The sequence below is a fragment of the Schistocerca cancellata genome, chromosome 9, assembly GCF_023864275.1.
Source record: "Schistocerca cancellata isolate TAMUIC-IGC-003103 chromosome 9, iqSchCanc2.1, whole genome shotgun sequence".
Taxonomy (NCBI): Eukaryota; Metazoa; Arthropoda; class Insecta; order Orthoptera; family Acrididae; genus Schistocerca; species Schistocerca cancellata.
Genome location: NC_064634.1, coordinates 434,982,667 through 435,126,845, shown reverse-complemented (window position 1 = coordinate 435,126,845; position 144,179 = coordinate 434,982,667). Strand labels below are relative to the sequence as shown.

General features: G+C 41.2%; 1 protein-coding gene across 1 annotated transcript; it reads left to right on the top strand.

Moving 5' to 3' along the window:
- The first annotated feature begins 40,544 nt into the window (after positions 1-40,544).
- On the top strand, positions 40,545-131,975 carry LOC126100825 (protein takeout-like). Its single transcript, XM_049911474.1, has 6 exons — positions 40,545-40,702; positions 52,287-52,379; positions 98,687-98,837; positions 105,804-105,940; positions 119,508-119,657; positions 131,393-131,975. The coding sequence occupies exons 1-6, from the start codon at positions 40,639-40,641 to the stop codon at positions 131,545-131,547; spliced, it is 750 nt and encodes a 249-aa protein (XP_049767431.1). The 5' UTR covers positions 40,545-40,638; the 3' UTR covers positions 131,548-131,975.
- The last annotated feature ends 12,204 nt before the right edge of the window (positions 131,976-144,179 follow it).

Here is a 144,179-nt window from a genome sequence, read left to right as displayed (position 1 = left end):
TTCCATTCGTGATATTTGCTTCTCTAGGGTCTCTGTAGCTGTACCAGGAAAGCCGATTCCGTGTAATGGGAATGTCTCGTTCGTCCTGTTGTTGCAGCTTCCTGCGCAAGTGTTGACGCCGTATCTTGCACCGTGGTTACGTTTGACTGGTGTCTTTCAGTTGGTGGTGTTTTTCGAACAGAATGTTGCCCAGCCTGATGCTGACATTCTTCACAGTATTTTTGAGGTTGTGTCGATTGTTATGTTTAGGAACTTACCAAGTTAAAATTTACGTCACATGCTAAGGGCTACGGTATTTTGGCTGTGTCAAAAGTTTAAGCTTCTAAGTCAGTGCAGTCGAAATACACTCCTGGAAATGGAAAAAAGAACACATTGACACCGGTGTGTCAGACCCACCATACTTGCTCCGGACACTGCGAGAGGGCTGTACAAGCAATGATCACACGCACGGCACAGCGGACACACCAGGAACCGCGGTGTTGGCCGTCGAATGGCGCTAGCTGCGCAGCATTTGTGCACCGCCGCCGTCAGTGTCAGCCAGATTGCCGTGGCATACGGAGCTCCATCGCAGTCTTTAACACTGGTAGCATGCCGCGACAGCGTGGACGTGAACCGTATGTGCAGTTGACGGACTTTGAGCGAGGGCGTATAGTGGCCATGCGGGAGGCCGGGTGGACGTACCGCCGAATTGCTCAACACGTGGGGCGTGAGGTCTCCACAGTACATCGATGTTGTCGCCAGTGGTCGGCGGAAGGTGCACGTGCCCGTCGACCTGGGACCGGACCGCAGCGACGCACGGATGCACGCCAAGACCGTAGGATCCTACGCAGTGCCGTAGGGGACCGCACCGCCACTTCCCAGCAAATTAGGGACACTGTTGCTCCTGGGGTATCGGCGAGGACCATTCGCAACCGTCTTCATGAAGCTGGGCTACGGTCCCGCACACCGTTAGGCCGTCTTCCGCTCACGCCCCAACATCGTGCAGCCCGCCTCCAGTGGTGTCGCGACAGGCGTGAATGGAGGGACGAATGGAGACGTGTCGTCTTCAGCGATGAGAGTCGCTTCTGCCTTGGTGCCAATGATGGTCGTATGCGTGTTTGGCGCCGTGCAAGTGAGCGCCAGAATCAGGACTGCATACGACCGAGGCACACAGGGCCAACACCCGGCATCATGGTGTGGGGAGCGATCTCCTACACTGGCCGTACACCACTGGTGATCGTCGAGGGGACACTGAATAGGGCACGGTACATCCAAACCGTCATCGAACCCATCGTTCTACCATTCCTTGACCGGCAAGGGAACTTGCTGTTCCAACAGGACAATGCACGTCCGCATGTATCCCGTGCCACCCAACGTGCTCTAGAAGGTGTAAGTCAACTACCCTGGCCAGCAAGATCTCCGGATCTGTCCCCCATTGAGCATGTTTAGGACTGGATGAAGTGTCGTCTCACGCGGTCTGCACGTCCAGCACGAACGCTGGTCCAACTGAGGCACCAGGTGGAAATAGCATGGCAAGCCGTTCCACAGGACTACATCCAGCATCTCTACGATCGTCTCCATGGGAGAATAGCAGCCTGCATTGCTGCGAAAGGTGGATATACACTGTACTAGTGCCGACATTGTGCATGCTCTATTGCCTGTGTCTATGTGGCTGTGGTTCTGTCAGTGTGATCATGTGATGTATCTGACCCCAGGAATGTGTCAGTAAAGTTTCCCCTTCCTGGGACAATGAATTCAGGGTGTTCTTATTTCAATTTCCAGGAGTGTACAATCATTTATATGAAATATTTTGATACTAGCAAACTCACTCATCAAAATATACAGCCAAGAAGCAGGCTTTCACAGTACGAGTAAAGGAAATAGTCCGAACATTTTTAATTTCTACCTACCTGCATATCAGATAAGAAAATTGTTTTTATTATTTGTTACTCGTCTCTCTTTCTGTCGGTCTGTTAAGAACCCTATTTCTCAAAGATTCCAGTAGTAAAACCGGAAGTACATTAAAAAATTAAACTTAAATTTAAAACATTCTCCAGGGTCTCGAAATACCCAAGACTAATAATTTTCAGTGCCGCTATCGATAATACTGGAAACTAATAGAGACTCTCAATTCTCGAGAACCATCTATATACCTAATGAAGTTTGTAAACAACCCTCAGAGGTCGATTTCTACTCGCACTTCGCCAATTTCTCCTCTTGGTCAGGGAGCTAAGTTATAATTTTTCCATGTGACGCATGTGGAAGATGACGTGCAGTGTGTGGGCAAACTCTCACGCGAAGGGAACGCCTTAAACCAGGTTTGAGAGGTCATTACAGTGTCTGAAATTAATTGTGTTAACACCCATAAACACTGTTAGCAAGCATTTTCAAATATTTGTCCAAAAATACTTTCGATGTCTAATCACATAATCATGGATTGTTTCTGTAACACTAAATAAATTAAGCCATCGTTTTCTTGTTGATTTTCAAAAGTTTAAAAGCCTAAATCGTTTGAAATTAAAATATATCAGTTGTAATATACAGACGCCAAAATAGAGAAATGTGAACATGATGACGAAAATCCGAAAATAGGGTACACACAGGATAGCATGGCCTGTAAATGCGTAGACTGTAGGGAACTTGTGGTGTGAAGGGTAGTGGCGGGGGTTGTGGGCAGGCGCTGTAGGGGGAATGCTGAGCGCTGAATGGGAGGTGCCATACTAAAGCCTGCGCACGTATTTTTTTTAATATTATGTTTAGCCCCTCCACTTCCACACTTGAGTGGTAACCACTCAAAATGTTCTAGGACTTGGTTAGTAGCTAAAAGGAATTCCACTGAAAATGCAACAAAATCAGCCATTTATTTGCGGCTGGCTTGTTAACCATTTGTAATTTTCAGAGAAGAGTCATGAGTGGCAAATTTTGAAGAAAACATAAAGTTCTCTTGTTGACATGTTAAAATTTGCTTATTTCACCAAAACACATTGGTGTTTACACACTGTCACGTCACTGTGCAGACTCTGACGCTAGATAATTTTGTAACAGTGATTTATGAAGTTAGGAACTGATATAAAGTAAGGTTAATCGTCTACGAAAAAGCACATCCTTGATACGATAGTAAACGTGAAAACCCCACTGTAACCAGTACACCGCTTCTATTATAGTTCTGCCTGCTTCCTAGAGAGGTTTAAAACTTGAGTCATGTACCACGATTTTGACAGTAAAATTATATTGATTATCTTCAATTAGGTTTCTCGTAGTATTTGCTTAATGCCGTAGTAGATAATAAAACAAAATATCGTTAGGCACTTTCAGATTCCTATTTGTTGAATATTGCCTTGGACTTTTACTTCGTGAAATCTGCGTTTGTTTATTACGTATCATGGTCGCAGGAAATGCCTAATGTTTTTTTCCTACGGGTGTTGTCCTCAGGTTGGTTAGGTTTAAGTAGTTCTAAGTTCTAGGGGACTGATGACCATAGATGTTAAGTCCCATAGTGCTCAGAGCCAGAGCCATTTGAACCATTTTTTCTACGGGTGTACCTATAGTTTTCATGAGGATGTATTGTTGCGAGGGTTTAAATATTGCTTTAGCTTGTCCAGGTATTGTAAAACTGGATAAATATCCTTAGATGGCCAGCGTAAGTTTCCCACCGTCAAACCTGTACAGGATCTCGAAATTTAACGTAGTAATCAGTTGAGCGATATAACAAATAATATCTATTAAGTAGCAGACATAACGGGATATGATGCCATGGATATGTAAGAGGGGACCATTCTAAAATGCTCACATATGCTTAGGCAGTAAGGTCTCAGACAAGATGGTACATACTAAGGTGGGAATTGGCAACGTTTTGTGCCGCAAGATAAAATTAACAGTTTAGTTAAGATCACTATAATGATTTTTTTCACTTTGAAGGAAATTGGAAGAGTGTAGCTGAAAGCGTAGTAACAACCGTTTCTCACCTATACGAATGAGCATCAAATTGAAATATTAAAACTGGTATTCATTGTGTTATTTCACTGACGTTTCATGAAGTGTCCACTTTGTGTTAGCATAAGTTATCATTACCAGCAGAAAATGACAAACGTTTTGTACTGCAAAATAAAGAAATTGCCCTATCATGGGTCACTATAATGTTTGTATGACACTGAGAGGCAACTTAATGTGGGTAACTGGAAGCACAGCAACACATGTTTCTTGCATACATGAATTTTTATTAAATTCAGTTGTTAAAATTAGTCTTCAGTACGTTATTTAATCGAAGTGTAAGGTAGTTTCCCGTTTTGTGAGCTGACAAGTCACTCTTCCTCTCAGGTTATAGCACACACACAGACACATAACACACACACACACACACACATGCAGACACACCATCAGCTTTTGGTGTTACAATACTACTAGATTTATGAATGCCTATTTGTTTATTCGGAAATGTCAGCCATCACTGATTTGTCTGCTTAGCATTTGATGTCGTTCAAATTCTTCAGACTTTAGAAGCTGCAAGACATGGGATATCCACTGCAGGTGCTAATAAATTGTGCTAATAAATTGTACAAAGTTCCCAGAACAACTCAGATGTAAAAAAAAGAATAAATATAGGCCCTCCTTGTATAATGTGCGCGGAATGTGCAGCTGAGTTATTTACGTTGGAAAGTCAAAAATGGACTCCCGATTAGTAGAAGTCAACTAACGGAATGTGTCAACAAATTTGTGGCAGATTTGAGGCTGGATGCTCCATGCAAACCTAACACGAAGGAGATAGAATTGTTCTTGGAAAGACGCAAAGCATTACACAAAGTATACCAGAGTCAATGACTCCATTAGAATGTGAAGTTCCCGCTAAAAGACCAAGAAGTAAACACATACAATGTATCGTCACATCAAGAGCTTGCAAAGAGTATCATGTAAAGAATTATATTATAAAAGCATGCTTGGTAACACTACGCAGAATATATCGAAACTAATTGGAACTATAAATATTGTCGCTTTATAAATGTAGAGGCGTAAATCTATGAACCATTTTTACGAAAATACTGGTTTCCTACTCTGTCATCGAACAATAAAGCTGCGGCTTCCATTGTGGTTCCCAGTGGGTCACATATAGAATGTGTGTCACCATGTCATATGATGATATATAGTTGTGGTATCCATCAACCATCACTGCAGATACCGAGTTACCGTACAATATTCCTACATCTCAACGGGCTGCGCTGTTTTGGTCAGAAATGTGGTGTCACCGCCACACACCACACTTGTTAGGTGGTAACCTTTAAATCGGCCGCGGTCCGTTAGTATACGTCTGACCCGCGTGTCGCCACTATCAGTGATTGCATACCGAGCGCCGCCACACGGCAGGTCTAGTGCAGAGAGAGACTCCCTAGCACTCGCCCCAGTTGTACAGCCGACTTTGCTAGCGATGGTTCACTGTCTACATACGCTCTTATTTGCAGAGACGACAGTTTAGCATAGCCTTCAGCTACGTCATTTGCTACGACCTAGCAAGGCGCCTATTCAGTTACTATAAAAACTATCTTCAAGAATGTATTATGAACAGATAATATTGTGAATCATGTGCCATCAACGTTCATCATTACTGGATTAAAGTATAAAACTAATTATGTCCGCTCTCTGAATTCTCATTCCTTGTTATGTTCCAGACCTCACGTCAGTGTAGTTCTTCCCACTTCACGCCAGCCTGCGTGAACTAAAACGCGTGCATTTCGACCTCCAATCGTAGCACGGTGTTGGCTCTTCTGCTAACACAAAAAGAAATAAGGAAACACAGAAAGAAATTCATACCTGAACGTAAATGCAGATTCTAGTCAAGCCTACTGGTTGTGCACTGTATCTGAACGCGAATAGAATTTTTGCAGTGTCCAAAACAAGTTGCAAGTATCACCTGTCGTCAGAACAGTGTTCTGCGTAGTTGTGAGTGCATTATGTTGGAGCTAAGTGAATTCAGATTGGTCGCAAACGTATAAGTACTTGGTATCACGCAACATTCCTCCATTGCGGAAGGTATTTGCTACGTGATATTGTACCCGTGTTAGAATGGACCGTTTACCAATTGCGGAAAAGGTCGATATCGTGTTGATGTATAGCTAATTTGATCAAAATGCCCAACGGGCGTGTGCTGCGTATGCTGCTCGGTGTCCTGGACGACCTCATCCAAGTGTCCGGACCGTTCGCCGGATAGTTACGTTATTTAAGGAAACAGTAAGTGTTCAGCCACGTGTGAAACATCAGCCACTACCTGGAACAAATGATGATGCCCAAGTAGGTGTTTTAGCTCCTTTCCAGCTAATCCGCAAATAAGTAGCACACAAATTGTGCGAGAATCACGAATCTCAAAAGCGTCGGTGTTGAGGATCCATCAACGTCGATTGCACCCGTACCATACTTCTATGCACCAGGAATTGCATGGCGACGACTTTGAACGTCGTGTACAGTTCTGCCACTGGGCACAAGAGAAATTACGGGACGATGACAGAATTTTTGCCCGCGTTCTATTTAGCGACAAAGCGTCATTCACCAACAGCGGTAACGTAAACCGGCATAATATGCACTATTGGGGACCCTCCTCTATTTCCCTGAATTTCCTCCCCAACCCCTCCCTCCCTTCCCCTTCCCCAAGTCCCGTGGGCAATCGCAGGATGTGTGAACGTCGACGACATCAAGCTCTCAGCCAGTTGAGTGGGGCCCCAGACTGTTGATGTTTCATCCAATGGCGTCTACGTTTAGCCCTTCCCCTACACCTCGAGCAATTTTAATTTCTTTAAGTAGATTCTGTGATTACCGTCATTATCACCCATACGTCGTAGTGAGATCAAATGTATGAAATGCTGCTAGCAGCATAAATCAGCCAGATAGAAGAAGCCTGACAATATGTATTTGTCGACTGGTTTTGTTGTAACAGTACGGTTAAGACAAGTAAAGAAATCCAAATTACTGCTATGCTTATGGTATTTATTGCTTTATGAATGAACCATAGACAAAACTATAAAATATTCTACGAGGAATCGTTTAAACAGTCAGTCAATACAAATTTTGCTCTGCTGTTTGCTTTGCTATAGGCCTGCTTCGGCTACAGTGTGATTCTCCTGTAGCCTTCGAAGAATACATGATTTCGTTAACCTTTTTTTCCATTCTTGACAATACTGCATGATTATTCAATAGTACATTCGTCTAGGTATTTGTCACGTCCATAAAACACCTACTGGTGCTCTCACTGTCTAATGGTTTGATTGTTATGTCTCGTAAATGATGTGATTAAAAGATTGTTGTAGCTACACGACCATAACTCAGTCATTAGTGTTGTTGTAGACGAGACCTTTCTGTTCTGTTTACAACTGTTTATACTGGGATGGGATTTTCACTCTGCAGCGGAGTGTGGGCTGATATGAAACTTCCTGGCAGATTAAAACTGGTTAATCTGCCAGGAAGTTTCAGTGTTTCTACTGTTGTCTACTTTATTTGACAGGAAAATACCGACCTTATTTTGTTTTAATTTTCTAATATCTGAGCTTCTATGCAGTAGTAATTTGAACATTCTTGTTAACTTTATCTTTGTTTGTAAATGGTTTGGCTATGTACGTTTGTCTGTTATATACATTTATGATGTATATAAAATTTTCACTATTTAATTTTGTCTTTAAGATGCGTTCCTTCATTTAATATTCTCTGTGGATAGTTACATACGTGCATATAAATTTCTATTTCTTCTGAGATATCCATGGTTACTCCCTTCAGTTTTGTGTGTAGTATTTGCTTTGGTCGTTCTATTTGAGACCAGATTTCATGGTTTTCGCTCTTCATATTATTGAAAAAAGTCAATCTATTTGTATCGCTATTCCTGGTGTGTCTCGATATCTAATTCCGAAATATCTTCCTGTTTATCCTATAAAAATATCACAATATTGATAGTGTATATACATTACTTTGTGTGAACTGGTAATTCTGTTTCCCTGAATGAATTTGTATTTCCAGATTATAATTGGTTTGGTAGGCTAACCTTATTTTTGCATTTTTACTGATAAAATGAAATGTATTTCATTTGTCACATATGTTTCCAATGTATGTTGTTAGTAAGTAAGGGATTTTCTGTTTCACTGGAGATTCTTTTAGTATTTTTACGTCGTTTTGCATATCCCTGTGTGCTGGTTTGAAGTGTTTTTTGTTGATTTGACTAATTATGTAGGGTACATAGTCATTGTGTTGTACTATATATTGTAGAATTACTAGTTCCTTTTGCATCGTAGCTTGTTCCAGTTGTAGGCTGATCATTGAATGGAAATGTGCTTGATTATATGCTTTAGGGTGACATGACTTGACATTTATTATGTTACCTGTTATTGAGAATTTCTGAAAATTTCGATGTTTTTTGTGTTGTTAATCTTTTTTAATGTCTGATCTAGAAAATTTATTGTTTTATTAGTCACTGATTCCACTGAAAACTTAATTTTTGCGTTTAGTTTATTCAGTGCGTTATGTATTTATGCATGTGGTGTCAGTCCCTTCGGGCATGTCCAAAAGAACAGACACCATTCTGAGTCTGTAGCCACAATGAATCAAGACACAAAGGAAGTAATGACATTACCTGTCAATGGGAAATGATTTATAAGGGTCCGGAAAGTTGAAAATTTGTGCCAGACCATGATTCCAAACCGAGTCTCCTGCTTACTAGGGAGATGCGCTGTCCATTACGCCAGCTTGATAAAGTGGTCACTATAACTGCATGGACTACTCTTGCACACGTCATGTCAAACCTAAATTCTCAACTTACACTACTGAAGTAGTGCCCCTGCTCATTATCTTCGTTACTCGTTACATCTCGCCGATTCCTGTAAGAGTTCGAGCCTGCTGTGCATCTACACTGATGGGATCACTGGTCGTCATCGACTCAGTTATACATGTGGGACCTTTCCTTAAGGAAATGTCCGATTTCCGCAGCTTTAAATTGCGTAAGCGTAGTTTTGTTCATGTAAACAGATAAGCCTGCAGCTGAGGCTCAAATTCCAGCAAAGCATTACGATATGTCGTAAGTTTTAGGAGAAGGTGGACGTTCTGTCGTCGGTAATTTCGAAACTGAAGTTAGCTTAAGTAGATCTACCAGGAACAGTCAACAAATAACTGATAGGTTGTTGCAACAAACGAAGCGCAGTCTGCACTATCTATATTACTAAATGGCTTACATAGGGAATTGTTCCAGTTGCAGTTTGCGTATCTAATGGCTTTCAGGTGCAACAAAAATTTTTCTTTCAATATTTTATGTAGCTACTGACTGAATTTAAAAACTTAAAATGCTATGAGGATCTAATCCTTGACACATGTAATCTAATGTAAAGAAATCAACATAGTAAATAAAGTACGAGAATTAGAAACTGTGTATACGTACGTCCTGATACAGCGTATCTCACGGTGCAACAATTACCCATACTATATCTCTTCAGCATTTGAGAATCAGAGTACTTAGCGATCTCCCATAAATCTTCGACATAATTTGAAATCTTCACGAAATGTATTCTCCCTGACACCACACATACAACGATGAAAACAAAAAAAAATACTTCTTACTGCATTTTTGCTATTCATACAGTTAATCTGGTGCATCATATACGTCGTTTTAACTTAACTCCGTTCGTAACTCAGTTTGCAGACAGTGCGCAAATACGTCACTGAATGCATTTGCATTTTTTTTTATTGTACTACACGCAGGTCGGGATATACGATTTTTTACGGAAGCCAGCTGACGTGTCCCTGAACATCTATCCATTGTCAAAGACGCGAACAACTAATGCCAGAAAACCCGCACCCTCTGGCGGAAAGTACATCATGTCAGAACATTAGACTTGAAGAGTTTGCAGTTATTAGACCTGTCTTATGGAAAGCAACCAGTAGCACAATAATAGTAACTACGAACTAATAATTGCAGACCAGTAAAGAATCGAGGGCTCCAGCTAACGGTTTTTCTCCATTGGGAACTGTGCGAGGAGTGGAGTGTCTGTGACTGATGGACGAGCAGTATGGAAAATAACCAGTGGCCATTCATTGTATATTAGGCGCTACTAGTCATTCGTCTTATATTTGTGCAGACTCATAAATAGTCCTAGCCGGCCGTTGCGGCCGAGCGGTTCTAGGTGCTTCAGTCCGGAACAGCGCTGCTGCTACGGTTGCAGGTTCGAATCCTGCCTCGGGCATGGATGTGTGTGATGTCCTTAGATTAGTTAGGTTTAAGAAGTTCTAAGTCTTAGGGGACTGATGACCTCAGATGTTAAGTCCCATAGTGCTCAGAGCCATTTGAACCATTTGAATTCCTATATTTACGTAAAGTGTACTTATTATTAAGTATCCACAAGGTTAGATGGCCTCGGGCAAGTACAGAAAGGGCAAAGCCTCAAAGGGTGCGGGGCAAAGTCAGGACATGCGGGGACCAAGCCACCATCGGTATTGTAATTGTAAACTGTCGAAGCTGCGTTGGTAAAGTACCGGAACTTCAAGCGTTGATAGAAAGCACCAAAGCTGAAATCGTTATAGGTACGGAAAGCTGCTGAAGCCAGAGATAAATTCTGCCGAAATTTTTACAAAGGCACAGACGGTGTTTAGATAGGATAGATTGCATGCAACCGGTGGTGGCGTGTTTGTCGCTGTTAGTAGCAGTTTATCCTGTAGTGAGGTAGAAGTGAATAGTTCCTGGGTGGAGGTTACACTCAACAACCGAGCTAGGTTAATAATTGGCTCCTTTTACCGACCTCCCGACTCAGCAGCATTAGTGGCAGAACAACTGAGAGAAAATCTGGAATACATTTCACATAAATTTTCTCAGCATGTTATAGTCTTAGGTGGAGATTTCAATTTACCAGATATAGACTGGGACACTCAGATGTTTAGGACGGGTGGTAGGGACAGAGCATCATTATACTGAGTGCACTATCCGAAAATTACCTCGAGCAATTAAACAGAGAACCGACTCGTGGAGATAACATCTTGGAACTACTGATAACAAACAGACCCAAAATTTTCGACTCTGTAAGCGCAGAACAGGGAATCAGTGATCATAAGGCCATTGTAGCATCCCTGAATATGAAAGTAAATAGTAATATAAAAAAAGGGAGGAAGGTTTATCTGTTTAGCAAGAGTAATAGAAGGCAGATTTCAGACTACCAAACAGATCAAAGCGAAAATTTCGATTCCGACACTGACAAAGCTGAGTGTTCATGGAAAAAGTTCAAAGCAATCGTAAAATGCGTTTTAGACAGGTACGTGCCGAGTTATGGTCATCTCATTCTTCGATATTCATGGAATGGTTTAGCAGCATGTTGTACCTGTACACACATCAGTAGCTGAACAATACTGCAGGGATGTCCGGAAAACATTGCAAGTCCGTATCAGGTGCAAAAGACCTCCTTTCCGTGAAGCAGGCTGGATGCTGTACCATGATGATGCGCGGCCGCATACTGCCACTGTTGGTGCTGAATATCTTGCCAAAATCAACGCAAAGTGCATCCCTCACCCTCCCTGTAGTCCTGATTTATTCCCATGTGACTTTCTTCTATTCCCTAACATGAAGCAACCCCTTCGTGGGAGGCATTGTCAATCATGTGGGAGGCATTGTCAATCATCAGAAGCAGTTGTGAAAGCTGCGGAGCGATTTTGAAGGACCTCTCAAAACATTGTTTCCAGCATGAATTTGAAGACTGGCAGAAACACTGGGACAAGTGCACCGGATTCATGTGAGACTACTTTGAGAAGGCCCATCAAAATTATAAGGATCAGTAAAGGTATGTTGTCAAAAAAAATTATGATCATTCTTTATTGAACAACCCTGGTAGTATATTATGTGCCAATAGTAATGTCGTTTTTGTGCAGAATATTAAACAATCTTATCCATACGTGAAGCGTACTGCTTGTGAAATATATACAAAGTTTTACACGGCGAATTTGATTCTTTATTGAATCAGGGAGTGGATGGTGTTGGTCTGAGACTGTGTGCAAGCTTTCTTAGAAAGTAAATAACGTAGCTGTTGAGCAAGAGAAAATGTTTCGTGATTGATACAAAATTCAAAAACAAAGTATTGTAGATCGATTTGTTGCCTGAACATCTGAAGCGAACATATAAATAAACAAAGCTGCTGATGCGAAATTCCAAACAACATTTTGTCAGACTACAAATTAAAACCCACTTGAACAGGACTTTAAAATGTCAAATTCGGATTGAATTACGTGGCATTAGGCATAAATTAGGACTTGACTATTCACAACGGTTTTACACCGCAATGAAACAAATTTAATCAGTAGGCAAATAATTAGACACGGGGCTCAGGAGACGTACACAAAATCAAGCAAATGTCCAATAAAAGTATGCAGCAGAAACCACAGTACGAGTCGATGGCTCAGTTATTGAAAGAATCATCACAAAGTATTTGGACTGCATCGACTTTTCTTCACCAGTGCTGAAATACAATTTAATAAGACATAGACAATTTACAGTACTTTCAGGTGACAGAAAGAACACATATCCTGCAGTTTTCTGAGATCATTCTGCTGAGTATTGCTACCCTCATGGTATTTCTTAAGTGGCTCTATTCAAGGGAATACAGCCCACTGAGCTACAGAGGCAGCCAAGTACGTATATTTAATTTGAGAATTTCATAACAATATTATTCTATGAAGATCCAAGAACGACTCTGCTAGGAAATCTCTAACCTCAAACAATTTCATACCCTACATAGAAGCCTAAGACACTGATCAAAAGGTATATTAAGAGGTTGAAGTATCGGGACAACCCCATATGTTAGCAAGCTATCGTCAAGATATTCAAGATAAAACTGCTAATGCATATCAGACAAAAATTTATCACAGTATCCAAGACAAATTTAGAATAGTTTATGACGGTTTTTGATTCACAAGGATGCAAAAACCAGAACGAACAATACTGCAAACTGTGGCCAACAGTGAGTATCAGAATAATTACGATAGGTAAATCAAATGTTAGGGCACTATGTATTCCGCATATCACACCGAGCAGCAAGAAAATCTGAAAAGCCAACAGCACAACCACAATGTTTCTGCTCTCAGGCACAGACAGACCATCTTTAGTTCACACGGCACGAGAGTCCTTCTTGAATCCTCGTAGAATAATATTCTGGGTCTTGGTCTAGCGTGTTGTGTCCAAGTTGTACCCAGATGTGATCGGCGTCCTTTGGTTTGGAGCCTGGTGGAGTATCTCAGCCAAAGCTTTCGTCGACTCAGTGATGGTCTTGGCTGGAAAATTCTGGTTCTCAGCTATCGGGTGGGGAATTGCTGGTTCCCCCCTCGATAGGTTAAAGAGTGCAAAACACAAAACAGCCGGTGTACTGTGTAACCGTCATCCGTCGATCTGCTGCCGTTGACTTCTCTGACCGAAGATATGATGTTGTTATCTACTGTATACGCCTGAGAAATTTACTTATATCTATACCTCAGGTGGAGCAGCAACAAACATCTTCACTGTAACGGTGACTAAATTTCGGGTTTCCATAATAATTAATGTTATTTTGGTCGTTAGATCAAGCTTCATTTGTTGCTGCGTTACCGAAGACAAGATAGTTAATAACGTCTTTGGATGTCAGTTATTATTTATTAATACACCCATAATTATGGAAATCACTTTAGTTTTTTATTGACGATATTCAATAATAATTAAATGATCATGGTTGGTTGGTTTGGGGAAGGAGACCAGACAGCGTGGTCATCGGTCTCATCGGATTAGGGAAGGATTGGGAAGGAAGTCGGCCGTGCCCTTTCAGAGGAACCATCCCGGCATTTGCCTTAAGTGATTTAGGGAAATCACGGAAAACCTAAATCACGATGGCCGGACGCGGGATTGAACCGTCGTCCACCCGAATGCGAGTCCAGTGTCTAACCACGGCGCCATCCCGCTCGGTAAATGATCATGAATGATTATGTTTTGTATAGAGGGTAAAGGAGGGTTGATCCTACAATTATTTTCAGCAATTACGGCACTAAAATGTCCGTGACTTCTATAGTTCGTCACTCAGATATTACAGCTAGGACTATGGTCCATTACCATACTTCGATAAAGTCATTCAAACCTCGAACACTTTTATTTTCACAAAGCTAATCGTCCATTCCTGTTCTTATATTCAATTTAACATCCCTTCGTATAGTCCACAATTCCTATTATCAGTTATTCGGCATGCAATAGAATTTAATACTAAGCGCTACTTTTTCTGGCGCACATAGTTCCTCAGTTATCCTAAGTCGGTGACCTTACGGCAAAAGTCTGTCCTATATAAATTAACTATAGTTAATTTTCTTGGAGTTTAAGAAAAGTGCCCTGATCCTTTCCGTATAATATCACACGGAAATGCCCTCTATATTGCACGCCACAGTTCGGAGACTTATTCAGAGCGCAGAAAACATGACAAGAGATCCAACAATATCAGCTCATGGTTTATATAATAAAATTTAGAAATAAAAGTAGCCGCGTTAAACCCTCTTTGATTTCCCTGAAGCGCTGCTTTGCTACGGGCGTTATTCTGATGAGAGATTATGTATCGATAATTTTAATGCTATTAATTACTACCGATATTGCCGATCACCTCTCCTTTACATGAAAATACGCCTGATAATATTGTTCTTAATTAAGAGAGCGGCTATATCTGATAGCAGAGTACTTGTGGAGTGCACATGGGGGATTTGCAGGTCACGCAGTAGTTCGAGGTACTCTGATGAGCTCTTCCATACGATACGCAGACTGAGAAATCAGACTGCCTGCAGAGTAGACATTTGCGTGCCAAACGTTTGTCAGTAAATTGTCGAAATATTTAGCAGCTAAGCTTCTGAGTCTACTGCCCCCCAGGAATGTTCTCACGCTCTAATGTTTCTCGGGAGTGAGAGTTGGCTGAAAGCCGAAGTAGAAAGCTCCGTAATATTTAGCGAGCCATGGAACATTTATCGGAACAAGAGATTAGACGTCATAGGAGGGAAGTGTTCATTGTAGTTGACAAATATACTGTCTATATTGAGGTCGAATTTGAGTGTGAATGTGGAGTTACCTGGTCACCTATAACAGATGTAGGTGAAATCAAGTTAATTTTTGGATGCTCTTACCAGCCGCCCGACTCAGCTGTGATGCTTTTAGAGTCATTAAAAGGAAGCCTATTGTCAGTAGCAGTAGCATGTAAATACGCAGGTCATGCAGTACCAGCCTGAGGTGACTTTAACCTACTATTTGGACGTGGAGACGTTCATGATTATTTGCAGGGGGTGCAGACAGACAGTTCTGAGAAGTACTTTTGAAAACGTTTTCCGAAATTTGTCTTGCGCGGATGGTTCGACAACCCACACATAGTGGAAGTATTCAAAAGTATTCAAAAAATTATGACGAAGCAAAGGCTGTTGCTCTCTCGGTTCAAAAGAGAATGCGCAAACGATGACAAGCTAAACTTCGTGGAGATTCGTGCATCTGTTAAATGATCTACGCGCAAAAGACACAAGACCTATGAATAAGGGCAACATGCAGTTTTCACATTTCTAGCTTTCCGAAAAGCACTTGGCGCGGTGCCTCACTACAGAGTGTCAACGAATGTACCAGCATATGGAATAGGCTCCCAGATACGTGATTGTGTGGTATACTTCTTTAGTAATAAAATCCAGTACGATGTCCTCGACAGAGAGTGATTATGAAAGAAAAAATTATCGTCAAGGAGTGTCATAGGATTCGTATTATATACTGTGTACATAAATGACCTGCTGAGCACGATGGGCAGCAATCTGTGGATGTTTGCTGATGATGCTGTGGTGTATGGGAGGGTCGCGCCGTTGAGTGAATGTAGGAGGAGGATAGAAGATGACTTAGACAAATTTTCTAGTTGATGTGATGAATGGCAGGTAGAAGTTCGTGCAGATGAGTAGGGAAAACAAAGCTGTAACGTTCGAATTAGTAGTGTGCTGCCTGCCACAGTCATGTCGTTTAAATATCTGCGCATAAAGCTGTCGTCACACGGACCGTGCATCCGAACGTTGAGGGTGCCGAGTTTCTGACGTCATAGAGAGGAAAACGTACTTTTGGGAGGCTTTCCAAACGTTTGGGGCAGTTTCTATCGGCGGCTGAACGTATACCAATGAGATGGAAGAACGGAAATTACGTCTCACGTATGCTATCTCTTACCAGCACAGGGGCGGCAGACGTCTTATTGCCTCTCAATTGGAGCCCATATGCCTATGTTGAGCATCCATCTAAGACGCATTGTTCTTGATTTTGTGTCTTCTAAGTAAATAGCAATTAATAACGTACCTCCGACTGAAGATTTCAGGAGATGGTAAGATGCTACGGTTCTTTCCCTTCTTAAATCCATTTACTATGTTCATACGTCACCAGGACGCAATTTACAGTCCCTTTTAACTTTGGTTGTAAATCATTAATGGTCGCTGCAGCGTAGTGAGCAGCTACATAGAACTGTCAGGTGAAGTGTTGCTGGTTCACAACTCAGTGGATCCAAAATCTTTTCACTATTCTTCATGCTTCCTGACAGGTTCTGATACTTTTATATTAGTTTAATAAAAGTATATATTGTAACATTCGATGTTACCAAATGTATCCATCCTCTTTCTCCGGAGTAATTTGCTTGATTGCCTTAAGTTACAAGACAACTTTCACTACGTGTGGGAAGATATTTTGCACTTTATTAAGTTTTGTGTTTCACATGTTGTAAAGGTTTAGATGTATTTTCACACCGCCACATCTTGTCACATAAAATACTGATTTGAGTAACGAAAGAGGCCAAGAGCCATTTATTTGTCAATGTATAATATTTCACTACGCATTTTAATGATGTATTTTGACGATTTATAAGGTTCAAAAATGGCTCTGAGCACTATGGGACTTAACATCTGAGGTCATCAGTCCCCTAGAATTTACAACTACTTAAACCTAACTAACCTAAGGACATCACACACATCCATGCCCGACGCAGGATTCGAACCTGCGACGGTAGCGGTCGCGCGGTTCCAATACCGTAGCGCATAGAACTGCTCGGCCACAGCCGCCTGCTGATTTACAAGGAGAAATGAATCCAGCGCCACTGACGTGCCTAAGAAACTATACATTCGGCCCGCATGTAAAAACATTAATATTAAAGACAGATTCTGGACACATTTGAATATTAAAAAAAAACAAGCGCTCAAATCATTGTCCACTGTCGGACCATATCACTCTCTTTTATCTCCTGTATAATACGCGCGCACCATTACATAGGCGTTATTATAAGGTTTGTAATTTGTTTAAATCTATTGATAAATACTGTTACTTTGTTGCGTGTGAGACTATGATGTGTGATAAACAGTGGTTAATGAATGGACATTTATACGTGATTTATAAACTTTTATGGACATAACAAATCACTCAGGCTCTGTCATTGTTATTGACGTAAGTGTTAACATGTTATATGTGTTTCAAATCCAAGCTCGTGATTATAGTGTCAATTACTCTAAGATTCTGTACGAAGCTCTTTCTTGTAAACTGGGCCATAGGTACATTTTCAGTGCGAGTGACGTGGAATTTCTTAGCAAACTTCACTTCTCACATCGTACATCGCTCGCACAGAGCCTCGCTGTTCCACAATGGTATGCGGCACTGTCTAAACGAGAAAGGGAGCCACGCTAGTATATGTTGCTTCCCCTTCTCAATCTGATGCTTAAATAATAATATTTCCTTACATCAGATGTGGCGCCCGAACAGGGACTTGAATCAAAATCATAGCTAATCCTCTCGTTTTTAATTTCATGTAGGTACGGAGTCGGAAATTTTCTGGAAATGGCTGATGTGGAAAACAATACGGTGAGAACCAACAGAACGGTAAAATGCAATTGGAGGCCGTAATTACAGTTCCGAGTCGCTGTTTCAACACAACGCAAAATGAGTAGAATCCTTTGTGTTTGGGAAAACCCCGCTTCCGTAGTGCATTTTCTAACATTCAAGTGCTGTGCTCATTTAAAATCCAGCTTTCCCGCCAAACCACGCTTCATTTCGTAAATTTATTCAGATTAGTTATCTCAAAACAGTTTCTTTGCAATTTTTAAAGTCAATTTGGTTAAAGAGCAAAGATTTTTTTTTCTGTATTTGTCTGTATATCTTCTCTTGTTGTCATTCAAATCCAATATGATGGAAATACAGCGTTGGTGACGGACAGCGGCGTTGTCTTCAATTGTTTACATTTAGTGGAATCCATATTGTCTCTTTCGTGTTCTGCTATTCAGTTTTCATTGCCGCCAGTGACAATAGACTGTTTTAGTAATTCAGAGATGGACACCCCGTGTGAGCAGTACAGTACTGTATCTAAAAATATTACCAGTGGTTCTATCGCGAAATCTTTGGTTGCAAACATGGCAGAAGACAAGCGAGCGGATAATTCCGCAGATGAACAAATCAGCGCCACTCGCTTGTAATTTCTAATTGCCCGGAGTCCCGGCAAGGCGAGTTAAATATCGAGGACGAGGAGCGTGAGAGAAGATTCGGTTCAAAATGGTTCAAATGGCTCTGAGCACTATGCGACTTAACATCTGTGGTCATCAGTCCCCTCGAACTTAGAACTACTTAAACCTAACTAACCTAAGGACAGCACACACATCCATGCCCGAGGCAGGATTCGAACTGGCGACCGTAGCGGTAATAAAAAGCGAATATTGGTAAACTCGGATCACAAATGGTTACAGTAACGGCAGCAATCGACTCAGTCATAGGTAATTTGAAAACAAAATTTGGTACAGTGGAAAGCAAGATAGATTCGGTAAAGGATGAACTAAAAGAAGGTCTCAAACATGAAAAGTGAATGCGGTTAAAACCGACTTACGTGTGTAAATAGATAGTAACATTTCCACGCTAGCAGACCACATTTTGAAGTAGGAAAATGGCATGAAATCAATCGCCGACCAACTTCAGCTATACAAGTAACCGCGTGCCAGTCTGAGGCGGCGAAGACGCTGAAAAAGTACGAAGAAGTGTCTGGGAAGGTCAACAAGCTTGAAGATAATATCAAGAGAATGGTGATAAAATGACAGAATTGTCAGATGACATACCTAAGTTGAATATTGAAAGTAAAATGAAGCATGGCTTAGACACGTACATCACAGAACTGAATAAGAGATACGAAGATTGGGTGGAGACCAAAGACAGAGAAATTTCCGACAAGTTAACGAACGAGCTGAAAGACGCCGTAAAATCAGGCACAATAGAAGTCTTAGCTGCTCCCGGAACTTCAGAGGACACAGTCTGTACAGAGTTAGGGCAGATTCGACGTGTCTTCATGAGAGATTTACCAGAGTGGAAACGCAAACTTGACCGTCAAACTGAGACAATGCAACACCGCTTAAACGATCTCCGAAACAATGAAGCGCAGGGCGAATCCCAAAGCGAATTACCAACCGTAAACAACTCGCCGGAATATTTCGACCGCCAACAACAAGCTTCCATACGATCAGTACCGAAGCAGGACTACCAACCTTTACAACCGGAACAAATCGCTCAACTATCGCTCGCGACTCCATTGAAAGAAGAGAGCGTTTTGAAACGTAGAGTCTTTCAAAGATTGATACTAGAGAAAAGAAACATTCACCCTGTCCTATTTTTAAAAGGATTTTCTGGCGTATTCCCAGAAAGTTGGCCAGGCCGCCAACGCATACAGTTTGTTATCGGATTCATTCAAGGAGAAAGTGCGTTATGGGGAACAGAGATGCTCGATAGATGTCATACCTATGCCGAATTCGAACACCAATTTTTGCGTAAGTTTTGGAGCACAGGAATACAGCAGAGACTTCGGAAAGAAGTGTACAAAGCCGAACTTTTTCATGCCAAATTTGGGAGTCTAAGGAGGTATTTCGTGAAGTACTTAAGGAAGATTCGCTATTCGGATTGCACCAATCACGACTTAAGATGTAATAATGATTATCAAGTCGAAATTGCCTATATCGATAAGGTAAAAATTGGTAAACGTTCCGGATGACGACCAGGAGATGTTCTTATGCGTGTTGGACAGTTTTGACCTCATCCATGAAGACGCGCCGTGTTCAGAACAACCACAATTACGAATATCAAACACCAAGCGCACCAGCCGCCGACATACATGGGAGCGCGAGCGGGAACTGTCAGGGTAGCCAACAATTAAACGCGAACTGGCAGCCAAGCAACGGAAAGAATATTAGCAACTATAGGAACCAGCGGAACAGACGTAACAATAATTACAGCCACAATCCCATTTATAACGACAATTCGAAAAACTATGGCAATGGCTACAAACGAAATAGATACGGCGATTACTACCAACGTAACAACTTCGGTGGGAACCAATACGGCGAACAAAACGATGGAAGCTACCAAAGTGCTTCGCGAAATGATAACCGTTTTCAGCAGCAAAACCAAGTCATGCAATACCAACAAAATGCGCCACCACAGCAAGCAACGAATGGAAATAATCAGCAGCAGTTTAAACAAAATCAGAAGCCGCGTGGAACATACAATCTGTCGATGTTCTACACCCAAGTCTGTCCGCCGCCGAACTTTAATTTTACCAGCCAACCGGAATTCGTACCAACGGGATCATGATGTCTGTCATGAGCTCTACCGTGGTCGTGCGGTAGCGTTCTCGCTTCCCGCGCTCGGGTTCCCGGGTTCGATTCCCGGCGGGGTCAGGGATTTTCCCTGCCTCGTGATGAGTGGATGTTGTGTGATGTCCTTATTTCAGTTAGGAATAAGTAGTTCAACGGTTCTAGGGGACTGATGACCTCAGATGTTAAGTCTCATAGTGCTCAGAGCCATTTGAACCACGAGCTGTCTGGAACCGCGTGACCGCTACGGTCGCAGGTTCGAATCCTGCCCCGGCCATGGATGTGTGTGATGTCCTTAGGTTAGTTAGGTTTAAGTAGTTCTAAGTTCTAGGGGACTGATGACCTCAGATGTTAAGTCCCATAGTGCTCAGAGCCATTTGAACCATTTGAACCACGAGCTCTACCGTGATGATAACTGAAGACAATAGCACGAGCACAACATCAGGCGGTACTAGCTCAGCCCAAATGAGAGCGGAGAACTGGAAGTAGGTAGTCCAAGCCTCCATAGGTTGGCTGCGGAATGCACAGGGGGCGACTTCATGTCGGAGTCAATAAATCTTAAGACACCGACAGAAAATGGCATAAGTTAAAGGACTACGGCAATGGCTACAACACCGGTTACCGAAATTTTACAAAATAACATGGAGTATTATTTCATCGGACGACAGCAACCGGTGTGCGTGTGCATATCCCATCCTTATGTGGAACATTGGGGACACTTCGGTCCTGGAAAAATGCAAGAATAAAATATAGATGTATTGCTACGTTCCTAATTTGCGTGGAAAGATACACAAACTCCTATGAAGTTGTCTAGTACGCCATAAAGCCAAGCCATTTAATCTGTCAAATGCTTTGGCATTAAACCCCATATTAACCATTAAACCAGGGCAGATAGTCAGTACAGACCTCGCTGGACCGATCACGATACGAAAAGGAGGTACGAAATACCTTGTGGCACTTCTAGATCTGTTTACAAAACATATATGTCTGCGCGCAACGAAGTCGTCAATCGCGCCGCCGATTATAAGAAGAATAGAGCAGGATGACTAACCCACGTTTAGGCAAACCGGACGCCATACTTTCTGAGAATTCCTCGCACCTTATCGGCAAACAATGGATAGGTTTTCTCGCAAGGAACAACATTAGGCACATTTTGATTTCGAAATTCAAACCACAGTCAAACTTGACAGCACGCGTATTTAAGGAATTAAACCGATTCATCCGTAAATATATTCCGACACGCCAAACAAAATGGGTGGATCCAGAATGAGATTTTCACTCGGAGGCGGAGTGTGCGCTGATACGAAACTTTCTGGCAGAATAAAACTGTGTGCCGGACCGAGACTCGAACTCTGGACCTTTGCCTTTCGCGGGCAAGTGCTCTGCCAACCGAAGTACCCAAGCACGACTCACGCCCCGTCTTCACAGCTTCACTTCTGCCAGTACCTCTCCTACCTTCCTTTAATCTGTCAGAAAGTTTCTTGAATCATCCCCCAGGCTGTGGCTACGCCATGTCTCCGCAATAACCTTTCGTTCAGGAGTGCTAGTTCTGCAAGGTTCGCAGGAGAGCTTCTGTAAAGTTTGGAAGGTAGGAGACGAGGTACTGGCAGAAATGAAGCTGTGAAGACGGGGCGTGAGTCGTGCTTGGGTAGTTAAGTTGGCAGAGCACTTACCCGTGAGAGGCAAAGGTCCAGAGTTCGAGTCTCGGTCCGGCACAGAGTTTTAATCTGCCAGAAAGTTTCATAATGGGTGGAATTTGTAACCCCGTTCGAGCAGATACTCAACCTACCCCACATGTCAACCGGTTACACGCCAGCAGAACTAATGTCGAATCTAAAGAAACGCAGCGAGTGGATCGATAGTATACCTAAAACTCAGAGTGATGAAGAACAACTCGATGAAGAACTCAGACAGGCCGTGATATCACTTACTGTTCACGTGAATTTCAGATAGGACACAATAAGAAGATCGGGAAAGTGGTAGACTACAAACTTAATGAGAAATTATTAGTGAGGACGCATTACAAACCTTCATTACTGTACCGTCTAAATAAAAAGTGGAGATACTTGTACGAGGATCCGTACATAATTATGCGCAAACCACACATTGGTTGCTATCTGATAGACGATCTATACCACCATCAGGGCATTAGGAAGTATGCTTCGAGCTCAGGAAATAATAATGACCATTGAGGAAGATTTTGCCGGTCACATCTACAAAAAGACCGTTGAAAGACAAGAAGAAGAATGAATCCACGAGTCAAGACACTGCCTGACAGAAAAGAGAAAATAAAAGAAAATTATTAAAGAAAGCCGCCGAACTTATTTATAGGAAAATTATCGGATTAGTTTTAAATTAGTTATTTAGAACATGAAGTCCTACGCGATTGATGGCCATGGATGGATGTTTTATTTGAATACAAAGGAAGGACGTAGCCGACATTCTACATGATGAAATTTGTTAGATGTAAGACGAAGACAATTTTATCCGAGGAACAGAATGCGTGACATGATGGAGAGAGAACAATTATTCGTAATTACCTCATGAAACGACAGATATAAACACGCGGATGATAAAAGAAACTCCAACGGCAAGTGAGATAATGAACCACGTGGACTGAGCGGTAAGAAGAAAAACAAGGCAAACGTATGACGTGACCCTGACGGCAAACACGCACGGAATTTATCAGTCATTTGTCCCTTGACACGCCCAGCTTAAATATTTACGGATCGCCGCGCGAATACTACACAGTGCAGGAAGACGGGATAATGCGACCACGCCTATTCAAAATGAAAGTTTGCATATTTAAAGATATGATAAAGCTACTAGATTCTAGAAGCGTTACAAGAACGAAGACCAGAATCTTATGGCTATTTATCAAAAAGTGTGCAACCAATACAAAGGAGTGATACATGAGTCTACGAATTTAAATCTGTAGTGTTATACTGTTGTGTAAATACCACCATCCATGATGGCTGGTTCAAATGGCTCTGAGCACTATGGGACTTAACATCTAAGGTCATCAGTCCCCTAGAACTTAGAACTACTTAAACCTAACTAACCTACGGACATCACCTACATCCATGCCCGAGGCAGGATTCGAACTTGCGACCATAGTGTTCGCGCGGTTCCAGACTGAAGCGCCTAGAGCCGCTCGCCACACTGGCCGGCATCCATGAGGAGACTATCCTGATATAGAGATTGTAAATAAAATGTAAACAGACCGTAAATAGTATTAGAGGTAAATCTAGAAGTAATTTGGTTTCATTGATGCTTTTGATGTGTGCAGAAGTGTCACCGAATTTTTTTTTTGTTTTCAAGATTTCAAGGAACTCCAACATTTTCTTCTCACTATGTATGTATGTATATACCATGAATTCCTATCCTATTCTTAACCTAAGTGAGCATCAGGAGTTCAATGGAGGACATGTAAACGGAATGCGAACACACGCTGGATGGAAAGGATTTCCACACTGCGCATCTTCCAAATTTCTTTTAACCCTTTCGATAAATTTCATTCTGTGATCGCATATTTTGTGATAGGATTTTACCGCGAATAGTCAGTTATCGGTCATTTGTCTTCTTTATTACTTTTATCGACTGGAACGCATGAAATTGAAAATCCGAATATCGCTACAGTTCCTGTTAGATAAAGTCACGTTCTCGCTGCTGCAAGTACGCAATTTATCTGTTGGCACACAATTCTCTCTAATGCACAACCAATGAAAGTAAATTGCATAAAAATCATAAACAAGGAATTTACAGAAATCTGTAAAAACCCTATTAATTTTAAAGAATTCAAAATTAAAATTACTCTGAAAGCGAAACCGAATGGCTATACCGACACCAAAGGAACTGCCTAGTTAATAAACTGTACATACTAGTGATTAAGCAAACATTGTGACTAGTATCAATTTTTCTTCGTAAACTGAAAAGAACAAAATACGGACATACGCACTGCTCATGTGAATCAACGAGTGACAAAATTATAAACTTGTGTTTTACTCACGTGAATCGGAAGTGACTAAGTTCAAGTGTATAATCAACGATTAACACAAAACATCACAAGACACGTTAGGTTAGGCAGTGAAAATTATAACCAGTGCTACGAATTTCCACTCCAGCGTGCATGCTGAAAATTTTAAATGTCCTTACTTGCAGGCGAGTGCTGCAGCCTGCAGACAACCAACCACAGCAACGATCCAAGGAGCACGAAGTGATGTTCGCCCTGTAGCGAGCTACGCTACACTCACGATGCAGTCAAGCAGTGAGTTATCAACGAACAGACAATACTTCGAAGGCAACTTTGCTAACCCGCGCGTACCGACGACAACCGCCAAGCCTGTACTGCGCTCGAATGGCTGGGGAAGTTACGCAACAGTGCCATGTATCGCCTCTGACACTGCTAGCTGATTGACTTTAACAACCGCGTTCCCAGCGGCAATTCAAAATATGCACATGGACATTTCCCCGAATATAGAGACCTGTATAACAATAAATGCATCCAAACTAAGGACTTATGTCAAGTACCGAGTGTACACTAAACACGAACAGTGGTATAGTCATTTCGGGGCGAAAATAAGATATTACTGAACAGTGTATAAATGAAGTGATCGAGCACTCACGCTACCTTCTTAAATCTAATGTTCACATCCTTATCCCTTACCCTATTAGTGATATAAACTTAGTGTTAAGCAGAACCTAACTCAGGTTTTCTTTATTGTTTCATGATAAAATGCACCAAGGAACACACGTCACGGACATTTATCTACATGGACCAATATTCAACATAATGAGACTCGAGCTCCGCAACGTCCTTGTTTTGTCCACCAAACCATGTCAAGATGCTGTGAGACAAGACCACAAACTACCATCGACAACCCAAAGCGAAGAACGTCAAAGTGTTTTGTGTTCGTGTGTAAGATGAAAGTTTATTAGTGTCAATTTAAGCGATAAGCAAATGCCGTGCAACTCGCACATAAAATAAAACTCTACAAAAGAGACAAAACCCCTCAACTAACTAAAACATCGTGCAGATGTACAGACAATGACGAGTGTATAAGCCATCTACCTTTGATTTTCATGTTAAATTATAAGTTTCTCTCGTTTCAGCAGGACTGAATTTATCAATTTTAAGAATGTGAAAGCTAGATCAATGTGTTGTACACTTATTTTTCAAGGAATGAAGGTCACCCCCTGTCCATTAACAGACGAACATAAAGGACCGTGGCACCGACCACAATGAATTGAAGCATAATAATGCGAAAACAATGGCAAGTTAAGGCATAAATACTTATATGCAGCTATTTGATAAATATTATGGATATTATGATGTATATGTTATGTTAATTAATTTAAGAGTGTGATTTTGACAAGTTACATGAATGCATGTACTGTGTGCAACTACATCATCACTGGAATTGCGTGTGGATCACGATAATCCAGTAGGAGTTCTCGTTCTCCACACTGGAGGCGATGAGATTTTGTATTTTTACACCGCCACATCTCGTCACATAAAATACTGATTTGAGTAACGAAAAAGGCCAAGAGCCATTTATTTGTCAATGTATAATATTATCTACGCATTGTAATGATGTATTTTGACGATTTACAAGGAGAAATGAATCCAGTGCCACTGATGCACCTAAGAAACTATAGACTCATTCAGCGCGCAAGCAAAAACGTTGATATTAAAGACAGACTCTGAAGATATTTGAATATAAAGAAACAAGCGTGCAACCCATCGTCCACTGCCGGACCATATCACTCTCTTTTTATCTCCTGTATAACACGGGCGCACCATTACAAAGGCGTCATTATAATATTTGTAATTTATTTAAATATATTTATAAATACTGTTATTTTGTTGCGTGTGAGACTAGTATGTGTGAAAAACACAGAGTGGTTAATGAATGGACATTTATACGTGATTTATAAACTTTTATGGACATTGGCACAACTTGACTAGAAGAAGGGATCGGTTGGTAGGGCATATTCTGAGGCATCAAGGGATTACCAATTTAGTATTGGAGGGCAGCATGTAGGGTAAAAATCGTAGAGGGAGACCAAGAGATGAATACACTGAACAGATTCAGAAGGATGTAGGCTGCAGTAGGTACTGGGAGATGAAGAAGCTTGCACAGGATAGAGTGGCATGTAGAGCTGCATCTAACCAGTATGAGGACTGAAGACCACAACAACAACAACAACAGACCACTCAGGCTCTGTCATTGTTGTTGACGCAAGTGTTAACATGTTATATGTATTTCATATCCAAGCTCGTAATTATAGTGTCAATTACTCTAAATTTATGTTTGCTTAATCATTTACTTTCTACGTGCCAAGTTTTTTACAGAACCAACTGTGTCAGATGTGTCATTGTGCGGACAGAACAGTCGAGGCCGACGTTAAGATAGTACTTATATATCCCCCCTCGTAATATTCTTCAAACTCTGTTGTAAACTGGCCCTTAGGTATATTTTCATTGCGAGTGATGTCCGGGAATTTCTTAGCAAACTTCATTTCTCAAATCGTACATCGCTCGCTCAAAGCGTCACTGTTCCACAATGGTACGCGGCACTTTCTAAACGGGAAAGGGAGCCACGCAAGTATATGTTGCTTCCCCTTCTCAGTCTGATACTTAAATAATAATAATATTTCCTTACATCAGAAGGCCCTGCTATTAAATCGGAACAGCGATCAGTTAAGAATGAAGTTAGGCTTTTTTCTAAAAAGTGAGAATGATGAAAGAATGTTTATCTTACGTGGAGATTATAAATTTGTATCGCACTCTTCGTAACGCAGTCCTTGTAAGCCCACGTCCTTGATGACTGGTCATTGTATCTTCCTTTTTGCCTTATAACATGTTCATGGATATCGAAGTTGTTATTTACTTATACGACAAAGACAACAACTTGAATAGCAAATGGACAAGGGAGGAAACGTTCGTTTTCATAGAGCTAACGTAGGGAATTAAAGCGAATACATTTCGTGAACCGTGCGATTTGCGAGCCAGATACAGCCGACAACAGCCACTGGAGCGCACTGCGATCTCATGATACACCACAATGAGGCAAACATACCCTACGCACAAGTTGTATCATGTCTGTGCATTGAGCAGCATGCTGAGCATACTACGCTGAACGTTGAGATTCGAAAGCACGGCCCTTGTGCCTACGGCTTAAGGTCACAAAGCGACTTGAAATGGAACGAGCATGTAAAAATTGTAAAAGCGAAGGCAAAGGGTCGAGTTAGGTTTGTTCGGAGACGTTTAGGAAATTGTGGTATTATATTGGACACTAGTGCGACCTGTTCCTGCGTTCTCCTCGAATTTTTGGAATCCACACCAGGTCAGATTCGAGGATGACGTCGAAGCAATTCAGAGGCGCGCTGCTAGATTTGTTACCGGTAGTTTCGAATAACAAGCAAATTTACGGAGAAGCTTCGGGAACTCAAATGCAAATCCATGAAGAAAGACATTCTTTTCGAGGAACACTATTGAGGAAATTGAGGGAACTGCCTTATGAAGCTGAGTGCAGAACGATTCTGCTGCTGCCAACGTATGTTTCGCGAAAGGACCACCACCATAAGATCAGACAAGTTAGAGTAGGCAGTCGTTTTGCCCCCTCTCTGTTTGCGAGTGGAGCAAAAGAGGAAGTGACTAGTAGCAGTAGGAAGTTCCTTCTGCCACACACCTTACGGTTTCTTCTGTAGATGTAGACGTAAATGTAGATGTGCACCCCCACCTGTCATCCGCATCCTCTCTCACACAACGCTCCACTTCCCCACTTTACGACGCTGCGGTATGCGCGGCAGAGGGGGGTGGGCTAGAGTGACATTCTACGCGTTGTACCGCTTAAGTGGGCATACATTATACGATGTGGACATTATGCCTCAAATTTAATAACTTTTTCAAAGAGTTTATATTCACTGACGAAAAGAATGGTGTTTCATCGCCTGTTTCACATCCTCAGGGGTTAAGTTCTTTCACTTTTTTTAGTTTCTTAAGCAGCCCATATTCCTCCTCAGGGTTGAGGCTATGTCGCTACAAAATGTCATCGAAATCGGTTATGCAGTATAGTCGTGGAAACGTCACAGGCAGTATGTTAATGAGTATTAATCACATTAAGGATTGTGTAAACATTGTAGTCATTACAACGAATCGCATTACATAGCAAATATCAAAATAGCAAATATCAAAACAATAAAGCATTTTCACAATGATGATAGCGTTCAAATAACAAAAAAGGTTTTCCTTAATGTTTCCCTATAATGAATTAGAATTTCGGAGTATGGAATGCTGTTCTCCCGTGATCCGATTTTGATTAATTCAGGGCTGTACATTACCTGTGACAACCGCACAAAAACTGGTCTACTGGTTTAGGAGATTAGGGTGTTCAAACAGAGAAACCGAAAGACGACAGTTTTACAGTTTCATTGGAAGTATAAACGACCGGAAATGAAAAAGTGTTCACTACCCGGCACTGCTGACGTCTCCACTGAATTTTTGTGTAGTAACTCGCATACTTCACCGAATACACCGATTCATCATTGCTCTACTTTCGAAGGGAATCTTCGGAAGTGATATTCTATCAACGTCTGCAAACTGTTCACATGTTTCTCGGAGTGACTCGACCGTGTGTAAACGATACATACGAAACCTGAGCAACTTCTAACTCCTCGCACAAAGCTGCGTGACCGAACGCCAAGAAGTTATTGTACGAACAGCGAGAAAATGCCTCTTTCCCGAAAGAACACGCTCGGCACCAAATCTTCCAGAGATCTAGAGATTATGAGTAAGAATCAGTCAATGAGGGAGGCTTTCCAAGGAGATTGTAACCTCCCCACAAAATTCATTCACATTTAGTGTAACCTTAAAACAGAATAATTCCTAAACTTCTCAACAGTAAAAAATTATAATTATGTCATTCATATTCAGTGTAATGTCCCAACAAAAAAATAAATTCAGTAACCTGGTAATAATACAATGTAACTAACCTCTCAATTAAATTGTCGCTCACTTATAACTTTTCAATAACTGACTGTGAACTTAACCTGGTAAATTTTGGACGTCAGCAGTGCTGCGTCATGACCCTGAAAGATCATACTGAATAAAAAAAGAAAAATTCTTACCTCAATGAAGTCACCGGATGACGCATATATTTCTGCTCTTAAAATAAATTTTTCTGGCACAGACCTGTGCAATGCTGGCCGATAGATTTGTCATTTATGAAAAGAAACAACTGATTTTTCTTTTGCAATAATCGGGATGATCATGGATTGGAGAAATTAGTAAATTCTTTGAATTGAAATCAATGGTTGTTACTTTTTATGAGAAAGATTATTATTAGGACATTTTTTTAAACATTTACATGGGACTTGAGATAACAATACTACATATGCGCGAGGCTGTTTTTACCTTATACAATAATGCTGAGGCTCCGGCATCGCTGCACCACGACCGGCCCAGCCAACACGATACACCAGACCAGACTGCTCGCTAGCAACAACTTACTCCTACAGCTACACAGTTCGTACTGCAGTCAACACTGCTCTCTGGTCTGAGATTCTCTTATACCTTACATATCGCAGGCAGCGCGTGAGCAATACATCGAAATTACATCTGCTCGGTCCTCTTACAAGGTTGCTGAGAAGGTAATGCACAGCGTTTTTTTTTCTCACTGGAAAACAATGCTACGAATACGAAAGGTTACATGTGTATGATTTGAAGTTTCCTGAGTGAGCGCGCCAAATTTCCGTCACTTCCGACGGATAGCGTAGCTGCAGGACAGTTTCAAAATGATGTCTTATATGTGATGTACTTACGTCATCGAATTTCTCACTGCAGATAAGGAAACGATGGGCAATATTCAGAAACACTTGTGCAAAGTCTATGAGGCATCTGCTGTCGACAGAAATACTGTTATTCGATGGGCACGGAGGGTGAAATCATCAGAAGGCGGTTCGTTGGCGTTTCACGATTTGCAACGGTCAGGGAAACCACCCACGGCTGTCACACCTGTCCTAGCCACCTCGGACTTTCAATTCTTTGGGCCATTAAAGGATGTCATTGGTGGAAGACATTTTGAGGATGATGGGGAGGTGATTCTGCAGGTACCAGAACAAGGACTGGTACCGATAGGACACACACGCTCTTGTTTCGCTCTAGAGTAGGGCTACAGAACGGGATGGAGATTACGTGGAAAACTCGGGTGTGTAGGCAAAACACTATTCTTTCGTGTGTGTAATTCTCATTATGTTCAATAAAGAATTTTTGAAGAAAAAATGCCGTGCATTACTTTTTTGGTGAACCTCCGTATATGAATCGATTAATCATATCCATTAATTGTATCCTAATAATCGATTATTCGATTGTTAGGTGACCACTTTCTTTTCAGGTCTATAAACCTTCCCCTTAAATTACCATTAATAAAATACCAACGGCCGTTATTTTGGTTTTATTTGTCAGGCAACCTGTTTCGACATTACGTCGTCTTCAAGCCTGCGTATATCGACTAACGCTCGCGTTAGAAAGCAATGCCGCACTGTCAACAGTCTTCCCACAGTCATGTGTGATCCTTGGATAGCTGTCAGCTGGGGGGAAAAAAATCTTTTCGATATCAGTAGAAAGTGCTGCATTGGTTTCTAACGCGAGGGTTACTCGATATATGCAGGCCTGAACGTAATATAATGTATTTCGAAACTGGTTGCCTAACAAACAAAACCAAAATAACGGCTGTTGGTATTTTATTATTGGAAATCGATCAGAGGAAGTCGCGCACACCAGACATAAGACGGAGTTACATTTATTCCCCTTAAATTTTTATTTATGATGAAAATGTTATTTCAACAAAATATAACGCCATCCTATCACACTTACATTTATATTTTTGCAAATAATAATAGTTGCTCAGTTTTTAATTACCATTCTTTAATTTTATCGGAAGTATGTACTTATGTAACACGTATTAATAAGATAACTAATGTTATTATTTTTAACAACGTTTGTATTTTAACACAGATACACTTGTGAATATGCTTACAAGTGCCAAATGTTTTTCCGGAAGTGAATTGAGGCGCACTAATTTATGTAGGCATTTTCCACTGATTCTTGAACGGTAAGCTTTGATGAGAGAGGATGCCGCCATTCCTAAACGTCTATTAGCCACACTGTGCGTACCAGGACATACTGCTTCAATGTCTTTCGAGAATAGCTAAGGAGATGATCTTCGCTTGACTGCAGGTTGGTGTAAGTAGATTCTGACATTAGATAGTAAATCCTGGCTCTTTGGCGCTGTTTTGAAAGAGCTTATATCTCAGGAATGCTCCATCAATGATCTTCAGGATTGCAGTATATAAAGGCACATTTGCATGCCGAGCGTGAGTTTCCTCGGAAACGCGAAATATTAATTAAATAAATAATCAGTGACAAATAAATAAAGCCTATGGCACACAACTGCAGCGCTGTGTCGCTGATAAAACAAAAGCACAATTACGTTACTCTTATGTTTGATTAAGAAAGGAGAGAGCTCTGGTAGAAGTGGTGCGAGAAGCACGTATTTTATTCTATTGTCTGGCACACCGCCATATTTCATGTTATAGAAGAATACTGCGAGTTGCAACCAGACTAGGCACTCGATTCTGTAAAGAATTTATATTTATAAAAGTAAGTAGGATTATGAACTGTAGGCTTATTCATTGAATATATCTGATTTAACTAACTGTGTAACTTTTTATGTTTAGTAGACAATCACCTCTGTACGACGTATTGGCATGGCTGGCAAATTATTGAAATATTGAGATTTAGATTATGAGTCCGCACCTACCGCAGCAGTCTTTGGAAACGATTTATTTACGAAGTCCGATTATTTCAGTTTTATTTCACGGTCAACTACGAGTAACATTGCCTTTACGAGAAAGCCATTGTCAAGCGTCTGATACCGAATAATTAAACGTCCACGTTCCAGATAAGCAAATATTAATTACAATTACAATCACAATCACCATCATACAGATAGAAAAATTAATATTTAAATAATATTTTTTTTATTTTATTTATTTTATATTGGCGACTGCGTGTCGGACTTGTTATTTTGTCATTTGTTACATTGTTCTCTTTGTTTCATGTGAAAAATCAACTTTCTGGACCTGGATGTGAATGTATGAGAGATAACAAAAAAAATCTGAAGATATTTTCCAATTCTAAAATTTTGCGGGAAGACGCAATGAAACTTCCAGCAAAATAAGGTAAGACGCAGCATCTTTGCATTAGCAGGCTTGACCAGACGTATAATTCAGTGTATTAGCTTTTCAGTAGATTCTGTAGTGTTTCTTTCGTGCATAACAGTTTTCAGTGATAAATTTCATTCTCACTACTTTTCCTTAAACAATAACGTATGCAACAATATCAATACACGAGTGTACAATATGGCCGACTTCTGTACGATACGTAGTAACATGGACAGCAGCCATTACCAATAATCTCAAATTCAGTTTATATTTTTAAATTAACAGACAGCCATTGTTGCTACGAGCGATTCATGCTCAACTGCATTTTATTTTAAAATCAGTGTCAAATATTTTCTTGAAACATATATCACGTGTGGGATGGTAATAACTAGAAATCAATACGCAAAAATGGAACAGCAAAGACGTACTATTCAGACGCAATCCGACTCGGACGAGAGACAAATGTTAGAAAATGACTTTACGACAGCAACCGGTAGTGACGATTTATCAAACATTGACGCAAGTGTTGACGGAAATTTTGGCAATAGGCCGTCCACTACAAAAATTTCAAAGTCTCAGTCAGAGCCCATGTTGATTCATGACGTCACGTCTAATGACGCGACGGGGGCACAGACCTTGCAAACAGTAAACATTGCCGACATGTTACAAATGCTAATGAAACAAAACGCCGAAAACATGGCAACCTTACAGACACAAAATGACGCAATTAAATCTGACCTCATAGCACTCAAGACAGGTAATGACACTTTATGTAAACGTGTGGAACTTATAGAGGCCACACTGACCGAACAGATAACTTAGATTTTCTTGTGCCTTTAGGTGAATTGCTCACCTGCAGGTGTGTCCTTTCGCCTCGCAATTCAGGGGGCAATATAAAGGCACATTTGCATGCCGAGCGTGAGTTTCCTCGGAAACGCGAAATATTAATTAAATAAATAATCAGTGACAAATAAATAAAGCCTATGGCACACAACTGCAGCGCTGTGTCGCTGATAAAACAAAAGCACAATTACGTTACTCTTATGTTTGATTAAGAAAGGAGAGAGCTCTGGTAGAAGTGGTGCGAGAAGCACGTATTTTATTCTATTGTCTGGCACACCGCCATATTTCATGTTATAGAAGAATACTGCGAGTTGCTACCAGACTAGGCACTCGATTCTGTAAAGAATTTATATTTATAAAAGTAAGTAGGATTATGAACTGTAGGCTTATTCATTGAATATATCTGATTTAACTAACTGTGTAACTTTTTATGTTTAGTAGACAATCACCTCTGTACGACGTATTGGCATGGCTGGCAAATTATTGAAATATTGAGATTTAGATTATGAGTCCGCACCTACCGCAGCAGTCTTTGGAAACGATTTATTTACGAAGTCCGATTATTTCAGTTTTATTTCACGGTCAACTACGAGTAACATTGCCTTTACGAGAAAGCCATTGTCAAGCGTCTGATACCGAATAATTAAACGTCCACGTTCCAGATAAGCAAATATTAATTACAATTACAATCACAATCACCATCATACAGATAGAAAAATTAATATTTAAATAATATTTTTTTTATTTTATTTATTTTATAAGTACCACTACCTGATGCAAGTCTTTTAGTTAGGGGCCACTTTGCCAACCTGCGTGTCCTTACAACCAACGGCGCCCAATTTTCCCAGGATGGTCATACATCCAAGGACGAGCCTCACCCAGCGTTACTTAACTTCGGTGGTCGGGTGGGAACCATTGTTATCGGCTTGGCAAGGCCGTGGGTACGGTAACCGGTACGGAATATATTGGTAGTCACGGGTTCGAATAATTAGCCTATATACAAATTGTAATGAGACTTAGGAAGCATATTTTTTGTGCAGACAGACACTTTTATAAATGTAACAATGGCTATTGACACTAACAGACTAAAAGTAGCGTAAATTAGTATGCCAGTAGTGTTTGTTGCAGGATTCTAACGCGAGACGTTTAGGAGATATCGTATACTGGAAAGTTTCCACATCGACAACCGTTTGTCCCATTCAACTTGCGTAGATGTTACGTACGACGTTATTATGTTTCATTACAGCGTTTTTGTATGTTCCTTGAGAGCACTGTGACTTGCGAGTCAGAGTGTGGCAGTCCTAGCAATAGGTCGTGTGTGGCGTTGGGATTAACCAATGCAGAAAAGCTGACACGCTCATGGTGTCTGGGGAGTGTAGGAAGAATGCCGTTCGTTCTTACACGGTTTCTGCCCCAATATACCCCAACAGATGTCAGTCATCTAGAAACTTATTTATCAAACTCTTCATCGAGTTATGTTAAAGTGATAGCGTAACATGTAGTCAACGTAAGAGAAGGAAGCAAATGACAAAATAAATATTATCGCTACTGAAACTTCCTGGCAGATTAAAACTGTGTGCCGGACCGAGACTCGAACTCGGGACCTTTGCCTTTCGCGGGCAGGTGCTCTACCAACTGAGCTACCCAAGCATTACTCACGCCCCGTCCTCACAGCTTTACTTCTGCCAGTACCTCGTCTCCTACGTTCCAAACTTTACAGAAGCTCTCCTGCTAATGTTGAAGCTGATCCGGACGTTAGGTGCCGCGCAATCGCACGAGCAAGTGGTCTGAGACAGAAAAGTTTTGTATGCATTCACCATCGTCTTAGGTTCCATCCCTATCACATTTTCCTCCGCCAAGAGCCGCGTGGAAACGATTATGAGAACCTGTTGACTTCTGTGCATAAGGATTATGACTAGATACTCCAGATACATTATGTATCTCCTATAGTCATGAAGACACATTTGCCAATCATACCCAGCTAAACAGCCGAAACGTGCGCTATTGGTCTGTTGACACTCCCTGTCGGCTTCGTCAGTTGGAACGCCAGCGTCTATGGAGTGTAAACGTGTTATATGGGATAACTCACAGGCCCAATTTTGTAGAAAGAACACTGAAAGAATTGCAGCCTCCCATCGCACCACCTTCCACGGATATGCCAGCAGACGTCCCTCCGCAGACTACGAGGAGTCTGCAGTTCTAACATGATGGCTGTCCAGCCCATAGTGTACGAAGTGTTGCAGCACGAATTGTTGCCATATCATGGGACTGGACACAGAGGACTTGTCCCTCGGCCGCCCGTTCCCCACATTTAATGCCTGGAGAATTTTTTCTGTGGGCAAAACTGAGAGATGTTGCCTACAAGGACATATCAACTTGATACTGGGTGTTCAGACAGCCAGCCCATCAAAATTCAGATCCCGGTCAGCCACTGCCCCACTGTATCACGCAACGCAGACGTTTCAAGAAAGAGACTGTTGCAATGACAGTGTGCCTCTGTGAAGCGTCATGGGCTCCGAAGTCGCCTATATCACCCACTCGCATATCCTGACGCATTGCCTCTCTCCCTCCCTGAACTGGGTATCAGAATTTGTTGCGACGGCTACACAAAGCAGACCGCGAAAAACAGCGTCACCACAGTGCTGAATGTGACGAAATTTTTTGTTATGTTTTGGAGGGTGTAATAGACATGAAAGTGAGGCATGACTGTCATCGTAGGTTAGAGGTTATCTTGTTTTGGGTGGAGGAGTAAGTTACCTGCCTTTAAAGGTAACTGTAGAGAGATGTACTTGGTTTTGGTAAAATGTACAATACGTAAATTGGTTGACATACTGAACCATGCATGGAGTCAATGCCTGTAATGTGTTGCACTTGTCATTGATACGGTCATTTTGGAAGGCAGTGGAGAGAGTTGGTGTCTCATGAGACAATGTAAAGACTGTGTTTGGAGTTCTGATATCTTTTTGTACTTTTGAGTGTAATGGAAAGTAACAACGTCGCGATGGTACATTCAGAGACACAAAGTGTGTCAAAGCTGGAAGCGGTACGGATTTTTATAGGAAAGGTAGCACAGCTCACAGCTGATAGCAGATAATATGCAACTACATGGGCTGGGGACGAACAGTGAGTACTGCTACTGATAGCGCAGCTTGAGTTAAATGCAGCAGCTGCAAGACAATGTTTTCCATTTTTCTGAAAAATCATCTGAGGATGTACGGTTATACTTAGAGGACCTTAAGACGTTTGTCAAAATGAGTGACTGCACAGACAGCAGTTGTTACACACAGCAAAACCGCAACTGGTGGGAGAATCGAAAGCATACGTGACGTGTATGGAGGCATTAAAGAATTGAGTAGCTGGAGACGGAGCTTTTGCTAAAATCCAAAACTAGAATTGTGTGAGGTATGAGGGTTTCCCAGAAAGTAATGCACCGCATTTTTTTTTCTCAGCCGAAAACAATGCTACGAATGCGAAACGTTACGTATATATTATTGGAAGTCTCCTGAGTTAGCGCGCCGTTTCCCTCACTTCCGACAGACAGCGTAGCTGTGGGACAGTTTCAAAATGGTGTCTATAGGAGATGTACATTACAAGCAATGTGCCATCATTGATTTTTCTAGTGAGAGAAAGAAACTGTGGGGAATATTCACAACCGCTTGTGCAAAGTGTATGGAGCATCTGGTGTCGACAAAAGTACAAATAGTCGCTGGGCACGGAGGATGAGGTCATCAGAAGGCTGCTCGGCAGAGCTCCACGATTTGGAGCGGTCGAAGAGACCATCCACGGACAGAATAAGGAAGTGTAATGAACACGCATACAGGTTAGGGCAGAGAAATGCAGCAAACGCGATTTTTTTGCAAGAAGCTGAGCAGAGGACTTCAGATGATATTCAGATGAGACAGACGTTGCACATATCAAGAAGGGTGCCTACAGGCGCACCAGTGAACAAAGTTCAAAACCATCGTACAGTATGAATTAGATGAGTATGTGCCAAGCAAGATCGTAAGAGATGGAAAAGACCCACCGTGGTACAACAACCAAGTTAGAAAACTGCTACGGAAGCAAAGGGAACTTCACAGCAAACGTAAACATAGCCAAACAAAAATTACACCAAGCGAAATTTGTGTGAGGAGGGGATGCGAGAGGTGTTCAACGAATTAGAAAGTAAGATTCTATGTACTGACTTGGCAGAAAATCCTAAGAAATTTTGGTCTTATGTCAAAGCGGTATGTGGATCAAAATAAAATGTCAAAATGGTTCAAATGGCTCTGAGCACTATGGGACTTAACATCTATGGTCATCAGTCCCCTAGAACTTAGAACTACTTAAACCTAACTAACCTAAGGACAGCACACAACACCCAGCCATCACGAGGCAGAGAAAATCCCTGAAAATCCCCGAACCCGGGAACCCGGGCATGGGAAGCGAGAACGCTACCGCACGACCACGAGATGCGGGCAACAAAATGTCCAGACACTCTATGACCAAAATGGTACTGAAACGGAGGATGACAGACTAAAGGCCGAAATACTAAATGACTTTTTCCAAAGCTGTTTCACATAGAGGAAGACTGCACTGTAGTCCCTTCTCTAGATTGCCGCACAGATGACAAAATGTTAGGTATCTAAACACATGAAAGGGGGATAGAAAACAATTAAAATCGCTCAAAAGAGGAAAGGCCGCTGGACCTGATGGGATACCAGTTCGATTTTACACAGAGTACGCGAAAGAACGTCGTGTACCGTAGGTCTCTAGAAGAGCGTAGCGTTCCAAAAGATCGGAAAAGGGCACAGGTCATCCCCGGTTTCAAGAAGAGACGTTGAACAGATGTGCAGAACTATAGATCTACATTTCTAACGTCGATAAGTTGTAGAATTTTGGAACACGTATTTTGTTCGTGTATAATGACATTTCTGGATACTAGAAATCTACTCCGTAGGAGTCAGCATCGGTTTCGAAAAAGACGATCGTGTGAAACCCAGTTCGCGCTATTCCTCCACGAGACTCATAGGGCCATAGACACGGGTTCCCAGGTAGATGCCGGGTTTCTTGATTTCCGTAAGGCGTTTGATACAGTTCGCCACAGTCATTTAATGAACAAAGTAAGAGCATATGGACTATCAGACCAGTTGTGTGGTTGGATTGAAGAGTTCCTAGATAACAGAACGCAGCATGTCATTCTCATTGGAGAGATGTCTTCCGAAGTAAGAATGATTTCAGGTGTGCCGCAGGGGAGTGTCGCATGACCGTTGCCATTCACAATATATATAAATGATAACACCGGAAGTTACTGAGGCTTTTTGCGGATGATGCTGTAGTATATCGAGAGATTGTAACAATGGAAAATTGTACTGAAATGCAGGAGGATCTGAAACCAATTGACGCATGGTGCAGGGATTGGCAATTGAGTCTCAATGAAGACAAGTGTAACGTGCTGCGAATACATAGAAAGAAAGATCCTTTATCATTTAGCTACATTGTAGTAGGTCAGCTGCTGGAAGCAGTTAATTCCATAAATTATGTGGGAGTAGGCATTAGGAGTGATTTAAAATGGAATGACCATATAAAATTAATCGTCGGTAAAGCAAATGCCAGACTGAGATTCTTTGGAAGAATCCTAAGGAAATGCAGTCCGAAAACAAAGGACGTAGGTTACAGTAAACTTGTTCACCCACTGCTTGAATACTGCTCACCGGTGTGGGATCCGTACCAGATATAGTTGATAGAGGAGATAGAGAAGATCCAATGAGAGCAGCGCGCTTCGTTACAGGATCATTTAGTAATTGCGAAAGCGTTACGGAGATGATAGATAAGACTCCAGTGGAAGACTCTGCAAGAGAGACGCTCAGTAGCTCGGTTCGGGATTTTGTTGAAGTTTCGAGATCATACCTTCACCTAGGAGTCAAGCAGTATATTGCTCCCTCCTACGTATATTTCACAAAGAGACGATGAGGATAAAATCAGTGAGCTTAGAGCCCACACAGAGGCATACCGACAATCTTTCTTTCCATGAACAATACGAGACTGGAATATCAGGGAGAACCGATAGAGGTACTCAAGGTATCCTCCGTCAGTTGACTTGCGGAGTATAGAAAAAAAAGTAACTACATAAGATTTTTTTGTATTCCTGTCCAATTTTTGAGATGGAAAATGAGATAACTTGAACATTATAGTGTTAAATAGGTTCATTACCGTAACGAAAAAATAATAGACGTTGTATTTTCATCCTTTCCACGTAGTTTGATACATAGCATATTTTTATTTATACTAAAACAATATAAAAACTCTAGCTGTTTCTACATTCACTAGAAACCTTTAAAAATCAGGATTATATTAAAAGCAACTTTTCTATCTATTAGATTTTTTTTTGCGGTAGATAAAGATGTAGGAAGCTATTTTATTTAAAAAAAAAAATGCAACCCCTCCAAGATCACTAAATTAGTGAGATTAGTAAGCGTCCAAGTGAAGGAAACTATTGACCTAGGGAACGGGAGATTGGCGGTGTGTGTGTGCGTTGGGGGGGGGGGGGGGGCTCATACCTTTAATAGTACCTCTTACTGTGTGTTCAGTGATTGCAAGCAGTTGTTCGGCGTACGTCTTCGCTTGAATGGCAAACATGTCGAGCCTCAATATTTGGTGCAACGTAGCACTTGCGCTCTGTGTACTTCGCGTGTGCTAGCGTGCACAGCAGAATCACCATCTACGGGAAACGAAACATGGTTTCATCTCACGCTTCAAGAGTCATGTACGTGCACTCGACCGGGTCGGGGTTCGTTGCTCACCTTGAGTTTTTCTTTCTCGTGAACAGTCTACTTGTTTCTGCGAAACAGTGCCCTTGATGCTTAACGGCGGCTGGCTACGCTAGGCGCGGGCAGGTGCAGCGAATCGCCCTTGAGATCACGCACTTAAAACTTGGAACAGGCGAACCGGAGACGCCACACACTGGTCTCCACCTCCAGACGTCACATCCCAGCTGCGGCCGCCATGGGGCCCTCACTGCCGTCGCTCGTGTTGCTGCTCGTCGCTTACGCCGCCGCTGCTCAGCTCCGTGAGTGCTTACCGTGCGTGACCGAGGCAGTCACGGACGTGCCTAAGGCGCCTTTATCTGTGTCCTGCTGCCGTGGACATTTGTGCTAGTCCGCACTGCTATTGCCGTGACCACGTGTTAACTATGTCTCCAACATCGTCATTTCAAATTATCGTTTAATCTTAGCCTGCCTGGGTGGATAACGATATCAGATTTTAGTGCCCATCTAAACAGGGTACATTTTTAGTGTTCCGTACCTCAATCGGTAAAAACGGAACCCTTACAGAATTACTTTACTGTCCGTCCATCCGTCTGTCTGTCTTTCTATACAGATTGTTCAAAACCGTTTTTCTAAGGAACGGGTATACTTACCAAGCTCAAATTTACGTTACACATTAAGGTCTACAGTCTCTTGGTCATGTAACAATCAATTCACTCAAAAGAGACTGTCATTTATACCACAGTTTTTAGTTCAAAAAATGTTCAAATGTGTGGGAAATCTTATGGGACTTAACTGCTAAGGTCATCAGTCCATAAGGTTACACACTACTTAACCTAAATTATCCTAAGGTCAAAGAAACACACCGATGCCCGAGGGATGACTCGAACCTCCGCCGGGACCAGCCGCACAGTCCATGACTGCTGCGCCATGCCGGCCGGAGTGGCCGTGCGGTTCTAGGCGCTACAGTCCGGAGCAGAGCGACCGCTACGGTCGCAGGTTCGAATCCTGCCTCGGGCATGGATGTGTGTGATGTCCTTAGGTTAGTTAGGTTTAATTAGTTCTAAGTTCTAGGCGACTGATGACCTCAGAAGTTAAGTCGCATAGTGCTCAGAGTCATTTTTTTTTCCTGCGCTCTAGACCCCTCGGCTAACCCCGCGTGGCACAGTTTTTACAAGTAGCACCCTTGAACACCTATCGGGTACTTCCCGTTGACCTAAAATCATGAAATTCGCCAAGATGCAAGGTTTCACGCTACAACAAAAGTAAAAAATATGAAAATTGCTAGTTTGTGGTTATTTTATCATTTGTTATCAGATTGTCTGTCTGTCCGACAGCCTGTTAATACCCCTTTTATCACAGAAAAGCGTAGACGTATGAAGTTAAAATTTATGTCACATACTGAGGTCTATGGCCCCTTGGCGATAAAATAAACATTAGCTTCTAGGTCAACGCACTCAAAAGATACGGTCATTCATGTCACATATTTTGAAACTCGCAATTTCAGTCATCAAAACCTAAAGAGTGCTTCTCGTTGACCGATAATCGTTAAATCTGGCAAGAAGCAAGTTTTAATACTGCAACCAAAGTGACGTATCCGAAAATTATTAATTTGGATTTACATACAATGATTTTTTTAATTTGTTATCAGACGGTCTGTCTGTCTCTCTGTCAGTCTGTTAAGCCCTTTTTCATAGGAGCGGACAGAAATATCAAGTTGAATTTCTGTCACTTGATAATGTCTCTGGTACCTAGGTGGTATAGAAAACGTTTGCATCTAAGTGAATCCGCTCAAAAGATGCAGCCATTTATGTCACATATTTTTATATTTGTAAACACACTCATCAAAACCTACAAGGTATTTCACACTGACCTAGAAATATGAAATATTTATAATTACACCACGAACTTTTTTTATCAGATTGTCTGTATGTTCGTCGGTCTGCTAAGACCCCTGTTTCTATTTGCGGTACCAAGTTGAAATTTATGTCACATACTGCAGTCTATAGCCTTTTTCTGGTGTAACATATTACGCGGACTCAATCAAAAGATACTGCCATTTAGTCATATATTTTAATACTCGCAAGCTCATTCATTAAAACCTATAGGGTATGTCCTCTTGATGAATAATCATGAAAGGTAAGATGAAAGGTTTCGTGGTATAAGTAAACGAAAAAAGACAGTAAATTGTTCATTTATGAGTATATCACACAAAAATATGTATTTTTTCATTCGTTATTCGACTTTAAATTAAAACACACTATTAAATCTTGCAATCCGCTGGACCTATATCTCGCCAGTATCACAGGCCAGTGTGGCAGAGAGGTTCTAGGCGCTTCAGTCTGGAACCGCGTGATCGCTAGGTTAGTTAGGTTTAAGTAGTTCTAAGTTATAGGGGAATGATGACCCCAGATGTTAAGTCCCATAGTGCTCAGAGCCATTTGAACGATTCGTCAGTACCAGTGTCGGTAACAGGAGAAAACTGTCGAGATCCTTCATTCCCTGAATGCCTGAACTGCCTACATACATAATTAAGTTTGTACGGAATCTTCAGCACGGGTGTCTTTCTCACATCGTTGAATTAATTGCGGTATCAGTTCTACACGTACCATCTTTAGGTCGGAATATGTCAAGTACAAGAACAATCCAACCAGTTTATCAGGAAATGTACATCCTACTTTATGGAATAATATTCCACACCTACTTCTTTACTTTGTAAACCAATGTGAAGCGCATGGCAGAGGATTTCTGCATTGTAGAAGTTATTATGGTTTCTTCCAATTGCATCTGCGCATGGGATGCAAGAACAATCGTTATTAAACGTCCTTTGAGCACGCTGCAATTATTCGTAATTTGTCTTTGTGATACATTCAGGAACACTATGTAAGGAATTGTTGTGTATGCCTAGTTTCATCATTTATTGTTAATTCTTGCAATTAATGAATAGGCTTACACGGAATGGTACATGTTCACTTCCAAGCGTCCACCACTTCTGTGACCCTCTCCCACTCATCGAAATGTTCTTTGTACATGTTCAATTCCTCCTGGTAGTCATAATTTGAGCAATATTCTAGAATGTGTCTCACGAATGTTTTGTAAGCAACCTCTTTTGCAGGCTGAGCCGATATCTCCACCCGTCAGTGAGCCTATGACATTGATTGATTTCATATCGCTACAAAATGTTACACCCAGGTATGGCGTGCTACTTTGTTTCCCTTTCTAGAAGTACAAAATTTTACATTTCTCCTCTCTCATTCCTATTGCCAAGCCCATATTCTCCCGTAACACTATCTACTAACCTTTCTCCTTCAACTGCTTTCCAATCCCCAACGACTATTAGATTTTCGTCTCCTGCTACATCCTGAATTACATGTTCGGTAGCCTCATATACATTCCCTACCTCTTCGTCTGCTGCTGGTGACGTTTTCATGTACACCTGTACTGTCTTTGTGGGCTTTGGTTAACTGTCGAATCTGATGAGAACCACCCTATCATAGAACTGTTCATAGCAGTTCACTCTCTGTTCTACTTTCCTATTCATATCGTATCCTACAAATACCACGATTTTCTGCTGCTGTTTAAGTTAGTATTCGCCTGACCTGAAGTCCTTAGTTTCTTTTCATTTCACATCACTGACCCCTCACTATATGTAGACGGAGCCCGGAGCCTTTCCAATCCCTTTTTCAGATTTTCTAGCTTTCCAACTACCTTCAAAGTTCTGGCATTGTATTCTCCGACTCTTAAAACGTTATCCCGTCGTTGGTTATTCCACCACTCACTCATGGTAACCTCCCCTTGGCAGTCCCGTCCCGGATGGGGAGCTAATGCGGAATCTTTTGCCAATGGAGAGATCACAATGGCACTTTATCAGTTAAGGCCACATGTTCTGTTGATGCAGTAGTTTCCATTGCGTTCTGTTTCCTCATGCCGTTGATCATCGCTGATTCTTCCGCCTTTTGAGGGTAGTCATTAATATACAACTTCAGTAGGAGTCCTCCTATCTAGCAACCTATCATTCAGATCATAAGATGGTGACTATGGAACCGAAAATGGTCGTAAATTTAGAAACACCTGCAACCTAGATGGACAGTAAAATCGGCCTGCGAGGGCAGGCACTGTCGGCACTGTCAGATCGTGGGTCTGTAGCCGACGACCGAACCCAGGACGTTTGAATTTGAGTGAACCATATCCAGTACTGATACCTCCACTGTTTGAGATCTCGCTGTTGTTTGCGTATTGCTGCTCCCAGGTGGAGTCTGTCTCGTTGGCGGAAGCTATTAGCAGCCTTCCACTCCTTGATGTTGGTTTGGATTTAGTATTATTCTTATTAGTGAAGTGCAACCAGCGGTACTCTCTGCCTTGTGGCCGTTAAAGCCCCAATTACCTGCCCTGGAGGTTGGCATACTTTTCCGGCAGTGTACGAGGGCAGTTCAATAAGTAATGCAACACATTTCTTTTCTCGGCCAATTTTGGTTGAAAAAACCGGAAATTTCTTGTGGAATATTTTCAAACATTCCCGCTTCGTCTCATATAGTTTCATTGAGTTCCGACAGGTGGCAGCGCTGTACGGAGCTGTTAAAATGGCGTCTGTAACGTATGTGCGTTGCAAACAACGGGCAGTGATCGAGTTTCTTTTGGCGGAAAACCAGGGCATCTCAGATATTCATAGGCGCTTGCAGAATGTCTACGGTGATCTGGAAGTGGACAAAAGCACGTTGAGTCGTTGGGCAAAGCGTGTGTCATCATCGCCGCAAGGTCAAGCAAGACTGTCTGATCTCCCGCGTGCGGGCCGGCCGTGCACAGCTGTGACTCCTGCAATGGCGGAGCGTGCGAACACACTCGTTCGAGATGATCGATGGATCACCATCAAACAACTCAGTGCTCAACTTGACATCTCTGCTGGTAGTGCTGTCACAATTGTTCACCAGTTCGGATATTCAAAGGTTTGTTCCCGATGGGTCCCTCGTTGTCTAACCGAACACCATAAAGAGCAAAGGAGAACCATCTGTGCGGAATTTCTTGCTCGTCATGTGGCTGAGGGTGACAATTTCTTGTCAAAGATTGTTACTGGCGATGAAACATGGGTTCATCACTTCGAACCTGAAACAAAACGGCAATCAATGGAGTTGGCTCCGACATCGACCAGTGGAATGGTACTGTGCAGGCATACAGGCCCTCATTTCAAGGTGGCGTAAGGCCGTAGCATTGAATGGAGATTACGTTGAAAAATAGTGTTGTGTAGCTAAAAGATTGGGGAATAACCTGGTGTATTTCAATGCTGAATAAAACAATCCCTGTTTCAGAAAAAAAATGTGTTGCATTACTTATTGAACTGCCCTCGTACATTTCCTCGTCGTGTTGATGCTGTCCAATACGGCGAGTAGTTCGACAGCCTCTTAAATTGTGCTGCGCATATGTTTTGGCGAGGTCTACCTTGGTTCTAGTGTTTCCTTCGGCATTGCAGGTGTTTTTCTGAAGACGTAGTGCTGTCCGTCTCTTCGCTCTTACCTGAAAATATCCCATCGCTGTACCGGTGATCGGACGTTAGGCGGATTGGTTATTCGGTCGGTCGGCGCTTAAGCTACCCCAAGTGTGAGTTGCCATCCTGTTACGTGAATACAAGTCTTGGCTTCCTGTCTCACTGCTTACCCAGCTGTAGTCACCTTCCTCAGGTCGATCCAGGGAACATTGTCTGTGGACCACTCCGTCTTATTTGGACAAGTTGTCATAATTGTTTAAAAATTATCCTAATGTTTTAACATGGTATTGCCTCCCCCACTTGTAATTCCGGCCCCCTCAGACATTAATTGCTAGTATTTGTCCACCTTACGGTAATTCAGGTCTTCAGACCTTGTATATTCTGAAATTGCTTGTGGCCTTCAGCCCACGAATAATCTTCAACCTCCTTAATCAGGCCTTCAGCCGTTGATTATGTGTAAGATTGCTTGGGGCCTTCAGCCGACCAATAATTTGCAATGTTTCTTAATAAGGCCTTCAGCGTTTACTATAGCTTGTTACCGGTTTGATTGTTAAGAAGAAAATATCTTAGTATTTGCTACTTGTAATTCAGGCCTTCAGCCGTTGTGTATTCTGAAATTGCTGCTGCCCTTCAGCCGTTAATTCTAATATTGCTAGTGGCTTTCAGCCGACAAATAGCTTCGGTTCTGCATTGATAAGGCCTTCAGCCGTCACTGTAACTTGTTACAGTTATTAAGATTGTTAAAAGGGTATTGGTATTTTTTTAACGTGTAATTGTCCACCTTATTGGTAATTCAGGCCTTCAGCCGTTGTGTATTTTTGAAATTGCTTCTGGCCTTCAGCCGACGAATAATGTTTGAACCTTCTTAATGAGGTTCTCAGCCGTTGATCGTGTGTAACATTGCTTGTGGCCTTGAGTCGACAATAACTTGCAATTCTTCTATAAAGGCTTTCAGCCGCCAGTGTAGTAAAATTTTAATAAAATTATTGTTGAGAGTTATTTTAAAAACTTAAGTGTGTTTGTTTTCTGTGTAACCAACGGTGACAGATTAGGCCCCGTCCACACCTTTCCTGCTTTCACTAAGAACCGTGTCTCAGTGTTGTAAAAGTGTCCGATGTCAGTTTGTGGGGTGGAGTTCCATTCGTGTTGTTCTTGGTCGATGGATACAGGGACGGTTAATGCTGGTTGTGGATAACGCTATAGTTGTCATCTGAGACAATTCTGGTGATCGAGCAGGCCAAGGCAACATGTAGACACTCTGTAGAGCGTGTTGGATAACAACAGCGATACCTGGGCGAGCGTTATGCTTCTGGAAAACACCCCCTCGGAAGCTGTGTATGAGGCGCGCGGGATTAGCCGAACGGTCTGAGGCGCTACAGTCATGGACTGTGCGGCTGGTCCCGGCGGAGGTTCAAGTCCTCCCTCGGGCATGGGTGTGTGTGTTTGTCCTTAGGATAATTTAGGTTGTGTGTAAGGCTTAGGGACTGATGACCATAGCAGTTAAGTCCCATAAGATTTCACACACATTTGAACATTTTTGAAGCTGTTTATGAATGGCAGCACAACAAGTGGAATGCCAAGACTGACGTACGAATTTGCAGTCAGGGTTCGAGGAACAACCACAAGAGTGCTCTTGATGCATGCAAAATCGCACGCTAGACGGTAACTCCAGGTGTAGGTTCAGGGCCTCCTGCTCGCAGACGTGTTGGTAGCGGTCCCTCAAGTGAGTACTTCTTACCAACATACGGCCATCACTGGCACTGAGGCAGAACCGACTGTCATCAGAAAACACGACAGACCTCCACTGTGCTCTCTAATGAACTCTCACTTGACACCAGCGAAGTGGCAAATGTCGGTAGTGTGGGGTCAGTGGAGTGCACGCCACCGCGCGTCTGGCTCGGAGCTCTCATTGAAGGAACCGATTTGCATTAGTTGACTGTGTCACTGTGGTGCCAGCTGCCTCTCGTACTACTGCTTCAGATGCAGTACGATGAGCCTGAGCAATACGCCGAACACGATGGTCTTCTCGGTCGGTAGTGGCACGTGGCCGTTCACAGCCTGGTCTCCTCGCGACCGTGCATTCTCGTCACCACAGCTGCCAGCAATTATGTTCAGTGTCTACGTTCATGCCATGTCTTCTTGCAATACAGCAGAAGGCTTCACGCAGCTTCTGGAAGCCCTATAACACGACCTCGTTCAAACTTATTAAGGTGTTGATAATTGCGTCTTTGTCACCTTAAAGACATTCTCCATTAACAACTACTCACAACGTCCAATCTCATGATATTAACTCTGACGATCTTTACAAAGTGTATTTACAGTAAAACTGAGTTGCATCCTGACAGTGACACTACTGGCGCCACTCTTATGTGGCTGGCGAAAGAACTCGTAGACAACATTTTCAGATTTAGAAACATCCCTCCCAAATTTCGTTTATGAAGCACAACTCTTTCTTGGTGTTACGATTATTACTATTATTTTTATTACTACTTTGCCGTCAGTGTTTTTATTTCTTGGAGAGATACAACCAGTGAAAAAGAAATCGAGAATGGATCCAGCACCTTAGGTGTAAAGTATCCCACCGCTTACTGGGGCGTTTCCAGACACATTAGGAAGCAAGACTCATGACTGACGACAATTCTACTCCAGGGAATGAGATTACCGGCCGAATGCGTGGCTGGAGACACTCTGGACAGCTGTGGCTACCAACATGATTGTCGCCTACCGGACACCGAAGAACGATAACTTTAGGTAGCATTTTGTTTCATAGCAGGACCCCTTTGACTCACCCGCGGCAACCTTACAGCACGGCGGTGCGTCGACGATGGTATACACCCCTCATGACAAGCCATCCTGAGCTTACAGTGCTGCAAGATAACATCTGCTCACATATGAAGGTAATTTCTATTGTTGGTCTTCGTGGTTGCGTAACTCTACCCTGCCCAGCAAGTTCGCCGGATAATTGAGAACGCTTGGAGCATTATGTGCAGGTTCTTCCAACCAGCTCTAAATTTTGACTTTTAAGTGCATCAGTTGGGCAGAAGTTGGTACGAAATCCCTTAGGCCATTCATCAACTCTGTCAATAATCTGAATAACTGCTTGCATAAGGGCCAGAGATGGACCAATGCGTTATTGATTCGCTCGGCTTGTGAACCTCTTTCTCTTGAGTAAATCTTCCTGTTTTTTTCTGAAATTGTGATTATTTGTTTGTTTGCACATGTACATCACATTTACAGATTTACGTCTCATTTGGATAATTCCTTCGTGGTGCGTTTTTTTCGACCTAAGTGTTTGTATACCCTTCAGAGACAGAAGATTCTATGTGTTCCAATTTGTCTGCGCAGTCCTGAATTTCGTGTAGTTTCTTTCAAGTAAAATAAATTTTTAAAAGAAAATACAGGGATTTCGTTCACATCTCGCTAGTCATTTACCACGGTACTTCGTTATGTACTTAATTTCATACGGGACACATTTCTATAGCTTTGAATTACTTATGAGATTCTAAAAAATATATACCTATGTTATTGGACAAGATAGCACTTCTACTACTGAATCTTACTGCTTCCTTGTGTTATATCTTTTAAGCAATGACTGTTTAAGATCGATTTGCTCGCTGGGCATGACATGTAGATAGCTGACTAGCAAGCTCCCCACAATTTTAGGTGAATGCCCAGGAGATCTCTTATCTACATCTCAGGAGCACGAAGTACAAAAGAGAAAACAAATATTTCTTCAGTTTCATACTCGTATGTTCTTGCAATGTCTGTGTTCGCTCTAAAATGTCACTCTAACGTCACGAAAGGCATGCCAATGACAACAAACATCAGATATGAAACTGCAGTAGAAGACGGGTAACTTTAAGGAAAACATTTGTTTCCAAGTTTTCATTTTAAGAGACTTACTAGCGTGTACAGTTTATGAGCTTATAGCTATCCCCATTTCCTTGATTCGATGCCCTACCTCACTGACTACGTGTGTTATCGTCTGCCCATTGCAATCACGTTCATTGTTATTAACACCGAGCAAGTCTTGAACTACCAACATCCAAAAGGTCTTCTTGTTGCTGTGCCGAAAAATGTTTCTCCGTAACAAATAAAGAAGTTGTTGAAATCCCATCGTTATAACCCAGATTTCTGTGCGGCGTCCCTTTGGTTGTAAAGCAAATAACGGATTTGATAACCCCTCCGAAATTACTACCAAATGGTAGTCCCTCTGATCCACTCCCACGATGCTGGAAACGAATGAGCAGTGTCATCTGTTGCTAGTCTCACACATCAGTAGCTCATCTGCTATCTTCCAGGCCGGTGAGTGCAGACGCCGTGGAAGTATTAACTGCGAAAGGTACAGCTGCAGAGAGAAGTGTTTCCTCTGCAAAAGGAAAAAAAGATATATTTGTTCGCTTGAACAACTGTCAACTGTCTGAAGCGCTTCGTCTGTTATAATATTTACATTTCGTCTCTGTTTGGTCATAGTGCTACAGCGAGACATAACTTTGAAGAAGTGGCCGTAGATAATCACCATCAGGTAGAGTTTTAAAACTAAACTGGGCTTTCGTAGACTGTCATGAGTAACCATAGGCTATAGCAGTTTTCCTACTAGCTTTGGTTATCTCAAGTCATACCCACCTGTACGTTAGGTGTGTTGCATACCTACAGGGTATTACCTGCTAACGATCTCTTTCTTTACATACGCGATCAGTGTTTTACTGCACTCTCCTAAAATCAGAAGCTGTGAAGCGCATAGAGGTGATATATGAGAATTGGAACCTCAATAGTGGCAACCATTTATTTACAACTCGTACAAAATAAATAGTTGTTTCAAAGTTTTAGTGACCTACAAAGTAGCCACCAGCACTGTGTAGAACCCGTTGCCAACGACGTGGAAGTAGTAGGAACTCTTAGCAGTGCCAGTTGTGTTGACAGTTGGAGCGGTGCGGTCTATTGCCCGACGAATTTGTGGCAGTTATGAAGCGAATGCCGTGAAGTGTTTCGTTCAGTTTAGACATGGAGTAGAACTTACGAGGGCTTAAGTCAGTGCAGTAGGTGGTATAGCACTTAGCAGCCCCATCAGTCAAACAAATCAGTAACAGCTGGCAATGTACGTGCTTGAGCATTGTCCTGCAAAATGATGGTCAGGTCCTGCAGGAAGTGTCATCACTTCTGTCTCTAATCTAGTCGTCGGTTGTGTTCCATGAATGAACAGCATAGAGACAGAATTGATGACACTTTCTGCAGGACCTGATCATCATTTTGCAGGACAGCGCTCAGGTATGTACAGTGCAAGCAGTTACTGATTTTTTTTTTTGACTGCTGGGACTGCTAAGTGCTATACCACCTACTGCACCCCTCAGACGTAAGCCCTCGTGAGTTCAACTCGATTTCTAAACTGAAGGAAACACTTCACGGGATTCGCCTCAGAGCCGCTACGAATCCGACGGGCAATAGGCCGTGCAGCTCGAACTGTCAACACAACTGGCACTGCTAAGAGTATCCTACGACTTCCACATCGCTAGCAAGGTGTTATAGATAATGCTGCTGACTACTTTCAAGTTCAGTAAAACTTTGAAACACGTATCTATTTTGTACGAGCTGTAAATAAATAGTTGCCATTATTAAAGTTATAACCCTCGGAGACAGTCGGATAAGGTACGGCACATTTTTGTTCTACATAATTATTCTCGTGTCTGCTACTTAAAAATAAACATTATTTATAGCAAAATTGAAACTGACAACATTTAACCTAGATATTACTCGGCAACTGTTAATACATAACGTGGAACAGAGGGATGTTGTATTAAAAGTAAAGGAAACGATTGAGATTTACATACGGAGCTAAAAAACACAATTATCTGAATAAAAAGGTAAAAGTAAAGAAAAGATAAAACACAAAACTAAAATGTACTAGACGTCGCTTCAATACTTCGTCGAACTTAAAACATGTTTATGTTATTCAGAAACAATTATTGCATTTATCAATAACAGCAAGAAACTCTTGCCTTTAATCTTCATGAACAATATTTTGTTGAGTAGAAGATAACAACAATAATTATATACACATTATACACTACCAATACTGTCAGTAATTCAGCCATTAGTACATTATTTATGTAATATATCAAAACTACTGATCTGTAATGTTGGTGGAACACTACAATATCTGGCTCTCAGTTCCGAGAGAACATTCAGGCCCGGGTTAGCCACACAGTATACAAACAGTCGTATACTGTCTGCAATATGTGTAACACGCTCGTCTGTGACAAACGTAATTTCAGAGCTCTAAACGTATAGATAAAAATCTGTCAAAGGAATTATAAACAAAGTTTTGACACTGCAGTTCATATGTTTCTTCATGATAATTTTGTCATGCAGCATTATCTAATTCGCTAATCAGTTTTGTTCTCTTACAGCGTCATCCCTGAAGACCTGCAAGCAAAATGATCCAGACTTCAACGGCTGCTTGAAAAAGGCTTTTACGGATGCCTTGCCGGTTCTGGTAAAAGGTAACTTCCACCAACGCAGGAACGCATTTCATGATTTTTTCTGTTTTCTTCTCTTTTGCCTTTTGTCCCCTTCTTCCACGGTCCGTAGGCTCATACTGCTTCATGATTAAGTATGAGGGAGGTTGCACAACAGCAAGATTTGTTTCTCATATGTACGCACAGTACCTGGAGCTCATGTGTTCGTGTAGTGACGGAAAACAATGAACTGATATCATTTCTTTGTTAACACAGAGGTAACAGTGACATTAAATTTTTGCAATTGATTTGTTACAGTTACTAACTGCTGAATGTGTGCGGTCGTCATAATTAACTCTTTGTCTGCATTTGATGTGCTGAGTTTCATAGTAAAATTTAAGATTAATCGCTTCTTTTTAGGTAAGAATGTGCATAAAGAATGTAATGCTGTGAGGCTATTGTTGCTGGTAACTGAAATAGTGCAGTAAATGTTTCCAATGATTAATGTGGAAGAACAAGCACTTCCATTACACATCAGCAAAACAGAAAGCACTTTTGAGTGTCACTGTATGTATCTTCCTACTCTGTATTAGCACAACAGGTTAGGACAGATAGGTTTGAGTTTGTCTACATCTGTATCTGCGTATAGGGTGATTCAGCTGCCCCTACCAATGACCTTCTATGCAACTAATAATTCCTTACCACATGCACCTCGCTGCACTGCTGGGAACATGCTTGTCTTAGGAATAGATTATAGTATGCACCCCATAAATTCAGTGTTTAATACGTTATTTACTTCATTGTTACCTCGTTTCAAGCTTTAATTTCACTCTTTGCTACACCCGGTCACTAGGCACGACATATTAACGTAGTTACGTGGTAAACGGACATAAGTAAACGATTTAAAGGGTTGCGTTTTCCGAATGGAATATACCACCATTCAGGTGTGTTCAGAATAGTTTGTAAGATTTGTTTACTGAAAATTAATACCATACAGTAAGGCAGCAAGGGAATATCGACCTTTTGAAGGCTTCATACATCAGACAATTTCGGTAGCGGCAAATGAATCACCTTGTAACTTTGTTAATATGTCGTGCCTAGTGACCCAGTGTAACAAACAGTGAAGTGAATGCATACTACAAGGTAACAGCGAAGTAACTAATGTACTGAACTCCGACCTGACGGAGCATGTACTCAAAACTATTCATAATAAATGCGTGTTCCCAGCAGGGTAGAATGGCACATGAGGCTAGGCGTTGCTGGTTGCATAAAACGACATCCGTAGGTGCAGCTGAATCACCCTTATATACTCGACCAGCAAGGAAAAACTGGCTGACAGCATTAATCTGTACCTACTCTATTGTCCCTTCTTTCAAAATCCTTGCACGCGTTATACGTGTGTGGCAGCATAATGTCGCAGGGACCTTTACGAGCACAGGATCTGTACGTTAATAAAACAGGGTTTCGTAAGAATTATGTGTTCTATGGTCCAAGGAGTTCCATGTAGCTGATGAATAACCACTTCAGTTGTTCTAAAGTTCTTTATTTTACTCCATGACGGCATTAGCTTTCACAGTGAAGCTATTTTCCAGTGTATATGAAAAATGTGCGGTGCTGTATCACTCTGCTTCATAAAAGCAGTATTTTAGCACACCACTGGATAACTGTTTCAATATAAAAACCAGGACCCATCGGGGAGAAGTATACAGTAGTTTTTAGCAACTGTAGCGTTTGTTCGTTACTTCAGTACAAAGTTGCAGAGCGTCAGCTGTCTCCAAATACTGAGAAAGTATTAATTCCCTTACAAATTTCCTGATTTTTTCTGTTACAATTTGTATCCACTGTACCGGCCTGTTATGGTACTAGAAGCGCTTCTCTGACACTGGTCGTCTTTTTGTCATACGTACTTGATAAAGGCCCCAAACAACGCTTTAGCATTTTATTTGCATTTATCTTTAGAGATACACTGTACAAGCCCTGAACGCTTACAATCAGTTCAAGTTTTCCACCCGCCTTGCCTAATGCTGATTTTACGCGATCGACCCATTTCATATTATTTATTAACGCAGAAAAAACATCCCTTTTTTGGAACCTCGTCATTTCCTTCCTCTGAGACACAGTAGTTTAAAATTTTGTGCGAACGTGCATACGTCCTTCCTCTGCAACTTTGCCCTCGGGCTAGGCAATGCTTCACACACCAAGGTGTCGACACACACAAAAAGGCTAGAGCTGACTTCAGTTTAGGTACAAGGTGGGTTAATGATGTCACAGTGTCACCAAATTTCGCCAATTTCGCTCAAGAACAACTTGGAAGTGCCACGCCATCGGAAGGTCTTCACAGCTCTTCTTACCCTCAGCTCGCGCTGATGGCTCAGCGCTGGAGATCAGAACAGCGATGCCCGCTGTTGACCTCATACAATTCTCCTATGGATTTGCGAGGAAAACGTACCGAACACACTGCTGGTCGGAATCGATACATAAGGGCCGCAGGAGGTGTCGCAAAGGGCTTAATTAGCACACATTTAACGGTCGAAAACGATAGTTTTCTGTGCAGGACGACGTTCTAGACAATCTTTCACTGTTAACATTTACCCTGGAAGATTCAACCTTTTCTTAAGGATATCAGTAGTGCTGCAGCCCCATTGAACGCATTGCTTTGGAGTGTATCACGACCGTAACTTTTGCTCTTGTATACAGGGAAGAACAATAAGGGACGCTTCAAAAAATTCGAAGAAATTAGAATGTGTTCCGAAGAAGAAATGGTGTTTATGGTTCTCCTTTTCGCCTTCTCCGCGCCGTCCTGTGACGTGTGCATCGGGAGGGTGCGTTATTGACACATGCATACATAAAACAGCAAATCGTTTCCCTAAAACCACCCAGTTACGCCACACTCACAGTAGCAATCACACAAATTTCTTGGGTACTTTAAAAATGTACCTCTATGGAGACAATCACTCACCAATTCCAAAGAGCCTGTGGGACAGGCAATCGTTCGACACCTTTCAGACTTACGTGCTGCAAACATGTGTTAGTGCAGCCACAGAATGCCTCTGAGCTGGAGAGTGCCAATAGGTTGTTTACCCCGCAGAGACCTAGGAACTGATGCATGGTTGTCCCACGCCCGGGTTCCCGGGTTCGATTCCCGGCGGGGTCAGGGATTTTCTCTGCCTCGTGATGGCTGGGTGTTGTGTGCTGTCCTTAGGTTAGTTAGGTTTAAGTAGTTCTAAGTTCTAGGGGACTTATGACCACAGAAGTTGAGTCCCATAGTGCTCAGAGCCATTTGATGCATGGTTGTCTCTGTACAGGTATGTTTTTAAAGTTTTAAACCAACGTGCAGAGGTGGCTCTAAATATGTAGCCAAGCAACTGTGTTTTAGAGGGAGGCTTCACCATTTTATTCACACACGTGTCAATATCTCACATGCATACGCCATAGGAAGACACAGAAAAGGAGCGACCAGAAAGCATATACACCCTTTTCTGCTTCGCGTCATGTTTACATTTTGTCAGATGATTTTGAACTGTTCCTAGTGTTCCTACCGCGCGCACGACAGCAGAAATTTGCGATCGCACCACAATCTAATGGGGTCAGATCACGCTCAGTGGAATGGTACCCTATTATGTTCTTAGAGAAGTGTTAAGTCGTCTGCCGGTTTCAGAGGTGTCAAAGCATTTTGAGAACACCGCACCGCAGACTATCGTTTTCGACTGTGAACTGTTTGAAAATGTACTCCAAAGGGCAGGTGTGGTTTCATTGACGCCGATTATGTCACCTCCTGAGACTTTTTTGTGTCGATTCTGTGAAGCGATATGTCCGAAATGTTTTAGTTTGCAATCCATAACAGAACCGTGGTACACCATAGGTAGGCACCACTGTTGTGACCTTCACCGCAGAGGAGAGAGTTGTGGGTAGAGGGAGGTGTGACGACTTCCAATGATATGTCACGTCCACGGCGTCCTTGGGTAGAACTGTGGAAAAACTGATTTCCAGTGTGACATCGTTAACCTACCTTACATGTAACATGAATTTCTGAGCTCTGGCATTTTTCGCGTGTGTCGACACTTTGATCTTTCAAGCATTGCCGAGCCCCATGGTGCCATTACAGGGCGCTACGCTTTTGCACCATTATAGAGAAAGTCAGTTGGAACCTTAGAGCAAGATTTCGAATTTTTATCTCGCAATGGGAGATGACGTCGGTGTTTCACAAAAGTGATCATTTACTTTCGTCATGTAGTTTATTATATTTAAGTACAGCCTATGATCGAAGTCAACGAGCAATAGCCACTCACAGACGATAGCGCTACCAGTGAAGTGTACCTAAATTACGTGAGGGGGGCACTGACAACATTGCAATCGCTGTAATACGGAAACAGAGTGATTAATATAAAGTACAGAAGGGCACACTCATTGGCTATTGGGAAAGCGATGGAAGGAATTCCGTAAAGGCTAAGACTGTAAATAGTTCGCGGCCGCCATCGTTAAAGTGTACCGTGTATAACAAAATGGCTCTACTGAAAACCGGCGCCCAGGCTACGGTGGTGCCCCACGGGCCACCGGTGACAAGCGTGAACGACGGCTGTGTACGAGTGTGCAGGTGAATAGACGAGCCACTGTCGAGCAACTGACCGGCCAAGTGAAACAAGAGCCTACCAAAAGAACGCCCGTTCACTGTCTTCTTAACGATAATTCAGCGAACATAGTTGCGTATAGGCCTCTGTAGCTGGCTCCTGGTCCACTTACCGATGCTGACTCCAGTTCAGCAGCGACAAAGCCTGGAATTAGCACGCCTACACCACAACTAGACGTCTGTGTTGTGGCACCAGGTGGTCTTGCAGATAAACCACATTTCATGTCCGACTGAACAGGCCATCTATTGGCAGCCGCAAGTTATTGTGCAGCTGAATCTGGTAGCTGTGCTAGGCATGTCTGGTGCCAAGTCGGAATTAGGAGGTGACAGATTGTGTGTGTGTGTGTGTGTTTCAACCAAATCTGGCACAGAAGCAGCAGATCTACCTCGCATGAGAGCTACTGGCTGTACAAAATCCTAGCTCCATAAGGAGCGGAGAAGATACGAGCTGCAACGTGTTTGTTGCAGCGCCTGGTGCGTAGACTGCCCTGCAGAATAGTTATGTAGTGTGGGAACAGTACCGGCCTGGCAAATCAACCGACTTCGCAAGGCAGGCTACATATCAAAGGCAAGAAACAGTTTTCCAGGCATGACTGACATGTCTGACATGGTGTCTGTGGTGAACAACGCCACAATTATGACAGAAACATTTATACTTAAACTTGGTCAATGACTATATTAAATACCGAATATCGGATGATCGTTTCCCCTCGAAGGTGTTAGACAGGCAACTTGTAACAGGGACTGGGAAACCAAGTGACAGTTTTAGCCGTTTAAAAACATAGATTTCACTTACAGACTATAATCTCACACAGCAGGTACCTGTTGTATATGATTTTTGACTCTAAATCGAATAGAGATTTAAAAATATTAAGACAGCCATCACCATATGATTAACCTCTTCCAGTAATTTATGAAATGAGAAAGAAAATAAAATACAATTGTCTAAGAAATTACAATTGTCGTAGCTCGGTAAATTCATCAGTTCAGCCTATGGGCAGCTCGTCTCCAAAGTGAATCTTTACTTATAATTTATATTTCATGTATAATCGACATAAGAAATGTTTCAATACGAATACGATACTGCAGTCTATTTCCTTAATCACTCAAGATAAATCACATAGTATTACCTACAAAACAGTTCTGTCACAATCTTGTAATACAACATCAAAACTAAGAGAATGATTATTCGGTTATCATGATGCTTCTTCTTCTTTTCCATGTTACCTTCTCCCGCATACACCTGCTGTCTGCATTGTGACTATTGCATTTTAATTGGGTAATTTTAGGTGTGGGCAAATTCCTTACCTGTCGTCATCGCGTCAGCCCTGAGGTCAGAATATGTGTCCCCGAAAAGTCTTCGAATAGTGTTAGCCACGTGAAAGTATGCACACAATTGTTAAATGTTTTCGAATCGGGTAAGTGAGGCATTCACCTAGTCGGATGTGGGAATCCGCCCGAAAACCACATTCACGTTGGCCAGCACACTGCCCCTAATAGCTAATCCACTGGACGAGTTAGATATGGGGCCAGCAGTCCTGCCCAAATCCCAACAGCTACGTGCCAACATGCGTGGCTCCACCCGAGGGTAACCATCATGATACCTAAGATAATTGAAATAATGGAATTGGAGTTTTGCTATCGAAGGCAGTATGAGAAACAAAGGGCAACGAATTTCGGCCCCATTTGCGATAACTGAATCGCTTTTTATTATCCATATCTTTCAATTCATACACTCCTATCACTTGCTGCAGAAAGAAGTACAATGTTTGCCTAACTGCTTATGCACATATGCAAATCCGATATCTTCTAAGTGTGCCAACATGCACAATGATTTTGTTGGGATCTTCTACAGTTAGAAAAATCCAAGAACTCCTTTTTCATTTGTTTAGGTGGTCCTCCAGTTCGTTTGGCATCTAACACTGAGTCTGTCTCACGAAATATCTATGGCGATGAACCACAATATGATGCTGTAAAATTGCTCCCGGAATTTTTCAGTAACTATCTCGTGCACGAAATCTATAAAATAATCGCCTTGACGAAGCATATATTCAATAAGAAAAAATCGTTCCACTGCTGAAAATACTATCATATAAAAAGAAATTAAATGTCCAAACAATGCTCATCACATTCTATAGCTTTCATCAACTGGAGCGAACAATTAAATGTCACGTAACAGTACGACGAATTCCGAAACAAACAGATCTGCCATCTTATGTTCTGACAACATTGTGTCAAACTTTTAGTGTATTCTACATCCGCAATTTATAGTCCAATGTGCTACAACTTTTCCAAACGTGTCTGAGGATTACATTCACAAGGATATTTGACACGTATATAATGTTATAGTTACAGAACAAATAATCATTTACATGGTTATATGTCTAACTTGAAGTGATGGGGAAAGTGGCCTTTCGTCAGTACCATCAAAACATTTGTCTGAACTAATTTAGGGAAACCAAAGAAAACCAAAAGTAAGATGGCTGGGTGAGATTTGATCCTCTGCCTTCCGGAATTCAAGACCAGTCCGTATATAACTCCGTAGCCTCATCCGATATCGTTCATTATTGCAAGAAACCTACAATGATGGAAAAAATTACAACAACAAGGAGTTGTGCAACATAAGCGATATTGGGTAGACATGTATCTACATCTGAAAGATGATGTCTATTCAAAATGACGCCAGTCGCCTTAGAGTGGAGCTAGTAACGCCACTATGATGATGGAATTCAGGAGTAATGCGGCAGGCGTGATATGAGCACACTATTGATATCAAATTTATACGAGATTAACTGAATAATCAATTAAATTGATCAGTTAATTACACCCTCCTCTCTGGGAAATCCCCACCCCACCAGAGGGTCCTGCCCCTTCCCCCTCTGGGAAATCCTCGGCCATCCCCAACCCCAGCTCTCACCTCCCGCCCATCTCTTCCCAGAAAAAAAAAACTTTCGAGAAAAATTGGTTTGTGTTGAGCTATTGGGCAGGAAGGATCTTATGACACGAAATTTAAAACAATAACACATTACAGAGGATATACTGTTTATTTATGAAACTCAGTTTTCGTATTCTGTATTTAATCTGTTTCCAGGAGGCAGAGCTGTGGATATCTTTATTTGACGGTAGAATCTTAGCCGTTTATTTAATCTAAGGAGATGAAGGTACTGTAAAATACTTCGAAAGAAATATCGACCAGTCCTCAAGAGATCGTTTGTTCCAATCATGTTTGCAATACTGACACGAAATTGGTTCAACAACAACATAAACACTCACCACACATAATTAACCGCTGCAGATCTCAATTGTAGCACTAAATACAGTGAGCCGATATATGTAGCAAAACAGAGGTTTCTGACGGTAAATTACACATATCACGGAAAAACGATGGTTAAAACCATCGCCATAAGTAAAAATGGCAACGGACTTATCGCAGTGAATACACCAGTTCCCCTCAGATCACCGACGTTGAGCGCTGTCGGATGTAGTCGGCACTTGGATGGGTGACCATCCGGGCCACAATGCGCTGTTTCCATCTTTTGGGGTGCACTCAGCCTCGTGATGCCTATCGAGGAGCTACTCGACCGAATAGTAGAGGCTCCGGTCAACAAAAACCATCATAACGGCCGGGAGAGCGGTGTGCTGAACACACGCCCCTCCTATTCGCATCCTCAGCTGAGGATTACACGGCGGCCGGATGGTACCGATGGACCTCTCGTGGTCTGAAGATGGCGTGAGCGAATAGGTAAAACTAACCAAGAAAAACTATTGCAACTGAACTGACACAACTTTAAACCTCCGCCACACACTGTATGATGACTTGCGAAGTATGCATATGGATGTAAATTTAAATATAGTCTACCTATTAAGATGTCTGTCCATCCATTTATGGGCACACAAAACTCATGGAAGAATCTTGTCTCTTATTTATCAAGAAAACAACAGGTGGAACTTCTGCTGCTCGTTGTCTGTTGGTAAAAACCTTCATATTAGCCCCTAATTTTCTCACTGCGTTCACTTCGCGAGATCTGTGTGATTGCAATATGTTTGCCCATAATACTTAGAAGAAGCGGTATACAGCTCGCCTTTCAACTCCTCTGCCGCCAAATTATCGCTTATCTGCGATACTCTCACGAATCTCCCAGTCTTTTGTATATGTTATTTGAATACACTTGATTTTGATGAGTAAGGAATGTCCTCCACCAAATCAGAGACCTTGCCAATACTCTAGAAATCCGACAGCACTTACGTTGAAGGTTGTCTGGTACTCCATCCAACACAGACTAGGTAGAGAGGTATCAAAACGAGAAAAATGGCACACAAACGTATAGGAAAAAAATCACAACCGTGAAGAGTATGCGAGAACTGCACAAAGTTATTAGTAGCGTAACACCCGTAGCTCGTCGATATCGAATGATTGTCTATAAATATCTCGTGTATGTTACAAGCTCTTGTGTCCTATTACTGTGATTACTATACTATAAATACGACAGTATGTTGGTGTCAGTCTTCGTTGACAGTTTTCACCTTTTTTTCAGATGAAACATACCTCCATAACAGGAATGCAATACAGTATCTACTGAATCACTTACAGTCATGCAACAGCCTCATACTCAACGCATAAATCAGACCCACTGTAAGAGTAGAGGGAGACTTGGGACTTCATCACAGTATTGCTCGTTTTGATCTCACCGAGGCATTCAATAGTTGATCGGCCATCATAGTGCATCCTATCTAGAGCAGAACACATCCATATGAGTGGCACAGATGTGCATAGTGGTACTTACTTACTTATAAAGAAACTCAGTAGCGACATGCCTATCCAACTATTGTACATAGAGAGCCAATTAACCGACGAATACATACCAGACCAAATCAGTGTCAGTATTTCCTCCATCAACAACACTCACCTTATTACCTCATGCACCTCGATCAAAATTTAATATCGCAGTTTGAAGGTGACGTAACGACAGACTTTGCGGTCACTCATCCCCCGCACTTTCACTTCTTATAGGGCAGATTACATGCCCTCAAAAATCCATGCAAGTGAATTTATACCTGACATACTCTTCTGCTTTAGTTCACCGACTTGCCAGTTTTTAGTGTTTGGGTTGCATCCCGTAAGATTCCAGCAAATGAATCCGAACCCATCATATGCACTCTTATTCACCCCCCCCCCCCCCAATCTCCTTCCCTATGCTGAATACCAGGTATTTTATCACAGTTAACGCTGTCGATGCGAGTGCAATGCTATTAATGTACAGCAGTTCTCGTTTACTGACTTTGATGTCCTCCATTTCCAGTTTTCTTTTTCTTGCACGTAACACATTACTGTACTAAGCGGAATTATTCCATTAATAGGGAAAGGCTGAAATCTGTTAGACACATTAGTTCTTTTCCTTAACTCTTGAGGATTAACTTTGTGGGAACAAGACCCAATTCGTCAGTTTCTATATTTGATGGTAATGTGGAGAACAATGTTCTAGATTGCGAAATATATGTCATTCCTGCTTTAATTTAACACTTATATCATCTTCGTTGGCGTCAGTGTTAAGATCGTTTACATAGTTTGCAGATAAACTATTAAAATTGTATGCAGACAGAATATTACCTGTAAACTTTTCTCTCTGTTGAGAGTCTGGCAGACTTATTTATACACGAAACAGTTTATGGGTATTCTTATTACTCCAGTAGAAACACTGCAGAACGTTGCTAAACACCACACAGCAGCTGTTCTGTAAGGTATTAGGTAACCGACAACATATGAATGTGATTGGCACACGGCACAATGGATCGAAGTGTAAGTACAGGATCGAACACACAATCCATTCTTTAGTTATACATTTTAGCTCCCAAATCTGGTAATGCAATGTTCCTTATCCAAGAAAGACGCAAACGTTACACGTAGTTGCGTATCTGGGCGCTTTATAAAATCTATAAGGAGGCTACTGACAACTTTATTTACTCCTGAACTTTTCATTTGATACTTATTATACATCTTTTGAATAAGAGGTCATCCACGTTAAGTAATCTATTCCAACTATTTTATCGTTGTCCGCAATCACACTGCTGTTTCTCTGGCGGTCTCCTCCCTTGCAGAAGTTGTGCTTTGATGTTAACTAGTCGCAGTCTCCATTTTATTAAAAATTCCGGCAAAGTCTTGCGTTTGGTCCAAAATGCAAAAGGTCATAGTTGTCTACACGTAGCTTCTGCAGTATTAATTAGAACATTCAATTTAACGTCGGTTAATTCCACTTTATACGGTATAGGCACAGGATCTTTATATTTCCTCGAAATGGCTTCCTGCGCTTCCTTGCCGATTTTCTCCAGTATTCGTCTTGCTGTCACAGTGTTGATGCCGTGTAGGAAAAACCATAGCTTTGCTCTGACATGTCTCGCAGTAACGATCTTGGAGAATTTACTATGTATGTTTGTTGTTGTGGTCTTCAGTCCTGAGACTGGTTTGATGCAGCTCTCCATGCTACTCTATCCTGTGCAAGCTTCTTCATCTCCCAGTATCTACTGCAACCTACATCCTTCTGAATCTGCTTAGTGTATTCATCTCTTGGTCTCCCCCTACGATTTTTACCCTCCCCGCTGCCCTCCAATACTAAATTGGTGATACCTTGATGCCTCAGAACATGTCCTACCAACCGATCCCTTCTTCGGGTCAAGTTGTGCCACAAACTTCTCTTCTCCCCAATCCGATTCAATACTTCCTCATTAGTTATGTGGTCGACCCATCTAATCTTCAGCATTCTTCTGTAGCACCACATTTCGAAAGCTTCTATTCTCTTCTTGTCCAAACTATTTACCGTCCATGTTTCACTTCCATACATGGCTACACTCCATACAAATACTTTCAGAAATGACTTCCTGACACATAAATCTATACTCGATGTTAACAAATTTCTCTTCTTCAGAAACGCTTTCCTTGCCATTGCCAGTCTACATTTTATATCCTCTCTACTTCGACCATCATCAGTTATTTTGCTCCCCAAATAGCAAAACTCCTTTACTACTTTAAGTGTCTCATTTCCTAATCTAATACCCTCAACATCACCCGACTTAATTCGACTACATTCCATTATCCTCGTTTTGCTTTTGTTGATGTTCATCTTATATCCTCCCTTCAAGACACCATCCATTCCATTCAACTGCTCTTCCAAGTCCTTTGCTGTCCCTGACAGAATTACAATGTCATCGGCTAACCTCAAAGTTTTTATTTCTTCTCCATGGATTTTAATACCTACTCCGAATTTTTCTTTTGTTTCCTTTAATGCTTGCTCAATATACAGATTGAATAACATCGGGGAGAGGCTACAACCCTGTCTCACTCCCTTCCCAACCACTGCTTCCCTTTCATGTCCCTCGACTCTTATAACTGCCATCTGGTTTCTGTACAAATTGTAAATAGCCTTTCGCTCCCTGTATTTTACCCCTGCCACCTTTAGAATTTGAAAGAGAGTATTCCAGTCAACATTGTCAAAAGCTTTCTCTAAGTCTACAAATGCTAGAAACGTAGGTTTGCCTTTCCTTAATCTTTCTCCTAAGATAAGTCGTAAGGTCAGTATTGCCTCACGTGTTCCAGTATTTCTACGGAATCCAAACTGATCTTCCCCGAGGTCGGTTTCTACTAGTTTTTCGATTCGTCTGTAAAGATTCGTGTTAGTATTTTGCAGCTGTGGCTTATTAAACTGATTGTTCGGTAATTCTCACATCTGTCAACACCTGCTTTCTTTCGGATTGGAATTATTATATTCTTCTTGAAGTCTGAGGGTATTTCGCCTGTTTCATACATCGTGCTCACCAGATTGTAGAGTTTTGTCAGGACTGGGCTCTCCCAAGGCCGTCAGTCGTTTCAATGGAATGTTGTCTACTCCGGGGGCCTTGTTTCGACTCAGGTCTTTCAGTGCTCTGTCAAACTCTTCACGCAGTATCGTATCTCCCATTTCATATTCATCTACATCCTCTTCCACTTCCATAATATTGTCCTCAAGTACATCGCCCTTGTATAGGCCCTCTATATACTCCTTCCACCTTTCTGCATTCCCGTCTTTGCTTAGAACTGGGTTCACGTCTGAGCTCTTGATGTTCATACAAGGTCTCTTTAATTTTCCTGTAGGCAGTATCTATCTTACCCCTAGTGACATAAGCCTCTACATCCTTACATTTGTCCTCTAGCCATCCCTGCTTAGCCATTTTGCACTTCCTGCCGATCTCATTTTTGAGACGTTTGTGTTCCTTTTTGCCTGCTTCATTTACTGCATTTTTATATTTTCTCCTTTCATCAATCCACATCTGCCCCTGGAAATGTCTTACAATTTAAAACCTGGTTCCTAAATCTCTGTCTTACCATTATATAATCTATCTGATACCTTTTAGTATCTCCAGGATTCTTCCAGGTATACAACCTTCTTTTATCATTCTTGAACCAAGTGTTAGCTATGATTAAGTTATGCTCTGTGCAAAATTCTACAAGGCGGCTTCCTCTTTCATTTCTTTCCCCCAATTCATATTCACCTACTATGTTTCCTTCTCTCCCTTTTCCTACTGACGAATTCCAGTCACCCATGACTATTAAATTTTCGTCTCCCTTCACTACCTGAATAATTTCTTTTATCTCGTCATAGATTTCATCAATTTCTTCATCATCTGCAGAGCTAGGTGGCATATAAACTTGTACTACTGTAGTAGGCATGGACTTTGTGTCTATCTTGGCCACAATAATGCGTTCACTATGCTGTTTGTAGTAGCTAACCCGCACTCCTATTTTTTATTCATTATTAAACCTACTCCTGCATTACCCCTATTTGATTTTGTATTTATAACCCTGTAATCACCTGACCAAAAGTCTTGTTCCTCCTGCCACCGAACTTCACTAATTCCCACTATATCTAACTTTAACCTATCCATTTCCCTTTTTAAATTTTCTAACCTACCTGCCCGATTAAGGGATCTGACATTCCACGCTCCGATCCGTAGAACGCCAGTTTTCTTTCTCCTGATAACGACGTCCTCTTGAGTAGTCCCCGCCCGGAGATCCGAATGGGGGACTATTTTACCTCCGGAATAATTTACCCAAGAGGACGCCATCATCATTTAATTATACAGTAAAGCTGCATGTCCTCGGGAAAAATTACGGCTGTAGTTTCCCCTTGCTTTCAGCCGTTCGCAGTACCAGCACAGCAAGGCCGTTTTGGTTAATGTTACAAGGCCAGATCAGTCAATCATCCAGACTGTTGCCCCTGCAACTACTGAAAAGGCTGCTGCCCCTCTTCAGGAACCACATGTTTGTCTGGCCTCTCAACAGATACCCCTCCGTTGTGGTTGCACCTACGGTACGGCCATCTGTATCGCTGAGGCACGCAAGCCTCCCCACCAACGGCAAGGTCCATGGTTCATGGGGGAAGTTACTATGTAGGTAATAGTTAAAAGATCAATACATTTCCTTACTCAACATTACGGATTGTCCTTTCTCTAATTTCTCCTGACCGTCCCCTTGATCACAGATTTTAACAACCATAATATCACTGCAAAACGGTTCTGTAATGGGGGTAAGCACACTTAAATTTTTCTTGCTAAGGAGCGTGCCATTTTCGGTTCCAGGCACTTAGGTGAATCATGTCATTTCCGGCCTACATCCACCCCTATACTACTACCTCTGAAAGGTGTAAGAGCTAAATATTTGGTTTGGTACGGCTTCCATAATTTTTTCCTACATATGACCATTATCAGGGATTTCATGTCACATTCCTGCAGAAGTGGGAAGTGTCTGTGACACAGTCACTGCCAGGAAGGTAGATTTTCATGAGGTCGTGAACAAACATTTGAAATTTTAAGAAAGCGTGCATAAGCTATAGGAAAAAGAATTCACGAACTAGTATTTAGTGTGATATTCCAGACAGCTGCTACACCAGAACAGCAATTTACATCGTAAGCCATTTACAACATAAATGGTAGGACTGTGGGTCTTTAGATGTCTTCTTGCAGTTTTCCCCTAGTATTCCCACAGTCATCACATTGTCATCCCCATGTAGGAGATATGATTTCTCAGGCTTGACAGAGGTGAACTTGAGAAATTTACCACGTAGACAGCTGTTAAGCCCACCGCACATGTTTGAATATGTTTGTCAGTAGGACTGTTACTTCTACCAAGAAGCTGAAGGCTGCTATGCTCTTTAGAGCAGAACAAGCAGACATGATGAATCACTGATTGTATATGTATCGACCAAGTCAACTACAGACACTAATGGTGTCTGTGGCAGGAAGGGAGGGGGGGACTGGCCCTCATGCTTCAAACTAAAGCATACGTGTACCACTCACGTGGATATACTCTGATCTAGATGGAATACAGTATCATAATCAGTCAACTATCAAATACTGTGTGGGGGTAAAGCTGAGCATTGCTGAGATTAAGTCCCGAATTTCCTCCTACTCTTGCAGTAGCTCTGAATTAAGCATGGGAGTATGAGGCTATTGTACCAGTGTATATGATTCAGTGGATAGTGTATCGGATGCTCTGTGTTACTGTTGTTAGATTCATGTTACGAAGACATGCTCCATTTGAAAAGAAGGGAAAGGCGATGATGATGATGATGATGATGATGATGATGATGTATTTCTCGTGAAACGCTACACTGTCAACATCATCCTGTCGTATTTATAGCATAGTAGTCATAGAAACACGATAAAAGAGATTATAGCTTGTGCAGGGAGATATTTGTAGAGAATCGTTCGATATCGATGCATTGTGGGTGCTGTAATTCTGAATTTCCTTTTGCAATCCTCAATAATCTGTATGGTTGTTCATTTCTTACTGTATGTTAATATAATTTTTTTGTCATTGTGATACCTCTCTACCTCGTTAGTGTTGGGTGGAGGACTGGACAGCCTTCTAAGTAATGGAAAAATGCTGTCCATCCATATGAAAGAGCAACCACCTCTTCTTCCAGGAATGTCTTTGTCAGTCCTCCCTTGAAAACCTGTTGTCAGGAACATCAAATCCATGGTCTCTTTCAAGTGCACAGAAGGTCGCCATCCTTCCGAGAACGACAAGCTGAGGAATGCCTCAAAGGAGTCGTTTGCGTGTGACAACAGGAAATTCATTGTTTCTGATGGTCCTTCTAGGAAGGCCTTTGAAGCAACCGCTGCAGGCCAGAACGCTTAACGGTTGGCAGATGTTCGGGCAATGTAATAGATGCAGCCACTAAAAGATGCAGACCGCATCAAAGAGAGACCGATAGAAGGACACAAAAGGCGGGTAACTTCAGGTCTGCAGGCAAAGAAATAATGGTCCACGTGAGCCAGCAGATTGCTGACGCCTTCCGGTGTCCAGAAAATGAACGTGTTCCCAGGCTGAGCGCCACAGAGATTTTTTTTTTTTTTACAATTGTATGATTTCCCACCAATATATTTGCGCGTAATGCGTTTAAAGTGGTATCAGTACAGTTTCCCAGAGTTTTCATCACTATTTCTGTCTATGACGATATTTTTAACTACCGTTCTTTTCGCATTATGGAAGACTTACCGCCAATTTATAGACACGTGCAACGTGCTGTCGGTACAGCTTACTGTGGTGGTATTACATGTGTGGCAGGAAGAAAAGCCATCTGTTTGAGTATTTAATTACTTTTTGATACGTCAATATTTTTTTTTCAAATATTTTACAACTCCTGCACATTCGAAGATGGCAGTAGTAGCCAACCGATACAGACGGAGCAACAGGGAAGTAACCGCTTTTGTGACATTTACGAGTTCATAACGAGGAGCGAATTTTATATCGTCTGTGTGCTTTAATAGTTTAGTTTCTTGAGTTTCTGCGTGTATATTTTATATCTAATAGCCACTGTTCTCGCGTTTCCGTTTGCGTCGGAAAGTAAACCGATTTTGTGACATATTACAGGTTCCTAATGAGGAGCGAATTATTTATTTTCACCTGAGTGCTTCGGTAGTAAGGTTTTTGAATATCTGCATGTTATTAGCCACAGCTCGTGCGTTTTCGTCAGGGTCTACAGTAGAGCTGTGCAGCACGTGCCGGTAGTCCGTTTACCTGCATAGTTTAGTTTTCCGAGGCCATTAGTAAGGACAGGGACTGCGATTGATGTGTGCGGATGCGAGCAGAGTTGGTGACACTTCGCTCTCAGCTTCAGGCTGTGATGGCTTCGGTTACACAGCTTGAGGCTGCAATGGATGGGCACCACTGTTGTGGGCCGGCCATGGGGGTCCAACGGACGTCCAGCACGTCCGAGTCCTCCAATCGGTCCTCACCGGTGGCCAGCCCAGTTACTACTCACACTGAGGCTGATCCCTCACCTCTGGTCGAGTGGGAGGTCGCCCCGGGGCGATGCTGAGCCAGATGCTGTCGCCTGTAGTGTTTCAGACGAAACCACTCAGCTTGCAAGATCCAGGCAATCACAGAGGTTGGTATTAGTGGTAATTGGTAGCTCCAACGTTAGGCGCTTTATGGCGCCCCCTAGGGACTTTGCTGACAAGAAGGGTAAGAAAAACTGTGTGCACTACGTGTGCATACTGGGTGGAGTCATTCCAGATGAGGAAAGGGTCCTCCTGGATGCCATTAGGAGCACATGATGCAGCCAACTGCAGGTGGTTGCTCACGTCGATACCAATGATATGTGTCACTTTGGATCGGAAGAGATTCTGTCTGGTTTCAAGCGGCTAACAGAAGTGGTAAAGGCTGTCAGTCTTGCTTGCAAGATGAAAGTAGAGCTGACCATTTGTAGCATAGTCGACAGGCCCGATTGCGGAACTCTGGTACAGAACCGAGTGGAGGCTCAGACGGTGCTGCGACCGTGTAGGCTGCAGATTCCTCGACTTCCGCCAAAGGGTGGTTCGGTTTCGGGTTCTGCTGAATAGGTCAGGTGTCCGCTATACACAGGAGGCGGCTACATGGGGTAGGAGGGGCTATGTGGCGTGGACTGGGCGTTTTTATAGGTTAGAGGGTCACGGGAAAACACAAGAAGGGCTTCAGTCACAAAGGGTGCAGGCTGAACACAGAAAGAACGTGGATATAGATATAGATATTGGCATAACAGTTATAAATTGTCATAGCTGTGTTGGGAAAGTATCAGAGGTCCAAGCGCTAATAGAAAGCACTGATGCTCAAATCGTTACAGGCACTGAAAGCTGGCTAAAGACAGATATAAGTTCCGAAAGGATAGGCTAAACACGGCTCGAGGTGCCGTGTTTGTTGATGTTAGAAGTAGTTTAACTTGTCGCGAAATTGTAGTAGATACTTCCTGTTAGTATGGGCAGCGGTCATTGTTGGCAACCGGAATGAAATAATAACTGGATCCTCTTACTGACCTCCCAATTCAGATGATACAGTTACTGAAAGGTTCAAAGAAAACTTGAGTTTGGTTTCAAACACGTACCCGACTCATAATGTAATAGTTAGTGGTGACTTTAATTAACCCTCGATATGTTGGAGAAAATAAATGTTCAATTCCGGAGGTATGCATAACATATCATCCGAAATTGTGCTAAACGCATTCTCTGGAAATTATTTGGAACAGTTAGTTCATGGGCCCACGTAAATAATAAACGGTTGTAACAAATAGCCGGCCGGGGTGGCCGAGCGGTTCTAGGCGCTACAGCCTGGAACGGCGCGACCGCTACGGTCGCAGGTTCGAATCCTGCCTCGGGCATGCATGTGTGTGATGTCCTTAGGTTAGTCAGGTTTAAGTATTTCTAAGTTCTAGATGACTGATGACCTCAGAAGTCCCATAGTGCTCAGAGCCATTGGAACCATGTTTTTGCAACAAATAATCCTGAGTTAATAATGAGCATCAAAACCAATTCAGGGAATAGTGAACACAGGGTTGTCGTAGAGAGACTGAATATTGTAAGCCCCAAATACTGGAAAAGTAAGCGACAAATATACCCATTAAAAAAAAAAGATAAAAATTCACTTGACGCCTTCCTGGAAGACAATCTCCACTCATTCCGAATTAATACTATAGGTGTAGACCAGATGTGGCTTTAATTCAAAGAAACAGTATCGACAGCAATTGGGAGATTTATACTAAATAAATTAACAAACCACGGAGCTGATCCTGCTTGGTACACAAAACAGGTTAGAACACTGTTGCAGAAACAACGAAACCAACATGCCAAATTTAAACAGACGCAAAATCCCCAAGATTCTGTGATCTTTCACAGAAGCTCGAATTTAGCGCGGACTTCAATGCGAGTTGCTTATAACAGTTTCCACAACGAAACTTTGTCTCGAAATCTGGCAGAAATTCCAAAGAGATTCTGGTCGTATGTGAAGTATGTTAGCGGCAAGAAACAATCAATGCCTTTTCTGTGCGATAGCAGTGGAGATACTATCGAAAACAGTGCTGCCAAAGCAGGTTTACTAAACACAGCCTTCTGTAATGCCTTCACAAAAGAAGACGAAGTAAATATTCCAGAATTCGAATCGAGAACAGCTGCCAACATGAGTAACGTAGAGGTTAATATCCTCGGACTAGTGAAGCAATTTAAATCACTGAATAAAAGCAAGTCTTCTGGTCCAGATTGTATACCAATTAGGTTCCTTTCGGAGTATGTTGATGCATTATCTAGCTCCATACTTTACAATCATATACAGCCGTTCGACGAAAGAACCGTTCCCGAAGACTGGAAAGTTGCACAGGTCACACCAATATTCAAGAAAGGTACTAGGTGTAATCCACTAAATTACAGGCCCATATCGTTAACGTCGATATGCAGCAAGATTCTGGAACATATATTGTGTTCGAACATTATGAATTATCTCGAAGAAAACGGTCTATTGACACACAGTCAACATGGGTTTAGAAAACATCGTTCCTGTGAAACACAACTAGCTCTTTATTCACATGAAGTGTTGAGTGCTATTGACAAGCGATTTCAGATCTATTCCATATTTCTGGGTTTTCTGGAAGGCTTTTGACAGGGTACCACACAAGCGGCTCGTAATAAAATTGCGTGCTCATGGAATTGTGATTTGTGATTTCCTTTCAGAGAGTACACAGTTCGTAGTAATTGACGGAAAGTCATCGAGTAAAACAGAAGTGCTATAGGCCCTTTGCTGCTCCTTATCTGTATAAACGATTTGGGAGACAATCTGAGCAGCCGTCTTCGGTTGTTTCCAGATGACGCTGTCGTTTATCGACTACTAAAGTCATTAGAAGATCAAAGCAAACTGCAAAGCGATTTAGAAAAGATATCTGAATGGTGCGAAAAGTGGCAGTTGACCCTAAATAACGAAAAATGTGAGGCCATGCACATGAGTGCTAAAAGATACTCGTTTAACTTCGGTTACACGATAAATCAGTCTAATTTAAAAGCCATAAATTCAGCTAAATACCTAGGCATTACAATTATGAACAACTTGAATTGGAAGGAACACATAGAAAATGTTGTGGGGAAGACTAACCAAAGACTGCGTTTTATTGACAGGACACTTAGAAAACGTAACAGACTTACTAAGCTGACCGCCTACCCTACACTTGTCCGTCTTCTTTTAGAATACAGCTGCGCTGTGTGGGATCCTTACCAGATAAGACTGACTGAGTACATCTAAAAAGTTCAAAGAAAGGAAGCAAATTTTGTATTATCGCGAAATATGGGAGAGAGTGCCACACAAATGCTACAGGATTTGGGCTGGACGTCATTAAAAGAAAGGCGTTTTTCGTTGCGACGGAATCTTCTCACGAATTTCCAATCAGCAACTTTCTCCTCCGAATGTGAAAATATTTTGTTTGACACTGACCTACAAAGGGAGGAACGATCACCACGATAAAATAAGGGAAATCAGAGCTCTTATGGAAAGATATAGGTGTTCATTTTTTCCGCGCGCTATACAGGATTGGAATAACAGAGAATTGTAAAGGTGGTTCGATGAACCCTCTGCAGAGGGTTGTAGATGTAGAAATAAGTATCAGAGAATGATGAGTTCCTCCAGTCAAAGAGATCCAAAGCCCCATATTTTGTAGACTAATTAATTAAGGAATTACCAAACTGAATTTTATAAATAAAGAGAATATCACTTGCAATGTAATTGACATTGATTTTAATATAGTTACTTGAGTCTCTTCAGTCCAAACAGTGTAGCACACACTGAGTGATTTTTCTGGCCAATTGTTTTCTTGGGGGTGGGGGCGGGGGGTGCGAGGGATGGTGGTGGAGATCAAAAGTGTGCCCAAATCACCTTTGACCCACTACTATCAGGTTTGTTTGAAATGCATGCTGTAAAGGTCGTGAGCGTTAGTTACCTTTAAGAATGGACGTGGTTATTTCGTCAAGAATTCCTTTACAAGGGCATGTAAAAGGGCTAAGAGAAGCTGGATATTCGTCTGAAATACCGCAGAATATGTATGTAGCGACTGCACATGATTACTGGCAGCAGTGGTCATCGGAATGTAACGTAGTAAGAAGATTGAGCTCCAGACGGTGATATGGCACTACAGATGGGGAAGAGAATTGTGGTCAGAGTATGGCTCTGGCATATCGTACTGCATCTTCACTAGCAATTTGAGCAGCAGTTGGCACCGCAGTGACAACTAACTGTTACCAATTGGTCACTTCAAGGACAGTTCTGAGCCAGATGCCCTCAAGGTTACCATTCCACTGACACCAAACTACCGACATCTGTGACTTCAGTGGCGTCAAGCGGGAGCTGTTGGAGGGAAGGGTGGAGATTTGTTACGTTTTCTGATGAAAGATGGTTGTGCCCGGTGCCAGTCGTGGCCCTTTAGAAGGAGGAGGCCAATGGGGTGTGATTTCGTATGACAACAGTAGAACTCTCGTGTTTATTCCGTTCACCTTGACTGCAAACCTGTACAGCATTCTAGTGATTCGACATGTTGAACTGTCATTTATGAACAGCATTCCTTTGAGGGCTTTGGAACTGGGTAAAGCTGTCCCACATACCACTGTTGTAAAGCAAAGTGGTCTACGGCGTGTCAACACGTTGCCTTGGCCAGATCGATCACAAGATCTGTCTCCAGTCGAAGGCATATGGGACATCACCATTCGACAACTCCAGTGTCATCCACAACCAGCATTAACCGTACCTGTATTCACTGACCAAGGCATCGAGGTCCATCTCACAAACTGATATGTGGCACCGGTACAACACAATGCATGCACGTTTGCGTGCTTGCATTCAAGATTCTGGAGTTATAGCTTTTGCTAATATGCCAGCACTTCGCATTTGCGGTGGCGTATCTCGCTCTTACATGAACCTGCCGTCTTGCAATAATCATTTAAATATGTTACCAGACAAATAGATCGCCACATTTTCATTACTCTGCATTAATTATTTTCTGTTGTTGCAATTTTTTCTCTTAGTGTATTTAACAATGCGAAAAAGTCAGTGCTACACTGTCCATTCGTATCACAACACAGTTCGCCATACCAACTACACGTACAATATATACAATTTCATAAACATACGATGCATCATGACCACAGCGACGATGTCTGGTTTCGATTTTCCGTAGTGTGACTTCCCATTGCTTTACCTGGGAATTTCAATCAGCATACTTGCATAATATGCGAGTCGTCGAAAATGGATAAGACGTTAGTATTACACTTTGCAGAGCTTCGGTGTAAGATTTCTGGGAAAACAAAGTATGTCGTAAAATGACCGATATCTTCTATAGCTCTTTTTGTTTTAGTTTCTTTAATGGTCATTTACCAAATGCAACCTATGTAATCCCTCTGTGTGTAGAATATATTGCTTGACAAATACTTTGTACCGAATTATTAAATAATTTTTTCTGTAGTATCTTCAGTCTCCTTTCGAAATTTCTTGATGCTGTTTGAGTTTTTTTTGTTCTTTTTTGTAAATATAAAAATATTCGGTAAAGATTCCGTAGCATGGTAGTGGGCAGAGCTATCTTTGCAGTAACAATGAAGGCTAATTATAACGTGGATAGCTGACTGGTAAACATGCTCACATTACACTGATTAGCCAAAACATTATGACCACCTACTTAAAAGCGTGTTGGTCTAATTGTGGAATGCAGTTCAGCAGAAATTCTGAGTGGCATGGATTCGAGAAATACTTGATAGGTTTTCAGACGTTCGTGGCACCAGATTCCTAAGGGCAGATCAGACTTGTGGTGTCAGAGCTGGCGCTCGATAACGTCCCAGTTGGGTTTCATTGGACTCGGGTAAGCTGACTTTGATGGCCAAGACATCAACGTGAGTTCACTGTCATGCTCCTCAAAATATTGCACCACAATTATAGCATTGTGGCACCGACAGTTATCCTGCAGGAAATTGCCATCGAAGTTGAGGAAGACATGAAGCATAAGAGATTACAAGTGGTCCCTAATGACGTTCACATAGCCCACAGCTGTTATGGTGCCTTTGATTACTACTACAGGTCCCATGGAATCCTAGGTGAATGTCCCATAACATAATACTGCTCCCAGAGACCTGCGTCCGTATCACAATGCATGTTTCGAACAGCCGTTCGCCTGAATGACAGCGTTTCTGGATGCGGCTATCGAAACGGTTTAACAATAAACGAGAATCGCCCGACCAGCCGGACGATTCCGTTGAGCCATGGTCCAATCTCGATAATTCCGTGTCCACCGTAATATTAATTTACAATGTTGTTGGGTCAGCATAGGAATACGAGGGCTGTTTGAAAAGTTCGTGCAAAAATAAAAACTTTTTACGTATTTGGGGGAAACCTTTTTTATTTTTCGACATAGTCTCCTTTTAGACTTATACACTTCGTCCAACGCTGTTCTAATTTGTTTATCCCTTCCGAATAATAGGAATTGTCCACGTCTGCAAAATAGCTATTAGTTGCTGCAGCCACCAACTCTTTTGAAAAAAATCTTTGTCCCGCCAGCCATTTCTTCAAATTGGGGAACGAATAATAGTCCGAGGAGGCCAAGTCTGGAGAATAGGGGGGGGGGGGGGATACTAGAAACGAGTTGGGATCCTATTTCCATTAATTTTGCAACGACAACTGCTGAGGTGTGTGCTGGTGCATTCTAGTGATGGAGAAGGCCTTTTCTGCGGTCCAGTCTCTGGCGTTTCTCTTCCAGCTCGGTTTTCAAACGGTCCTATGACGATGAATAATATGCACCTGTAATAGTTTTATCCTTTTTCAGATAGTCGATGAGGATTATCCCTTGCGAATTCCGAAAGACAGTCGTCATAACATTTCCGGTCGAAGGAATGGTCTTCACCTTTTTTGGTGTAGATTCTCTCTTGGTAACCCATTGTTTAGATTGTTCTTTGAACTCAGAAGTACAGTAATGCCTCCATGTTTCATCCACAGTGACGAAACGACGCTTAGAGTCCTGCGGATTCTTCTTGAACAGCTGCGAACCATCCTTGCAACACTGCACACGATGGTCAAGCGTGAGCAATCGCGGAACCCATCTTGTGGATAGCTTTCTCAGCTCCAAATGCTTATGCAAAATATTATGTACCCGTTCATTCGAGATGCCCACAGCACTATCAATCTCACGCACCTTAACTCTTCTGTCATTCATCACCATATCATGGATTTTATCAATGATTTCTGGAGTCGTAACCTCCACAGGGCGTCCAGAATGTTCAGCATCACTTGTGCCCATATGGCCACGCCGAAAATTTTGAAACCACTTATAAACTGTTCTAATCGAAGGTGCAGTGTCACCGTAGTGTTTATCAAGCTTCTCTTTAGTCTCCTGAGACGTTTTGTCTTTCATAATGTAATGTTTAATCACCACACGAAATTCTTTTTCGTCCATTTTTTGACAATCACTTGACTTCCTTGATTCACACGAATGCCATATGCAAAGAAATAGAGCAATATGGCTGAAACTTGGTGTGAGTTCTTTCCAAAGATGCTACTAAGTAAACATGACCTCAATACGGGCCGGTGGTGCCATCTCTCGGACTTCGCAACGACTTTTCAATCGCCCCTCGTATGCAGGGCTTCTCTGCTGCTGAACACTATGTTCAAGAGTGTGTGCAGAACGGTGTGCTCCAAAACACCTGCCCCTGCGCCAGCACTGTACTCTGTCGTGAGATCTGCCACAGAGTGCTGCCTATCCTGATTTAGAGGGCTGGCCAACTTCGGGCCCTATGTTCTGTCGTCCGCAGGTCGTGGTCGTGCGGTAGCGTTCTCGCTTCCCACGCCCGGGTTCCCGGGTTTGATTCCCGGCGGGGTCAGAGATTTTATCTGCCTCGTGATGACTAGGTGTTGTGTGCTGTCCTTAGGTTAGTTAGGTTTAAGTAGTTCTGAGTTGTAGGGGACTGATGACCATAGATGTTAAGTCCCATAGTGCTCAGAGCCATTTTTTTATGTTCTGTCATGAGGTATGGACGTCCAACTTCTTGTAGTCTACTCCTGGTTCGGTTTTCTTGAACCATTTTCCGTAGATGCTCACGACAATAGTACGCGAACAGCCAACCAGTTTCACTGTTCCCCAGAAACTCGCTCCGGGGCACTGGGTCACAACCACCTGGCTTTTGTCAAAGTTGTTTAAATCGGCGGAATTCTGCATTTGCTCTGCTTATCATACGTAGAATCATTTCCCATTCGTCTCTGCTTCGCTCATATACTTCTCTTCCGTGTCCTCAGCGCCACTCATTCAACCTCGCGGTGGGCAGTGGGCATAATGTTTTGGCTCGTCCGTGTATGTTGTTAAAATCACTAATGTTTTTAAGACATATTTATAATGAGCCAAACACTATATATTGTTACTATTCTTATGGCCCTTTTCTGAAGTTAGTATTAGCTTCACAAACTATAGAGAGACTAGAGAAAGTGTTATTAATAGGCGCAGCTCTCAATATTCTAATTCGGAAATAACGAGATTTATACCGTCGTGTGACCATTCTCGTTCAGATTTACCCAGATTTTGCTCAGTCATTTGAGGTAAATTCGAGGATGTTTCCTATTTCTACCTTGTTCCCAGCCTTGAATAATCTCGCTTTCACCCGGAAGCCAAAATCTTATCTTCATTCTATCGTTAATCGAGGTCACTTTGGAAATAAGAAAACACGAAAATCGTTTCAGCTGGTAGCTCTGAGGTGCAATCAGGGAAACCTGTTCCCGTTTATATGGGCTAAACATGTTGTTTTGGAGCCGCTGTCTTCTTTAAAACGAGTGAAGTACTTACGCAAATGGCAATTTCTAGCAGCTATCGAAGCTGAAATTAATGCCTGCTCGATAAACGCGGCAAAGTTTTAAAGCCGTAAGAAAACTGCAGCCAAATCAGAAAGCCACTGCTTTTATGAGGGCGTAGACTGTTTTGTACGTGATGTTGAGCTACTATTTTCTGCACTCCACTGCTCTTTTTAATGTTCTCAGGCGACGGACCTTTTAAATTATACAGTAATCACAAAGCACAGACATGAGTGGTGCCGACTTCAGCTGCGACGTTATTAATATTCAACAATTATTGAAAATTTCTCGGTTTTTTTCTCCTAACAAAGAAACATTCTTGCAAACTAATGTATCGTCTTCTGGCGAGATAGGTGACATGTTATTATTGCAAAGAAAAACTTTGTTGTTGTTGTGGTCTTCAGTCCTGAGACTGATTTGATGCAGCTCTCCATGCCACTCTATCCTGTGCAAGTTTCTTCATCTCCCAGTACTTACTGCAACCGACGACCTTCTGAATCTGCTTAGTGTATTCATCTCTTGGTCTCCCTCTATGATTTTTACCCTCCACACTGCCCTCAAATGCTACATTGGTGATCCCTTGATGTCTCAGAACATGTCCTACCAACCGGTCCCTTCTTCTAGTCAAGTTGTGCCACAAACTTCTCCCCAGTTCTATTTAATACCTCCACATTAGCTATGTGACCTACCCATCTAATCTTCAGCATTATTCTGTAGCACCACATTTCGAAAGCTTCTATTCTCCTCTTGTCCAAACTATTTATCGTCATTGTTTCACTTCCATACATGGCTACACTCCATACAAATACGACTTCCTGACAATTAAATCTATACTCGTCGTTAACAAATTTCTCTTCTTCAGAAACCCTTTTCTTGCCATTGCCAGTCTTCATTTTATATCCTCTCTACTTCGACCATCATCAGTTATTTTGCTCCCCAAATAGCAAACCTACTTTACTACTTTAAGTGCCTCATTTCCTAATCTAATTCTCTCAGCAGCACCCGATTTAATTCGACTACATTCCATTATTCTCGTTCTGTTTTTGTTGATGTTCATCTTACATCCTCCTTTCAAGACACTGTTCATTCCATTCAACTGCTCTTCAAAGTCCTTTGCTGTCTCTGACAGAAATACAATGTCATCGACGAACCTCGAAGTTTTTGTTTCTTCCCCATGGAATGTAATACCTACTCCGAATTTTTCTTTTGTTTCCTTTACTGCTTGCTCATTATACAGATTGAATAACATCGGGGAGAGGCTACAACCCTGTCTCACTCCCTTCCCAACCGCTGCTTCCCTGTAATGTCCCTCGACTCTTAACACTTAGCGTCTTTCAAATAAAAAAGTTGGCTGTATAAAAGTTTTATTTGTTAATTACAATTACCGCAACTTACGGCCTATATGAATTTCTGTAAGCCTAAAATTTTAGCAGATACCGAGAGATTCTTCCATGTCAAGTAGAAAGTTACGCTAACTAGACAATAGATAAAACATTAATTAAGATTCGTGGAATCCCGGTTGCCTTCATACAGAATAGAAATCCAAAACTCCCAACAACGAGGAACATGTGACCCTCGGTTAGCACATATTCTTTAAGCGTCTTCGTGGTAAGCATAATACACTCCTGGAAATTGAAATAAGAACACCGTGAATTCATTATCCCAGGAAGGGGAAACTTTATTGACACATTCCTGGGGTCAGATACATCACATGATCACACTGACAGAACCACAGGCACATAGACACAGGCAACAGAGCATGCACAATGTCGTCACTAGTACAGTGTATATCCACCTTTCGCAGCAATGCAGGCTGCTATTCTCCCATGGAGACGATCGTAGAGATGCTGGATGTAGTCCTGTGGAACGGCTTGCCATGCCATTTCCACCTGGCGCCTCAGTTGGACCAGCGTTCGTGCTGGACGTGCAGACTGCGTGAGACGACGCTTCATCCAGTCCCAAACATGCTCAATGGGGGACAGATCCGGAGATCTTGCTGGCCAGGGTAGTTGACTTACACGTTCTAGAGCACGTTGGGTGGCACGGGATACACGCGGACGTGCATTGTCCTGTTGGAACAGCAAGTTCCCTTGCCGGTCTAGGAATGGTAGAACGATGGGTTCGATGACGGTTTGGATGTACCGTGCACTATTCAGTGTCCCCTCGACGATCGCCAGTGGTGTATGGCCAGTGTAGGAGATCGCTCCCCACACCATGATGCCGGGTGTTGGCCCTGTGTGCCTCGGTCGTATGCAGTCCTGATGGTGGCGCTCACCTGCACGGCGCCAAACACGCATACGACCATCATTGGCACCAAGGCAGAAGCGACTCTCATCGCTGAAGACGACATGTCTCCATTCGTCCCTCCATTCACGCCTGTCGCGACACCACTAGAGGCGGGCTGCACGATGTTGGGGCGTGAGCGGAAGACTGCCTAACGGTGTGCGGGACCGTAGCCCAGCTTCATGGAGACGGTTGCGAATGGTCCTCGCCGATACCCCAGGAGCAACAGTGTCCCTAATTTGCTGGGAAGTGGCGGTGCGGTCCCCTACGGCACTGCGTAGGATCCTACGGTCTTGGCGTGCATCCGTGCGTCGCTGCGGTCCGGTCCCAGGTTGACGGGCACGTGCACCTTCCGCCGACCACTGGCGACAACATCGATGTACTGTGGAGACCTCACGCCCCACGTGTTGAGCAATTCGGCGGTACGTCCACCCGGCCTCCCGCATGCCCACTATACGCCCTCGCTCAAAGTCCGTCAACTGCACATACGGTTCACGTCCACGCTGTCGCGGCATGCTACCAGTGTTAAAGACTGCTATGGAGCTCCGTATGCCACGGCAAACTGTCTGACACTGACGGCGGCGGTGCACAAATGCTGCGCAGCTAGCGCCATTCGACGGCCAACACCGCGGTTCCTGGTGTGTCCGCTGTGCCGTGCGTGTGATCATTGCATGTACAGCCCTCTCGCAGTGTCCGGAGCAAGTATGGTGGGTCTGACACACCGGTGTCAATGTGTTCTTTTTTCCATTTCCAGGAGTGTATAATACTACACTGATTTCGTATGAGTAATTGGCTATTACATAGTATAGAGTTTTAGCATCACTACTTTATTTAGGGATAATTTTCGGTCGGTAAATTTCAAGTTTATGTTAATAGACTCCCTAGCACAAGCTCCAACTGAACAAGGTTGAAGTAAGAAATCAGAATCATCCGGACATTTACTTTGATATATTTATGTAAATCACAGACTCTGAAATCGCGTCCTCCTAAATGCTGGAGAATTCTTTTAACTACGACGCCGCCACGATCATTTCTTCTTTGTGACTGAATCGGAAACTCATTCGTGTCAGGTTGTGGAAAGAAAATGTATAGGAACCAGCTTTCAGTAAATTGTTTTGTGCTATTTTGTTGTTGGAAATATTACGTCCTCGTTGCAAATGCTGGAAGATGACGGCTATGCTTCCAGCTCAGACTATAGCAAATCAACAAAAGCTTACCACCAGCTTTGTTTACACACCTGATCAAAAGAAAAGGAGAAAGACTAGTATGAGAAATTTGTGTTTAACATCCAGCCGATGACGAGGAGGTGTGATGTTGCATTTCTTTGTTTCTTAATGAAAGACGAAAATATGTAAAAAAATCATGATGTTGTGTGCAACATTTAACCATCTAAGTCATAGAAATCAAGAAATATGGCCATGTATGTCACTTAGTTTCATACTCGCGAGCTCATTCATCAAAACCTATAGGGTACTTTCCGTTGACACTCTCTGTCTGGCTATCCGTCTGTTAAAACCTTTTTGTCTCAGTAATGTGTAAGCGAATCGATTTGAAATTTATGTGTCACATACTTGGATACTCGCAAACTCCCCATGGTCTATAATTACGAAATTTGGCAAGGAGCAAGATTTTACAGATCAAGTAAAGGAAAAAATTCAAAAATTGTTAATTTGTAATTATATGATACGAAAAAATATATTCTTGTCATGTGTTACCCTTTTACTGTCCGCCTGTTAAAACCTCTTTTTCTCAGGAACGGACTGATGTATCAAGCAGGAATACATGTCACATACTAAGAGGTGTGATCCCTTGCCGGGGTACAATATTTAAGGTTCGAAGTTAACGCGAATAAAAGACACTATCATTTATAACACCTATTTTGATACTCGCAAACACAGGCACCAAAACCTAGAGGGTGCACCCGTTAACCGAGAAGCCTGAAATTTGGCAAGAAGCAAGGTTTCACAGTACCAGTAAAGGAAAAAAAATTCGAAAAACGTAAAATCGTTATTATATGAAATAAGAAATATCTTTTGGCATTTATATATTACACTGCATTCACTGTCCGTTAATAGCACAACAGAAAAATATTGCAGCATGCAAATATAAAACGTAAGTTATAGTCATGTTTTAATCAGTGAATAAAAAACATTTCGTTAGATCTTCTCTCTTTACATATATGAAGCGACGTCCACTTTCGCTTCTTTTTGGTCGCCGGGATATCTCAGGACTAATAGAGATTTTGTCACGGTCTTGGAGTTCCTGGGAGTTGGCTTGCCAATATCGATATCGATAACAGACAAAAATCGTCGAGACCTCCGCTTCCCAGGATGAGTGGTCTATCTACATATATAATTAAATTTGTGAGGAACCCTCATTGCACGAATACTACTCGCACGTAACCACATTTTAATGTTTGAACCAGTTAAGGAATACCATTATTGGTCGGACAGAGCGGTAGTAACGGTTGCGTGTACGTTAACGATAACCAACCATCGAGAAGCATTAAAAACTTTACTGGTCAGCAAGCGTGGTTGTTTTTCTGCAGATAATGATCTTACACAGTCCTATTATGATAAGTTTTGTTATTCTAATCAACAGGTAAGTCGGCACAATAAGATAACCTTCTATAACTTGACTCTAACGATTAAAGAAGTTAGCCGCTAGTAAAAAACAATCACAAAAAAAACTGATCGGACGTGTTGGCGATCTGCTCCTTCTACCATATCAATGTGCTACTCACGTTGAAGTATGTATCACAAGTAAAGTCACTTAATATCTGTTTCATAAAACATTCATCTGCACGTCATCGTAGGTAGTGTAAGTGTACGCTACAAACTCATTTCTTTGGTATTTGCGTGGCTGCTGCAACCTAGAAATAATTCCATGCACATTAGTGTTGTGTACATGTGCATGGTCCGCAGCTCATGGTCTTGCAGTTGCGTTCTCGCTTCCAGCGCACGGGGTCCGAGGTTCGATTCCCGGCGGGGTTAGGGATTTTCCCTGCCTCGAAATGACTGGGTGTTGTTGTGACGCCTTCATCACCACTATTCGTCCCAATTACGGTCGGAGGAAGGCAAGGGCAAACCACCTCCGCTTGGACCTTGCCTCGTCGCCGGTGCGGGTCTCCCTCATCGTCCCCCTACGCTCCTCGGAGTATGGGACTTCATCATCATCATCATCATCATCATCATCATCATATGTACATGTCTCTGAGAGCTATTATATCAATTGCTGAATGAGAATAAAGTCTCAGTTGTTCCACTTATTATGCATATTTCACAACTACTTCAAAATGAAACTCAAAAATGGTAATCGAGCACTCAGTTCTTAAATACTTAGCGCATATTTTTTTGTTATGACACGCTCGCAGATTTAATGCTGTTATGTCACTGTCGTGTTATAGAACGACCGAAGTAACTGTTGTGAAGAGCCCCATAAGGCTGCAGAACCGAACCTTGTCGCGCACTATACGAGATACTCTGTAAAAGCTGTCAATGAGGTGCCTGGTGGAGAGGCAGAATCGATTGAAATCGAAAGACAGCAATCGATTTCGACCTCATATGACAACGTTTTGGTGACATATTTCTGCGCCTGCAGTTCTTTTCAGGAACTTGTATCACTATCGAGTGGTATGGAATTGGAAATACACTGTGGCTGGGGCCTCCCGTCGGGAAGACCGTCCGCCTGGTACAAGTCTTTCGAGTTGATGCCACTTCGGCGACTGGCGTGTCGATGGGAGTGAAATGATGATCAACAAAACACCCAGTCCCTGAGCGGAGAAAATCTCTGACCCAGACGGGAATTGAACCCGGGCCGGTAGGTACGACATTCCGTCGCGCTGACCACATTTTTTTTTTTTTTTTTTTTTTTTTCCCTGATGACCGGTGGGGGCTCGGGGGGCAATGTGGGCAGGGGTCGAAAACTGAGGCCTGGCCACAGTGTCCCCCTCACCACCACCGAGCCTGTGGTGCTTAGGGAAGTGGGAGAAACAGGAATCAACAGTAGTGGAAGGCTTTGTTATTTATTTATTTGCGTGTGTTTTTGTAATATTCACTAATAGCATGAAATTATGGGAAACCATATGCACCACTCAGCTACCAGGGATGGACATCGAGTGGTATCAAGACAATTTATTTGGAGCTGCGAGGACTGACCAGATTAGAATAGTTTGGGTTATATATTTCAGCCACTGTGTCAGCGGAGATGAACTGGAAAGTTTGTCTTGCAGTCAAGTCTATATGGGCTCACGCTTTATAATATAATAAAATAATGGAATAGATGATAATAAAATGCGTGGCTTTTTAAAATGTATTGAATTAATGAGATTAATTTTTCGGCATGAATGACAAGCACAATAAGCTGAGCTATGCCTGGAAATAAGTTCGTATTAGTTCATATTATTTTGCAGGGCGAAGTAGTTTCTCTCTCCGCTGTAGATTTGTGCTTACCATTCTTTATAATGCTACGTTTGGTCGCCGTGTTCACCTTTGAAGTCTTGACCGTGTTCCCATTAAGCTTATCGGATCTTCGTAATTTTCCAAAGTACACAGGTGGGCTTCAGTTCTTGTAATTATTGTACTATTTGAAATAACAACTCACACGACCTTTCTGTTAGTAAAACAATACTGTATTTTTCTAAACGGTGCACATATGAAATACATACTCCTCACTTATTCATAGCGACCCCAAAATGGCGGTCTATAATTACTCGCTAAAAATGGCGTGCTTCTCACTCGTTCACTAGCTGAGCGCGAATACTTCCTTCCTCCTACTGGTACCAGAAAAAATCCTCTGTTTTTAACAACTGAAAGTCAAAAAATACATGACGGTAGGCATAGGCTCTATGATGGGCTACCGCTTCATCTTGTCTCTTTGCCTTTAAAGAAGACGAAAACATAAAGGAAATGCAAAAGGTTTATCACAAATGCCCCCCTACTGTATACTGTCGGAAATACGTCTCTTTGTTTAGGGAGACAGTATACAGTAGCCTTATTAACCTTGGGGCTCATAGTTCAGTCACTTGGTGCACGTCAATGGAGTTTTAATACCCTTATGCTACTATATCTACTAAGCTCATTTTCTCGGCCATTACAAATTCATACATATAAATACATTCACATATACTTATATCACGTAATTACATTCACTTATATTCATATTACATATCGCACGTCCATGGCGTGCTAACGTCGTAGTCTCTTATTTCTCCTTACATTTGTTAAGCAGTATTACCAGGAGGAAAATGTTACATTTCTTAAATTGTCCTTTCACTATATTTTAATAATTGTTTTTCTCCTTGGCTTTTGGTTCATTAGCCATTCTGAGAAGCTGTCCTTTCGGCACACGTTATCTCATAGTTCGCTGCACTTATGGCCAGCAGCAGCTCATTGTTTAACGCGCCCGACTCAGTGACGCAAGCGCCACGTGAGCAGCAGCACTGCCCGCGCCCACACTGTAATGTCGCTCCAGGCTCGTGAAGTCGGTGTTGTATTTGCCCTCCAGTCCGGAGACTGGATACGACGGATTCAGCTCCAACGCTCAACCCGCAGAACACCAGTACCTCATCTCGCGCCTGGGCGAGGTTTTCGGCCAGTGACATTGAAGGTAAGAGCCGCACTGCAGGATACGGCATTATCTTCCGTCGTGCATTATAGTGCAGCGGTTCTCACACCTCAACTCGTGGTTATACGGATTTCCTCTGATATCTCCGTCGCACACGCATCACACTCTCTGTATTGACTTTGCTAGACTGTAGCGTTTACTCATATTACGGCTGAGCCGTTATTTTCAATATTATTAGGCCTTAATATTTTTGTATCTCTTCACACGTGCGAGTATTTTACTCGATCGTCGCGTTGCACTTCACATACATACATAAGTTGTTCTTCTTCAAGTATAAAATCTCACATAAAATTGATAATAGTGCATACATAGACACAAACATTGACAATAATAGAGTTGACACATAAATTTACATTTCACATTCACATTTCATATACGGACTCCATGACATGCACCCTCTTACACACTAATATGTAAATCAGGAGGTATCTTTCATTTATTCTGAATATTGGCATTTTCTATTCTTGTCTTGCAGGACCGACCTCCTGCGCGTTTTTACGTCCACAACTACACATAGAAAAGAAGAAAAGAGTACATACATACATTTTACATATACATCGACATTAACAATAATATAGTTGGCAAATAAATGTCCAATTCACATTCACATTTCGTACATGGACTCTATGTTAAGCAGCATCTGACACAGCAATAAGTAAATCAGAAGGAATCTTGCAATTGTTCCGAATGCTTGCTCTTTCTTGAGATTGTCTTGCAGGACCGACCTCCTGCGCGTTTTTACATCCACAACTACAATACAAAATACTACAAACATATTTTCATAGACATCGACATTGACAATAGTAAAGTTGACACATAAATGTACAAGTCACATTCACATTTCCTATATGGGTTCTATGTTAGGCATCATCCATCTTACATACTAATAAGTAAATTAGAAGGAATCTCTCATTTGTTCTGAATTTTTGCTTTTCTCTTGACTTGCAGGCCTAACCTCCTGCGCGTTTTTACCATCACAAATACACACAGAAAATACGTTCCAGCACTACTCACTACATGGAAAACAGGATCGCTAAGGTCTGCTTCAGAGATCAAGCTACTTCTAGGATTGCTATTTGTAGTGCGTCGTTAGTGTACTTATTCTATCCTTGGCATTTGATAAATCTTCATAGTATGTATAATATTTACAAGTGCTCGTTTGTGAGCGAGTGTGGGGGATGTTTTATCCCTTGACAATCCTGACTTCATCACTGCTTGTTAACCGTCGTAATATTCCACATTCGTGAACACATATTTCAAGCCATATTTCTGCCTTATTGATTCGACGACATGTACATGTTTACCTTTGTGACGTGTGACCGATAATTTTACCGTATTTTTGTCATGTGTAGCTCCACTCATAATTCATTATCGCTAAATAAGAACGCGCATGTGCTAAAATAATGCTTTCGCACCTGCGTGCGTCAAGAACTCGGTGTAGAAAATATTGTTTCACTGCATTTTGTGTTCATTCCTCATACGAATGGTGTAACATATTTTCATTTATAGTAACCTTATAGTTTCTCGAGCTGTAACAGTTAGTCGCTAAGGAAATATTTTTCATACTAGGTTGTTTTACATTCTGATGTCTGCGTAGCAATCACTGTGCTGTGGTGTGTTTTAAATGTTATCATGTACCATTGTTGCCATCGACTTCACTGTTTCTTCTATACTCCTCACTGCTTCCTCGTGATGTTCGTTTTCATAATTACTTACCGTACATGCATCATCATACTTTGCTTTCCACACTCATACAACCATTCATTCTAAGACTTAAAACTATATAGTGTATTCTTTCTTACGTCGGCTTCGTGGCCCTTTCCTAGGTACCCTTGTAATATTAATCTTCATATTCATCGCCGTATACCCATATAATTATTCATTAAAATGTTCCACATAAATCCCCATTTATACTCGTGTACTACCTACAGGGCTCTCACACTAGAACCACCGCCCTATTTATTTCTTCCCACAAATATAAATAAACTCGTATTACTCTAATACACTTTTATTCTCTTCCTAGATTCACTCCATGCACGGCACGTCACCACAAACGTAGATTAACTAATTAATACATTCAATCGAATCTAATAAAACCTTTCACTCTCTCTACTTCAAAATATTATCCAGCAGTGAAATTCCATTTATTTCTCCATATCGCTTTTGTAAACATACAGTACTTACCTTAGTTCTTTTGTTTTAAGTTCATGTAATTACGTTGTGTGCGTATTGGTTGGTTTTTGTATTTACTTAGCTTATCTCCCGCGTGTTGTTCAATTCATGTTTACAGCTTTATTTTGCTGCTTATACTATAAGGTATCGTGTAATTAATAGCAACTAACATAGGTGAGTTCTGTAATAACAAATTTGTGGATATGTATTACTTATAATGTTGTCTGTAGAGAAGTGTGGTTCTATAAGTGCACAATTGCTCCTCTCGCTAAATCTTGTACGATATATAATTTTATAGTTTACATCTCAGTCACACGCATTTTTCTATGTTTATATCTCATTCTACCTTTCACATCGTCGCTCACTTATGTGTTGTATGTAAGTCGCTTAGTTCTTAAGTTATGTGCTAATCGCGTTCTTTCAAGTGTACATGTTGTTACTTCTCTTTTAAACTTGTCTTAGTCCTGTTGTATATAGTCGGATAGGTCATTTCCTGTATATATTCACTTCTACTTCGAATACTTATACTTATTTCTAGCTATGTACATTCAATAGAATATGTTGGGTTCACAAATTTAGCGTATTCTACTCCCCTTATAGCTTACTTGCGTCAATGCGCTCATTTTCTTAAAGCTGCATATTCTTAACTTAATGATATACTCTTAAAATTAGTGCTCTTTACAGTATAGTCACTGACTTAGGAATAAATGTCTCTGTTCGTTTAGTTTGTGTTGCTCATCTACGTCAGAGTAACTAGCTGATAGGTACTCTATTTCCTATTGCTCCTATTTTGTCCAGCTGGTTGGGCTGTGTGGGTGCCGATTTGCTTAAATTCTAGAATGGTTTCCGTCGCGGTGCGCAGTGTGTCTTTGCGCATCGTACAGGGGACACTGAACTCAACCTTGCTTTTTGCCTACTTGGCCCCTACGATCAGCTGTTAAGCCGCTTCGTATATAATTGTTGAAGTACGCTCTGCTTTAAGCGCGGCAGCACGGCTCATTATACCTCATCGCTCATGCCTCTCGCTTAAAGCTCGCGCGCTGTGAATTAAGTCTTAAGAAAGTACAATATCAAAATACAAGGAAAGTTTATTTTCACTAGGCTGCATCTCACTCTCTGCATGTTAGATAGTAAAAGAAAATTGAACATTCCTTATTGATTAAGCAGGATAGTAGAAGAGGGAGAGGGCACCGGAAATATAAATATTGTACCCCCTAGCTGGAGAGGAACCGAGCGCCAGTCAGTTTATTCGTCAAAGAGCGACAAACCTCCTACCTTCTTGCGTTTTACTGATGCAACAGATAAGGACAGAATGAGATTTGAATTTTCATTTAATAAATTTCCGCAAATCTTTATGTGGATACATGCCTTTTATTTTACCATTTTTTATATTTCCTATCAAGTAGCACCCCGGATGTGGCGTGTCAACAATGATATACGGACCAACATATAACAATTGCCATTTTTTATTCAATGCCTTTAATTTCGATGATTTCGGATGCGTTCTTAGTAGTACCTCCTGTCCAATCTGGAATTCTGTTACGTTTTTGAATTTCCTGTCGTAAATTCCTTTCCTTATTTGAGCTTGCACTTCCAATGTTATTAGCGCTCGCCGTACTTTCTCATCTAAGACTACGTCTTTGTGCCGTAATTTAGGTATCGGTTTTGCCCATTCATCTAGCTCCACCTTCTCAAACATTAGTTCGGCCGGTGTGTGCCCTGTGGATGTGTGTGGTAGGTGATTTACTATCTGCTGAAACGGACCCAGGTATTCTATCCATTTCCTTTGGTTCTGTGGTATATATGTGCGGATAAACCTATTAAATTCACGGAAGCACCGTTCGACGGGACTTGCTTCCGGGTGGAACTTGGATACTAAAATATGACGTATGTTTTGTGATTTTAAAAATGATTTCCATTGGTCACATGTAAAATTTGAGGCGTTATCAGTTAGGACTGCTTGTGGTTTCCCGATGCGTGGTATGTAGTCTTCCAGAATTCGCCTTATAATTGGCCCTGACCTAACTGTTTTGACTGCGTACAGCTGGAGATACTTACTAAAAACATCATACAGGGCTACGATGTATTTAACTCCACCGCGGGCTTGGGGATAAGGCCCTGCGGCGTCAATAGATACAAGATCTCTTGGTTGCTTTGGTATTATTGGGTTTAGTGCGTTAAGACATGTCCTATTCTGATGTTTGACCTTTTGACACACCGCACAGCGTCTGATTACTTGCTCTATACGTCGTCTCATATTAGGGAAATAACAATACGTAGAAATTTTGGCGGCACACTTTAGCACTCCATAGTGCCCCCATGTGCGGTGCGTATGTTGAATTAAGTTTTCCACGTATTCCTGAGGTATGCACACACACCACTTATCCATTCGTCGATCTCTTCTGTGAAAGAGGACGCCATTATGTATAATGTAATACTGCTCTAAACGTTCGTGTGTTCTAGCCTGCAATTTTTTCCTTACCTTGCTCCATCTTGGGTCTTCTTCCTGTAAACGTTGCATGTTTTTGCACATTTTAATATAATATGGTTTAAAAGTTCCATCATTTATTAAAAGGACGTTGAAGTCTGATGTTTGTTCCTCTAACTCGTGGAAATCGGTAAGACCTTGAGGTAACAGTGATAGTGCATCTGCCAAAACATTCTGTTCCCCTTTTATGTACACTATCTCAAAATCAAACTCTTGGACATACATGCACCACCTCGCTATTCTCTTATGTAACAACTTGCACGTCAGAAGAAAGGACAAGGCTTGATGATCACAGTAAACTTTGGTATGTTTTCCCCAAAGGTAATATTGAAATTTACGAAACGCCCAAACTACTGCTAACGCTTCTAGCTCGGTTACGGAATAAGATCTTTCACATTCTGTGAGGGTTCTACTGGCAAAACTGATTACATTGACTTCTTCCTTACCATCCTTTGTTATTATTTGAAACAGGCACGCACCGAGCCCCTGATAACTACCATCGGTGCTTAAACAAAAATCCAATTCCATATTTGGGTGTTTCAGGATAGGCGCGTTAATCAGTGCCTGCTTAATCTGCTGAAAATCATTTTCACATTCTTTAGTCCACAACCAACTGTGGTTTTTACGCAGTAAGTTTAATAGTGAACTACTGTTCAACAATTGTTGTGGCAGTAACTTCCTGAAAAACGAGGCCATTCCTATAAAACCTTTTAATTGTTTCTTAGTATATGGTGTTGGGAAATTCCGTATCGCATCTAGTTTACTGGGGTCAGGTAGAATTCCTACTGGAGAAATAATATGCCCTAAGAATTTTATTTTTTCCTTTCCGAATTCAGACTTTTTAAAGTTAACTGTGACATTGTATTCATCAAATTTTTGAAAAATCCTTTCCAAAATACTTACATGTTCATCCCATGTTTGAGTTGCAATTAATAGATCATCAACGTAGAGTGTAACCTGGCTAAGCAGTTCCGGTCCAAGAACCCTGTCTAATGCATCAATAAATACACCAGCGCTCACATTTAATCCGAAAGGCAGCACCCTAAATTGGTAGCTCCTCCCGGCATTTATGAAAGCTGTATACTTTCTACTCTCTTCATGTAATAAAATTTGCCAGTACGAAGCTTTCAAATCAAGGGATGTTAAATACTTAACACCGTGAAACTTTAATAGCTGCTCTTCTAGATTCTCTTGCCTTGTTCTTATAGGAACGATGATTTTGTTTATTTCCCTCGTGTCTAGCACCATCCGCACCGTTCCGTCAGTTTTACCAACTGCGAGAATCGGACTGCAGTAAGGTGAGTGCGATGTTTCAATAACCCTCCACCTAATCATACGCTCTATTTCTTTTCTTACTGCCTCTTTCTTTGCCCAAGGGGTGCCATATGACGTTCTACAGTATGTTTCATGCGGGTATACTTCCATTTTATACTCATATCCCTTAATAACACTAGGTTGTTTACGAAAAATGTTATGATATTTGAAAAGTAATTTTGTCAGTTCACTTCGCTGTTCATTGTTAAGACAAGTGGATTTACTTATTTTACTGTCTACTATTTGCTCATCGAGGATCTCCCTACCAGAGTCATCAAGTTCCATGTCCTTTGCCATTAAGGATTGAGGGTATACGAGTTTAACATTAATGTCTGGTATCGGCCTATCCTGATTTTTCATTGTAGTTCTTATTAAGTCCATAGTCAGTGTGCGCTCCCCTACATGAAATTGGCATTCCCCGCTGCCGATATCTATTTTTATCCCATATCTTCAGAACACCTCCATACCAAGTATGCAGTTCACTATAAGTTTGTCTACCAACAAGAAAGTACACTGCAAAATTACACCACATATGCTAATGGGTATGCTGGCCTGTAATTTTATAACTTTAGATTTACTTCCCATCGCCGTTACGATCTTACAGTTCTCTACAGGTAGTGTGGGAACATTTACTTCCCTCGCTATCTCTTTGAACAAGCTAGTAGACATTAGGCTTGTCGACGCGCCAGTATCCAAAACAACTAGACATCCATGTTTCCCACCTTTACCTTTATTGTTGCTTGAATAATTTCACTTACCTTGGGTGTTGTTTCTTTCTCTTCGATAAACAAGTCTTCTTTCATTTCTGCGTCCTTATCATACCTTAAAAACAGATTCCGGATATGCTGTATGTGTAGGTTTGTTTCAGTGTCTGCTTCCTCCTTTCCGTTCCTGTTCGCTTTAGTGTTTTAAGTCGCTCATATTAGTACTGTGGCACACTGACAGTTCATTACCTTCTTCCTCCTCGATTATTATTTCCTGGGGCCGGTAAAGGTATTGTTTCATTTTCTGCCGTCACTTTTACTATGTTTACCGTCTGTTCGCGTGCTCGCCAGTTCGTGTCCCGGTTGTTTCGATTTGACTGTACGGGCTGCCTGTTATCTCTCGGATCCCTGTGTTGCATATTCCGTTCCTGGTAATTTGCATTTCCTTGTCGCATATTGTCGAAGTTTTCCCTCGAATTTCTATTGTCTCTGCCATTACCGTACCTATGGGGCTGATATTTAGTTTCGTACGACCCTCGGTCACTCTGTGGCTGATGGGTAGACCGATTGTACGAATTTCCGTTGTGGCGCGGCGGTGCATACGGATGCCATTCATTCATACGCACACGACCGTTATAATTTCCAAAGCCATTGCCGTTACCGTAGTTCTTCCCGTTTGGGTTGTGCCCATTACCGTTACGATAACTAGGCGTGGCTTTCCCATCCTCATGAATCAGATCTATTGAGTCGAGCACTGAAAGAAAATACTCGAGATCATATTCGGGAACAGTTATTAATTTTTCCCTAACATTTGCAGGTAACTTGTTCTTTAAGATTTTCAGTATATCGACATGAGATATCGGATTATTCCAGTAACGGGTCTTGTTTAGGTATTTTTCAAAATAGCTTCTTAGCCCCCCGAATTTTGAATGATATGGTACTGGGTTAAATACCTCTCGTCTTAACCTCTCCTGGATAGCTGTTGACCAGTATTTATCTAAAAATGCATTCTCAAACTGCTCATATGTCTGGCAAAGTTCTGACATCTCCGTAGCCCACAAAAGGGCATCACCCTCGGTGTGTCCTACTACATATTTAATCTTTTGAGCTTCCGTCCAAGTCCTGGGCAGTACATTTCTAAAGGCTCGGACAAACACTACTGGGTGCGTTCGCTTTTTCTCATTTGAGAATACGGGAAACTGTCGATGTTTTATTAAGCTCTCATCCATTAACAACGCTGTCCAGCACGGCGGAACAGCATTTCCCTGTGGTGATGGTATATTTGTTTCAGCAAAGTTTTGCCCGCTGCTCGCGTCGCGCTTCGACATGCGGTCGCGCGGCGTGGGTTGGGCATTGTTGTCCGCGCCACTGATTCCTCCCACTGGCGGATGGCTGTTTATCGCTCCGCTTACCGCCCCAGGCGATGATATTACCGTACTTTGTTTGTTAACTGTTTCGTCTCTTAACCGTTGTTCTAACTGCCTGATATCATGTTCTACGCGTTTTAAGATTTCTTCTTCCTTGTCCCCCATTACTTCCTTTACCGCTTCCACATAGGTACGCTGTTCACGTACGCATTTTTCTGCGAACGTTGTATTGTCGTCCTTTGCATTGCTCTTTACCGATTCATAAAGGTGCACAATGTCTGAGTTGATCCTCTTGTGTTCTAACTTGAGTAATCCTATCTCCAATGTGATTTTTTCTACATTTTCTGGCAAGTCGTTACAGAAAGAATGTAGTTTCGCTACTTCTGATTGTACATTGTCTAAGTTGACCTGCGTATTCTTTTGCATTGCCTGTAAATTCTCTTGGGTTTCTCTCATTCCGGATAGCTCCTGTCGATACGTGTGTGTTAGTGTTTCAAATTTTTCGCCCATTATGCCTTTTAATTTCTCACCCATATCGTGAACCGAAATTTGTACTTGTTCATTAATTTTACTATCCACCTCCGTGGAGATTTGTGAAATCTGCTGTGTGAACTTCGTGTCCAGGCTATTGAGTTCTGTGCGCAAATTTTTTACGTCGTCTGAAATGTGTGTCATGTTTGTATAACCTTCTCGATCTCGGACTTTACTGTGGTCATGTCTGCTTGTATCGTTTGTAAACTTAACATTTTAGTCTCTAAGCCCGACATTTTTGAATTTATGTCTGCTTTCATTGCATTCATGCTTGTTTGTATGGATTCTGTTAAGGCTAGAAATAAGGCTTGCATATCTTCCGTATTCACTTCCGGCCTACGCCTGTCAGTATCTGTGTCCGTACTACGCGTACTGCTCTCATTTAAAATAGTCTCTTGCCTCGAGGTGCCATTAGTTACATCTACCGTAATTAACATATTGCTTGTAATTAAATGTTCTGTATTCACGGGCGTCGAATGCAATAATGGCATGTCGCGCCCAGCATCCAAATAATCACCGCTAAACGGTTCCAAACCACTCATTGTTGCATTTTGCAAATGAACATCCACTACATTGGCATTATGATTTTCGAATGACATTTCCTTATTATTTTGACCCTCCATTATAGAAATCCTTATACCACTGCAGTTATCAAAATAAAAATTTTCTTTTTTAAGATTTTACTTCCGCGCTACTTCTAACGCGAAAAAATGCGTATACCGTTGTATGTAATTGTAGTCTCAATTGTTCTTCAGTCAATATATTTTCCGTACTAATAAAGAAATGTCATTATCTCCACTTGACTACAATAGCGTTAATATCTGAAGCTTTAGGTTCTGGAATTTAGGAAATAGGTGGATGGATTTTCTAATAGGTCTACTGGGAACGCATTCTCTATATGCATTGCGCGGTCCTACCTGATTGTTGTCTTGTAAATGGTACTTCCTCTATTGTGCTTTGTTGTGTGCTCTTGGTATTGTCGCCTTTTTCCTTCTAATTTATTTATTATTTCCTTTTGATAATATTCCTTCAGTATCACATCACCGTCTCCGTCACATCATCAGCGTACATGGAACATAAAGAAATTGTTAACATACATGTATATTCATTTTCCTAACAATACTAGTACTCACAGTTTTGCCCACTGCGTATCGTCCTGTCACGGTCGCCACTTTATAATATAATAAAATAATGGAATAGATGGTAATAAAATGCGTGGCTTTTTAAAATGTATTGAATTAATGAGATTAATTTTTCGGCATGAATGACAAGCACAATAAGCTGAGCTATGCCTGGAAATAAGTTCGTATTAGTTCATATTATTTTGCAGGGCGAAGTAGTTTCTCTCTCCGCTGTAGATTTGTGCTTACCATTCTTTATAATGCTACGTTTGGTCGCCGTGTTCACCTTTGAAGTCTTGACCGTGTTCCCATTAAGCTTATCGGATCTTCGTAATTTTCCAAAGTACACAGGTGGGCTTCAGTTCTTGTAATTATTGTACTATTTGAAATAACAACTCACACGACCTTTCTGTTAGTAAAACAATACTGTATTTTTCTAAACGGTGCACATATGAAATACATACTCCTCACTTATTCATAGCGACCCCAAAATGGCGGTCTATAATTACTCGCTAAAAATGGCGTGCTTCTCACTCGTTCACTAGCTGAGCGCGAATACTTCCTTCCTCCTACTGGTACCAGAAAAAATCCTCTGTTTTTAACAACTGAAAGTCAAAAAATACATGACGGTAGGCATAGGCTCTATGATGGGCTACCGCTTCATCTTGTCTCTTTGCCTTTAAAGAAGACGAAAACATAAAGGAAATGCAAAAGGTTTATCACAGCTTCCGCGACATGGGTTGTACCAGACACGGTCCACAGGCATCTGAAAGCGATCTGCGTGTGCTCCATTTAGAGCTTTTCAGACAGTCAGGAATTAGTATTACAGTAGAAGTATTTTAGGCACTTGCCTTGTGGGGCTGTGTGCGGCACTCGTGGTCCAGAGATCACCGGTGGCAGCCTTTTTCTGCTGCGATCTTGGCTGTCTCTATACGGTGATGACTGGTGCGTTCTGGTGAGTTCTAGGTCATCGTAGCATTTCGCATTAGCACTATCCATTTTCTCAGCAGCTCAAAATTTCTGGGATATTTTACGAAACTTGAGTTGCCTGATTAATCGTATTATTTCGTGGGTCTTGGAGTCCCTTACAATACATTTGCGAGCTGCACATATTAGGAAAGTTTATAGCCCTCCCCAACCACTCTTCCACAGAAATGAGTTACCTCCCACAGTGTTACCGGAATATTCATGGTTACAGAGCTTTGTGTTTCAGTACTTTAAACAATTTTGTACACGTTGCGTAGGAGCAATTTCTCCGTCGCCATTACGAGACATTATGTTCATTGAGTTGGAAATATGGTTTTTCCTATGTTTAATGTTGTATACGTCTAGCAAGAGGAACTAAATCATATATTCAACCTTGACATGAGTTTTAGAAACGAACTATTGTTCTACAATTGATACCGGTCTGGCAACAAATGTAACACCAGAATTTCTAATTTGTTTTTTCACTGTGATGGTGTCCACTGCAAAGTATACAAAGCAGATACAATTTAATTTGTTTGGACATTAAATACTGTATAAACGTAGTTTCATATGTGATCATGATTTATGATTTACAAACTTTCCACCGAGCTCGTCGTTACAATTGAAGACATAAAGTCTGTATATGAGTCCGCGATCATTTTATTTTTAGCACTTTTATTTTCACAAGTCCGTCTTGATCACATAGATTTCTTTACACTTAATGACCGGTTTCGGCTTATCGCCATCTTCAGATCTGTTGTAAATATAAATATTGTGTAAGCGACCAGGTTCAATTAATTTAGATTAAATCTATACAAGTCTTAGTGATGCATGAAATATAAAATATTTATAGCCATGCATGGGAGTCATACATACAGTTAAAATATTCTGATATAAATCATCGTCAATTTAAACATGTGCGTACTAATAATCAGATTGCGTCAGTATTGATACAAAAACCTAATGCCTGCAGAGGGCACTTCAGCCAGAGTACATAGTAAACCAGTGTCGCCAATATAGAGATTAAAATGCTGTATGCATTGTCTTTAGTTAAAAAATTTTTCGCCCTAAGCTTAACGAGCGTCTGTCATTACAAACATATGCTGATATACTATAAGTGAAATTAGACTCATACTTGAAATCCATGAGAAGTACAAATAACGTACAATACAGCCCGTAGCCTGGTTAGGTAACATACAACTTTTATGAATGCCAGTATGAAAAGTATAAAATAAAAAATAAAAATAGAAAATCACAAAATCTTCTAACCCAAGATTAGTTAACAGTGAACGAAATCATAATACTGTTAGTAAATTTGAGACCCATAGTTAAAAATAGAAAATTGAGAATCGATATTATATTAGAGTGCAGTATGGTGAATATGTTGTCTTCTCTGCATGACTTCCTTGTTTTCCTATGGTTGAGCTCACGGAGGACGGCCCAGTCTCCTTTTCGCCGGCGGTCGGTACACGGCAATCCGCTAGGGTGCCCCACGGTACTCAAAGTAGTAGGTCTCTGAATATATCATAGTAAGCATTCAGGTTATACTCGTTCTGTTCATTCAGCTGTAATTCCGGTTGTTGTGTCCTGTGCACATAAATCTCCATTTCTTCGAGCAGGTTCATTAACTGTCCCTTTAGCGCCATATGCAACACTTTCCAAGGGGGCACATATCGCTCGTTTAAATAAAATATTTTTGTGTGTTTTCTGTAATATTTAGATCTTCAAAATTAAACGAATCAGCTGCGTCAATTACGCGCCTTCGGAAGCGTACCCACGCCCAGGGCATTATCAAGTCACAGTTTAGTGTGCTTTCTGTGGCGCTATTGTTGACCCAAATTTCTCGATAACTGCTCTTGGCCTTTCTGAAACATTAATTTTGTGGATTTCTTTAATTAGTGGAATATTGGTGCTTTACAGTGGTTTGGAGTTACTTAAACGGTTCAGCGGTCTTCCCCGTGTTATTTATTTATCAATGCTGTCTCGCGATTGTCACTCTGTTCTCATTTTTTTTTTCTTTTCAGGTATTCCCAGTCTGGGTCTCCCGCCACTTGACCCGTTACATTTTACGCAAATCAAAATCAAGGACTCACCTGAACGGCCAGTCACCCTGAGCTTGGAATTCAACGAAGTGGACATTATCGGCAATGGCAATGCGATCATCGACGAGGTCGAGTAAGTACTCAAGTTTAATTTTTTGAGTCAGTGGTCCCTTGAATCGTCAGATGCGGCCCGCCACGAGTTCCTCTCCTGTGCCAACCTCTTCATTCCAGAGCAGCTGTTGCACCATTTGTCCTCGATTATTTTCTGGAAAAATCCGAAACAGTGTCTTCCCTTCTACAGCTCCCTCTGGTACCAAGGAGGTTAATCTCTATTCCTTTCGTTTCTGTTTCTGCGGAGAACATCCTCATACCTTGTCACTCCATCTAATTTTCAACGTTTCTCTGCAGGGCCACATCTCAAATGTTTCTATTCTCTTCTGTTTCGGGTTTCCCAATGTACATGATTCAGTATCATATAGCAAAGTGCTCCAGACAAACGTTCTCAGAAAATTCTTCCTCAAATTATTGCATATGTTTTATACCAATATACTTCCTTTGGCCTGGAATGCCCTCTTGCCCTCTACTAGTTTGCTTTTTTTCCCCTACTTGCTTAATCTGTTACATATTATTTTACTTCAATGTATCAGAATTCCTTAAATGCTCCCACTTAATAACCACCATTTTTTATATTAAGTTTCTCGCTGTTCTCTTTATTGCTCAGTCCATATTATGTACTCAGTAGACTGTTCATTTCATTCAGCAGACTACTGTAATTCTTCTTCGCTTTCATTGAGGACAGCTATGTCAACAGCTAATCTTGTGTTTGATATCTTTTCACCTCGAAATTTAATTCTACTCTTGAGCCTTTCTTTTATTTCTCTCACTGTTTCTTCGTTATACAGACTGAATATTAGGGCCGAAAGACTACATCCCTCTCTTACGCACCTATTTGATTCAAACACTTCATTCCATGTCTTCCAATCTCATTGTTCCATGTTGGTTCTTGTACGTTTTGTATATTACCCGTATTTCCCTCTATCTTACTCCTGTTGGCCTCAGAGTTTAGAACACCTTGCACCATTTTACAATCGCCTTCATGGAAATCTGTGCTAGGGGCGGTTTGTAATATATAAATGTCTTGGCATGCTGCAGGAAGCTGTTGGCCCACTTTGTGAGTAGGAACTCCTTTATCCTTCAAAGGGACGGCGCTGACTAAAAGTGGATGACCTCTAAGCTAAAAAGAAAAAAAAAATGTAACAAGCCACCAGTCTCACCTAAACGATTAACAAAGCAGGGGAAGGCAAGACGCCAGCTTTCGAGAAGTGCGTATATGAAGATGACCTCGATGGGTAAAACAGGCTGAAATATGGTAGTTCAGTATTGTATAAGAATTACACATATTGGTGGATAACAATCGGTTAGTATAGAACACTTTCATATGGAGGGAAGATTGTTGACTTGCAAATAAGCACAGCATCAGACAGTATTTTGCTGAGTCCTTCATGTTGGTATACAACAGTTTTGCACGTTTACAGAGTGGCGAATGAACTATACCCTGGAGAACGGTCACTTGTGTTCGAGGAACAGTAGAGAACAGCTTTGTTCGAAGAGTGGTAGAACAGACGTCGGCTTCTAACTTGATGCAGGAGACTTGTCGTGAGAGTACGGGCGAGAAAACGTTGCTGAGAGACTATATCTGGATGTACGAGACAAATCTGGTACTTGGCAGTTTGAGGAAAATCTCAGAGCCCACTAGGCTTCATGCACCTGTGGACTGAACAGAATGAGAGATAGGAGAGAAGGCGCGATAATTTAAGTGCGTTTGTAGGTATGGTGCTGGGATTCGCCCTACATCAGAATGTACGCGAAGGAAATTGCTCCTCTTTTTGCAGCGGTGTACCGTAGGTCTCTAGAATCAGTCAGTTGTATAATTTTGGAACTCGTACTATATTCGAGTATAGTGACTTTCTCGAGACTAGAAATCTACTCTGTAGGAATCAGCATGGGTTTCGAAAAAGACGATCGTGTGGAACCCAGCTCGTGCTATTTCTCCACGAGACTCAGAGGGCAATAGACACGGGTTCCCAGGTAGATGCCGTCTTTCTTGTCTTCCGCAAGGCGTTTGGTACAGTTCCCCACAGTCTATTAATGAACAAAGTAAGAGGATATGGACTATCAGACCAATTGTGTGATTGGATTGAAGAGTTCCTAGATAACAGAAAGCAGCATGTCATTCTCAATGGAGAGAAGTCTTCTGAAGTAAGAGTGATTTCAGGTGTGCCACAGGGGACTGTCGTAGGACCATTGCTATTCACAATATATATACATGACCTTGTGGATAACATCGAAAGTTCACTGAGGCTTTATGCGGATGATGCTGTAGCATATCGAGAGGTTGCAACAACGGAATATTGTACTGAAATTCGGGAGGATTTGCAACGAATTGACAAATAGTGCAGGGATTGGAAACTGAATCTCAATGTAGACAAGTGTGCGAATATGTAGAGAGAAAGATCCTTTGTCATTTAGCTACAACATAGGAGGTCAGCAGCTGGAAGCAGTTAATTCAATAAATTATCAGGGAGTAAGCATTAGGAGTGATTTAAAATGGAATGACCATATAAAATTAATCGGCGGTAAAGCAGATGCCAGACTGAGATTCATTGGAAGATTCCTAAGGAAATGCAGTCCGAAAACAAAGGAAGTAGCTTACAGTACACTTGTTCGCCACTGCTTGAATACTGCTCACCAGTGTGGGATCCGTACCAGATAGGGTTGATGCAAGAGATAGAGAAAATCCAACGGAGAGCAACGCGCTTCATTACACGATTACTTGTTGTTGTTATTGTCTTCAGTCCTGAGACTGGTTTGATGCAGCTCTCCATGCTACTCTATCCTGTGCAAGCTTCTTCATCTCTCAGTACTTACTGCAACCTACATCCATCTGAATCTGCTTAGTGTATTCATATCTTGGTCTCCCCCTACGATTTTTACCCTCCACGCTGCCCTCCAATGCTAAATTTGTGATCCCTTGATGTCTCAGAACATGTCCTACCAACCGGTCCCTTCTTCTTGTCAAGTTGTGCCACAAACTCCTCTTCTCCCCAATTCTATTCAGTACCTCCTCATTAATTATGTGATCTACCCATCTAATCTTCAGCATGCTTCTGTAGCACCACATTTCGAAAGCTTCTATTCTTTTCTTGTCCAAACTATTTATCGACTATGTTTCATTTCCATACGTGGCTACACTCCATACAAATACACTCCTGGAAATGGAAAAAAGAACACATTGACACCGGTGTGTCAGACCCACCATACTTGCTCCGGACACTGCGAGAGGGCTGTACAAGGAATGATCACACGCACGGCACAGCGGACACACCAGGAACCGCGGTGTTGGCCGTCGAATAGCGCTAGCTGCGCAGCATTTGTGCACCGCCGCCATCAGTGTCAGCCAGTTTGCCGTGGCATACAGAGCTCCATCGCAGTCTTTAACACTGGTAGCATGCCGCGACAGCGTGGACGTGAACCGTATGTGCAGTTGACGGACTTTGAGCGAGGGCGTATAGTGGGCATGCGGGAGGCCGGGTGGACGTACCGCCGAATTGCTCAACACGTGGGGCGTGAGGTCTCCACAGTACATCGAAGTTGTCGCCAGTAATCGGTGGAAGCTGCACGTGTCCGTCGACCTGGGACCGGACGGCAGCGACGCACGGATGCACGCCAAGACCGTAGGATCCTACGCAGTGCCGTAGGGGACCGCACCGCCACTTCCCAGCAAATTAGGGACACTGTTGCTCCTGGGGTATCGGCGAGGACCATTCGCAACCGTCTCCATGAAGCTGGGCTACGGTCCCGCACACCGTTAGGCCGTCTTCCGCTCACGCCCCAACATCGTGCAGCCCGCCTCCAGTGGTGTCGCGACAGGCATGAATGGAGGGACGAATGGAGACGTGTCGTCTTCAGCAATGAGAGTCGCTTCTGCCTTGGTGCCAATGATGGTCGTATGCGTGTTTGGCGCCGTGCAGGTGAGCGTCACAATCAGGACTGCATACGACCGAGGCACACAGGGCCAACACCCGGCATCATGGTGTGGGGAGCGATCTCCTACACTGGCCGTACACCACTGGTGATCGTCGAGGGGACACTGAATAGTGCACGGTACATCCAAACCGTCATCGAACCCATCGTTCTACCATTCCTAGACCGGCAAGGGAACTTGCTGTTCCAACAGGACAATGCACGTCCGCATGTATCCCGTGCCACCCAACGTGCTCTAGAAGGTGTAAGTCAACTACCCTGGCCAGCAAGATCTCCGGATCTGTCCCCCATTGAGCATGTTTGAGACTGGATGAAGCGTCGTCTCACGCGGTCTGCACGTCCAGCACGAACGCTGGTCCAACTGAGGCGCCAGGTGGAAATGGCATGGCAAGCCGTTCCACAAGACTACATCCAGCATCTCTACGATCGTCTCCATGGGAGAATAGCAGCCTGCATTGCTGCGAAAGGTGGATATACACTGTACTAGTGCCGACATTGTGCATGCTCTGTTGCCTGTGTCTATGTGCCTGTGGTTCTGTCAGTGTGATCATGTGATGTATCTGACCCCAGGAATGTGTCAATAAAGTTTCCCCTTCCTGGGACAATGAATTCATGGTGTTCTTATTTCAACTTCCAGGAGTGTACTTTCAGAATCGACTTCCTGACACTTAAATCTATACTCGATGTTAACAAATTTCTCTTCTTCAGAAACGCTTTCCTTGCCATCGCCAGTCTACATTTTATATCCTCTCTAATTCGACCATCATCAGTTATTTTGCTCCCCAAATAGCAAAACTCCTTTACTACTGTAAGTGTCTCATTTCCTAATCTAATTCCCTCAGCATCACCCGACTTAATTCGACTACATTCCATTATCCTCGTTTTGCTTTTGTTGATGTTCATCTTATATCCTCCTTTCAAGACGCTATCCATTCCGTTCAACTGCTCTTCCAAGTCCTTTGCTGTCTCTGACAGAATTACAATGTCATCGGCGAACCTCAAAGATTTTATTTCTTCTCCATGGACTTTAATACCTACTTCGAATTTTTCTTTTGTTTCTTTTACTGCTTGCTCAATATACAAATTGAATAACATCGGGGAGAGGCTACAACCTTGTCTCACTCCCTTCCCAACCACTGCTTCCCTTTCATGCCCCTCGACTCTTATAACTGCCATCTGGTTTACTTAGTAATCGCGAAAGCGTCACGGAGATGGTAGATAAACTCCTGTGGAAGAATCTGTAAGAGAGACGCTCAGTAGCTCGGTACGGAATTTTGTTGAAGTTTCGAGAACATACTTTCACCGAGGAGTCAAGCAGTGTATTGCTCCCTCCTAACTGCATCTCGCAAAGTGACCATTACGATAAAATCAGAGAGATTGGAACTCATACAGAGGCATACCGACAGTCTTTCTTTCCACGAACAATACGAGACTGGAATAGAAAGGAGAACCGATAGGTACTCGAGGTACCGTCCCTCACACACCTTCAGGTGGCTTGCGGAGTATGGATGTAGATGTAGATGTACATGTAATTGTAGACTCATTGCGACTCAGTTGAAAATTTTGTTGCCTGCGAAGCAAAATCAAACAGCCTCAGCATGATCAGTGAAGTATTACCTTTCAATAATTCAATACGTGTAAACTGCGGTCTTTTCCCAAATCTCTTGAATTATTCAAACGCTGTCGAGATTTGCTTTCCTCCATCTTAATAGCTGATATTTTTCTTATTGTTTGCATTTATAGCATTGGAACTGATTCTGTGGTAATTTGGTATTCATGTATATCAGGAGCGGCCTTTATTCTAAACGGGGATTAATGTGGGCCACTGTTCCATTTCATAGGTAAATAAACACGTTGGTCTTTATCTTATATGAGCTACGGCATCCATGTTTTTACTAGGGCCACCTTATCCTATTAGTTATCCATTGAGCGACATATTTTTCTGTGGCCTCACTATGGCCCAGCGAAACAGATGCGGATCACGTGACATCCACAGCGGTATGTCGGGGACTCGGCTGTAACCATACACTTTGTACATATTCGGTTGTATTTTTAATTTCTCTAATTGGAATTTGTTAAATTATCACATTCTGCTCATTGTTTACAAGTGAATGAGTGAAGTTTGTTTAAATACCGCTATGTGCTAGTTGTTCATTATCGCATCTCTACATATATCTGATGGATCCTCTAGTATTTGGGGAATTTGGATTATATTATGGTGATTAACAGTTGGAGGCGGAAGCGCTTCCAATAACCGTTGTGATGTCGTTACTTCAAAGTAATTCTTCAACATACTGTAATGTCATTTTCTCTTACGTGGTAAATTTCGTCGCAATTTCGCAGAATATTCCTTCGTGTCATTTTATTAGCAGTATAGTAATTCAGTCACACATTGTAATGCTGAAGTGCCTTACGTCAGTAGCTGTGGTAACAGTTATAGCCATTTTGTAATGCAGAATGGCTTGGCTGCTGATTTTCATCTCACTCCTGTGAATGGACCTACAATAACAAGGCTGGAGTAGTAAAAGTAGAATTAATGCATTTGGCGCCAAGTTTCTGTAATCCCACGCGGGCTTCCCGTCTTTTCTAATTTACCCAATAGTCCAAGAAGTCTGATCCAGTTCTTGATCGTTGTCTAATTGGTACAGCGATCGGAAAACTTTCATTTTCACGCCTTCGCAATTGCCTGAGGTGCGTGACCTTCCCACTTGCCAGGGGGAGAATTCTTTGCAGTAATCTTGATGTAAAACCGTTATCTGTGGGCGTATGCACACTATTATAGCATTTCAGTAATCACTTAAAACCGCGTGTTCTAGTCAAGTTTTGCCGGCAGGTGTGACCGAGAGATTCTAGGTGCTTCAGTCTGGAACCGCGTGACCGCTACGGTCGCAGGTTCGACTCCTGCCTCGGTGTCCCAAGGAATTGGATCAATGGACTTTGGCATATAAAGTGAAACCCACTTCATAACGATGTTATTTACAGAACTGATTATTCCATGATTATAGTTAACACCAAAGGAACATGATAACTATTGTCAACATTACTGTGTTCACAGGATGAAGCCAGGCAGTTACTACATGAAGACAAAGGCACATACGGATATGCCATTGACACTCGTCGGCCCATACAAAGCAGAAGGCAAGGTTTTGGTGCTGCCCGTTAAAGGGGAAGGGAACAGCAACATAACAGCATGTAAGTACCCAGGTTGTCGCTTCCTGTGCTCCATTCTCATATCATCAGTTCTCCAGACCTACACTGGCTTGCCGAAACCATCAAAAGAAGCCAATGTTTAGCGACTCCCTCTTAAATCTTGAAAAACATGCATTCCGCCTCGCTACAATATCAGCTTACTATCAATTACGAAAATCATATAGCAATACATAAAATTAGCATTTGAAACACTTGAGATCTCATCAAACTTGACACACAACCACTCGACTGTTCCCATCAGGAGAGGATCTATGTGCTTGACTTCCACAGCCATACTCCATTATCGCAGTACATGCGAATTCTTCCTATACTCTCACAAGGAGCGTTTACTTTCCTTCATTAACTTATCATGATATCTAATCAAGGACCTACATCAACATATCATTCAGATCGTCCGGTTACTCGTAGTGCCACTAAATATGGGTAATACATCTTTTTTTATCAGACCAACGGCTGCTCAGCAAATCGCCCCCAAAATATACGAAATCCAATACAGTTTTCAACCTTACTTCAGTTACTTTCTCATGGGGTTTGCATTGCTGAATCATCACAGTAGCATGTGAAATATTTGAAGAACAATACTTTCTATTAAATCATGGCAAATTTGGTACAGATTGTCCTAGAAACCAAGACGCCACTGTTTTCGACTATAATTTTATTACTGTAGATCTATTTTGGGGTCATTGGCATTATCAAGTTACTGTACTTCAGGTGGTCTTGATGTTGATCTGATATTGCTGTCTTAGGTGCCGCCGTGCTGGGTAACTGCGTGGTCTCAGGCGCCTTGCAGGGTTCTCATGGTTCCCCCTGTCAGGACGTTCGAGCCCTCTTTTTATTGTAAACCAGTTAAAAGTTAAATACATTTCGCCAAAATTCTGTTCACTACATCCTCATCAGTTACTTGATCTACTCACCTAATCTTCAGCACTCTTACAAAGACCCCACATTTCGAAAACTTCTATTCCTTTCTTGTCTAAACCGTTTGTTGTACACGTTTCACTTCCACACAAGGCTACAATCTAGACAAATGCCTCCAGAAAATAAATTCATAACAAATCTACTGTCTTTCTGAGGTTAACAAATTTCTCTTCTTCAGAAATAGTTTTCTAGCCAATGACAATCCACATTTAATATCCACTCTGTTTCGACCATCATCAGTTATTTTACTACCCAAACAACAAAACTCATTTACTACTTATGTGTCTCATTTCCTAATATAATTTCCTCAGCTTCACCTGTATTAATTCAACTACATGCCACAATTCTTGTTTTGCATTTTTTGATGTTCATCTCCTGTCGCCCTTTAAAGGCACTGTCAATTTGCTACTCCTAGTCCCGTGCTGTCTTTGACAGAATTACAGTATCATAGACGAACCTCAAAATCATATATCTTCTGCATGAAATTTAATTCCTACTCTAAATCTTTCATTGGTTGCCTTTACTGCTTTCTCAGAGTACATAGTAAATAACTTTGGGAATATGCTAGAACCCTGTCTCACTATCTCCTCAACCAGTGCTTTCCTTCCATGATCCTCGACTCTTATGAATGCCGTCTTGTTTCTATGGATCCGCTCCCAGTATTTTATCACTTATACATTTAGAATTTAAAAGACAGAATCGTAATCAGCATAGTCAAAATCCTTCTCTAAGAGGTCCGCAGCGGTGATAACAACTTTTTGAAAGATGGTTAAGTATATTAAGATCCCAGATCACGCAGTGCAGCCATTCACCCAGGTGGCCCCTTGTTTGCGATTAACTGACAAAAATATGTTCGCAATCTTCTGTGACATTCAACAGTGTTAGAAAGGTTGCATGACGCTGTCCGGTTGTGTGGTATAATGGATGGGATAATAGCTTCATATACAAGAGGTTGTGGGTTTGGATTGTCACATCCAGTAATTGTCTTTGTTTTTAGATCCTTACCAAAAACTTTCATTCAATTAATTGGTTAAAATGTAATTTTTTATTTCCAATCCTTTGTAAAGTAATTTTAATCATAGTATTAACGTCTTCATTTGCTCTTATTCTCTTCTTATTATTTTCCCACTTGAAATCTTTGTTCATGCGTTTTTAATTAATTTTTGTATTCATTTATATTAAAGTTATTTTGCTTTATCACCCTGTTTTTTGATCCACATTATTGTGTTCTTTATACCTAACTTCTGTTACTTATAAACCCTTCTTTAATTTAAATCTTGACCTGTGTTATTTTGTCCATAGTCCAAAAGGTAATTAGGATATACTTTAAATGTTTCTATGACAATTGCCATGAAAAAAGTAATTTCTGATAACGAAAAATACATCTTTCGCACTATTGCACTGTCAGTATAAATAGATCATGTCGTCTCATGCTTTTTAAATGATACATCGGAATTTTCAAATAATTTAATATTATAGTAGACAAATATAATTAAACCTGTTGTCACAATAATTCCACTAGGGAAAAGAATTATACACAGCAAAAATTAAACAAATCAAGAAGTTCATACAGGGCTTAAAATGAAATGACAAAGGAATAGAAATAAAAAAAATGAATTTAAACCAGTTATTTGAATAAAAGTAATGATCTGTGTCATTTTGATAAATTTTTAAAAATAAAAAAATATTGCAACTTACATGATCTGAGCTCACAATCTCAGCATGAAAAAATATTATTTCATCCATTACACCATGCATCCAGTCTAGTATTACGACTTTTTTAACGTTACACAGCATCACGTAAATTTTCGAAATTTTTTGTCGGTTATTCGCAAAGAAAGACCCGCCAGAATGTTTGCAGGCTGTGATATCTAGGATATTTTTTATTTTTATTTATTTATTTATTTATTGTTCCGTGGGACCACATTAAGGAGAAGTCTCCATGGTCACGGAACGAGTCAATACATGAAATTATAACACGTTTGTAGAAACAGATAAAATGGAATATAAGAAACATATTTAGGTGACACGTCATTAGTTTAAATAAAGAAAATCAAGAATGTAACACTGGAATTTGCTTAATTTTTTAGCTCTTTCAGGAACTCCTCGACAGAATAGAAGGAGTGAGCCATGACGAAACTCTTCAGTTTAGACTTAAAAGCGTTTGGGCTACTGCTAATATTTTTGAGTTCTTGTGGTAGCTTATTGAAAATGGATGCAGCAGAATACTGCACTCCTTTCTGCACAAGAGTCAAGGAAGTGCATTCCACATGCAGATTTGATTTCTGCCTAGTATTAACTGAGTGAAAGCTGCTAACTCTTGGGAATAAGCTAATATTGCTAACAGTAAACGACATTAAAGAAAATATATACTGTGAGGGCAATGTCAGAATTCCCAGACTATTGAACAGGGGTCGACAAGAGGTTCTAGAACTTACACCACACATAGCTCGAACAGCCCGTTTTTGAGCCAAAAAACCCTTTTTGAATCAGAAGAATTACCCCAAAAAATAATACCATATGACATAATCGTATGAAAATATGCGAAGTAGACTACTTTTCGTGTTGAAATGTCACTTATTTCAGAAACTGTTCTAATGGTAAATAAAGCAGCATTTAGTTTATGAACAAGATCCTGAACATGGGCTTTCCACAACAGCTTACTATCTATCCGTACGCCTAGGAACTTGAACTGTTCCGTCTCGCTTATAACATGCCAATTCTGTCTGATTAAAATATCAGTTCTCGTTAAATTGTGAGTTAGAAACTGTAAAAACTGAGTCTTACTATGACTTAGCATCAAATTATTTTCCACAAGCCACGAACTTATTTCATGAACTACATTATTTGATAATGTTTCAATATTACACACAAGATCCTTCACTACCAAGCTGGTGTCATCAGCAAACAGAAATATTTTTGAATCACCTGTAATACTAGAAGGCAAATCATTTATATAAATAAGAAACAGCAGTGGCCCCAGCACCGATCCTTGGGGAACGCCCCATTTGGCAGTGCCCCATTGGGACTGAACATCATTACCACTCTCAATATTGCGGAGAATTACCTTCTGCTTTCTGTTCTTAAAGTAACAGGCGAACCAATTGTAAGCTACTCCCCTTACTCCATAATGTTCCAACTTCTGCAGTAATATTTTGTGGTCAACACAGTCGAAAACCTTCGTTAAATCAAAGAAAATACCTAACGTTCGCAACCTTTTATTCAATCCGTCCAAAACCTCACAGAGAAAAGAGACTATAGCATTTTCAGTTGTTAAGCCATTTCTAAAACTAAACTGTACATTTGACAGCAAATTATGTGAATTTGAATGCTGCAGTAACCTTGTATATACAACCCTCTCGATAACTTTAGCAAACACCGATAGCATAGAAATAGGTCTATAATTATCAACATTATCCCTGTCTCCCTTTTTATAAAGTGGCTTCACTACCGAGTACTTTAATCGGTCAGGAAACCGACCACTCCTAAAGGAAAAGTTACAGATATGGCTAAGTACTGGGCTAACATACATGGAACAATACTTCAGTATTCGTCTAGATACCCCGTCATAGCCATGAGAGTTCTTGGTCTTTAGTGATTTAATTAACTCAATCTCCCTCTTGTCAGTATCATGGAGGAGCATTTCACGTAACACTCTCGGAACACTTTTTTCTACGAGCGCTATATGACTCCCTGTTGGGACTAGGTTTCTATTTAGTTCACCTGCAATATTCAGAAAGTGATTATTAAATACTGTACATATATGCGACTTATCAGTAACACGGACATTCCCACTACGCACTGATTCTATATCCTCGACCTGTCTCTGCAGACCAGCCACTTCCTTTACAACTGACCATATGGTTTTAATTTTATCCTGAGACTTAGCTATTCTAGCTGCATACCACATACTTTTTACCTTCCTAATAACTTTTTTAAGCACCTTATAATACTGTTTGTAATGGGCTACTGCATTTAGATTGTGACTGTTTCTAACGTTTTGATATAATTGCCACTTTGTTCTACAAGATATTCTTATACCTTTAGTCAGCCACCCAGGCGGCCTGTTTGTGCTAGTACCCCGTTTTGAACGTTCTAACGGAAAGCAATTTCAAAGAGCACGAGGAAAGTCTTGAGGAAAGCATTATATTTTTCGTCTACTGTATCAGCACTATAAACATCTTGCCACTCTTGTTCCTTGATAAGGTTTACAAAAGTCTCTACAGCAACTGGATCAGCTTTCCTAAAAAGTTGGTAACTATATTTAACCTGCGTTGCAGCACAAAAATCTTTTTGACTTAAAATTTGTGCATCATGATCTGAAAGGCCATTCACCATTCTGCTAACAGAATGCCCTTCTAGTAATGACGAATGAACAAAAATATTGTCTATGGTTGTTCCACTGTTCCCTTGCACTCTCGTTGGAAAGAATACGGTTTGCATAAGATTATATGAATTAAGGAGGTCTACCAGCATCCTTTTCCTTGCACAATCACTTATACAATTTATATTGAAGTCACCACATATAACTAACTTTTTGTATTTCCTATAAAGTGAACCAAGAACCTCCTCTAGCTTTAGCAAAAACGTTGTGAAATCGGAGTCTGGGGATCTATAAATAACAACAGTAAGAAGTTTAGCTCCACTAAATTTAACCACACCTGCACAACATTCAAACACCTTTTCAGTGCAGTACTTTGAAACATCAGTTGACTCAAATGGGATACCGTTCTTCACATACATGGCTACTCCCCCACACCGCAAAGAGCTCCTAGAAAAGCTGCCAGCCAACCTGTATCCTGGTAAAGGAAGCCTCTGAATTATCTCCTTATTTAAGAAGTGTTCAGATATACCAATAATTTCAGAGTCAACATCTATAAGTAATTCACTAACTTTATCTCTAATGCCTTGTATGTTTTGATGAAATATACTAATTCCCTCATTAATCGGATACCTAAGCTTTGTCGAAAGTGGTTTCTTTGTTAGAGAGACTTCCCTTAAGCAGGAATACCTGTAAGCTGACTTCACTCTAAAAAAGGTACAGCTCTAACACCCACAACTACCGGAATTTTCCCATGAGTGATCCCACCACCCCCACCTATGCTGTCACCTATAAGCTTTGCCAACCTCCCCTTTCCATACCTGTTGAGGTGCAGGCCTTGTCGAGTGAAACCCGTCCTGCTGATAGACTCCACCGACACAATTGAAATGTGACTCATGCCTTCTGTCATTAGCGCACCCCCAAGTCTCATGTTATTACGCCTGACGGCTGTATTAAGATGAGGCCGATCGTGGCGCTGAAACAGTTCCACGAAATGCACATTCGTGTTGCCAGTCTGAGTGGCTATCTTTTCCAGGTCACCATCTATGTCATACTCCCCATCCCTATCAATACTATTACCAGCCCCACCCACAATCACTACCTGATCCTCTTTTGTAAAATCCCTACATAACCCCCCTATGTTAAAAGTCACCTGAGCCAATCCTGCATTAGGCTTCACAATGCTGGTGACCTGGTACTCACTCCCCAAAACTTCCTGCAACTGCTGGCCTACACCTCTACCATGAGAACTACCTAACAGCAGAACCTTCTTCTTTCTCTTAGACTTTGCACTGTCCTAGCCACCGTAACTGCTGAGGTCTGCTGCATACTTCCTACATCTACAGCTACTAGAGATTCCTCTCCACTAGACTCTGACAGTTGGTCAAATCTATTACAAACACCAATAGTAAAACTATCTGAAAATCTCCTTCTCCTAGCAGATCTCTTGCCAACAGCCAGCTCCCATTCCCCAACCACCTTCTCCCTCCTCATCCTATCTAGCTCCTCCTGTGCGTTTTTCAACTGCACCTGAAGGGCACAGATCTTACGCTCCTGCTCCTCTATCAACTTACTCTTGCTACATAACCTGCAGTTCCAGGAGAGGATCTCACCAGAATGCCCACTGGCTTCCCCACTGCATTCCCCCCAGCCAAAATACTTCGAACAAGTCTCACACCGTAATCCACTACTCACGAACCTACGGCAAAGCCCACACTTCTCATTCATGGTAAAATTTTACAGTTATTGAAACAAGAAAACAACTTTATCTAAGTTCCGCTACTACAATAAGAAGATGTTAAAAACTGATTACAATAATCACAAACTTGCTCCACAAGGAAAGTAACTACTATTATTGACAGTATTAATCAACAACAAATGAGAATATAACAAATACTAACACAGAAAGAAAATCAAACGTCTAATGACAGTAATGAAACTGAAAGCAGTTCGCAAAAATTTCTTCTGAATCTATTTCACCGGAAAACACTAAGACCACCGGCTGAAGACTACTAAAGTTCCTAAATAAACTACTATACACTAACAATTACTTAGTACTTAGCTTTCGATGCGCCGCTACAGCTGCAACTGGTCAGCGCGGAATGTAAACACGGGTAAGATGTTAAGTTGCTCGATACGAAACACTCACAAATATCAGGTCACAACACAAGAAAGGCAAAGGTGAATGAAGAAACCACTAATAAGTCACTTATATAGTAAATATTAACACAAAAACCGTTAAAATATATATCTGCAACCTAAAAATAGATGAAAACTTAGAGAGCGATCTCACACGCAGTCACGCGCGTATGACATCACACCAAACATTATTTTATCCATTACACCATGCATCCAGTCTAGTATTACGACTTTTTTAACGTTACACACTTACATCACCGTATATTTGGTTTCAAAAAGTCGATCGCAGCGCTGGAGACATCTCCTTGTAAGTCTACAGATGCCATAAACGTAGTTTTGCCTTTCCTTAACCTGTCTTCTAGGATCGATTCTGCCTTGTATGTTCCTACATTTCTCCGCAATCCAAACTGATTTATCCTGATGTCAGCTTCTAGCAGTTTTTCGACTATACTGTGAAGAATTTGTGTTACTATTTGGCAAACGTGACTAGCACCTATCAATATATCATGCAGAACTTATATGTAGAGAACGAGAAATACTTACAAATTTTACTCATAACTGAATCTCATATCTAACAGCAAAAAATGCAGAAAATTGTTAGATCATTTATGGCTTTCCTTTGTGTGATTTTAAATCAGCCACTAGACTGAAGTGCTGACCATGGAAAATTAAGAGCTCCTAGTCACATTATCCTCTGGGTACAACACTTTACCCTACTGATAATGTTAAATTATATGTATACATATATACAAAAGTTTCCAAGAAATATCTGTAGGGAGCTGCACACTTATCCTTGCACATAATTTTTAGAACAAAGTCGTTTATTCTGAAAATGTTGATTCAACGGACTGTATTATGTACAAGCAAATAACAATTAAATTCAGGTTACAAAATTGTGTAATGGCTACCATTAACAATTATATTAACCATTATTTGTTGATTTACATAAATTATTTCAGTCAGCAGCATGTTCTAAGGCATGTACCGCATCTTGTGCCTACAATGACAACAGCAAACATCTAAGATAAAATTGTTTATTGTTTTTGTGTAGCCATTACATTCTGACAATCAGGTTTGTGTCAGAAACATGTTACTTTATTCAATCATTTCCGTGAATCAAAAACTTTTTAACTGGTACTGGTATCTAAAGAACGGTTTAATATTGAAAAATTTCACAATCAGTCTATAGACAAGAAGATTAAAAATCACTTTAAAGCTCATTTGCGATTTATTGATGTTCCCAAACACTGAACACTGATTACTTCTATTTAACTGTTTGATGTACACTCCTGGAAATGGAAAAAAGAACACATTGACACCGGTGTGTCAGACCCACCATACTTGCTCCGGACACTGCGAGAGGGCTGTACAAGCAATGATCACACGCACGGCACAGTGGACACACCAGGAACCGCGGTGTTGGCCGTCGAATGGCGCTAGCTGCGCAGCATTTGTGCACCGCCGCCGTCAGTGTCAGCCAGTTTGCCGTGGCATACGGAGCTCCATCGCAGTCTTTAACACTGGTAGCATGCCGCGACAGCGTGGACGTGAACCGTATGTGCAGTTGACGGACTTTGAGCGAGGGCGTATAGTGGGCATGCGGGAGGCCGGGTGGACGTACCGCCGAATTGCTCAACACGTGGGGCGTGAGATCTCCACAGTACATCGATGTTGTCGCCAGTGGTCGGCGGAAGGTGCACGTGCCCGTCGACCTGGGACCGGACCGCAGCGACGCACGGATGCACGCCAAGACCGTAGGATCCTACGCAGTGCCGTAGGGGACCGCACCGCCACTTCCCAGCAAATTAGGGACACTGTTGCTCCTGGGGTATCGGCGAGGACCATTCGCAACCGTCTCCATGAAGCTGGGCTACGGTCCCGCACACCGTTAGGCCGTCTTCCGCTCACGCCCCAACATCGTGCAGCCCGCCTCCAGTGGTGTCGCGACAGGCGTGAATGGAGGGACGAATGGAGACGTGTCGTCTTCAGCGATAAGAGTCGCTTCTGCCTTGGTGCCAATGATGGTCGTATGCGTGTTTGGCGCCGTGCAGGTGAGCGCCACAATCAGGACTGCATACGACCGAGGCACACAGGGCCAACACCCGGCATCATGGTGTGGGGAGCGATCTCCTACACTGGCCGTACACCACTGGTGATCGTCGAGGGGACACTGAATAGTGCACGGTACATCCAAACCGTCATCGAACCCATCGTTCTACCATTCCTAGACCGGCAAGGGAACTTGCTGTTCCAACAGCACAATGCACGTCCGCATGTATCCCGTGCCACCCAACGTCCTCTAGAAGGTGTAAGTCAACTACCCTGGCCAGCAAGATCTCCGGATCTGTCCCCCATTGAGCATGTTTGGGACTGGACGAAGCGTCATCTCACGCGGTCTGCACGTCCAGCACGAACGCTGGTCCAACTGAGGCGCCAGGTGGAAATGGCATGGCAAGCCGTTCCACAGGACTACATCCAGCATCTCTACGATCGTCTCCATGGGAGAATAGCAGCCTGCATTGCTGCGAAAGGTGGATATACACTGTACTAGTGACGACATTGTGCATGCTCTGTTGCCTGTGTCTATGTGCCTGTGGTTCTGTCAGTGTGATCATGTGATGTATCTGACCCCAGGAATGTGTCAATAAAGTTTCCCCTTCCTGGGACAATGAATTCACGGTGTTCTTATTTCAATTTCCAGGAGTGTATTATTCCTTTGAGTTCAGGTATTCAAAGTGAATTACTGAACAGAAAATTCTGAGTCTAGCTAAAATTAAATGGAGATTGGTTACCTTTATTCATCTGTTTAAATTTTTGAATAGGATTTGATTCTAAATTTACCTAACTGAACTGCTTACTCCCATACTGCTGTTATCTGCAAACAATGACCAAGATACCAATTTGTGAGAAAGTAAATGGAACATAGTTAATGTACATTAGTAACAATAGAAAGCATGAGAGAACATCATAAGTCATTAACTGATGCAGAGGGCCTTTTTGCTATGTAATGAAAATCAGTTTAACTCCATTTTATGCTTCATACGTAAGGTGACTGCAATATAATTGTTGTGTCAATTACTATACAAAATTTTCACTTCTGCATGGGAAAACCATCACTTACACAAAAGGAAGCTTTACCTGCATAGCAGATTATCGCCAATGATACTGATTTTGTGACTGGATGATTCTGAGTGAATATTATGTGTGAATATGAGATCATCAATGGATATCTATCTGAAAGGAAACACACTAAATTTGTGTGAGAACATTCCTCAGTATTTGATATTACTTAAGTAGAAGATTCAACAGACATCAATTGATTGTGTATCTCCGTTTTTAAGAGATAGGATGACATGTCAAACGCTGTTCTACCCTGGCCGGCCAGTGTGGTCGAGCGGTTCTAGCGCTTCAGTCTGGAACAGCGCGACGGCTACGGTCGCAGGTTCGAATCCTGCCTCGGGCATGGATGTGTGTCGTGTCCTTAGGTTAGTTAGGTTTAAGTAGTTCCAAGTTCTAGGGGACTGATGATCTCTGATGTTCTGTACCATAGTGCTCAGAGCCATTTGAACCATTTTTTTGTTCTACCCTAAAATATTCAGATGTAGAGAACAGTATATTATGTTAAGCTGTTCTCATAAAATTAATCTGCTTTTGGAAACAATGTTGGCAACTAGTATCTTTGGTAGAAACAGCGAACATGCTTTGTTATATTTTCATAAGGCGGAGAAATTGTTAATTATCAGGGCGTTATTTGGTCACATGTTTATATTGGTTTGTCAGAACATATAACTGTAAAATGATAAGTCTGACAGTATTAGTTATTTCAGAATGTTCATTGCTGAAAATTAGTGTAAAGTCTTCCATAATTCCGTTCATTGTCTTCAACTGATCTTGATTTATATGTAAGAGTGACATTGGCGATAACCCTAGATTTCGATATAATACTAATAGTGACTGTTTTCCTTTAGTTGTCATTGTTGTAATGACTAAATCGTGAAAGGTTGTCAGAAAGAAAAGAAAAAAATCATTCAAGTATGAGTAACAGCTGTAAATCCTCTAACATAGGCAGAGGCGCATAGCGGAAGCCCCTTTCGTCAGTCTTTTAAAAGATCTCATACATCGAGAATCCACTGATTTCACAAACACCGATTGTGAGTCGGAGGTAAAAAGCGACGCAGTCGTACATGATCCATAAGCAAACAGCCTCAAAATCTGTATGTAGGGGCGCTCGAAAGCTAATCAGGACAGTTCCGCGTCAAATATACGAGCACAAAGTAAATGCTGTACAAGTGAGCAGTTATACTCAGTTAACCCTGTGCAACAAGAAGAACTTTCAAAACGTGCCTGTACATACCTCTGGGTTCGAGAGAACTTGTGACAGCCGCGCCAGATATACGAGCATGCAGTAAATACTTTACAAGTGAGCAATTATACTCAGTTAATCGTATGCAATAAGGACTTCCAGTACTTGCCTGTACATACCTCTGGGTTAGGGCTATTGGCTTCCATCGTACAACTGTCTACATACACCTATATTTGTATGTCACCTACATTGTGACAAGTATTTGAACCTAAGGGTTCGATTAAAGCAACAGAAATTTTCATCCGCGGTTCGTGGTCTGCAGTGGAATGAATTACCGAGTGTGCGCGAGGGTCGCCATTTGTTCTGGTAATTGGTAGGAAGCCTCATCTACGTTCTACACTTACTGAAATTATAAACTAGAGTTTGAGGTGTACTGCATGTTCGTTGTAAACACGTGATGCAGGAGGAAAAAGCAGACGAATAAACCAACCCAGATTCTCGTTCCTCCTACCTCCACCATACCTAGCTCGACTTCATAGTCTTTCTGTACTCACTCCTACCACAGAGATCTGAAACGTCTTAGCTTGAGCTCGTTGCTGGCTCTCTTGTGAACGAAGCCGCTCGTGTACCAAGAATCGGATGACCAAAAATCACCTCTCGTCTAAGCGTGAAATTCTAAAGTATGTATCATCCCATGTTGGGTTATAACAGTGTTTGATAAATAAATTATTATATAGAAATCAAATTTATCAAATTATTTATTAATTTTCACTCCCATCCTCGGCAGTCGTGTTGTTAGAGAGGTATCACACACAGTAGTTTTTCTCCACTTGGTAATTCTTCTCTTAATCATGTTTGGTTCAAACTGCTCCAGCTAATCCAGAGTAGCGCTACGTTTCACACGTCACCCCTTTCCCACACACCCCTGTTGTAGGCTTGTGGTAAGTTACATGTCTACCGAAGTTTGGGTGAATTTCCTCTGTGTGATCCAGTAAACCCACAGAATTTTCTTCACTTAAGAAATCATAAACATGCCATATACTTGTCACCAATTCACCTTCAATATCTTCACGCCTATGATAAGAGTACTGGGGTGCCTGAAACCACATCCAGAAGTGTATCAAGCAGGGTTAAATTTGTCCTGACATATCAGGGACAAGCTACAACAAATCTAGGTGCGTATTTGTTTTAGCATTCAAGAAACAGCTATGTAAATTATTCATGTAAAACGTCTAAGATGTCTTATACGCAGCACAAAATTATTACATGGTGTGAGTGTAAATTTCAGTTGTTAAGAGTGACATAATACGGCATATCCTTTGTTTATGGTTTGACGACACCACGTTACTGAAGATTATTTATTTTGTAACCATCATTTACCAACTGCAATACTTCATCTAGCTTGCGAAAGAATCATGAAAATTGGAGACTTCAGAACCAGTATAGGTAACTGATTTTTCAATACTTTACCTCTTCCACCACTGCTGCGTGGTTTAGGTCTCAGGCGCCTTGTCACGGTCCGTGCGTCTTCCCCCGTCGGAAGTTCGAGTCCTCCCTCAGGCATGGGTATGTGTTGTCCATAGCGTAACTTAGTTTAAGTTAGATTAAATACTGTGTAGGCTTAGGGACCGATGACCTCAGCAGTTTGGTCCAGGAAGACCTTAACAGAAATTTCCATTTTTTTTCTTCCACCACAGGGGCACCTAGCTCAAAAACTTCAACTTCGTGACTCCTTTCATTAAATTTTGTCTCAAATAATGGTACAGCTCTCAGGTAAAAGCCCCTGCATTTTTCTGTAGCTTTTTCGTCATGTATTCTTAGTTTCGCTATAATTGTGCTAATACTCATTTTCTTTTCCTAATCTGCAGCTAGACTGGAGGCCGTCCTGGAGCTATTTGGACAGCCCATTGAAAGAGATGGAGAGGTGTACTGGGACGTCACGGACTATAAGGTCGACCTCAGTTTAGGCAAGCTGTCGATTGACTTGACAGGACTCTACAACAATGACAAGGCACTAGGTATGTTACTGAACAGAGCTTTTTGTACTCATTATTATAGGGCTGTTCCTCCCACCTGTTAAAATATTGAGGCGCGTGAGAAGTGCAGTGGGTAATTTTTGGAGTGATGAGACTATAAAAGTAAATGAAAGAAGAGTAACACATTCACACTTAACAACACACACATACATAAACACACAAAATCCATTCACATAAAGAGTAGCGCACGCACACGCACGCACACACACACACACACACACACACACACACACACACACAAACACGCATACTCACACACATACACCCACACACACAGACAAATTCACTCACGAAAAGAGTAATGCATTCTCACCATGACGAACACCCACACACTCGAAACAAAAGAAACGAATCACATGCGCTACACAAGCAAAAGACGAAAGATAAACCCACAGCGATGGGTGGCAACACTAAACACTAAAAACCACGTTCAGATCTTTTCTACAGCAAGGATTTTGCTTCCAATATTTTGGGAGGTGGTTCTATCATCCAAACCAAGACAAAAATGTTTAGTAAATATGGGATCTAAACTGCCTACTTTGACAGCTATGCGCACTTATTCATCTTCGCTATTGTGAGACATATGTCTTCTACTCAATAAGAGCTCATAGTCCTTCAGGTCCATTTTAGAGCCCATTTTGACATCCGTTTCTATTCTGGTGCATACTGTTTCCTGCAGAAGTATCGAACAAGGAACTGAAAGTAGAAGAGATGTATTCCATAGGATTACAGATGAAAAAGTGCTTTTAGCTCTTACGTTATTCATTTTAGAGCCCAAATTTACAAGAAATTTTTCCTTGTTTTCGTGTAAGGAACCTGCCCTAAGCTTGTCCCTTAGTTTTTGAGACAACATGTATATAAAACTACTCCCGTATTACAGCCCACTTAAGTGTTTCATAGATAGGATAATCGAAACACATACGGCTAAACACAAACTGCCTTTCATTTGGTTGTAGAGACAGGACAAATCTGCATGAATAAGCGTTTCACCTAAACCTGTTAGATTATGTTCAGTTGTTAGATCTGTGATGATAAGATTAATGCTAATAGGAGCAACTGTTTTACTGATTATCTGTTCATACATTGAGTTTTTTTCGTTATGTCGTAGAGGAAACAATTTTCTGCAGCAAAAGAGTGAGAAAAATTTCTCCATTCATGTAGTCGCTGAGAGTAAGATTTAATATTATTTATAAAATGCATACTGTTAATGTTACTAATCATGGTACACATATTATTGAAAACAGAATCTAAGAAATCAAATTTTTGTTGGATTTACCATGTGTCAATGTTTTACATATCTTATTTCAGAACAAAGACAGTTTTGGTTGCGAAGTTATTTAACATCAATAACGCGTACCACTCTTTTGGGGCACATCAGATTGTGCAAAAGAAGGTGGATATGTGACACACATGTCATAAAGCCATATAAAATGGGAAATGGACGCCACAGTAGCTGGATATGCAGTGTGTCAGATGGATTACATATCCAGTTACTGTTGCGTCCATTTTCCATTTTATGTGGCTTTATGACATATGTGTTACATATCCAGTTACTTTTGTTCAATCTGATGAAATCCCAGTAGAGTGAACCACATCGTCGATATTAAATAACTTCGCAACCAAGATTGTTTTTACTCTGAAATAATTCTAAACTAGTTGCTGTAGCACTCTGCCATAATGGAATGAAACTCCATTCATCTATTTTAAATAATATAGAAATTTAATGTATCATTGGAAAGTACCTGCGAGTATTCCAAATAGATATACCAGATTATTTAAATATAACAGATTAACTCGTCTTTTATATTGACAGATACAGGAATCACCAAGATTCTATTAACGAAAAAGCAATATTCAGTTACAAAACAACTAGGATATTTTACGGTACACGATTTGCTCAGATTAAACAGAGACCTACAGGGTGCCCAACACAGAGGTTTCTGATTTCAAAGTGAAATACTTGGAAAACTAGGATTGATAGACGAGTCCACCGAGTTGATAGCAATGCATACGACACGATTCCTACCTTTACGGCAAATTTCATTTTCATGTGGCTATATGTGTATTCTCCTCCAGATTCTATATTGTGGAAGTGAGGTATCCACAGAAAGGTCCTACTGTGACGTGGAGCTCGAACTTCACAGTTGCCATATACTGCAACACCTTCTCAGCACCAATTAATCACATCACAACAGACATTTACGTTCATAGCTCATAACAAAGTGCGCTGTCTTAACAGAAAACTATAGCTGAGGCAACTTCAGATTATACCACAGAACCTAATTCTCTCGGAAATGCAGTTTTTGTATATAACGTTGGTTTTTCAGATTATGTAAAACAGTTACAAATGTTTCATGTAATATTTCAAACATACATCAATCGTAAACCTTCATGTGCATTTAACTTCGGCAGGTTCTTCTAGCTAACGTCCCTACCACTTATTGAAACATCTGAGGAAAGTACGTTATGTTTGAGAGTGGTAAGGACGTTAGCCAGAAGAACCTGGCAAAGTTAAGTAAACAATAGTCATGGAGTTTACTAGACTACTGATGTCAACATTTCGTCAAGCATCTCAGAGAATCTAATGAGGCGATCCTCTTATTTCTCTTGAAGTTCATTTTATTTTTTCCTTATAAAAGTTTACATTGTTGTAATTCTCAGTTGCCTACTGCCGGAAATTCATTATTCCCTGTCTATATTAGGCTAAATTTTGGTACCTCAGAATTGTCTTATGGAAAAATAGTATACTTGGAGGGCAGGAATTTTTTGCTTCTGTTCTAGGAAGTATCATTTGAGTTATAACTGCAGTTTTGTTGCAGAAATACACAAAAGCAGACAATAGATGCTAAAATTCATTTCAGTCATTGTCTTTCATTAAAATTACGTTTGTTTAGAATGTTATGGTCTATGGATTGGTTGCTGTGCAAGATACTATGGTAACTATAGGAGTATATCTACTTAAAAAAGCTGATCTACATCAACATTTATACTCCGCAAGCCACCCAACGGTGTGTGGCGGAGGGCACTTTACGTGCCACTGTCAATACCTCCCTTTCCTGTTCCAGTCGCGTATGGTTCGCGGGAAGAACGGTTGCCGGAAAGCCTCCGTGCGCACTCGAATCTCTCTAGTTTTACATTCGTGATCTCCTCAGGAGGTATAAGTAGGGGGAAGCAATATATTCGATACCTCATCCAGAAACGCACCCTCACGAAACCTGGACACCAAGCTACACCGCGATGCAGGGCGCCTCTCTTGCAGAGTCTGCCACTTGAGTTTGCTAAATATCTCCGTAACGCTATCACGCTTACCAAATAACCCTGTGACGAAACGCGCCGCTCTTCTTTGGATCTTCTCTATCTTCTCCGTCAATCCGATCTGGTACGGATCCCACACTGATGAGCAATACTCAAGTATAGGTCGAACGAGTGATTTGTAAGCCACCTCCTTTGTTGATGGACTACATTTTCTAAGGACTCTCCCAATGAATCTCAACCTGGAACCCGCCTTACCAACAATTAATTTTATATGATCATTCCATTTCAAATCGTTCCGCATGCATACTCCCAGATATTTTGCAGAAGTAACTGCTACCAGTGTTTGTTCCCCTATCACATAATCATACAATAAAGGATCCTTCTTTCTATGTATTCGAAATACATTACATTTGTCTATATTAAGGGTCAGTTGCCACTCCCTGCACCATGTGCCTATCCGCTGCAGTTCTTCCTTCATTTCGCTACAATTTTCTAATGCTGCAACTTCTCTGTATATTACAGCATCATCCGCGAAAAGCCGCATGGAACTTCCGACACTATCTACTAGGTAATTTATATATATTGTGAAAAGCAATGGTCCCATAACACTCCCCTGTAGCACGCCAGAGGTTGCTTTAACGTCTGTAGACGTCTTTCCATTGAGAACAACATGCTGTGTTCTGTTTGCTAAAAACTCTTCAATCCAGCCACACAGCTGGTCTGATATTCTGTAGGCTCTTACTTTGTTTATCAGGCGACAATGTGGAACTGTATCGAACGCCTTACGGAAGTCAAGGAAAATGGCATCTACCTGGGAGCCAGTGTCTAATATTTTCTGGGTCTCAGGAACAAATAAAGCGATTTGGGTCTCACACGATCGCTGTTTCCGGAATCCAGGTTGATTCCTACAGAGTAGATTCTGGGTTTCCAGAAACGACATGACACGCGAGCAAAAAACATGTTCTAAAATTCTACAACAAATCGACGTCACAGATATAGGTCTATAGTTTTGCGCATCTGCTCGATGACCCTTCTTGAAGACTGGGACTACCTGTGCTCTTTTCCAATCATTTGGAACCTTCCGTTCCTCTAGAGACTTGCGGTGCACGGCTGTTAGAAGGGGGGCAAGTCCTATCGCGTACTCTGTGTATAATCGAATTGGTATCCCGTCACGTCCAGTGGCCTTTCCTCTGTTGAGTGATAAAATGCTCTTAACGCGTTTTTAAGAGACAGTCTTCACTCCTTCCGATCTGATCATGTAAGTGTAGAAAAGTTGTGGAATGTTTTCAAAGAGATAGTATCGACAGCAATTGAAAGATATATACCACATAAATTAATAAGTGATGGTACTGATCCCTCATGGTACACATAACGGGTCAGATCTTTGTTGCAGAAGCAACGAAAAAAAGCGTGCCAAATTTAAAATAACGCAGAATCCCGAAGATTGGCAAAGTTTTACAGAAGTTAGAAATACAGCGCGTACTTCAGTGCAGGATGCTTTTAATAATTTCCACAACGAACTTCTATCTCGAAATCTGGGAGAGAACGCAAAGAGCTTTTGGTCATACATAAAGCACACCAGTGGCAAGACGCAGTCAATACCTGCACTGCACGATAACGACGGTGAAGTCTCTGATGACAGTGCCACTAAGGCAGAGTTATTAAACACGGTTTTGCGAAACTCCTTCACCAAAGAAGATGAAGTAAATATTCCTGAATCCTAATCAAGAAAAACTGCCTAGATGAGAAACATAGAAGTAGATATCCTCGGTGTAACAAAGCAGCTTAAATCACTTAATAAAGGCAAGGCTTCTGGTCCAGTTTGTATACCAGTCAGGTTTCTCTCAGAGTATGGTGATAAAATAGCTCCATATTTAGCAATTATATACAACCACTCGCTCACAGAAAGATCCGTACCTAAAGACTGCAAAATTTCTAAAGTCACACCAATACCCAAAAATTGAAGTAGAAGTAATCTGCAGAATTACAGGCCTATATCACTAACGTCGATTTGCAGTAGGGTTTTGGAACATATACTGTATTCGAACATTGTGAAGTACCTCAAAGGAAACGATTTATTGACACATGGTTAGCACGCATTCAGAAAATATCGTTCTTGTGAAACACAACTAGCTCTTTATACTCATGAAGTAGTAAGTGCTATCGACAGAGGATGTCAAATTGATTCCATATTTTTAGATTTCCAGAAGGCTTTGGAGACCGTTCCTCACGAGCGTCTTCTAACCAAACTGCATGCCTACGGAGTATCGCCTCGGTTGTGCGAATGGATGCGTGATTTCCTGTCACAAAGGTAACAGTACATAGAAATAGACAGAAAGTCATCGAGTAAAACAGAAGTAATATCAGGAGTTCCCCAAGGAAGTGTTATAGGCACTCTATTGTCCGTGATCTATATTAACAACATAGGAGACAATCTGAGTAGCCCTCTTAGACTGTTTGCTGATGACGCTGTCATTTACCATCTTGTAAAGTGATCAGACGATCAAAACGTATTGCAAAATGATTTAGATAGGATATCTGTATGGTGCGAAAAGTGGCAATTGACCCTTAATAAAGAAACATGTGAAGTTATTCACATGAGTACTAAAAGAAATAAGCTATACTTCGAATACGTGAGGAAACACACAAATCGGAGGACTAAATAATTAGGGATTACAATTACAAATAACCTAAATTGGAACGATCACATAGATAATATTGTGCTTTGAGCAAACCAAAGACTACGATTCATTTGGAGAACACTTAGTAGGTGCATCAGGACTACTAAAGAGACTGCCTATAACACGCTTGTCCGTCCTATTCTGGAGTACTTCTGTGCGGTGTGGGATCCGCATCACGTGAGACTGACGGATGACATCGAAAAAGTACAAAGAAGGGCAGCTTGTTTTGTATTATCGCGAAATAGGGGAGATAGTGTCACAGACATGTTACGTGAATTGGAGCGGCAATCGTTAAAACAAAGGCGTTTCTCGTTGCGACGGGATCTTCTCATGAAATTTCAATCACCAGTTTTCTCTTCCGATTGCGAAAACGTTCTGTTGGCACCCACCTACATAGGGAGAAATGATCATCACGGTGAAATAAGGGAAATCAGGGCTCGCACGGAAAAATGTAAGAGCTCGTTTTTCCCTCTTGCCGTTCGAGAGTGGAACGGTAGAGAGACAGCTTGAAGGTGGTTCATTGAACTCTCTGCCAGGCACTTGATTGAGAAAAGCAGAGTAATCTCGTAGATGTAGACGTAGATGTATTTTATTTTATGTGTATTTTCTAATTTTCTGTCAGACTTTGTATTAGTTATACAGATATTAAACTCATTGTAAATGTCTACTTATCAACGACAGACCCCTGATTTCCCACAATAAGTGTCTGTCATAAAACAGTGCAAGGAAATACGAGAATTTCTACTTACTATGTGTATTACAATTAAAATTAGCTTTAGTTTGTAAATCAAAAAGTAACCGTCGTACATACACTTTGTGCTGTTAGTTATCAATTTAAGAAAATCGTCTATTAAATACATGGCCGTTAGTAATAAAAGGACTTCGCTCTAGATTTATAATTTGGTTTGTTATTTGTCATCAGGTTTGTGTTATTCGTTAAACGATTCAATTCTTTTGTGGTGTTGAGGTGCAATCTTTTATTATTATTATTATTATTATTATTAGTCGTAAAGCTCCCAACATGGAAGACGCTAAGTAAAGATGGTTCACTTCTGAGGCTTCTTATTCTTCTTGTTTGCCCACCAGGTCTTCATTCTTTGCGAGAATTCAGCTTTTCTTTCTTCGCTCCATTTTTTTCCGGTTCTCGGCGCTTTTGTCTCTGGTTTGACCTCCCATTTGTCAACTTTAAGTTTGAAATTGTTTCTTCAGTAGTAATGTTGGCTAATTCCAGATCTTTCTTTACATTTTTGATCCATTCTCCTCCATTAACAAGGGATGCTACGTATCTTACTATTCTTTTTGTAAGTCTGTGATCGGGAAGTCTCATTATGTGGCCATAGAATTTTAGACGCCTCTTCCTCATGTCTATCTCTATGTTAGAATATTCTTCAATTTTAGAATTTTTCTGTAATCTATACCCCTCTTTGGTCCATCTTGGTCCCAGAATTTTCCTAATGATTTTCCTTTCCTCTTTCTTCAGGTTTTCCATATCTGTTTTTCTTTTAAGTGTCAAGGTTTCACTGGCATATAGCATTATTGGTTTAATTACCGACTTATAATGTTTAATTTTTGTATTTATAGATACACATTTTTATTGTAAATGTTTTGGACCAGCCCTAGACCCCTACGAGCTTTTAATATTCTTTCTTGTTGTGAGTATTTTTCAGAAATTATCTCTCCTAAATATTTGAAGTATGTTACCCTCTTAATTTCTCCATATTTGGTTTGTAACTTAGAAATTTCAAGATTTGTTGTTGTAAACACCGTTTTCTCAAAAGATATTTGTAGGCCAACTTTTCCTGCACACTCTTTTAAGGTTTCTATCTGTTTGACTGCCATTTCACTAGAATCTGCCATTATTGCAAGATCGTCTGCGTAGGCTAAGTAGGGGATTTGTAGGTCATCTTTTTTGGTTCCCAGTGATATTGGTTTCCAATCTTTTATTATAAACAGATTTAGTCATAAGTACTTTCTTTTCTTTCTTCTGCTGAAAGGTTGTGGGACCTATCATGTGGGGTGGTGGATTAATAATAACAGCAGTAATAGTTTATAGTATATAATAATCTCAGTTATAAGTAATAAAAGAGAATATTTGAAATATTAGAATATGTTTGAATTGCTCTAAGTATTTGAATATTCTTCGCCGTCTTATATGAGAGCCTGGAAATTATTTTTGTCTTCAGCCGGAAAGCGATGGAGAACTTGCTGACCATAGTTCCCAGTCTGCAAGTTCACATTCTTGTCCAGCCCACTGAAAGAAAAGTTGCTATACTCTATTTGCTCAGCGGGCTCAGAACTGTAATTATAAATAAAGGTTTTGAGTTCGAATTGACAGTTATACTTGGTAAAGTTCCATTTGTTCAACCTTGTAATATTCATTATGTTAATACTGACAATAAATCTCTCTATACTAAACAGCACTAGAGCAGTTCAGAGGCGACCTCTATCGTAAGTTCCTCTTAAATTGTTTTTCGCTGTGTCTTCTGATAATCAAAATAATGGCTCGCCACAAAGTTGGAAAATAAATATCACAACTTTCCATGCAGATTTGTTAACATTACGGACGGCACACTAAGAGTTACATGTGTGAAATTTAACTGATCCAAGAAGGTGTACAGTCCTCGTGGGCTCATTTTCTATTATTACTGGATATATGTTTTTAGTAACAGCTTGTCTCTGACGTCATCCGAGGCAGCACGCACTCTGGTGTTTGACTGGCTGTATGCGAAGTGAAGCCTAGTCTAGCCCCTGAGGCTATATTTATGTATGTGGCGCAACGGACGGCCAAGGGAATACCTGCTGTTATCCACCCTATGCCGACAGATGCAGCCTCCAAATGGCCTCTTTCTCAGGCATATAATATTTTAAAACAATGTTGTGTATTAATCTAGAATCGTAATTTTTTTGTACATGTAGTTAATTTGTTTAAAATAACGGAAATGTTTTAGCTCGCCTGCACTGTAACTTTGCCGTCTAGAATTTTTAGAACGGAACTTCAGTAGAACCTGATCTCTGGACTACATCTTTAAGAAACCTTGTATTTGTTATTACTTATATCCAGGCCTTAAAAGTTGTCATAGCTCTATTATTTAATAGGTTTCATCACGTGTTGTAACCAAAACTTGTTAGCATTAATATAACTGATACTTAACCTACTACAAATACGGAGGTCTTAGTTACAAATTTAGTTCCCTGAAAATTACTCGAAAACTATTAGAGGTAGCGCAATGGGTTACATAATTAATATTTTTATGTTTAACTGAAGCTTCATACAAATTTTCATATTTATAAGTGGTGCCTTCAATTTTTCTTAAAAATCCGAATTCTGACCAAAATATTTCTTTAATCACATTGAGACTTGTACCAGGTAATTTAGACATACATCTGCACACAATGACCAATTTTTAGGTTTCTAGCTTTATTTTTTAGCGCCACTTGTTTTTTTCATAAAATGATGGATTTATGGAAAAATATTGACCTGATCGTTCTGAGATTTGACATTCTACAAATTAGTATACTAAAAGACGTGCTAACAAATTTTGGAAAAGCAACTTCAACTTTGAACTCCATTCTTAAATTATTGTGCAATACTTGTGTGCTACGCACAGAGGCGTTGTGGTGACATGCCGCTACTAACAGTGAACTGGGGTAAGTCCCGACAAACTCGATCGGCTCTGTATTTCTCCAATGATACAGCTCTTGCTTGGCCACAAACACCATCTGCCAATGTGATGAATTACACTGGTCCGAAATTAAGAAAAAAACTCAAAATTTTTGGACGGTTGTATTTGGTTTGCCACAAACAGCACAAACAGATGATAGTAAAGTTTTAACAATGTAAGGAATTTTGAACGTAAACAGCTGCAATATTCATAAAATGTTCCAAGATTTTTCCAGCTTAACAGATTTGCACACAGATTCTGACAACTGGCTAATGCGCTGAATATGAGGTGTGACTACCTCTGGCAGTAACAAAGGTCTGACAAAGACATCATCAATCTACTAGAGACAATAATGTCAATTATATCTGCGGAGCTGCTCCCAAGTCTTCTAGAGTGGTTGATGGATGCTGCAGTGAAGCAACCCGTCTCTCTAGTGCCTCCCAGACATGCAGTATTGGATTAAAATCGGGAGATCAAGCAGGACATACCATGAGTGCAATATCTTCCGTTTCCAAGAAAATATTAAACGATCTTGCTCTTTGAGGTCGATCGTTATCGTCCATCAATACAAGTCTGGGCCCGCAAGACCTCGAAACAACCACTCATTGGGATTGAAAATCTTGTCACTATACCTGACAGCAGTTAAACCTTGTCGATTCACGAACACAACTTCAAGAAGAGTTCTTCATACGGTCAACATAATCCCTGCCTACGACATTAGATACCCTTCTTTGTATCGGTCTCTTTCCATAATGTATGGATTCCAAAATCGTGTTCCTCATTCCCTCCATATGCGAATGCGTCGAGAATCACTCTACACACCAAATCTGGAATCACCTGTGGAATGAACATTGGTCCACTGTTCGAGCGCCCAGATGGCATGTTGACGTCTCCACTCTAGACGTTCCTTTCTGTGAAAACGCATCATTGGTGCAGATACAACAGATCTTCGACAATAAAGGCCACTCTGCCGGAGTCTTCTGGACAAATTTTGTCTTGATACAAGACGTTCAGCGTATGCTGCGAGGTCAGATGCCAGTTTCCGTACAGTGCTAAGGCAGTACCATCGTGATCTAACGTTGAAATAATGGTCCTCTCTTTCTGATATCGCAGGTGGTCGGCCTTGCCCTAGTCTTTGGGGTATTGTTTCGGCGTCTGGAAGTTGTTGTCACATCCGTGAAACAACAAAACGATTTACATTAAGCCATCGGGCCTCGTCAGTGTGCGAAATGTCCTGCTTCTATTCTTCTTATGGCACTCCACCGCAGAGTGTTCTGGTAGGCCTCTTCTTTGTGCCATGCTGCACCGTCGGTGACTGCATTCAGTAATCGTGGATGTGGGAATACCCGTTAGATATTACGCCGTCTAAATGGTAACTGACTTGATCGTTGACGTGGATGTCTGTTCACAGGAACTCCACTTTCCGTGCATAATACCATCGTACTGAATCCGTTGAAAGTTTGTATGATTATACGGTGAATTAGACACAAGACTGGGAAATAGCGGTTCGTTGCGTTATTTGTGGACACTAGTGTATTTAGGAAAATTTTAGTCAGATAGCATAACTCTTGAAAGACAGTGACATAGGATGAATGCTACTAGTTACCACAAATTAACTGCGGATAAACATCGAAAGTAAAGGTCACCTCTCACATTTATGTAGTAAGTACTATATTTTAAAAAGTGATGACACTTCCCAGAAGATAAAGATTTTGATTGTAAATATGCAAACTATGTTAAGACACTGATATGGTTGTCTCAGCGACAATCAGCTATGTGAAGAGCAGTAATCGCTACTTTTAGCACCTGCAGAGACTCATTTTATAATTTCCTACTAGTTGAAATTTTGATCATTGTGCTGATCTTAAGAGTTGAGACATCTGGCGTATTCACAACCTCCTATCAGTGTCATTATTTATTATTTCATTTATTGGGCACTACTTTTCATAGTGTTCTGATACGTTTACAATATTTTAAATACATATGGCAATAATTAAAAAAACACATGAACCTCAGCAATACTCATATGTCTTAGAGTTTGGCCTATTAATTGATGCTATAAGACGATTATGACTCTGAGAAAGTAAAGGTAATTCTGTAATTTATGTGTGTGTTACAGCTGACAACACCCTCAAGTTTCTGAATGAGAATTCTGAAGAGATTGCGAAGGAGGTGGTACCCGTCATACAGGAAGCCCTGGCTGCCTCCTTCAAGGAGATGGCTGAAAGAGTGTTTAGCAAGGTCCCCTACAACTCAGTCTTCCCACCTTCATGAAGATCTAGCAGCTTGGAAGTTCTGCTTATAGAAAGAGAATACATTAAACATGACATGTAGGTCAATATTATTCTCTTCATGGTATTATGTAGTCTTCGTAGAAACAAAGATATCTTGGCATTGTTTTGCAACTAGTAAGTGATTTTCTTTCCATTTTAGTAATTAATGAGTCTCTTTCGAAATGCAATTAGAATATTATTGCTTAAGAGTCTATTCCAATGGACTTGCTTTCGTTAACAATAGAAATATTTCATCGAAACAATGCTGTCGTCATTAATGATAGCATTCTAGTCCATAAACTCTGTTGCAGCCTAATCCTTAATCATAATATCACAACATGATATAAAAGATGTTCAGTTTTTGATCCAAATATTTATAGTTCTGTACTCTACATAGTTGGAAAAAAATAAAATTTCTTTTAAAAATCATGATGTTTATTAATTATTCTCCAGCAACAGTAAATAAATTCCGCAATACATTATTATAATGTAGTCTCTAATTATCAGGATGATTAGATCGATACTGAAAATTTCATTGTAAAACATTATTTATCAACACTACCACAGAAACATATTTCAAAGTGTTAGTCACACATTGTAAATGAAAACAATTACACATCTAAAAGTAAGAAAGTGAATTATGTCTTCAGTCTTCTTATTCTATTGTATTTGTGTTACGAAGCAGGAATGATATAAAACTATTTTTTTTAAATTCTTAATGAAGAGCGTGTACGAGTAAACATGAACATCAGAGCCCTATGTGGTGTAAAGGTTCTCTTAAAAATTTGCGAAACAATGCACATGCACATCGATCTTCTTAGTACTGTAGTCACTGTCTGACGTACAGTAATAAACTGGAAAACAGAAACACTGATAATATTTACTGTCGTGTACTCCTTCCTATGGCACTGAGAGAGGTAGTGCAGAAGTTACCACACCAGAGTCGCGTTGGGGAGAACAGTGGTTAGTATCAGCATTCAGCCAACCTGATGTAGATATTCGGTGATTTCCCTAATTAATTTAAGGCAAACAACAGGATTGTTACTTTGAAAGGGTATGGCCCATCACCATTGTTGGAACATGCTAAGAATCTGCTCCATCTCTAATGCCCTTGTTGTCGATGGGACGCTAAAGACTGTTCTCTCTATTTTCCTTCCATTATGTTATGTATGTGTGATGAGTGTTGCTACGTACTAGCTCCATAACGATTGCCTATTTTGCTTCTTAATTGCACATGAACCTTTTTTTACACCCACCCTATAAAATATAAGAAATATAAGAAATTTGTAAATTTTTGTCGACTTGCATTAACCACATACTTTTTAAACAGGTACTGATTTGGAATTTTGGTCCAGAACCCGAAAATATCTTTTTGCACACTTTGACAATATCAATGCATCCTCAATCATGTTTACAACCAGGTGCAGAGGAGGGGAGGCGAACTTCATGGCCACCCTAAAGAAAAATTTTAAAATGCAAATTTCTTTAATTGTTGTAGAAATTTTCTCATAATGTAATTTTTAAAGAGATATTTATGCGTAAGTAAGGTTCTGCACCTCAATTGTTGAATATGACTTTAAAATTAGTGAGAAGCATGAAAAATTTATTCTTTCCACTAGTGCTCATTAAAAAATGTTTCTTTAAAATTTTAGATAACAATGTAATTGACTAGATTATGACGTTTTGAAAATGTGGGCATAAAATAACCTGTACCCCTTGGTATTTTGAGGGTTAATACATGTAATATTCACAGTGAAGCTATATGTATACTAAAGCCTTTGTAAATGCTTTCAAAGAATTAGAGGCGCGCAACGATCATTCGAAACTGCTGAATTAAGTGTTCCTGTAAATGCGTAACTGTGAACATATGAGGGTGTCAATCCAGGGAATGTAGGGATTATGAACACAAATAAAATACTCATGTGTGAGGCTGCATTGTAAGCAGCTGCTTCACACTCAAGTAGGACAGCTACAATAAGGCCAGTTCTAGATAAAGAATTAACTATATTTGATGATTAATACACTGGAAAGTGGAAACCAAATACTTTAGAGCTTGGTGAGACCGAGGTCATTTTAGAAACCATGTCAAGAAAAAGAAGAAAGTGAAACATCAATGCCAATCCTCAGCATCAAAATCTTTAAAAATGTCAACTACAACTAATCACACTCAAGTAGAACAGCTACAATAAGACCAGTTCTAGATAAAGAATTAACTATATTTGATGATTAATACACTGGAAAATGGAAACCAAATACTTTAGAGCTTGGTGAGACCGAGGTCATTTTAGAAACCACGCCAAGAAAAAGAAGAAAGTGAAACATCAATGCCAATCCTCAGCATCAAAATCTTTAAAAATGTCAACTACAACTAATCACACTCAAGTAGAACAGCTACAATAAGACCAGTTCTAGATAAAGAATTAACTATATTTGGACCAGTTCTAGATAAAGAATTAACTATACTTGATGATTAATACACTGGAAATTAGAAACGAAGGTATGCCCCTGGGAGTTTGGACCCTTGATGTTAATGTCGTATATTAATGCCCCCGCAGATAACATTAATAGTAACCTCACACCTTTCGCAGATGGTACAGGCAGAGTTGCTGTGACGAATCTGGGAAATTTCTGACGTCACTCTCGCAGATTAGAGTCCCATTCATGACATCACAAGACACATCCCCTATCTATGACGTCATTGTCATAATGTCAGAAGCAATTCAATGGGACCATGGCGGCGATATGCAGGCCACTGAAACGAAACAGCCAAAGACTGTGCTATATTTTACCGGCCAACAAAATGAAACAGCATATCGCATAACAGTATTTTTCAGGACAGTAAAACAAAACAGCCAGTCAGGCTGTAGCTGCAGCGATGCCATATAGGCAATGTTCAAAAGTATACTAATGGGCACAGTCATTACTAGGGAACTTCTGAGTCATTGAGAGCTGTGATTATAGAGTGACAGCTAGATGATGCTGCAGCAAACTATGAACAGACTGTACACATTCCAGGGAAGCAACAAATTTTGCGGTAATTATGCAGCCACAGCTATTAGCCTCAGTTTTTCGTGAAGCTATGTTTAATTTATCTCTAGACCTGGCGAATAATTGTATTTCTGTGTGTCGCAATATACAGAGGAACAAGTGCCATCTTACACTTCTCTCCTAATGCGAATGAAGTGTACAGTTGAGTGAGTTACAACGAGTGATAACTGTAAATTTTCTGTGTGTCACTGTTTAGGAAGGAACGAGTACTTTCTTCCACATGTCTCTTATCTTGCTTCGAGTATCTGATTTTGTATGATTGAAACAAGTAATAAGCACAGCACTTATTTCTGATAGTGATAGATAGTTCTCAGCATTTGGAGTTACAAAACAGGACTAATATAGTGTACATAAAGTCCCGGAACACTTTCATTTATTTATTCCACAACAACTAAACATTGTACAGATGTCATACATATCGCATTGTGAAGATAAACTCAGAAAGTATTTTTTTTCAAACATTTGATATGCCAACCATGTTTGACCCAGCAGACGTCAATACGGTAATCGAATTCTTGCCATACCCGTCACAGCATGACATCATCGACTGTGGCAGTAGCTTCCCGTATTCTCTCTCAGAACTCTGGTACATCACGTGGTAGAGGTGATACATACAACAGATCTTTAATGTCACATGGAGAGAGATCTGGTAATCGGGGAGGCCATTTCTTAAAACTGCTGTCCCCTTTTATAGCACAGCCGATCCATCAATGTGGCAGCTCCGTGTTCAGGTACCAATGAACTTTCCTTGGACTCCTTAAGAATATCTCATACGCACTTCACATTCACTTCACTCATACTGGAACGTCCGCTTCTTTTTGCAGAGCCCAAGCAACCCGTCGTAACGAATTTGTTGTGTCAGAGGTAAATGGCCTTCCTTATTGGTATCTTCTTACCGTACTTGGTTCTAAACATCCGTTAAACAGCAGTTTTATCGAACTAAAACACAAAGAAAGCTCGCTTCACACCTGAACTCGCCATGATTGCGACTAAAGCTGACCATCGGCAAATTAGCAAACTATGCTGTGGCGGTACACATGAAAAAAAAAACTTTCACGGTTTCTCTTCAAAATGGCATATGTATGATATCTGTACAATGTTTGGTTCTTGTGTAATAAATAATTGAAAGTGTTCCAGGACTTTATGTACACCTTATATTGAGTGGTAGTGTGAAGTCGTCGATCTGGAAAAATCAACTGTAAGTCCCCTCTTTGAGTAGGACTGAATTATTGAGAAACAAAATGGTCTTAAATTGCGTACAGAAGTGTTTGTACACTTATTGACTTTCTATGAACCCAACAAATTTCTTGTCACCAGTCCAACATCACCTCTGCTATGTATATGAGGAGACTTTACCCCTCACAGTCCGTTGAAGGTGAATCACCATATCACAGCTCACAGTGCTGACATCTTCCTGATGGGACAATGACAGCAACACTTTCACCAGAAGCTGGTGGCAGGACGTATGCCACAACATGACAACACTATGGCTGTTAATTGTGCTAAGCAGGCAAACAGTGATAATGATGTAATGAACAGTATGAATTTCAAGAAGAATGTCGTTAATTTTTAACTTACACTTGATGAATAAAATATGACCCCAAATGGCACAGTGATACAGTCATATTTAAACTGTCTCTAATTTCTGCTAAATGCATAAGATATTGGTATTTAAATCTTAGACTGTGTTACTAGACTACACTTTCATCACATAACATTTCTAGAAGTTTTTATTAAATCTCATCTACGCAAGCACCATTTTAGGAGGTAAGTTGGGGAGATAATGCATCATTTTCTACTCTAAGGAAATATAATCGATGTTACTGATTAGCTAATATACCTTACCTTCGTTACTTTTGGATCTGGCACCTCTCTGCAGTTACGTTCCACTGCTGTTCTATACAACTTCGTCATATTTTCTAACACATTAGTACAACAAACTCTATCAATAAAGGCGTGCTTTGATGAGAGATTTATTGTATTGTATCACTTAAACTACATAATTTCGTAATACAAGTATCATTTCATAATACACAATAAATATTACCTAAACACATAACAAGGCCAAAGACAATCATGGAACAAACTCCCACTGAGGATGGAAACCCAATATCTTTAAAACATAATCTATTAATGAAGTTATTTATCAGAATACGTCAGGATTTCGAGTACAAAACTTACACATAGTAATTATCAAAATATGCAAGTACATCAGTAGATGTCTTACCATGAATGGAAATTCGATTTTGAACAAAAATAGAATTGCCTGTATTATTTATCAAAATATGTCAACATCTACTGTGCAAAACATCATGTGGCACTACTGACATAATATAAGAGTTCTCATATATTGGCACTACTGATATAACTAGCAGGCTAAGTACCACTATTAGATGAGTTTAGTTCAGTTCGTGTATCATGTATTAAATACCACAAATTCCCAGCTTTATTTGTCAAAATGTATCTGCAAAGTTACAAAACACACATGACATTACTCCTGATCTGATTTACAACATAACGTGTACTTGCCAATGAAAATAGTTTGATTTATTTTTACCAAGGTTAACAATGTCCAGCTCACTTATACAACGTATGTGTTAGAACTCAAAAACTCATCTTAGTTCATCTAAAACCAATAACGAATCAACCATAATTAAAGAGGCCCCCATGCTAGGAGATTACATTTGTCTTAGAGTAAAAGAATTTCTCATCATCTCTTGGAAACTTTAATACATGCTACTGCCACAGTGGACACTAAATGACATTTTGCCCCCTATACTGACATTTTACAACCAAGTTATAACAAATTGACCATACAACGTCATCTCACACAAAAACTGCAATAAATTTAATGTTTTTTACCTAAAGTTTAACAAACTGCTATATGCATCAACATGTTATAGCATACTTGTAAAAAAATAGCTAATACGAAGTCACATTATAACAAAATTCTAAGTGTCTGTCCCTGTCGTAGCAAAATTGTAACAAGTTACCCGTAACACAGACATGTTACAGCAGAATTATTATACACTACCAGTTACATTGCAATATTACTGTAAACAGTGACAAATTACAGCACAGAACATCATGTTAAAGCCAAAATAGTAACAAATTCCTCCATACATAATCTTGGTACAGCACAATTAGAACAAAGATACGTCAAGTTTGCAGCAAAGTGGTGCTGATATTCAAGACAATAAAAGTGGGTTAAAAGCCGTGAGGTAGCTGGGGAAGTTAACCTTGCATTACTGAGCAACTGTTTCACCAGGTATCCAGTCTAGCTTACCAAATTCCCAACCAGACTAACATTAATTATAATCTTTTAATAGTCATCTTATGACAACTGGTGATATATATATAAAAAGAGAATTTAAATAAAAAGAAATAAATCAGTTTATATTTGGACAATTATTTTAACATTGATCATTGTTCTGTTAAAATTTCAGCATATTAAACTTGATTCATAACTAAACTTGTGCCTTATTTAGGATTGTGAAAATGTGAGTTTGTAATCTTATGGAACACATCAAATATGGAGCCAAGATTGGGAGACTGCGTACAACACTACATTCATAAAAATAACACACAAAGAACGTTGAAACATATGCAAGAAGAAATTAACCACAACCAACAGATTCAATTTTCACCCATAGAAGTTATGTTCGTAGCGCAATCCTGTCCATCATAAAATTACCACACACTGGTATACTAAATTCATACTAACTCTCTGTGAAATCTTCCCGAAAAGAAGAGCTGAGGGCTACTTTGATGATTATTCCACATGCTTCACGTGGTCAACTTTGTTTACATAAGGAGTGTAACTCCACAATAATTTTGATAATTAAAATAAATTACATCGAAACGCAATTTACAAAAGAAAAACCTTGAACTGGTTACTATCGTCCTACTATTAACCTGATGGGTCAAACAGTTGTATAAGCACATGGTACTGGTCTCACAAAGTACACCCCACATGGGTTGAACATAAAGAGAAGTTGCTATATGGAAAAATAGTGTCAAGACGAGACGTTTTGATCTCACGCACATTCGCATTTAAGATTGATGATCTTAGTTAGAGTTACTGATCAACACATGGTTCCACGTTCCTCACAAAGTAGTGACAAAGCAACTGCCGGAAGATATTTTGAACTTCACACTCGAAGAACACTGCATTGCAATTTAAGATAACTTAAGATATTTTAGATCTAAACCTGAAATAAAGGTGATTAAATTTTCAAACTTAAGAAATCCATTGTCCTACGGACTTAGCAGAGATGCACTTAGCCGGAGATCTTACCACTTCAGACGCTCGCCGTGGACCGACTGCCCTGGGCCCCCTACAGAGGGTGCTTCACAGATACAAACGGAAGTGACCAGAGAGTCAGCTTCCTATACGAATATGATAAGGGACAGACAGGACCATACCAAGAATAAAAATCTCTTTGCTTTTAGAAAGCATAGCTACCTGTTCCGACGTTGGTCCTACTGTTCTTGTCTGCTACCATCAAGCATGCAACTAGAAATACATTGCTCATTTATCCTTTCACACAGAAGGGAAGGGGGATGACAGTATCTTATCATATACAGTATATAAAAGAAAGCGGATGTAGGTTCGGTATGAGACTGTGTGACATGAATTACATATAAACTGTGTTTTAAAGTGTAATAGTGTGACCGATCGTTCTTGTTTATGTGTACAAGTAACACGTTCCACTGCTCAGTCTCCTCCCAGATGGAATCCGAAACATCACAGTAAATTCAGAAGTGGAATGTATGCCGTAAATGACAAGAGATTTAAGAAATTGACATGAAAGGAATCCAACAGAGACCTCTAAAGGTAATAGGGGCAGAGTTTTTATCACGAGTGCTAATTTTAAATCCAATGCAAACTGTTTTGGGCAGATTTAACCTTCCCAAAATTATTATAATATTAATAGAGAAATGTAAACAACAATCTGCACTTTGGTTTCCATTTCAGTATTATCAAGCATATGTTGAATATTCTGATAACTAATCTTCGTTCTCCGCTCTTAGGTAAATGTATTTCTAAAGAAAAGTAGAAAGGTAACATCACAAATCTTAAATACGCTTGTTGGTAAACATTGCACTAACATGTGGTCAGTTATCTACATATTTAGCAACATATTACCTCTTATTTTAAGGCAGCTACACTAAAGTTTAAGGCTAGTAGTGGCACAGTTATACCTTCCATGAGCATGCTACTCATTGTTTTATATCCGGAATTAAATCAGAACAGAGCAGAGCAGCACTGTCCAGAATGCAGGTAAGGATGAACTGGCAAGACGATCACTGCAAAGTGGAGCTAGGCAACTGTATTCAGTCATAATATTTCAGCAAAATATATGGGAAGTTATTGGGGAATTCTGTGTTCCAGGATCCACAGTTCCATCGTTGTACCGAGACACCGAATTCCTGACGTTATATTAGGAACACTGAATTCCCCAATAACTTCCAAAATGTATTTTTTCAGACGACTAGCTCCATGTACCACGTTCAATGTCTGTTAATTCCTACCATGTGCTCTTAATTACGTTGGACCCTTCTTCACATGACTCACATGAGTACAAACGACGGCTCCGCCAATGCACTGTTCTTTTATACTTTGTGTATTCCATAGTATCATCACCCATATATGTGCATATTACCTCATATCCATGACTTTGGCATCTCACTGTATGTGTACGGTGTATATACACACTTCCAAGAGTGTACGGAGAACATCGAATTTATGGCGTTACTTCTCACCATGGACAACGCAGTGGTCGACGGCCCTCATTTAACGGTCGAGTGCAGCGGCGTTTTCGTAGAATTGTAAATACTAAAAGACAAGGAAAACGGTGTGAAATAACCGCGGAATGCAATGGGACATACGATGTGGCGAAATCTGGCGTTAACGGGTTATTGTAGCAGAGGATCCACGCGAGTGCCTTTGCTAACAACACGACATCCCCTGCAGCTCCTCTCGTAGGCTCGAAACCATATCAATGGGACCCCAGAAAATTGGAAAACGGTGGCCTGGTCACATGAGTTCCTGTTTCAGTCGGTAAGAGCGGATGGTAGCGCTCGAGTGTGGCGCAGATCACACGAAGCCATGGACCCATGTCGTCACCGAGGCTCTGTGTTAGCTGCTGGTGGCTCCTTAACGATGTGGGCTGTGGTTATATGGGGTGGACTAGGACCTTCTGTCCCTCTGAACCGATCATTAACTGAAAATGGTTATGTTAGGCTACTTGCAGACCATTTCCAGCCATTCGTGGATTTCTTGTATCCAAACAACATTGGAATTTTTGTGAATGACAGTGCATCATGTCACCTGGACACAGTTCTTCACACTTGGTTTGAAGTACATTCTGGACAATTTGAGCGATTGATCTGACCACCCAGATTGCCAGACATGGGATATAATCGAGAGTCATTTCGTGCATAAAATCCTACACTGGCAACACTTTCGCACTTATGGAAGGCTATAGAGTCAGCGTGGCTCAACATTTCTGCCGGGCCCTTACAACGGGTTGTAGAGTCCATGCCACATCGAAATATGCTTGGCAAAAGCCCGACACGGTCAATGGCTTCTGTAATCTCAGCGTATTGAATTTAACGCAGGCAGATGTGACACGCCGATTTACTCAATGACAAACTGTCCATAACATGTGGCACACACGCATGCATTCTCACTCTACATATAACAAATAAATACACTTTAAGGATACCACTGTTGATATCACTACTAAGTGATCGATTACAAACATCTACGTTCTTTGGACATCACATTGGCAGACTTGTGGAAGGTTCCAGTACGTAACCTTCGGCCAATAAGCCGAGTTAAGCAGGACGTCTCTGGGACGACGGCCGTTTACTATCGTGACAAAAAATAAAAACACCTACAGCCGTCCTTATGATTATATTTCATCTTGTCGCTACCAGTTTCGACGCTTCATTGCGTCATCTTCAGGCTGTTTGATGCGGTAAAATTTGACACGATCCCCCATGCATAACACATCAGTGGCCAGGATACTGGATTCGCAGATAATGTGTCAGAACTCCAACCATCAACTGTCAATTCAGATAAAATGCAATAAAATCATAGGGACGGCTGTAGGTGTTTTTATTTCTTGTCAAGATAAGAAGCAGAGCGTCCCGCTGTTAGATGGCTCACACTTGGGGAGAAGCGAGAAAAAGCAGTTCAGTCTTGAACGCATGGCCAATGATGACACTCGCAGCCCCAGTGCCAGAACTGTTGATGCTAATTTGAAGAAATATCTCCATGATTAAAGTATTTAAGAGTTTAGTGAACTAATGAAGTAACTGTATAGTAGTGGAAGTAGCTTTGTCGATATATTTGCGAGGAATCGAAAATTACATGTGAAAGTTAGCTCTCGAAATACCACGTGCGTAGCCACTATTACAGCCATGTGACCTTTGATATTGTCGGATCATGGAAGCAGGTACATTTTGTACCAGTAAGCCAGTTTATCATTTCAGAACGTCTCTTTTGTGTTAAATTTCACGACGTGGCTAGATGGAGTAAATGCTGTGAACTTTCGTATGAGACAGATAAATGATCATATTGCTATAAAAGCTGATATACCTTGTCTCCATAGAGTGTCATTTATCTTTCAACATTTCACGAATATTTTCATTTATCGATCCCTTAATCCTTGGAAGTTGTGCATTGCTGCGTGTAGGTTCCAACAACATTGTAGAATTCACTAACCGCCGATGTACGCGGTGATATTGATTGAACTAGGCTTACATGAAAAAATTAAATTAGTTACGAATTACGACGTGCAAATTCTTTATTCAGCATGCAAACGTCACGATAGATATTCGGATCTAGGTAATGACATGTTCGATATGCCTGCGATTATTGGCGATGTTGTGGTGCAGATGAATACCGAAATTTTGTATAACCCGTGGAAGTGTCGGAACATCGATGCTGTCGATGACCTCCTGAATGGCTGTTTTCAGCTCATCATTGGTTTTGGGGTTGTAAGGTGTCGGGCAAATCCAACACCTTCCATGAGAACCCTGACATGAGAAGCAAATCCGGCAGTATGTCACATAGCTCCGAATAAATCCTGACATTAAATTAACCAAAGTAATACGATCAACGAGTGAGCAAATGGAATACCACAGACTAACACAAGAACGCCTAAATGCGTGTCATACCTTCCCACCGTGAAACAGACGCAGTTCCGAGGGAAGAACGAGAACAGAAGCCGAGAGCAGAATCGTGTAGGAGGCCCTAAGATAAGGGACGGACACCCACGTCGCCAGCCGACCGCCAAAACCACCCCCCCCCCCCCCAGCTCATGTTAAAAGATAGAGCCCTCCAGAAGAACAGTATAGATCTTACGATAACACTAAAAGGGCCACACCAGCTGCAAGTTTTAGCGTGAGACTTTTTCACGTCTCTGTGACGTAGCAAACATTAAAAACATTGCCCCACCACGAAATGCATAACGTTTCTCATTGGATAGACAGAAGTTTTGTAGGCGGAGCTTAAGGTTCACATTGAGATCCTGATTGGTCAGTTGAAAACACAGCCAGATAGCTTTTCTAAAACCAACTTCGGTAAATTGTAGGAAGGAGAAGTTAGGAGAGAGTTGCTTCCGAGACGGCGAGGTGTGGAGCTGCGCCGTCCGCCGCCCCCTGACGCTGCCTAACCAACGACAAGGTAATGAACGCACGCGATGCCGCATAACAGTGCATAAAGCTTCACTCAGAACTGCAGAAGTCTCATCTGTTACACCCCCTTTTTGCGTAATACTAGTGTCGATCGTCAATTAAGGCTCATGGTATTCACATTTGCTACGTAAGTTAAAATCTGAAACGCGATGATTTTTCTGTTATATAATTATTGAGAAACCACATCAGCCACTGTAATTTACGACCAGTTAAATAAGTAATTAAAGATAATTTAGGGTCACTGTAGACCATTTTGATAGCTTTCTTTTTTGTGAAACTTAATTTAAACCTAGATTATAGATGTGATATGGCATAGGTCATCCTTCGATCCATTATAGAACTTGGAAAATTTGGAAACCCATACAGGGAATATTTGTTCACATTTTTGTTGAAGGCAGTTGGTTTTTATCATGCTGTATTAAAATATTTTCTTTTATCAATAGTGCAATTTATAAACAATGTTTTGTGAGTATAATAAAATTTCCAAAGGTAATCTTAACTGCTTTTTTGACGTTATTTTACCAGCTAACTAAAAATAGGAAAGCCTTGAACCCCTTCCACTAAATTTAGTTAATATTAATATATTTTTACAGGGAGTGCAGTGGAGCTGACGCTGAAATCATATCATCGCTAGTCTCACTGAACTCTTCTGAACTCTACATGTCATGTGTGGTCAGGCGTCTCCTTACCAGCAACAGGTCCCAGGTTCAAACTAGTCAATTCCCTAAAAAACACGCTCAGAGCGTCGTTGCGCGAAAGTGGTAGGGAGACACGACTTAGAACAAACAGACACCCCGCAGAATGTTAGAGGGTTATTGATATACCACGTGTCTTTTATACAGTCCCACAAAACCGAGCCGCATGTGTTCAGATTCG

Bases quoted from the DNA above. Each gene is read 5' to 3' on its own strand.
- LOC126100825 (XM_049911474.1), top strand. From the start codon at position 40,639: ATGGGGCCCTCACTGCCGTCGCTCGTGTTGCTGCTCGTCGCTTACGCC. The intron at 52,380-98,686 runs GTAACTTCCACC...TTTTCTTTTCAG, and splicing joins CTTGCCGGTTCTGGTAAAAG to GTATTCCCAGTCTGGGTCTC. The intron at 105,941-119,507 runs GTAAGTACCCAG...CCTAATCTGCAG, and splicing joins GAACAGCAACATAACAGCAT to CTAGACTGGAGGCCGTCCTG.